This window comes from Perna viridis, chromosome 5 (genome assembly GCF_037379345.1).
Source record: "Perna viridis isolate PV_CMFRI_1.1 ecotype Kerala chromosome 5, ASM3737934v1, whole genome shotgun sequence".
Classification (NCBI taxonomy): domain Eukaryota; kingdom Metazoa; phylum Mollusca; class Bivalvia; order Mytilida; family Mytilidae; genus Perna; species Perna viridis.
Window position 1 is genome coordinate 28,723,525 of NC_142449.1, and position 144,179 is coordinate 28,867,703.

Genomic DNA, 144,179 nt, shown 5'->3' on the forward strand with positions numbered 1-144,179 from the left:
TAGGTTCACTTCAGAAACACAATGGGATAAGCCGAATAGCTACTATTTCATGTTTCAAATTATTATATATGGATAGAAAAAATATCCTTTTAGTGTATGTTGAGCCTGATTTGTAATTTACATATATGAAGAAGATATCGGAAGTTATTGTCAAGATAACGTGTCAAAAATTGCACGAATATACAATTTAACTAGATTAAAGTTATTTCAACAAGCATCTGCATGTATGAAAATTAAGCCTAGGCTTTTTGGTACAATACTTTATTTTTTTCTAATTGCACGACAAGGGTGGGCTACCAGTTTTGGCAGCTGCCACTCAACTCAGTCCTATCAGAACCTATTTGAAACCATATGAAGTAACCCTCTCCCCCCGTGGTTTGTTTTTGTGATTTTTAATTATGATCTACATAAATGGTGACTTACCTGTACTTCTTTCACAACATTTGAGATAAAATACGTTTATTGTTGATTGTGTAAAGTTATATACAGGTAACTTATTTATAATGAAACTCGGTCGTTTATATACATATTCAATATTTGGTTATGGTTAAAAGATTGTATGTTTAAATGTTAGTTCTTTCACAACAGCGTTGATAAATGCAGTTTATATTTGATAACTTGTATACCTAGATGACTACATGCGAAATAATGTTTTTCTCACGGGCTATTAACTTTGGTTTGTTTTTTTTTCTTTTTGTTTTTTCTTTTTGTTCTTGTTTTTTTTTTTTTTTTTTTTGTTTTGTTTTTGTTTTGTTTTTATTTGTAAAATGCTTCTTGTAGGTTTATAGATCACGTTTTATACCGTAAACAAATTAAACAAGGTGATTTACGCCTAGAAAATGTAGGCTGATAAATCGTGGTTACAAATGCCAATATTATTTATTATATATCAAAATTAAAATCACTGATTGAAATTGTTGGATTACAAAAGTTTTGATTTAAAGACGTTTTTAATACTTTTTTTAAAGAAATCACTGAAGTGTCAGATCGACAATTTGGTATTTCAAGAAAAGCAGATAACGCTCCCAGTTTCAAGTGGAGCTCGATTGTTCCTTTACATTGGTTGCTTTGTTTGTATTTCTTTATGTTTTCTTTGTAGTATGTCTCTGTTTCCCATGTCTGGTCTTTGTCCTGGAGTATATTCTTTGGATTTCTGCTAGAATCTTAGTTCTCTTGGTTACTCTTTCATAAACTTAAAATTCTTGATAAAATGCCTACTAGTGAAAACTTGAAATGAGAGACAATCTACATATGCAAGAGTAATCAAGGGAACCAAGGTTATAGCGGTAATCAAAAGAATGTAATCCAGGGACAAATACCAGACATGGAAAACAGACATACACAACAAAGAACATAAAGTAACTAGAATCATACATACAAAGTAACAAAAGCAAATGGACCAGGAGCACCGGTAGGGTAAGCGTCCTCTGCTTTTCTAGAAACACCCGCCGAGATGCTAATAAAATGTCAAGTCCTGGGTAGACAAACGAGGAAAGGAAAACTATGACCCGTGGAATAAATCAGTTTCCATGGTGCATATGTATACACCGTAACGATCCACGAGTTCTTGATGACGATCATAAAACTTCTGTAGTGATGCAATGTGGCAAACAGAAAATGAAATTACCTGTACATGAAGGTATAATACAAAAAAACAAAAAAACAAAAAACAAAAAAAAAGTTATGTGGTATAATTTCTTTCTACTTAATATCATTTTAACCATCCTCGTTATACCTTAATTTGACGAATGTGTTGTATATTGGAGTAAGTCTGTCCGTCCGTCGAAAATTCGTAGCAATTGGGTTGACCCCAATTTGATGGATTAATTTCAATAGTGGTGGGTAAATTTAGATTGATAAGACATAGGTTGTATATGATTTTAATAGCTGAACGGTAACAACATTCTGTACGAATAGGATATATTTAACATAATATCGCGTGTTGCTTCCTGTTAATTTTGCTCTATACACTACATGGTCATTTTTGTTTTCAAAAAATTGACTTACCGTTAGTATTACGAAAAATGAAAAAAAAATAATTACCTGAATTGAGCTGATATATTAGATATATCGTTGTTTTAATTTCAAATGCCAAAAATATGCGGTTTACAGTGATGGAATGTTGTGAATGAGCACTCTCCTTCATTTTTTCAAGTTGTCCTTGGTCTCTTTGTGTAGTAAATTAAATTACAACGAAAGTGGCATTGTATTTTTAAAAAAATAAATTCTAATTGTTAAATTGCCTTTTCACTTCAAAAGAATTTCAGATCTGTCAATTGTGAAAGTACTAAATAAGCTTTTTCTACTGCAGTATTAATACTATAAGGGTTTCCACATTGAAAAATGGGCCAATTTTACATATGTAGCGATTTATTTATAGGGTAGGGGTACACATTTTAGAAAATACTTATTGCATCAAATATGCAATATTTATACAAACATAATAGTATATACACAACACAGGATTCGGAAACAAACATACAATATACCTTACAGAACTCCGTCTCCTTCAGAACTCAAGATTATGTAAAAAAACGTCATGCTTAAGATTATGCAAAAATACATACGTTGAATTATACAATATATGGTTTTACAGTAATTGAAAAGAAAGTAATAAGTAGAAAAAAACAATACAATTTTAGAAAAGAAAACATATACAATTATAAGAGGTTTTGAAGTGCATATTAAGTGAACCGTTTGCTATCTATGATGTATTTATGTACTAGAAGAAATATGTATTTGTTTTGCTCGTCAGAAAGATGTTTAGAAACAAAAGGCAGACCATAAACTAACTTATGACCTTCCCTTCTGTCAACCAATTTCTCCTAACCCGTCTCTTGATATACCTTATCTAATGAAGTAAGCTTAGTACCACTCTAGCTGCTCCGGCTTGGACAGCCTCTATTTTTTTTTAAATGACCGATGCTACTACTGTCCCACACGACATCGCCATACTCAAGACTCAAGAATTGGTCGAATATACGACATGTAGATTTTTTCCAAAGAATATCTGTCAAAAAGTGTGAACTTGTATTTTCGAAGCATATTAAGACGACAACGATATGCCTTATCGACAACAGCGTGTATTTGGTCGTGCCACAGACCGTTACTAGAGAAAGAAATTCCGATGTGTTTATAATTGGATACCTCCTGAATCTGAACAGAATTCATTTTGATGTTCGGATATTGAGGCTACGAGATATATACTAGTATCATCGGCGAAAGGTTTCATCTGGGTTTTAATATCCGTTACGATATCGTTTATGAATAAAATAAAGAGTAAATGTCCATTTATGGAACCTTGCCGTACGCCCGCGTTCATATCTGCCAGGTATGAGTTACTCCCATTCAGAACTACTCTCAGAAGTCTCTCAAAAAGATAATTTTCAACCCATTTTAAAACATTACCAGAAAACCCATATTTTTCCATTTGGAAAGTAAACCCTTGTGCCAAACACGATCAAAAGCCCTACTGATATCACAAAATATAACCCTGAATTCCTCCCCACTGTCAATCGACTGTATAACGACACCTGAAAATCGACATGCAGTTGATCAGAGGCAGATTCATGTTGAATTCTCCCTGCCCATGAAATAAATCACTAACACATTTAATTGTAACCTTGTAGTATGACACTTTAAAATTTCACTCATCGTTACAATTGTATAGACAAATTCTTGTATGAAATACAAAATATAGCAGAACAACTTTGATCACAAACAATACATGTATTTAAAATGAGAATTGATACAACAGTACAATGAAGCCAAACCCGGAATAAACCGAACATCTGCCTAAACATGACATCTTTTATAATCGGTTAATGTCAATTTCAATGCATTTAATAACAACTGTGAACAAAACCTTCATTCAAAAGGAACTTAGTTTAGCAATATTGTTACTGTTTATAAAGTAAACCTGTTTAAATCGATTCCAAAATTGGCTTTAATTTATTTTTCTGTTTGGATAGGTGTTCGGTTTTTAAAGGAAATTGTAAATAGTGTCTGGTTTAGATGGGTTTATTCAGTTTTGCTCTAGAAAAAAATCTCTACTACATATAATGCATTTATTAAACTTCGATTTCAGCCTTTTGTAAAGATTTTCTTTTATAAAATGTATTATAAATTTACATCTTCTATTAAAATGTGAGCATTTGTCGATGGCTTACAAAATATATTGACAAGAAACAGGCATGCACTGACAAAGTAACAAGCAGCTGCCATGAACGTCATTCCAAATGAAAAGCTAAAACCTACTTCTTTTCTCAGTCTATATTCACCCCAAAACACACCAACTGTTATGCATAAAAGAATCGCTGAAAAATATTACTGCATGATCGATCATAAAACGACAACTGTCAAAGGCATGTATAATACTGTTTTACTGATGAAATACTATTATGAGTGATTAAAATGTTTTCGTACGCTTGTGAGATCCCATTCTTTATATGTTAATTAGCAACGACAAAAAAGGTAAATGAAATTATACATTTCACTTCAGTAATAAAAAAAAAAGATTTTCTACCAGCATTAAGACATATACACATAGTGATTTTCTTTAGATGATCATGAGTCAATTACAACACATATTCATCTTTTTCCAAACATGTATACTCATGAGAAGATTTGATGTTCAGGCCTGGGTTTCATAATAAAAACCTCAAGTTGATAATTTCCTCAAATCCTATGTTTGTTCTGAAATCATCAGTTTCAATTATCTAATTGGACGAAATTTGAGTTGAGGAAAGATTTAAGGACAATCTCAATTTGAAATGTTTTGTGATACAGTATCCTTATGTATTTTCCAGTAAGTCTAGAAACATCAGACGAGTTGCTAATAAAATTTCAATTCCAGGGTAGCCGAAAGAGGAAAAGAAAACTATGACACGTTGAACAATTCGGCTCTAATGGAACATATGGATACATCGTAACGCTCCATGAGTTCATGATGACGACCATAACACTCCTGTATAGAAGATCTCAATATTGTAACAATATAGTCAAGTTCCATAAGCTTATTGTGAGAAGTCTAGCGCGGGACAAAACGTCTGCGTAGATACGGCATATCCGAGCATAACGTTTGAGTTTTGATATGAAAATTCCATACGCGGGTGCTGATGGAATGTTGCCACAGGTGAAAGGAAATTGACAATACGGATTGAAAAGTAATCGCTTTTGTCGTATAGTTTGGTCGATAGTTTTCCTTTTTTATCAATCTCTAAGTGAATGTAAAGATATGATGTTGACTTCACTGTGTCTGCAGTATCCAGTATCCTTCATCTCAAGTTCTTTGTAGTATAAATACTACAGATTATAAAACAAAATAATTAATCAAATGTGAATTTAGCTATAATATGACAAGAGTCAGTCTTCATATTTGTGGCCACATGAGCAGGGTTATTCAAATGTCCACATTTTAAGAACAACTTGCTCACTAAAACACTTATTAAAACTGAAAGTGCTTTTTCATATGAACTAATGTAAAGGAAAGTACATAAATAAAAATAACAATCTTCTTTGCACAGCTTTTTCTTTTCTTTTTTTTTTTTTTTTTGTATTTTCAATTTAAATGTTGTTATTGCAATAAAACACATTCTCGAATAGAGTGTGTTCGGGATATGTATCTTCAGAATGTCACGTGTTGATAAAAAGCCCAAAAAGTAAGACATATTCAAATGACCTTGAAGTTATTGTAAACAAACATAACATCGATCTAAGGTAAAATGTTTGTATACTCAGTATTTAAAAGTAAAATGAGGTAACCCGGGATTCAATAGGTAGACAAAGAATATGATACAAAAATAAATACTAGGCTGGGAAACTAAACAGACACAACGGTAAACGTTCAAAGAGACGAAAGTACTCGACATCCAATCGAAAACCTTGAGCACTGACTAGGTGCATCGGTAGAAAGACCCACCGATTTGTTCATAAAGTGTCATTTCATGGTGTGTACAAAAGAGAAGAGTAAATTATGACACGGTGAAAAATAGGTTCTCATGGTACAGATAGTTCTATCATAATGAACCACGAGTTCTTAATATTGACCCGAATCTAGTTGCAACATAATCATGTAGGGTTGACAAGCCCTGGAATAACGTATGTGTTGAGATGTCGAGGAATGAAGAAAGAATCCGGTCCGAGGTTCCATAGATACCGGTGATATCGCATAGAGAGTGGTGGTATCCAATAGATAACTTTCCTTTCTAATAAAAATGCATAATTTACCTGTTATGTATGACATAATTATGGTCAGGATTAGTGCTCGATTACCGTTGTTTGGCATACAAGTAAACCAGAAAACAAACAGTGCAGTAAAGATTGACGAAATAAGACCAATACATGCGAAAAATCTGACTGCAATGAAATATCCTGAAATGATGTAAAATATATTCCTTAGACTTAGTCTGATGCTCTAGCTAATACCATTTGTATACCGTAACCTAATATAAAACTTAAAAGAATAAAACAACTCTATAACTCAAAAATAATTGGTGTGTTCTTTTTTAGTGTACAACAATGTTAATGTCCGGGAAAAAGTAAGAATATAGACTTTTACATGAGAGTAAAACCTGGCTTAAGCCTGAATTAGACATCATTTGAATAACTTTGTGTGTATAGAAAATCCAAATTTAAAATTAATTGAGCTGTGTCGTAAGACAAGCCACATTAATCTCGTTTAAAGAGGTCAAAATCATATACCATGACAGTGACCTTAGGCCCATATATATGTCCTGCTCCACGTTGTATCTTCACTTTTTAAAAAGAGTTTGTTCCAAAAGTGCAAAGACAGGGTTGGATTTAATGTGTCAAGAAGAAAGAATTTAATAGACATTTAAATAAACAGTGTAATATACCCCCTTATGTGTTTGTCATATTTATTGTGACTGTCTGGTATGTTGCAATGCAATACTGATCAAATCAAAATAGAAATTCTTAAATTATTTTCTCAGTAATTTAAATAGGTGAACCAGCAGAAAATTGTAGCTGGGCTAAAACAGTATCACATTTTAACTAATCAACCTGTTATAAAGCTTGTTTGTCAATATGACACATGTATACACAACAGACTTAAAGAAGCACCATAATAGAGCTGAAGATGAAAATTACAAGTCGAAACTTATGTCTGAAAAATACAAGTCTAAAAAAACTAAAAATCAAACACAGTTTACAGTTTTTAGACCAACATCAACTAAGATATTCTTCATAGCATGACATAAGGCAATTACTTCACCACTGTTTAGTTTCCCAGCCTAGTATTTATTTTTGTATCATATTCTTTGTCTACCTATTGAATCCCGGGTTACCTCATTTTACTTTTAAATACTGAGTATACAAACATTTTACCTTAGATCGATGTTATGTTTGTTTACAATAACTTCAAGGTCATTTGAATATGTCTTACTTTTTTGGCTTTTTATCAACACGTGACATTCTGAAGATACATATCCCGAACACACTCTATTCGAGAATGTGTTTTATTGCAATAACAACATTTAAATTGAAAATACAAAAAAAAAAAAAAAAGAAAAGAAAAAGCTGTGCAAAGAAGATTGTTATTTTTATTTATGTACTTTCCTTTACATTAGTTCATATGAAAAAGCACTTTCAGTTTTAATAAGTGTTTTAGTGAGCAAGTTGTTCTTAAAATGTGGACATTTGAATAACCCTGCTCATGTGGCCACAAATATGAAGACTGACTCTTGTCATATTATAGCTAAATTCACATTTGATTAATTATTTTGTTTTATAATCTGTAGTATTTATACTACAAAGAACTTGAGATGAAGGATACTGGATACTGCAGACACAGTGAAGTCAACATCATATCTTTACATTCACTTAGAGATTGATAAAAAAGGAAAACTATCGACCAAACTATACGACAAAAGCGATTACTTTTCAATCCGTATTGTCAATTTCCTTTCACCTGTGGCAACATTCCATCAGCACCCGCGTATGGAATTTTCATATCAAAACTCAAACGTTATGCTCGGATATGCCGTATCTACGCAGACGTTTTGTCCCGCGCTAGACTTCTCACAATAAGCTTATGGAACTTGACTATATTGTTACAATATTGAGATCTTCTATACAGGAGTGTTATGGTCGTCATCATGAACTCATGGAGCGTTACGATGTATCCATATGTTCCATTAGAGCCGAATTGTTCAACGTGTCATAGTTTTCTTTTCCTCTTTCGGCTACCCTGGAATTGAAATTTTATTAGCAACTCGTCTGATGTTTCTAGACTTACTGGAAAATACATAAGGATACTGTATCACAAAACATTTCAAATTGAGATTGTCCTTAAATCTTTCCTCAACTCAAATTTCGTCCAATTAGATAATTGAAACTGATGATTTCAGAACAAACATAGGATTTGAGGAAATTATCAACTTGAGGTTTTTATTATGAAACCCAGGCCTGAACATCAAATCTTCTCATGAGTATACATGTTTGGAAAAAGATGAATATGTGTTGTAATTGACTCATGATCATCTAAAGAAAATCACTATGTGTATATGTCTTAATGCTGGTAGAAAATCTTTTTTTTTTTATTACTGAAGTGAAATGTATAATTTCATTTACCTTTTTTGTCGTTGCTAATTAACATATAAAGAATGGGATCTCACAAGCGTACGAAAACATTTTAATCACTCATAATAGTATTTCATCAGTAAAACAGTATTATACATGCCTTTGACAGTTGTCGTTTTATGATCGATCATGCAGTAATATTTTTCAGCGATTCTTTTATGCATAACAGTTGGTGTGTTTTGGGGTGAATATAGACTGAGAAAAGAAGTAGGTTTTAGCTTTTCATTTGGAATGACGTTCATGGCAGCTGCTTGTTACTTTGTCAGTGCATGCCTGTTTCTTGTCAATATATTTTGTAAGCCATCGACAAATGCTCACATTTTAATAGAAGATGTAAATTTATAATACATTTTATAAAAGAAAATCTTTACAAAAGGCTGAAATCGAAGTTTAATAAATGCATTATATGTAGTAGAGATTTTTTTCTAGAGCAAAACTGAATAAACCCATCTAAACCAGACACTATTTACAATTTCCTTTAAAAACCGAACACCTATCCAAACAGAAAAATAAATTAAAGCCAATTTTGGAATCGATTTAAACAGGTTTACTTTATAAACAGTAACAATATTGCTAAACTAAGTTCCTTTTGAATGAAGGTTTTGTTCACAGTTGTTATTAAATGCATTGAAATTGACATTAACCGATTATAAAAGATGTCATGTTTAGGCAGATGTTCGGTTTATTCCGGGTTTGGCTTCATTGTACTGTTGTATCAATTCTCATTTTAAATACATGTATTGTTTGTGATCAAAGTTGTTCTGCTATATTTTGTATTTCATACAAGAATTTGTCTATACAATTGTAACGATGAGTGAAATTTTAAAGTGTCATACTACAAGGTTACAATTAAATGTGTTAGTGATTTATTTCATGGGCAGGGAGAATTCAACATGAATCTGCCTCTGATCAACTGCATGTCGATTTTCAGGTGTCGTTATACAGTCGATTGACAGTGGGGAGGAATTCAGGGTTATATTTTGTGATATCAGTAGGGCTTTTGATCGTGTTTGGCACAAGGGTTTACTTTCCAAATGGAAAAATATGGGTTTTCTGGTAATGTTTTAAAATGGGTTGAAAATTATCTTTTTGAGAGACTTCTGAGAGTAGTTCTGAATGGGAGTAACTCATACCTGGCAGATATGAACGCGGGCGTACGGCAAGGTTCCATAAATGAACATTTACTCTTTATTTTATTCATAAACGATATCGTAACGGATATTAAAACCCAGATGAAACCTTTCGCCGATGATACTAGTATATATCTCGTAGCCTCAATATCCGAACATCAAAATGAATTCTGTTCAGATTCAGGAGGTATCCAATTATAAACACATCGGAATTTCTTTCTCTAGTAACGGTCTGTGGCACGACCAAATACACGCTGTTGTCGATAAGGCATATCGTTGTCGTCTTAATATGCTTCGAAAATACAAGTTCACACTTTTTGACAGATATTCTTTGGAAAAAATCTACATGTCGTATATTCGACCAATTCTTGAGTCTTGAGTATGGCGATGTCGTGTGGGACAGTAGTAGCATCGGTCATTTAAAAAAAAATAGAGGCTGTCCAAGCCGGAGCAGCTAGAGTGGTACTAAGCTTACTTCATTAGATAAGGTATATCAAGAGACGGGTTAGGAGAAATTGGTTGACAGAAGGGAAGGTCATAAGTTAGTTTATGGTCTGCCTTTTGTTTCTAAACATCTTTCTGACGAGCAAAACAAATACATATTTCTTCTAGTACATAAATACATCATAGATAGCAAACGGTTCACTTAATATGCACTTCAAAACCTCTTATAATTGTATATGTTTTCTTTTCTAAAATTGTATTGTTTTTTTCTACTTATTACTTTCTTTTCAATTACTGTAAAACCATATATTGTATAATTCAACGTATGTATTTTTGCATAATCTTAAGCATGACGTTTTTTTACATAATCTTGAGTTCTGAAGGAGACGGAGTTCTGTAAGGTATATTGTATGCTTGTTTCCGAATCCTGTGTTGTGTATATACTATTATGTTTGTATAAATATTGCATATTTGATGCAATAAGTATTTTCTAAAATGTGTACCCCTACCCTATAAATAAATCGCTACATATGTAAAATTGGCCCATTTTTCAATGTGGAAACCCTTATAGTATTAATACTGCAGTAGAAAAAGCTTATTTAGTACTTTCACAATTGACAGATCTGAAATTCTTTTGAAGTGAAAAGGCAATTTAACAATTAGAATTTATTTTTTTAAAAATACAATGCCACTTTCGTTGTAATTTAATTTACTACACAAAGAGACCAAGGACAACTTGAAAAAATGAAGGAGAGTGCTCATTCACAACATTCCATCACTGTAAACCGCATATTTTTGGCATTTGAAATTAAAACAACGATATATCTAATATATCAGCTCAATTCAGGTAATTATTTTTTTTTCATTTTTCGTAATACTAACGGTAAGTCAATTTTTTGAAAACAAAAATGACCATGTAGTGTATAGAGCAAAATTAACAGGAAGCAACACGCGATATTATGTTAAATATATCCTATTCGTACAGAATGTTGTTACCGTTCAGCTATTAAAATCATATACAACCTATGTCTTATCAATCTAAATTTACCCACCACTATTGAAATTAATCCATCAAATTGGGGTCAACCCAATTGCTACGAATTTTCGACGGACGGACAGACTTACTCCAATATACAACACATTCGTCAAATTAAGGTATAACGAGGATGGTTAAAATGATATTAAGTAGAAAGAAATTATACCACATAACTTTTTTTTTGTTTTTTGTTTTTTTGTTTTTTTGTATTATACCTTCATGTACAGGTAATTTCATTTTCTGTTTGCCACATTGCATCACTACAGAAGTTTTATGATCGTCATCAAGAACTCGTGGATCGTTACGGTGTATACATATGCACCATGGAAACTGATTTATTCCACGGGTCATAGTTTTCCTTTCCTCGTTTGTCTACCCAGGACTTGACATTTTATGAGCATCTCGGCGGGTGTTTCTAGAAAAGCAGAGGACGCTTACCCTACCGGTGCTCCTGGTCCATTTGCTTTTGTTACTTTGTATGTATGATTCTAGTTACTTTATGTTCTTTGTTGTGTATGTCTGTTTTCCATGTCTGGTATTTGTCCCTGGATTACATTCTTTTGATTACCGCTATAACCTTGGTTCCCTTGATTACTCTTGCATATGTAGATTGTCTCTCATTTCAAGTTTTCACTAGTAGGCATTTTATCAAGAATTTTAAGTTTATGAAAGAGTAACCAAGAGAACTAAGATTCTAGCAGAAATCCAAAGAATATACTCCAGGACAAAGACCAGACATGGGAAACAGAGACATACTACAAAGAAAACATAAAGAAATACAAACAAAGCAACCAATGTAAAGGAACAATCGAGCTCCACTTGAAACTGGGAGCGTTATCTGCTTTTCTTGAAATACCAAATTGTCGATCTGACACTTCAGTGATTTCTTTAAAAAAAGTATTAAAAACGTCTTTAAATCAAAACTTTTGTAATCCAACAATTTCAATCAGTGATTTTAATTTTGATATATAATAAATAATATTGGCATTTGTAACCACGATTTATCAGCCTACATTTTCTAGGCGTAAATCACCTTGTTTAATTTGTTTACGGTATAAAACGTGATCTATAAACCTACAAGAAGCATTTTACAAATAAAAACAAAACAAAAGCAAAACAAAAAAAAAAAAAAAAAAAAAAAAAAAGAACAAAAAGAAAAAACAAAAAGAAAAAAAAACAAACCAAAGTTAATAGCCCGTGAGAAAAACATTATTTCGCATGTAGTCATCTAGGTATACAAGTTATCAAATATAAACTGCATTTATCAACGCTGTTGTGAAAGAACTAACATTTAAACATACAATCTTTTAACCATAACCAAATATTGAATATGTATATAAACGACCGAGTTTCATTATAAATAAGTTACCTGTATATAACTTTACACAATCAACAATAAACGTATTTTATCTCAAATGTTGTGAAAGAAGTACAGGTAAGTCACCATTTATGTAGATCATAATTAAAAATCACAAAAACAAACCACGGGGGGAGAGGGTTACTTCATATGGTTTCAAATAGGTTCTGATAGGACTGAGTTGAGTGGCAGCTGCCAAAACTGGTAGCCCACCCTTGTCGTGCAATTAGAAAAAAATAAAGTATTGTACCAAAAAGCCTAGGCTTAATTTTCATACATGCAGATGCTTGTTGAAATAACTTTAATCTAGTTAAATTGTATATTCGTGCAATTTTTGACACGTTATCTTGACAATAACTTCCGATATCTTCTTCATATATGTAAATTACAAATCAGGCTCTACATACACTAAAAGGATATTTTTTCTATCCATATATAATAATTTGAAACATGAAATAGTAGCTATTCGGCTTATCCCATTGTGTTTCTGAAGTGAACCTAAATTGTATAAATAAACAGGGTCACACAATATTTGTTCTGATCACATTTAGCCAAGTTTTAAAATGGGAACCACGAATCACTTAAAATTGTAGTGACATTGAATTATTTGGCAAACATTCTATAGAAGTGCTTCAGTTGATTAAAGGTTAATATCTGACCCCCTTTTAGATGTCAGTAAATGGATATCGAACATGTATATTTCATTAATATTGTATTATTGGCTTCTGATTATCAATTTCCGCCAGTTGTTATTAGAATATAAGGTTTTATCATCAATTGATGCTAAGGGTATCAATGTCAGTCCATACTCCGGTTAAGAAGAATATGAATGTTTTTTTGTAGAAGACAAAATCTTACTATAGAAGAAAGAGTAATCAAGGGAACCAAGGTTCTAGAGGTAATCAAATATATGCAATCCAGGGACAAAGACCACACATGGAAAACAGACAAACACAACAAAGAACATAAAGTAACTTAATCAATATACATACACAGTAACAAAAGAAATTTGCAACTCGTACTCCACTAAAAGCTGGGACCATGGACCAGGTGCACCGGTAGAAAAAAATAATGCTAATATTTCTGCCCTATAATAAATTTGGAAAGAACACATTCGAGAAAAATCTGATGACTATGCATACTATCGATGTACTCTGAAGTATCAAAATAAATCGGTTTTGAATTCCTCAAACACTAGTAATTCCGAGTCAAAATAAAAACTTAAAAGCCCTATTGTCATGGCTGTTGAACTAACGACTTTTGTTTTAGTACTTTTATTTTTATTACCTCCTTTCATTCATAGTTTCTGCCTTTATTAATTATTTTTTTTTAATGAAGTTCATGCTTCTTGAAAATTTCATATTGTTGCAGCGATTTATTATTGGTTCAATTTGTTTATTCGTACTTTTATGTTGTGCTCAAAACGTTCCTCGTTTAAAAAAAGACTCATTTTCCTACAGTAACAGTAACTGATTCATTTGTTAATGCTATTTATATTCTTCATCGATCATGGTAAAACAAATAGTGATTGAAGAGTTATAGGAAGAACCAAGATTCTAGCGGAAATCAAAAGAATGTAATCCAGGGACAATGACTAGGCATGATAAATACAGTAAAGAACCTAAATTAACCAAAATAATACAAACAAAGTCACAAAAGTAAATGAGCAAGTCCGACCACTAAAAGCTAACAACTGGGAGCATGGACAAGATGCACCGGTCGGGTAAGCAACCAAACACGATAATGAGTAAAAATAACACATGCTTTATTTGATAAAACAATTTTCTAAATAGGATAAAATGTCGTGTTCTACAGCATGGAACGAATTACAGAAACTTACAAAGATAACGTTTATACTTCATTGGATATCATTCGCTTTATATATTGTTGGATTTGCAACTCCGGTATGGGTATCTGGAAGCATTCCTTTTCGAATCATTAATCAAGACGGAGAAGTAGTACATAAGGTTACTGTACACGCTCTAGGATTATGGCAGGGCTGCAGTGATGAGTATGGTTGTCTTCGACTGATAAATATTGAAGAAACGCTTGGAGGTATGTAGTACAATCAAACAAAAATATTGCTGAACCGTCCTCTGTAAAAGTGTTTACATTCATTGTATACACATTTGTTTATGATTTCATCAACTTCATGTACGGCCAGGTACCGCATCACGGATGATGTGATAGAAAAAATCGCTAATATGATTGGTTTATAATTAATGTTACTACTGTGTTGTCTGAATCTGAATACTGGTGCTGTCTAAGGAAGGCGATCGTTAGAATATTTGGAGAGGCCGTTTGTCAAGCGGTAAAATGCTTGAGAAGAATTATAGAGATTGATTTTAAAACTGTCTTTCTCACTATGAAATCTAAAATTATCCCGAGAGAACGCTATATTTTAGTAATTTGTGTATTGCAAAAAAAAAAAAAATCTGAAAATATATTTTTTTAATTACTAAAAGTAAAATCTAGGCGAATCAACGAGATTATTTTGTCGATCGTAAGCTTTCGGTGTGATGATTTTAGCCTTGTGGCACTAAAAATGCTTTAAAAACTTCTCCGTAAATTGTTCACGGTACAGAAAGGGCAATCAAGGGAACCAATATTCTTGCGAAAATTAAACGAATGTAATCAAGTGAATAGAGCAAACAGGGAAAACAGATACATACAACAAAGAACATACAATAACCAAAATAATACGTTCAAATCAACAAACGTAACAGAAAATCGCGCTGGTTACTACAAGGCCTAGCATAACCTTGGTGTGTATATTTATTATTTGCAATTTGAGATAATTTATGTATATATTGCAATCTATTAAATAACTTGTTTTAAATCCTTTTCCCGTTATTTAGATACCAAATAAATGTGTTTTATCAAATCTAGCATATCGTTGTATTTTGATAAAACATCTTAATGTGCATAAATTGAAGAAATGTACAATCGACAAATAGAAAATTTACAATTTTATATGATAGCGCAGATTTTTCAGTGTCTGTAATGTATGAAACTTAAATAAAGCTGTAGTAAAAAGGGTTTACCATATGACATAATATCTTATGGCAACTACTCATTAGCCGATCTCAAGTCTTTGTAAGGATGTTCTCCAATTTGCTAATTTTTGTCAAAATTATACATGAAATGAATAAATTGATCCAAAAGATTAGAGCAGTTACAGGTTATTAAGAGACGTTTTCAGTTAAGTGTTGTCATTCGGTGTAGCCACAGTATAGTCGCTTATGACGCTAACCAGAAACCCTTTTCAAAACACATTAACAATTCGACACAAACTGTATAATTCTTAAACGATTTAGTCCAGTATAAATCAAAGTAATATATTCATTAATATAACAAACGGTCGAACGAGAAAAACGGATGGACTGAAGAACAGTACTATCACTGCACACCTACCGCTTTGTGGGGTTAATAACAAATTCCGTGTACTCAAACAAATGATAATCTATCTACTTGATGACATGCTCTAATCAGTGTTTTCCAATGGCGATTTGGTAGCTACAGATTATGAATGGCATTGATCAGGAGAAATAACCGAAGTTCGGGCTGTGATTAAAATTTATTTACAATTAACATCCTTTCGAAATCCGAATGTAAATTAGGAAATATATTTGAATGATCCACTGTAAAAGAGGAAACGGAAAGTGTCCAGTTGACTGAATTTGCCAAATAAAGTCACCTGAAGAATACGAACGATGTATATGACGTGTGTATTTCAACGAGATAAAGTTTTGCAAATCGCCAAATCAGCTTTTTTTCTTCCTTTACGTGGACGTTCTGAACTGTGTTAATAAAAAAAGAACGCTAACCAGTCTCGTTAAATATAGCTAGTTTGATTCTTTAACGCTTGATAAGAAGGTGTTACATACTAGTCATCATAAAGAAACGATAAAGGTTCTCATCACTTACTAAATGTTTTACCGTTTCGAGAAAACAACGAAAAATGGATAAAAAAATCCAATTTCTAAAGTTCAAAATAATTATCTAGAATTGTAGTTTATGGAATTGATGAAAAAACCATCGCATCTTCATTAGACCCGAAATTGTGTTGTTATGGCGACCAAGTACTTCTCGTGCGCAAGTAAACACGACGTACCTGGAGGACGAGATCTTGAGTCATCATTTTGTGCGCCAGTTGTATCAGACGCGTCTCCAGTCTAATTATAGCTAATCTTGCCACGTGGAAAGGATTCGCGACGTCAGCGTATGTCAGTACATCTCGAACCATTCCTACTTTTTCTTCACGCTAATTTTGGAGTAATCGTGGCATACAAAATTGTTTTTATTTGCCCATTTGAAGATAACAAATGTGTTACTTATTGTAGTTGCGCCAACATTAATTTAATTTTTTTTTTTTTTCAAATCGGCAAACTCGGTGAAAAGTAACAATCCACATATTCACAGTATTCGTTCCGAAACATTAAAAAAAAAAAGGTAACATGTCCTTTGTGGTAATATTTACACTGTTAAAGAAGTTATAAATTTAAAACAAATGAACAGATATTGACAAATTTAATTTTGTATTATTTCGTTTGGTGGCTAGTATACAGTTCTCTTTAGCAAGTGTGTCAGAATAAATCTAAAAACATGTTTTATATTATTTCAGGATATTTTATTGCAGTCAGATTTTTTGCATGTATTGGTCTTATTTCGTCCATCATTACATCAGTGTTTGTTTTCTGGTTTACTTGTATGCCAAACACCGGAAAACGCGCATTGATCCTGACCATGATTATGTCATACATAACAGGTAAATAAGGTACACAGATTCAAAACCAATCCCGTTATTGTTATGATACCACGACTATCTATTAAAAAATGCTGGTATCTATGGGTTACAGGGCAAGTATCTACGAATCAACGGACCGTAACTCGCGATACCACTCTATAACTAATTTGACTTCCTTCCCTTCTTCATCGTTTTGGCACCAGCATATGGAAGTTTCATATCGCAACTCACACATTATTCCAGAGCTTGCCTAAACTATGCACACTTTTTTATAATTAGGCTTCTGGAACAGTGTTAAGTTGCTACAAAATGACAGTCATTATGGTGTATATGTTTATAACAAGAGAATCAAGCAAATCGATGGTTGCTTAAAGGAAAGCAAATTAAGCTAACACTACCGATGCACCTGGTCAATACCCTAAATTGACCAGGTACATCGGGAATGTCATCGACATTTGTTTCTTTGTAAGTTTTGTAAATGTAAAACGCATTGTAATGGCCACAAATGTGACACTTTGAAAATTCACGACTGAAATTACAAGAAATGCGCCTTTAATGAAGACTGTTAGATAGATATTGTGTATTTTCCTGCACGTTGATATATATATATATATATATATATATATATATATATATACAATTTTAGTAGCTATAAGGGGACAGCTGTTATTGAAAAATTCGGATATTTGAATAGCCATTTAAAACTGGCCTTTTTTTCTGCGGTCGGCATGACTCCAGTCTTAACGTCTGAATAATCAATCATTTGTTTCCATTGAAAAGAATTGAAAGTACAACTTAGCATTCAAATGTGAGCGCATTTATTGAATTTTATTATTATCTATTGCATATAAAATGTATATTTTCAAATACGCGTGTTAAAAGTTCGTATTTACATAGAATGTGGTCTCACTAGCTCATAAAATCGCTTTAATTACAAAGAGTAATATCTAATAACATAAGAAAAATACACACTTTGTATACTTGTCTTCAAGATGTCGCCTTTTTCATTTTCATTTTCATGGTGTTTTTGTCTTTTTCAGCTATTCTTTTATGCGTTACAGTAGGTGTATTTTGGGGTGAATATAGACTGACAAACAAAGAAGATTTAAGCTTTTCCTTTGCTGTGACGTTCGTGACAGCTGTGTGTTACCTTGTCAATGGATGCCTTTTTCTGGGCAATATCTTTTGTAAACCACGACCAAATGACCAATTTTTAAATTGAGATGCACACATCTGTATGATCTAAGAAAAGGAAAAAAGAAACAAACTCTCTTCCGAGTGAAATGGACCTTCAATAAGCGCATTTAAATATAGAATTAACAGTAAAATCTATCTTAACCGAACACCGTTCTCGTTTCCAGTTTTCTCGTTTTTACAAATACAAATAGTACATTAGGTTAACAGGTACATGAATCTCAATGTCACTTCGACATTGTTGATCAAGCATGCAAACATTATTTTAGTCAAAGCCACTAAATTTAACATCCAAAATCACTTAAAACCAATGCCCTATCTATATAAAGCCACATACCAGATTTGAAAGAGATCCACCTAAATGGAATAAAAATATCTGGTACAAATTTCAGACGAACAGACGGACGGACAAGTTCGTTCTAGTAAACTACCAACTCATCGATACAAAGAGATTTAAAATGATATAATATACCGCTTGAAAATTGTTTGAAGTAGAAAAAAAAAAGAAAACAATGCTAAAGCTAAAACTCAAAGATATCAGCTAAAAATTAGTTTAATAATATAGAGATCAATTTGTTGAATATCAATGCTACTTTAGATATTACTCATTGTGTTTTATTTCCTTTTAAACCATTCTGATTGTTTTATGTATTATTACTTGTATAACTTTTTACTTTGTGATAAACATCCACGCTGAGTTTTAATAAAAAAGAGTTCATGTACGGCATATCGAAATTTGTTTGTATTTTGTACTCATTCTTGAACAGGATGTAATGTAGGACTTGGTAATAATGAAAGACTATAAAATACATGTAATATTGTTATGTGTATTAAATCTTTGATTGTACTCTTCGACAATTATCAAACCTTTTTCTTACTTTCTTTCATTTCTGTTAATACTTTTTTTCTCATTGTCCTTCCATCAGGTTTATGAATGAATTTTAATCAATCTAAACTGAATATACCCGGAAGAAAAACAAATAAATGATTACAATTGGAATTTAACTACCGGTATTAAAAAATACAAGATTTGAAAGCAGATAATATTTTTTTCTTTATAGAACTTAGAAAATCTTAACACTAAAATGGAATATTATTTTAAAATCCAAATAAAACTATCTTGATGTTGCATGTTTCATTGTTGTGTGATTTAATGTATTTCTTATATTGCAATAATAAATAAAATGTTCTCATAGTGCTACCTTTTATTTACCTCATAGATAAGTTAGTCGAGAGACCAGTCTTGAGATTTGAGACTGGTCTAGACTTCTTTAAAACTTTTCAAGACTGGTAAGACTGTTCATGACTGTTCGAGACAGGTTGAAACTGGTGAAACCTTGGTCGAGACAAATCAAGACAAGATTAGACAAGTCGAGACTGGGTCAAGGCAAGTTGAGACACAGTCGATACTGGTTGAGACTTGATTGGACATGGAGAGACTCAGTCGAGACAATCCGAGTATTTTTCAGACATATTTAGAGAAGTTAAAACAGAGGTAGCACAAGTTAGAACAAAGTGTACCCTATTCAGACTTTTATGACTTAGTAGTTCTATAATACGGAAAACCTGACCGCAAACCACAGTGGTGCACCGTGTTGGGAAATATGTCCTCGCACGTTAAGGAACCATGCTGTGGTATTCGATAGAAGTAGGAACCTCTGCCACCTCCACAGGAGGCTAAATTGTCCGACCCTACCCACCCCTTCCTATTTCTATTGAGAATCAAAAATTGTCGACCCTGTTGTCCTGGTGTCCCATCCCATTTTTCATTTCATTATCATCATCATCATTTCATGTTCTTTTTATCATCCACTTCTTATTCATCGTATAATAAAGCTGAAATATTGCTGCTCGGGCGTTATACCCCAATAATCAATCAATCAATCTTAAACAGATATATTTTTTTTTCGATTTTCAGTATATGTTTATTTATTTTGTTATTGGAATCATCATACAATAAAAGATTTTTTAGATTATACTTTTGGTTATGTTTGTTTTGTTCTTTTTTATTGTTTTTCGTGCCAAAAGTATCCATTAAACGGGTACACAAATGTTCATAAAAATATTGTTATTATTCCTTACAAAATCTAACATACGAAAATGAAGTATCAATAGTCACTCCTGATGCTTAGAATTGTCATGTTTTATGAATTATATATCTGTAGGATTTTTTGCGCAATTTTACATTCTTGCAGCATTCCATAATAAAGTACTGAAACTGGCAAAAACTACCTCATTTATAAGTTGGTACGTTTTTTTTCTGTTCTCCGTGACTCAAATGGACCTATACAAATATGTAGCCTGTAGCAAAGAATTTCAGATTTCATATTGCCAAATTTCATGGAAAACAAAAGATAATTTTTTTTTGTAGTCAATTTGCGAAAATCATTTTTTGATCCTTTTGAGAGTGTTGTCTGTAGTTTCATGCAAATTTATCTAATCTATTTTTTTTTTCAAAATCTAAAAGTATAGTGCATAGACTTACTTCATCATGTCTTAATTTTCCATGTTAAAAAATCAATGATTTCCCTCAAGTGGATTCAAAACGGTAGCCGCTTAAAGATAACATTATCATTTTCAACGTCATTTTTCAAAAAGCCAATACACACCTAATAGTCAAAATGTTGCGGATGGTCGCTAATTAGGACGGATCATTTTTTTTTTTTGTTTACCAAATATGCACCTGCAGTTGCAAAGATATAGATTCCGTTTACTTCTTGTCGAACACCCTTCAGGTTACAGACCACCAATTCAACCAATGAGCATTTGGAACGTACGCAAAAATAGTCCTACGCAGAAATTATCCCTGTTCCTCATAGTGCTGTGAAAAAAATTCTCATCTTATTTAAAAAATTTAAACAGTTTCTGAAAGGAAAAACATTTCTGTACATTTTATAGGTGATTTTGCTTCTTGTGATGTGAAGCCTAATCTCCATAATGATTTCTAAATATACCCTTATCTTGTGAAAACACTGCGATTTCCCATGCTATTTACAGACACTTCACTTCCGGTGACCAGTACTGCACTGCAAGTCTGCTAACCTCACATGCCATTCTGAGGATTGTGAGCTGACATATGTAGAATCATGCTGATATATAGTCCTCTGCAGATTAAAGTTAAGGTAAAGTCCAGAGAATCCATTGAATATTGTGAAATTTGCATAGAAGCCTATGGGAAGTGGAATTAGTGGTTTCTAGCCTTCATTAATGAACCGTTACGGACAAAATATCACCGTATTACCGATTATTTCACATTTCGATACTTTGCCAAATGGGTCAAAGATATTTCAACTACAAATGTATATTGCAAGACATACAGAGTAAAGGCTGTACAAGTAAACCACCTGACTAATCTTGTTAAAATTCTCTATTCAAATAGGTGCCACATCAATATGGAAGATTAAGATATTGGAGGGAAACTAATCTCTCCGTAATGTCATTGCTAAAGGTCCCAAATAACCTGAACCACCACGCAGGAAATTGATGAAATAAGAGCACGATCGAGAGTACTTTTAATCACGGTATGAAAGCTAATTAACCTTTAAAAGAAAAACATCTTTTTATGAGTTCTAAGTAGAACATTGAGTATCAATGCTAGATTTAGATTATTTTATATGTAGTCCTGACATTGTGTACTATACTTGATACGTATGGTTTTGTTCCAGCAGAAAATTCCTAAAACAACATGGTTTTTGTGTGCAAAATGTATTACATCGTTTATTATCGGAGTTGGGGGTATGAAAAAGTAGCAGTAAAGTGATATTTTTAACAGACCGCATTCCAACGGAAACCAATTTTACTGGTCTATTTCTTCACTCTTATGAAGCTGATTGTAAAGATGATCTTATCCGAACAGAAGGACCAGACCATCGATTATTCAGATCGTTTAGTCTCAGTTTCTGCTTTATTATAGATGACGCTGTTTTTATACATTCCTATATTCTACAATTATAAACATCGCATCTACTCCAAAGAAATTATTTTATAATTTTAAAGGATAGTGCAGACACTTTGAAGTCAATATCATATCTTAACAAATGTGTATATACCGGCAGAAAGGGAATCCTATTGAATAAACCATACGATAAACGCGACTTCTCGTTTCGTATCATCAAATGTCCTTTCATCTATCGCAACATCCCCTCAGCACCTGCGTATATTTTATATCATAAATCGTATGTTATTCCAGACCTACCAAATCTCACGGACTTTTTGTACCATGCTAGGATGCTTGTAATTAAGATTCTGTAACAGAGTAATATTTCTACAAAATTAACGTCATCTCTGCAATTATTTGGTCTTCATCGTGGAAAGTTCTATGGAACTGCTATGCACCAATGGTACCGATTTGTTCACTGTATTATATTACTTTTTCCGTTACACCAACCTTGGACATGACATTTAAACGGTAAACGCTGGTCCATGCTACGATTTTTCATACGACCTCGGATCACTCTTCAATGTCTATTTCAATGTGCGTTTTTCAGTTTTTGTTTTTGTTTTTGTTTGTTTGTTTGAATTGTTGTTATTTCATGTTTTTAGCTTGTGTCTATATTATTTATCTATTCGTTAACGGTTATGCTCGTTTTGATTATCATTCGATTCCTGATCATCCTGATCTCCCTTCCATATCCGTATTCACCTACCTATTAGTTAGACTTGTATAATCACGAATCATTTCATATATTATTAATGATAATTTGCAGTATCGTCAGGGATAGAGTTTTATTATTAGATATGTTTGTAAAACTTTAAAACTATCACCAATTAACTGACAGAATCACAATTGTTCATAAGAAATAAATCTTAGCCATCATCTAAGTAGATTATACTTCGTAGTTTTGAATAGGGGTGAGCTGCTGCTAAACCATCATTTTTCATTTATTCAGGAAATTCAAAAAATATACCTTATCATATATCTATATAAGACTTCTTCAAGCGACATCCAGATCACCTGATTTTGTGGGAGTTATATTTCTAGAGCTAAAGTTTGTTTGTGTGACGTCTTGTTTTCCTCATATTTATATTTTCTGTGTCGCCTTTCTCTACTCTTTGACATTTTGTATTGGGGTGAACCTCCCCCACCCCCACCCCCACCCCTCGAACAAAAAAAAAAAAAAAACAAAAAGCAAAAAACAAATCGAACACTAATACAATACACGAAAATCATACACCAGTATCTCAAATAATGGGCTATAGCTAAATTTGCCCCACTTCTTGTTACTTATTACAAATAAGACAAGGTATTGTTTGCCAACAATTGAAACTTAATAGGCTGGTAATTTTAATTCGGTTGCACGTTAAAGTACAAAATTATTCTGTATATGTTTATTATGTCTTTTCCTTAACTGAAATGAGGCTCAAATAATGTCACTCCTTTGACATATTCTGGTAGAACTCGTTGGTGATGGATTTGGGTTCCTTTTTGATAAACGTTTTGATAATACAATTTGCTTTTGAAAGTTGAGAATCCTGTGTATTTCGTTCGTATGATGCTGATTAGAGATGAGAGTTATACACAAAAACATGTGTTCAACATTATACCTTAATTTGGAATTTTTATATGATTGGTAGTATTGATTTCATAATGCAATCCGATTGACTAACCGCATACATGACCAAGATTTAACAATTATCCTCTGTCAGTTCGAATGAACAAACAAATAGTTACCGTTTACTTGAGAGAAGTAATCATTTAGTGCAGCTGAACGACATCGTAAATGATGTAGGGTCAGACAGGGAATTCGTACGTTTTCATTAATTTTGATATGTTGCTCGGGCAAAAGCAGCTTTATAAGGAAAATCAAAATCATAAGGATATGGTTGTTTATGGAGTAAATACATACTACTTAGAAAAAAAAAACTGAAATACGAACCTGACTATTTATGCCTTATAAAAAGTTGTACAATAACATCTAATGAAACATTCTAACATTCTGATCACTTTGCATCACACTGGTGTACTCGCAAGTACAAAGCTTAATATAAATCTTTCGGTTTTGACTGATTCCAACTGCAGAAATTTCCGATTTTAAAAGCGAAATTGTTGTTGTTTATCGTATAATTGGGGCTTCTCGTTTATGTATAGTTTACATGTATTCTTTGGATTGTTTCATTTTTGTTTTTGTTTTTTGTTTTTGCTTTGTTTTGCTTTTCTGTCTAGTTTTCATTATCATATATTGTTTTAACAATGATTATTGATCGGTTCTATTGAACATTCGTCCTTAAAAATATGTTGTGATCGGAACTTTCCTAACTTCAAGAAAATCACAGGATATTTGTATGTATTATGCGTAGAATATACATGACATATGATTTATAATTTCCAGATCCTGAATCGTTCCAGGTAAAAAAAATGAATGCATGAACATAAAAGCGCAAAATCACGATGACGAGTAAAAAGTAATTGCATATTATATTTGATAAAACAACTATTTTGAATAGGATACAATGTCGTGTTTTACAGCATGGAACGAATTAGAGAAAGTAACAAAGATAGCTTTCATATTTCATTGGATATCATTTGCTTTATACATTGTTGGATTTGCAACGCCGGTATGGATAACTGGACGCATTCCTTTTCACGTTCTAAATCATGACGAAGAAGTAATTAATACGGTAACTGTGAACGCTTTTGGATTATGGCAGGACTGCAGTAATGAGTACGGTTGTCTTCAACTGGTAAATAGTGAAAATTTTGGAGGTAAGTTTATTTGAAAATAAAACATTGCTTAACCGTCTGCTATATAAGAGCATTCACAATAAATATACTTGATTTTGGTCATTGGACTATATGATACGAATAAGGGATATAAAAAATTCGCCATGCTTAATGGTTTTATATGATTGTGAAGAATTATCAATACAATCTAGTTGATCTAAAGCAGCATTGTGACTACTGGTGACGTTATAAATGGATGCATGAAATTCTGCAGTGGCCCAATGTACAGCAATTAAATATCTGAAAAGGATTAAAGGAAAATTGGTTTTATACTTAAATATCACAAAATATCTCGTTAAATTTAACTGGTCGAGGTTTGTTTCTTATGTCTTTTTTTTCTATATTTAATTACTTTTAAAAGTTGATGTTCTGCAAAATTCAATTATCACTCAGTATAAAACATATAACTAATTCAGATGAATGCATACAATTTACTTTATTTTGTTTCACAGAACATGTTAAAATGAAAGAACGTTTAAAACATGTCCTAAAAGTATGAGCAATAAGACTATGAATAGAACGATAAACGGAATATCTATAATCCCCGGACCAATACCAGATACTAAGCCAAGAAAACAGTCAAACCCCATAAACAACAACAAAAAAATACACTATGAAATTAATGAACACCTCGTCTCGAATAACAATTGGGGTTAATGACCCGTTGCATAGTCCTCGACTTTTTTAGTGCTACAAAATTGGTCAAAGGGTATCAAATCCAAGTTACAAGGAGATGGGGAAGTACGGCATTATCGCTGATATGATAGAGTTAACGACCAACAAGTTTAGGATTTCGACCGTAACCTTTGATGTGATGACTGTAGTATAGAGGCATTTGAACTTTGTTCAAAAAGCTTATTAATCGTAAGAGAGTTTACACGGTACAAAAATCAATTAAGTTTCAACAAGCTTTAGCATTACGTAAAAACTTATATGAAATATTTAGTGAAGAATGTTGTCAAATAGATCAAGAACTTTTGGAAAAGGGGAATGAAACTAGGTTATTATTAGCTCAATATAGCCAAAATATGTGCACACAATTCACATTATCAATTGGGTCGAAATGTTCCAACCACTTGAGGGACGTTCACACTCAAGAGTGTAACTCCTTGTTGTCACAGTCTGCTCGAAGCCCGAGAATTATTTTCATTCCACAAGTTTCTCTCAACTATATTTTTAGCGTCCCTAGAGTTGGTAGTGAAATTGACAAGAAACCCAGATAACAGACATATATATATATATATTTATGACTACAAGCAAGCAATACAGTACACATCAATTCTTGATAAAAAAAAATATATTTTCTGTATTCTCAACTACGCAAATTGCATATATTGATGACATCAATGCAATAAAATGGCAACATTTGAAGGTGTAAAATATTTGTTTTTCGTTGTCATTGATATGTCGTTGTGTTTCTAATAAGGTAATACTAGTAGCATAAAACGAAATTATCTTTTTTTGCACCACTAATAAGATTGACAAACAGCAAGTAAATTGGCGCCTCATTATTTTTAATGTTTTTTTTTTTTTGTTTAATTTTCGTAATTTATGTCACACTTTCTATCTTATATCAAACTAACCATCGATACAAAGACTGGACCATGACTTGGTGGTAAAATAAAATTGGTATAGACATTTAAGTAACTGATGTGTTTAGTAAGGACATTAGAAAAAATTAAGAAAAGTGCGCAAAATCATAATTAACGTCACGCTTAATTTTCATCGCGTAGTATATTACGTCGTGGGAATTTGTATGATTTACGGCACATCAGGAATTTCAGTCACAAATGCTCACCATTGGATCCTTGTATTAATTTTCACTTTAGAACTTGAGATAAAGGATACTACGGACACTGTGAGCTCAGCCTCATATCTTGACCTACACTTAGATATCGATAGTAAAGGAAAACTAGTGATGATTTTTTTATTCCGAGTTGTCAACTTTTCTTTCATCTGTGGCAACATCCCATGGAGTGTTCATATCACAACTCATACGTTATGCCAGCGCTTGCCGTAACAACGCAGACGTTTTGTATCGAGCTAGAATTCTAACAAATAGGCTTTTGGAACAGGGTTATGCTGCTACAAGATTGAAGTAATCATTACCAAAGTTTTATGGTCGTCATCATAAACTCGTGGATCATTACGGTGTTTCCATCTGCGCTATGGAAACTGATTTGTTCAACATGTCATAGTTATCCTTTACTCTTTCGTCTACCCCGGACTTGACTTTTTATGAGCATCTCGGCGGATGTTTCTAGAAAAGCAGAGAACGCTTACCCTACCGGTGCACCTGGTCCATAATTCCAGTTTTAAGTGAGTCCGAGTTGCATATTTGCTTTTGTTACTTTGTATGTATGATTTTAGTTACTTTATGTTCTTTGTTGTGTATGTCTGTTTTCCATATCTGGTCTTTGTCCCTGGATTACATTCTTTTGATTATCCCTATAACCTTGGTTCCCTTGATTACTCTTTGAGAATGTGTGTTTCTCGGCATGTTGTTACAAGCACGTTTGTTGAGCAATTGATGACTTTGGATTTCAATTGATATCACTATTTACCAACCCTCGAAATCTTGTATCACTTCTGCCGATGGTCGATGATCTTGGTTGTAATAAAATTTCTCAAAATCATTGATTGTAAAATGTTGAGTGAATTTCAATGGAAGTTAGTTACGCAAATCGTTATTAAACGTATCAGTTTTACATGAACATGCATATTTTTGTGAATTAATTATAGAAAAAGGTAATAGTTTCTGCATTATACAGTTAGATATATCCATTAATGTTAAAGGTATAAGGTTGCAATATACAAATGATCAGCCTAAAGCAAAGGACATTTGTTTTTATATTTTTTCAGGATTTTTCATTGCAGTCAGATTTCTTGCATGCATTGGTCTTATTTCATCCATTATTACAGCAGTGTTTGTTTTCTGGATTATTTGGACGCGAAATAACGGAAACTTCGTTTCGATCCTGACTATAGTGATGCCATTTATTACAGGTAAATAAAATAAGGTATCCAAAATCTAAAATGCTTAAAGCTTCATTAGCTGCCAAATTTATCCAGTTTTGATTCTACTGAATTTTGCTGACTCTACAATCCGAACTGTTATTAGAGAAACGACCCTTACAGCACATGTGCGCGGATTAAGGTCACCAGAAGTCACATACATACGAATTTATCTAGGTCGATTTTTTGTCTTGCAAGGCAATAAATATATATACACCTATTTCAAGTATTTAATGCATTTCAGAAACAAAAATTTACGAAAATGACAGCTAATGCAGCTTTAAGTATGTTATGACCATTCGTGATTGGACAAAAACATTCGTCCAAATAACATCAGCAGAAATCTGCAAATGAGGATGATACATAGAAATTTTATCCGCCATTTATGAACATATTTGAATGAACTATATGCAAATGACATTAAAAGGATAATGCAATAAGAATGACGTTGAGACTAGAACAGCACTTTCAGACAATTTTACCTGAATGTCTTGACAAAGATTTTTCAATTTGGCCAATGTCTACTTTTCAACTGGACGCCACGACAAAAGTAGATTTTATATAGTAACTAAAAAGTTCGAAGAAATAAAGTTCGATACAAAGATTAATTGTTTCCCCATAATACAGTTAAGCAATATCGTACAAAAATGTTATAAGCTCCCGTAACCGTCTATAATTATTTATAAAGTCAATTAATCTGTTACAGGAATTCGGCTAACGCCTGAACATCCAACAGAATCTACTGTCTTAATAAACATATACGGTCAACAAGGAGCTTACAACTTATAATGGACTGTCACTTACGATACCATTCGATATCAATAACTTAAGTTCCAAAATCTAGAGTTAACGATCCGCCTACTTATAGATACCGGTCGCTAACCTATGGATAACTTTGATATACAACTGATATATAATGGGATTTTGTTAATTTCACGTGGCCATGGTAAACTTTGTTTTTATTTTGATAAAAAAAATCTACAGTGACTGTTTTGATGAATGTTAACATTTTTTTACGGGAATGTGCGTGAAACTTTCTTTAAATAATTTATATCTCAACATTTATATTCTTGTAAAATTATTTACGAATTAAAGAAATACAAATTTTATCTTATTTCTTTCTTAAACAGTTTTTCTCAGTTTGAAATTGTTTACAAGTACTTCAATGGGTTTATTCACGTTTCTCCAACATTTAATTATTAGACTAAAACAACATCAATTAAGGTTAGGGATTATGGGGTCCTCAAACGGGTTTATCTGCATTTTAACTTATTTTTAACTAATTAAAATACTTTCTCGATTTCCATACGTATACAAATGGATGCCTGGTCTGCATAATCTTGAGCTGTCATCAGTTGGTTGAAGAATCTGTCTTTAAAGTCTTTTGTCGATGTTTCGGTATTTCGTCTGCTTTGGTCTTGCTGTTGCGCCTGCTGCTACCTGTATCTGGTTGGCTCATGTGTTTGCTTGTGTATTTTGAAGCAGTTCTATACATTTGTAAATCAGATGGACGTGTCTGATGAGTTTCTTAGCTTTGTTTTGCCTCGGCCTTTCCGCATTACAAAAAGTATAACCTATCTGTGTAACTGGCCTACAAAGAACAATATAAAGTTCATAATGTTTATTAGTGTATTTATACAGAAAGATGGTATGTGATGTAGAGTTATGGTAGATGAGCTTATTGACAAAATGATGTTTAGAACCTGATTTGTTGACTTTGTGGAGTTGTGTGAGTTGATCAAAACTTGATCAAAGTAAACTAAAAATATTATCTCAATTCTAAAATTACTTTCAGACCTGACAAAAAAAGAAAAAAATTCAATTAAAAGCATCAAAATTAGTCTACCAAACACAGTGTTGCCTCTAAGTGTAAGATATTAAAAGCAATTAAATCTGACTATCTGAACGCTGTAAATAACAACACAAGCGATATGAATGATATATTTTATATAGCCTAGCTGGCCGAGTGGTCTAGGGCTCTTGACTTTGTGCAAGCGGTGTTGCCATAGATGTCACAGCGGTACGAGTTCGAGTCCCGCGGAGGGAACGACCAAAAATTTGCATCGTTGGGAAATTTTCAGACCTTTCTATATATTATTAACTATTACTTTTATCATTAATTAATGACTACACTGCTCCATCGGATCAAATTGATACAGGGAAGATATGTAAACGTATAGAAAGGTCTGATAATTAAATGTTGGAGAAACGTGAACACAACTTTCAATGTCATTTGTATATGTTTTACTTTCTGGTAGTGAATCAAAACATGATATCTGGAAACATGTCACGTTCACAAGCTATTTTATGTTATGTTTTACATAAATAACATAATTTAAATGGAAAACCCATTGTATGGTCGAAAATGTTATTCAATGGAAATTCCCTACTTAACATTGCAAAAATGCACGTCAAAAGAAAATTGTTTTATTGCGTACATACTTTCGTCCTGATGCATCACGAATTAGCACTTTAAGTAACTAAAAGTATTTTGGAAGAGATGTTTAGAAACATTCAGATATTTGAATAGTTTTTTTGCGTGTGATTATAACCCTGAAGTATGACTTGGTCACGTATTAGCTTATTTCATATAAAGTCATTTATTTTCCTATAAAAGGCTGGGAAGTACAACTGAGAAAATTTCATTGCGTCTTGCATACATTATGTACGACTGGCATCATCCAAAGAAATATTAACATTTATATGTTGTTCATTTTTGCATAAGTCTGTTGTTTTTTTTTATCTTTTCAGCCATTCTTTTATGCATTACAGTTGGTGTATTTTGGGATCAATATAGACTGACACGCATGGAAAGCTTTGGTTTTTCTTTTGGAGTGACGTTCATTGCAGCTATTTGTTACTTTATTAATGGATTCCTTTTTCTGGTCAATACAATCTTAGACGAATGCTTAAATGTTAAATATAAATGCAAACTTCTAAAACAATTTATAAAAAACCCTCTTCTGACCGACAAAAAAAAAATCATATCAGTTCAAAAGTTTTTCAACCTTCTAAAAGCGAACAAAGATTATAAAGTCTAAAATGTGGTCGGTTTGAACAGGTTCCATTCTATTTTTCATAAACCGATCCCATGCTGGTTTTGTTAAGACTGCGAACTACGGAAAACGTGTTTTAAACATTTTAAATACATTTAAATTGGCAAAAACGGAGTTATATGCGTTTGCATTTTGTTCTGTTTACCACATTGCTCATGTCGTTTGTTTTTATTGTCATGCTGATATATGAGCAGTATTGTTTTCTTTTTATTTAGAAGGTTTTACACAATCATGAGATATTGAAGTAGTTAAAAAATAACATTACAGTACGGAAATATTTGTTGTATTACTTACATCTAATTTTGAGTATATATTAATCGCAGTCATCAAAGATGCTAAGAATGGTCATATTTCGTTTAAACTTTCACATATTTTTTTTCCAGTTTCAAGTTCTGTTTTCTTTTCTTCTCAAATCATTATACAGTACACATTTTAAGATACTTTATGATCTTTGCGCTTTCTATTGCCTTTTGTGTCAAAAGTGTGCGTAAAAAAAACCGTTAAATAAAGATTAAACTTAGTTTTCCCACATTTCAGATTTTTAAACAAATTTCAAGTTATCTTATATTTGTACCTATCAAAAGTAACAAAATCAGGCACAATGCATTTATTTGATATTTTCATGAAAACTGATTTATTCAACGGGTCATACTTTTCCTTTCCTCTTTTGTCTACTCCGGACTTGACTTTTTTATGAGCAACTCGGCGGGTGTTTCTAGAAAAGCAGAGGACGCTTACCCTACCGGTGCACCTGGTCCATGCTCCCAGTTTTTAGTGGAGTCCGAGTTGCTCATTTACTTTTGTTACTTTGTATGTATGATTTTAGTTACTTGTGTTCTTTGTTGTGTATGTCTGTTTTCCATGTCTGGTCTTTGTCCCTGGATTACATTCTTTTGATTACCGCTATAACCTTGGTTCCCTTGATTACTCTTTCAATTTAATTCCGAGAGTAATGAATAAAGTAGTCAATGATGATGTTCATTCTTGCTCTTGTTATACATTTTCAGAATTTACAGGGAATTCTAGAATCTTATTAAAATTCTAGAATCTAATTCATTGTATCATCATATTACTGTAAGAAATTATAAGCTGTTTTATATTTAAGCGCTTATTAATTAGTAATTCCATATGTTTAGAATTGTTTTACTTCTGTTTAATTTTATATTTTAAAGATTTGTAAGATATGTTTCACAGTATAATTAAGTTATTCTATATTTAGCACTTATTATTGCTTTTTGTGACAAAAGCATTAAGCTTTTACAAACCGTTACATATATATTAAACCAGTACATTTGTTATATTATTTTCATATTTGAATTACAATTGTTCATGGGTAGGCCAAAACATGAGTTTTGGTTCCCAACGAAAAGGATATTTACATTGATGCGTATACTGAAAACTTCAATACGACGAATTCAAGAATCTAAAAACTTATGTATCTTCCCTAATCCACGAAAATTGGTAACCACGAATTAAGGAGGTAGAGCTAGAGTAAGAATTCAACTCTTAAAAGTCATTGGAACCTTTGTATTCAATTTTACATCAATCTTATGTAAGCATCAAATTAACTTCGATTCATTTTATTCTGCTTCAAACGAAAGCTTGAGAGGCTTTGGTAAAATTGAATATGATGCAAACATATCATTGATTTCCGGAGTTATGTCCCTTGCACTAGGTCTTCCTCCTTAAAGTACTTACACAATATTGCAGAAACTTCACTCAAAAGTATCATGCATTTACTTTATAGCTTTTAATCCACTTCTGGTGTTTTCGAAGGACAATTAATTATAACAGTCATTCTACCGGAACAAAATTGCCATATCATTCTTATAATTATGTTTTTTTCTAATATTTAGGCCGCTCCGACAAACTTGCATTTTTCTACCATGATAATATATTTTAAAATTTCAGCACATACAGTGAAACCTGTCTATACCGAACCCTTTTGGGTTCTAAAATTTGCTCTGTTTAGACAGTTATCTGTTTATAAATGTCCTCATTATATTTAAATTGATGTAAAGGGACTTCAAAAGTGTACAGTTTAGACAGGTTTTCTGATATTCTTTGTAGATATATATTCCGATGAACTAATGCTTTCTATATCATTATGATGCTTTAAACTGATATAACACCATTTGATCTCAGCATCACTGGATTTTTCAGACAATTTACAATAGAATATTACAAAACTTAGATCTTGGACAGAGTTTTGTGCTCTTGAATTGTTCATTTTCAGTGCATTTCGACGAAACTATAACCCAATTTACCAGGTCATATGGATAAAACGTTTTTCTTGATTCTGATGGTGCAAAATTTTGAAATTACACTTTTAAAACTTTTGGCTTTTTTATTTCATATTTCACCCACTGACTCCTTCTTCAAGAGACTGACACCTTATTGTATACCTTTATATCAATTGTCAAAATGAATTTAAGTATTTGCAGTCATCCAGTAGGAAGATATACAATGCATTTCTGTGTAAAGAAAATACGTTGAAGTTTAAAAGGGTAAGTATATATTCTCCAATCAAGAAGGAAAATATCATACAGGATTTAGGCAATTAGTTATATTTTGTATTATTTTTTTAAAGAATTTTATATTTACAATGTATTTATATTTGTACTGTACAAAAACGAAAAACATATCCCGCTAAGGTAACTTGTATATATTTTCTGACGTTTGTACTTGTGTAAATATTCACAGGTAACATTACAATAAAAGGCCCTGCAGCAATTTATCGTAATTCTTTTCAATTTTCCAACATGTAATATATGCGGAAAATGTAGCCACAGTTGTTTCTTAAATGTAAATATATGTAATAATCTCTCTAGTTGTGCATCATTCTATATAGGTTTTCTGAATCGTAAGAAATGTCGTGGAATGAGTTAAAGATTCTCCAAAAGATAGCTGTCGTATTACATTGGATAGCATGCGTTGTTACAGTTGTTGGTTTATCAATTCCAATTTTGGTTCAAGTTGCCCCTACAACGCTCATGCTACTCAAAGATCCACTCGATTTCAGAGAATACAGAGATTACAGTGATCTAGACTTACATTCATTTCACAAAAAACAATTTACCGCCTTTGGATTTTGGACAGCCTGTACTCACAAACTACAATGTTGGTGGTTAGATCATAGTGTATATGAAGGTATGTTAAGGTCAGAGAATGTTCGACAAAGTTATATGCTTTTTCATTTTATTCACGTATTTTGTGTTTAGACTGCAACTCCCATGCGCCAACACGTCACAATATATAAATTACCTGTGTTGGAATAAATGATAACGAAGATGTTTGAAATACTTCGGGTACTTGTTTTTGTTGTTGCTAGGCAACAAAACACCTGAGCTTCTAGCATTGTTCTGGACAAACAACTCAATTCATGCTTTTATTTCGTCATTTAAATGTATACAACTATATACTTATATTCTGATGCATGTAAACCTTACGATGTTTTTTTTCTATTTGGTTGAGTTACAACTGTCCTACTTGTCATGTTCCAATTCGATCAGTTGTTTTTTTTTTTGTGTTTTTGTTTTTACTTTAGGTAAATATCACAACAACCAATAGGGTGATTGATCGGTTGATTGGTTAATTGTACATAACGTTCGCTCTATCGAACAGACAATATTTGGTCCGCGTCCTACTTGCTGAAATGGATTTTTAATGTGCTCACTCAAATATGAAATAGCCCATAGGAATTGATATTATACCATAGGCCAGCATACTCCTTTTTTTGCATACGTATGTAGCGCTCATCATTGACGTATTTGAAATATGTTTCTGCCTGTTTGCAGTGCAACCTCAGGATTAAATGATTCAAAAAATGTAAGATGTCAATATACAGTTCAGTTTTCAAGCTTTAGAATGAGTGTATGGTTCATAGTTTTTATTATGAAATTATAGCCGAAAAGTAAAAAAAAAATAATAATTCCTTCCTTTCAAAATATTTCATTGAAAATTACTCGAATTTGGAGACCACCAAGTTCTTAAAAGATTGTTGACAAGCAGTCAAAGTTTTGAAGCCTGTTTTTGATAGAACTAAATCCTACTTATTTGCTAAAATATAATGCAACGTTAATCTTCTAATGGAGGTTTAAGAATGACACACACCCTCAATTTCAGGCAACGTGAGTGTATTGTATATAACGAAGTAATTGGCCATTTATGTGGTATATTTACATGAAAGAACTATAAAACTTATTTCAGTGGTACGTTTGAGTAGTAAATGTTCAAATAGGCTTACGGTTTATGAGAGAAAAAAGTTATGCTAGAAATTTTTAGGATTGAAGACTTGAGTTCTTCCATTTTGCACCTAAATTCAGGCGTTACAAATTTTCATAACTATACTGGAATCGGAAAAATAAAAATATAAGGATGAACTATTTACGACATTACAATTACAAAGTGAACTAAAGCTACTAATTCATTTGAAATTGGAGCCTGATGATAAAAAAATGAGAAATTTCAGATTTATATTTTTATGCCAGAGCTTGCCGAAACTACGCAGACTTTTTGTATCGCGCTAGAATTCTAACAAATAGGCTTCTGGAACAAGGTTATGTTGCTACAAGGTTGAAGTCATTACTACAGAAGTTTTATGGTCGTTATCATGAACTCGTGGATCGTTATGGTATATCCATCAGTACCATGGGAACTGATTTATTCAACAGGTCATAGTTTTTCTTCTCTTGTTTGTCTACCCTGGACTTCACTTTTTATGAGCAACTCGGCGGGTGTTTCTAGAAAAGCAGAGGACGCATACCCTGCCGGTGACCCTGGTCCACGCTCCCAGCTTTTAGTGGAGTCCGAGTTGCTCATTTACTTTTGTTGCTTTGTATGTATGATTTTAGTTACTTTATGTTCTTTGTTGTGTATGTCTGTTTTCCATGTCTGGTCTTTGTCCCTGGATTACATTCCTTTGATTACCCTATAACCTTGGTTCCCTTGATTACTCTTTCAATCGTTTTAGTTAAGTAATGTTTATGTAGACCAGGCGAATCCTTGTCCTGAAATATACATAGTGATAAATTTAATGAGACATTTTAAATCAATTTCTGATCATGAAACGAGACAAGTGGATTTGTGTCATTTATTACTTCATTTGAGTTGTTGGATATTCCGTACAATTAATCGGATGAAGATCCACTAAACTTCGTTATCAATATTCTCACTTTTTTCAAAATCACAGGAAAATAATATTTGACATAGATCTCAAGTCATTTAATCTCAAGAATATTTGACTTTCATTTTTCATCTCCTGGACTTTTTAATTGTGATATGCACGGACAATGTTTTTAGATATCACAATATTCTTACTTTTCAGGCTTTTAAAAATTTTCTAAAAATACACATTTCTTTTGTTAATTTGTTTCTATTAGATGAACACCATTTAGATAATTGGAAAAATCTAGTATTATATGTGAATATTATTTTTTTAGCATTTCTTTTCGTTTTCTTATAAGAAGCTAAACTGCTTCTACTGGACTCAATTTTTGTATGCATGTCAGGAATCAGTGGTCTTCTTCACAAAAAAATCTTAAGTGTAAAATTAGTCGTAAGTTATGACCTCATAGTAAATAAAAGTATTGTGACGTCATAACTTACGACTAATTTTACTCTTACGATTTTTTGTGAAAAGGGCCACTGAAGAATACTGTTTCCACATAGTTATTCTTGATAGATTTAGTCTTTTTTCCAATGCAATCATACATTTTCAGTAAATAATAAAATTTTAAAATAGTTGCATTGCTGTTTTATTATCGTTGTAAGACAGAAATCAACAGAATCTTTTTCAAGGAACTAGATATTCTGATATGAAATCTGCCTACTGGAAGATTTACCTGATGATTAGTTTTATGCGATTCAGAAGGCTTAGTTTTGGCCACAAATAATTTATGAATCAATTCTATGTAAATGAGTTAATATAAAATAACATTTGTTTGCGAATATTTCTCGATATTTTGATAGTAAATAAAAATAAACTCATGATCGATTAATTTTTATTTTGTTTGTTTGTTTTGTGTGGAACTCTGAAAAAGAGGGAAACTGATAATGATGATGACTAAGCTATACATTAGACATTCATATGCAATATATGTCTACCCTGGTAATACATATCATTTTCATTGTAGTTTTGAATAAATATACAGCAACTCAAAGAGTTTCAGTAGACAAAGACAAATCAATTTCGTGGATATCATTTTTTTTTATTTAAATACAAAACTAAACGTAAATATTGGTGTCTGAAGAAAAGTGTTAGAGCTGCAAGTGGTAAAAAAATAATTTCAGGAAAATGGTTGATTATGAGATGATTCATTATCCTTGATAGAGATATAGGAATTTTTCTAGTGGCAACATGTGGATGCAAAATGAAATTTCACTAACTATGGCATTTTTGCGTAAGTTCTCTGTTCTCATATGCGTTTTGAAACTTCCATAAGTATTCAGCATACACTACAAATGCTTTTGGTTGGAACCTGGTGATTATGAAATATGTGTTCTAAATTATTTTCTTTGAATATGTTGACCAACGAAGAAATTATAGTTTGAAGATTAATACGTCCAAAATTGCCCATTTGATACGGAATTCCATAAAACCAAAAAAATATCAATTACCTAATGGTACATCCTGAAGTTTAATATAGAAAATTATGAGATACGCCGGAAACCTTAGATAAAGATGATGGATTACATTGGCGTATATATTTGTGAGAAACAATCGTGTTGAAAACACAAGTTGATCGTAAAAACATTATCAAAAATGTCTGTTGCAATAAATAATGTTTTATCAATATATATATATATATATATATATATATATATATATATATATATATATATATATATATATATATATATATATAATTTGTGCATTATGTTCATTATTAGAAAAAAAATTGGCGTCATTCCAAATTTAATTGCAAAATAAAAAAAAAATGCCAACTTTTCAGGTTTTTGTGATAACAAATATTTTTAGGTAAAAATGTAAATAAGGCGTATTCTGTCCTCTAAAACATATTTATTTAGACCTAAATGTAACACAATAACTCATTTGGTTCATTTGTAGCATACATTAGCCAAATACATCAAGGTGTTTGGTCTTTACTATGCAATTGTCAAGGGGAGGGGGGGTGGTTATTTCTTTTAAATTTTATACCATTTTTGTCTTAAGGCAAACTTATTTTTGTATCCTAATGATAAAGATGAATGGGTTCCTTTTTATGACATTTGTATTAAGAAAAACGATTTGTGTTACTTAGATGAAAGCAAACTGTTTCAAAGACGAATACTTAGAAACAATCTACAACGCCACACTCATTTTTTGGGGAGCGAAGGGGCGGATATTTGTTTCTAATGTGCATATCTATCAACATATATAGGTCTGCAAAAATCCCTCTAGGGGTAGGGATTTGTTAGCCGCCCCATGCAAATGTGTCTTTAGGAATATACTAGCACTTTGCAATGTTTTAATCAATATATCGTGTTCTACTCTTAACAATCTTTATCTGTTTTGCTGATTTATTGCAGGAAAATAAATCAGGTTAACATAATTTAATTTGATTGCTTATAAAGTAATCATGGTGTCTGTCCTTACCTTGTTCGTAACAGTTTTTTTCTATATAAACGTGATCACAGCTAATTGATATTATGACAGTAGCGTTATGTAGGTATGCAATACCATTGAATTTGATTTCAGACTGTTGTAATATCAATTGTAATCCTGTTTGACTAGTTCATATGTTCACATAAATTTGAATACAAAAAATCGTAACTATTTTCTTATCACTTCTGTGAATCATAGCCACTGGAAATTGTAACAAAACGATAACGTGAAGATGCTCAAGATTTCAGACTCAAGCAATTTTAACTGTTTGTTTACGATATGACCATATAGTTTCAATGAAAAAGGCAAACCTTGTTCCATGTCAGTATACGTATCATCGGTATATCTGTCTCTCTGAATCAAAGTCACCTTTCTGAACAGTTAATTTATCCACAATGTTAGAACTAAAAGCATACTCTAATTAATTTTGTTCATCTTGAATTCGTTGAATTCTAAGGATTTTTCTCTTTTTTTTTGTTGGGGGTGAAAATTTCACTACCTGCACACCAGCTAGTCGTTTAGGCATACAATAACGAACAGAATCATTACCATTACCTGTACAGAAAGCTTGGGCATATGACAAGTAAGAGCCATTTTCTATTGACTTGGACTGAAATACTGTTTTTTTGTTTGTTTGTTTGTTTTGTTTTTGTTTTTGTTTTTGTTTTTTTTTGGGTGGGGGGGGGGGTTAAACATTTTCTTTTAAATTGTTTTGTTTCGGTTTTGATTCTTTATGATTCCACATAAAAATAACAACTTGTAAAGAATGGAATTTTTCGTTACTTCAGTTAAAGATATCATGCATCATAAGACGATATTTGATATGTTTTGTTTTCAGATTCTCTCGATACATGCAAAGTGTGTGCACTGTTTGGTTGTACTTTTGCTACAATTGGCGCTGTGAATGTGTTTATGAACACTTACTGGCATTTAGAGTGTTTACCCTGTACGTGTACAGCAATTACGAACGTGGTGACGGCATACATGACAGGTGAGTAACCAAAGTCCTGCACAGATAGTGTATTTGCTATTTCAAAGCTCTACACCTCTGCCACCCACTCTTTGTCGCAAATAGGTAGAGTACACCGGAAGCAGCTTCGCTGATTTGTAAATAGTAGCGCTCATACGCTCTGATTTCTTTCATATTTCATCTTCTGTATAGCAGGTCTTTTATCTAGCAGAGAGATACGTAGTAAATCAGAAAACGTATATTGCTCTGTGGAGGACACCTAGTTGCCTTTTGTTAGAAAGAAAAATCAATCGAGTAAAACGTTTTCATATCTGTCACTCATGTATTTTTAATCCAAGCACCTAAATCATTAGGAACGCCTACGTTCTTACGTTTTGATGTCAAGCCATCCTGCTAAACCGTATGGAATGCCTTGGTCAAGATTCGATATGATTTTATTATAAATTTACAAAAGTTGATTTACTGTACTGTTACCTGGTTGAAAACCAGACTGCTTTTTTGACAATAATTCGTTTTCCTGCGTGAAATTAAATATATGTTTTAAATATATATTTAATATATTAATATATTATTATTTAATTTTGCAAACAATGAAAGTGAAAGAAATAGGTCTAACTTACAGGATCGTGACTGCCTTTGCACTTAAAAATTGGAGTATCATGTGTTATTTCCAGGATTGGTTTGTAAAGAAAGATAAAAAGTAATGTCAAAGGTTTCAACATTCCTTATCGTATTTCATTTAGATCATTTAATTAATCTGATTCAGTATCAATAGATGAAACTGTTGAGAACTTCAGCTTTTTCCCAGGGATGTTGAAAAAATTGTCCTCCAGTTCCCAAATAAGGAGTAGATTCATGATATTTGGAAAATTTAGAAAATTTGGAAAAGGATTTCACAATTCTCCACAAACAACAAAGAACATGAAGTAACTAAAATAGTACATACAAATTAACAAAAGCAAATGAGCAACTCGGACTCCACGCGGAAGGAGTACGCGTTACATCATAACACATAGTTCTAGTAAGGGCTCATTACCCAAAAGAAGGCTCATTAAGAGACAAGTACATGTATGGAGGAATCATATGTTAATATCAGCATGATGACAGTTGTATGATTTTCAATAAGTCAAATTTAGTGTACACTGTATAATTTTATGGTGGTTCTCGATAGTGATTACACTATTAATTTCATGGTTCTTGATAGTGTATAAAACCAAAAAAAAAAAAAAAAAGCATCTATGCAATAATTTAGACTCTCATTGAAATCAAAAGTGTGCACACTCATACATTTTGCAAGAATAAGACATTTTGAAAGAGGTTTGGATCAAATAAATGTGTCACAGCCACCAATATGATAGATTTATTGAAAAAGTGAACATTTTAGTCAAGCAAATTAAAAGTGTGCGCACTCATACATTTTGCAAGAATAAGACATTTTGAAAGAGGTTTGAATCAAATAAATGTGTCACAGCCACCAATATGATAGATTTATTGAAAAAGTTAACATTTTAGTCAAGCAAATTAAAAGTGTGCGCACTCATACATTTTGCAAGAATATGACATTTTTTTTTAAAGAATTTTGACTCAAAATAATTTTTCGCAGCCCCTATATGATAGTTATACTGAAATAATTAGCATTTTAGTCAATGATTTTATACCTTCAAACAAATTAAAAGTGTGCGCACTCATATTGTTTGCAAGAATATGACATTTTTGAGAATTTTGACTCAAAATAACATGTCAAAGCCACTGTATGCAATCATATTGAAGTAATATGCATTTTAGTCAATAATTTTATATCCTCAAGCAAATTATAAGAGTGCGCACTCATATATTTTGCAAGTATATGACATTTTTAAAGAATTTTGACTCAAAATAATATGTCGTAGCCACCACATGGTAGTTATATTGAAAAATTTACCATTTCAGTCAGTATTTTTAGACCTTCACGGAAATTAAAAGTGTACGCACTAATACATTTTGCAAGAATATGGCATTTTTGAAGAATTTTGACTCAAATTTATTTTTCACAGCCACTATATGATAGTCATACTGAAAAAAATCAACAATTTAGTCAATAATTTTATACAATCAAACAAATTAAAAGTGTGAGCACTCATATATTTTGCAAGAATATAACATTTTTAAAGAATTTTGACCAAAAAAAAAAGTGTTGCAGTGTGAAAAATGTAACATTTTAGTCATTAATTTTAGACTCTGATGGGAATTAAAAGTGCTGGCGCTCATGCATTTTGCAAGAATATGACATTTTAAAAGAATGTAGACTCAAACTAAAGTGTAGCAGCCACCACATAATATTAATATTGAAAACAATATCATTTTAGTCTTTAATTTTAGACCTTCGTGGAAATAAAAAGTGCTGGCTGCCATACATTTTGCAAGAATATGGCATTTTTAAAGAATTTTGACTCCAATTAATGTTTCACAGCCACTATATGATAGTTATATTGATAAATTTAGCATTTGAGTCATTAATTTTAGACCCTCATAGAAATTAAAAGTGTGGGCACTCATACATATGCTGGAATATGACATTTTAGAAGAATTTTGACAGAAATATATGTGTCATAGTCACCCATATGATAGTTGCATTGAACAAAATAAGCATTTTAGTCAATAATTTTAGACCCTTATGAAAAATAAAACTGCTCGCACTTTTTATAGAATTTATACTGAAATAAAGGTGTCACACTCACTAATATCAAACTAACATTTTTAATTTCCACATTTTCTACACATAAGACCATATAGGTAAATTGGTAGTGTTCACACTCATATTCGTTGACTGAAAGATTTAGGTATCAGTCACCCATTTAATGATAAAATTGTCAATTTTAACATTATTTTAGAATGATTTGTGACCCTTAAGTTATTAAAGAGTAATCAAGGGAACCAAGGTTATAGCGGTAATCAAACGAATGTGATCCAGGGACAAAGACCCGACATGGAAAACAGACATACACAACAAAGAACATACAGTAAGTAAAATCGTACATACAAAGTAGCTTTGACTCAAAAAGTACTTTGTCAATCTTGAATTTCGTGAGAAGTGCCAAACATCTGAAAGTTATCGGATACCACTTCCACACTTAGAATTTTTAATTTTATAATTAATTTGATTTAATCAATATAATGTGACAGAGGTTAAAAAATTTATACATGTAAACAATGATAATTTTTGAGCGATGTATGACTGGATCGTGATCGAAGAAAATTGGAACATGAATAACGATCGAGTGATTGTTGGATGATGATCACGACGAGCTCTCTCTCTATATATATAATGGAAAGTTCAATATAAATTTTGAAATCAAAATTTCTTTCCTAATCGGATTAGCTAATTTACATTAGTTATACAGTTTCATTTATTAATCGCGGACTTCCTGTTCTAAATTACATCACACAAAATAGAAAAAATTAGTATCAGGAACTGTCCAGGGGGTATGACAGTTTAGAACAGCTTTCCGTATTTTCTTTTTCACGACCCGGGACAATTTCTGTCAGGATCTGTCAGGAAATAGGGCAAAATGTGTCCTGACCCAGGACAGCCTCTGTCAGACCATGTCATGATCTGTCAGGATTTCTGTTCAATCTGCTGTCGTAGAACAGAAATCCTGACAGATTCTGACATAATTAAAGAAAGGTTAGAAGTTATCGCAACTGTACGTCCACTTTGAACAAAAACTGTAAAAATACCACTGTAAAGACACATGAGACAGTAATTATGAAAGTGACAGAGATCATTCTTATGCCATGGAAGATAATAAGAAAGGCTATGTAGTGAGGGGTATGACATTTTTGTTTTGTGTTCAAAAAGAGTAGCAAGTAATTAAACCCAATATGGTGGCCTGTTTCCCTTGGGTTTTAGTGAATAACTATGGATAGTAAAATATAGAAAAAATCGTTAAAACAGCATTTAAGTACATTTTGGCCCATTTCATGGATCTAACTTATGACCCCAAGTCCGTGTTATGATATACGGTCTCTGACAGTACACATTTTAGCTCAGCCTTTGCATGAACTGCATGTTTATCTTGGGCCACAATTGGGGAAGAAATTTGATAAACATATCGTTAACTTGATTTAGAATACGCTTAGTACCGCTGAATAGACGCAATAACAGTATACTGACTATAAATAAAAACGATTTACGAATTTGGCACGAATCGGTGAAACTGAAAAAATTGCCGGACTATATTATATGTTTTGCATAGAAATTTTGAAGGACACCCTGACCTTGCAGTCAGGGTCGACAGTGATTCTGTGTCTCAGTCTTCACTTTCAGTACTTTTTGCAGCTTACAAAGGCTGAATTACATTGTATGCTAGGTGTGGTGGTATTTGAAATTCGGAAATAGAAAGTTTTGCCTTTTGTCAAATGTTGGTCAGTATCAAGGACAAAAAAATTCGCAAATTTACTTTTTTTTTTCAAAATTCAAAACAGAAAGTTTTGCCTTTTGTCAAATGTTGGTCAATATCAAGGACAAACAATTCGCAAATTTACTTTTTTTCAAAATTCAAAGCTCATATTGATTTTTGGTATGCGAAACCAAAACAAAATTGAAAGCCAAAACAGTCTGAAAGTCTTCATGTACATGTAATACCCCTTCTGTAAGATTGACCTTTGACCCCAAATTAAAGCAAATCCTTCCATCGAACATCTTTCTGTTTTTATGAATTACTTTAAATTTGTTTAGTTTCACAAGAACCACTTGTGGGGGTAGGTATAATTCGTTTTTCTCTCATATTAGGACCAAAATAATAGTTAGTAGTCGGAAAAACGTTTTTTTTTTGCTTTGCCCCAAACAAAAACAAGTAAAAACGCAAGAAAATTGTGCATGATTTACTCCCGCGAAAGAAATCAGTTAATTGCATTGTTTATCAAGTATTGAAACTATACGAATTATTTTTTTTCACAACAAATATTGCTGATTTTGCTTCCAGCAGCATGAAAACTGATTTTTTTCGACGTGTCATGGTTTTCCTATCCTCTTTTGTCTATTCTGTTCTTGACTTTTTATGAGCAATGAATTCGGCGGGTGTTTCTAGAAAAGCAGGGAACGCCTACCCTACCAGTGCACCTGGTCCATGCTCCCAGTTTTTAGAGGAGTCCGAGTTGCTCATTTACTTTTGTCACAATGTATGTATTACTTTGGTTATTTTATGTTCTTTGTTGTGTTTATCTGTTTATGTCTGGTCATTGTCCCTAGATTACAATCTTTTGATTTCCGCTAGAATCTTGGTACCCTTGATTACTCTTTTTAAACAATCCTTAAAAATAATATTGCACTTCACTGTAGAAGGCTTCGGAATTTTAAACTAATTAAGATTGACACCTTTTGTAATTGCTTACTATAAAACGTTTTTTTTTTCTTTTTTTTTCTTTTTTTCTTTTTTTTTTTTGTCAACAATATTCAAACTATTGCTCTCCTTGCAAATACAAATGTGGTTTTCTGTTTATGCACACACTCAAGACTTTTTGAAACTTTTTGTTAGGATTTAAATCATGTTTATTGTAATATAATTATTTTCCCTTATTTTATTGTTCGTATCTTCTGTACTCTTGTGACTACTAGTTTTACCGATTTAGATTGGTGGCAAATTGATGCTGCCCATTTATGTTGAAATATACCGGAAATAATGAACCGTAATGGAATGGGCAGGTTTAGTGTGCTATGAAACCTGGTTTAACCGACCTTTCATTTTGAAATATCTGTCAGGACCATTGCAGTGGTTTTCCTACTTTCCGGTGCTGATATTGCTATTTGCATTGTCATACGGACTTTCCCTTTGCAATTTCTTTTGACTACTGCGAAGATTTTATCAGTTCAGTAGTTTTGTTGATACTGGGCAGCATAAGTAGGTAAGCACAGTAAAAAAAAACATGACAGAAAGAATAAAGAAATCTGTGAAGTTATGGTGAGTTGAGGCAGTACCGTACTTTATTGTGAGTCGAGATAGCGCTGTACTGTGCTATATGGTGAGTAGTAGTAATGTCGTACTTTACGGTTAGTTGAGGTAGCACCGTGCTTTATAGTGGGTTGATATACATGTAGAGCATCGTACTTTAATTATTACCTGTCTTTTTTGTAACAAACAGAATATGTCTGATGTGTTTATAAGTGCTCACAAAAATATACCAGAATCAATTAACTGACGGTATATAATAACGTTGTTGTTCTCCTTTCCTTGTTGTCTATCCCGGTCAAATCGGTCGATGTTTCTATAAAACAAAAACAGAGGACGCCTACCCTACCGGTGTGGGAAAATAAATACTACCGTTTTCCCTAATAGAATATTAGTGGGAACACAAACTAGCTACAGGGAAAACGGTAGTATTTATTTTTCCACAGCCAACAATACTAACCTTTTCTAGCTTTTCAGTAATTTCTAATTAAAACTGGGACTCAAAAACCATTTTTGTTGTAGTACTTTCATTCAGAGATCGAAAAATCACCATGGGAATAGAAGTTGACCATCTTTTTTTTCAACCACCATCAAAAGTGTGAAGGTACGGGAAGTTTTGCATTTTTTTGGGTCCTGCACTCCTTTGTAATATGCTGTCTTTTTGAAATTTTATAAACTATGCATTTTGTTCGATAAAAAAATAAACTTAATTTGTTTTTAAACTTTAATCCTTGAAGAATCTGAGAGAAAAAATCATCATTACAAACTTTGTCAGTACACCAATCTGTCCTTTCAAAGTTCTACTTCATTTCATCTGAATAGGGTACACGATTGGTCAACCCAATGAAAGAAAATAATCCTTGCATTGGGTTGACCTTTGATCCTTGACAGGGCATATTAGAATCACTGTGTACATCATGCAAGACAGCTTTTGTACCTCCTGAAAAAAAATAATAAATTCAATGCTGTTCATTCCATAAATAATGAAAGCGCAACAAAATACACCCTTGTTTCATCATCAGTTTCATAAGTAGTGTATTTCCTACAGAAACACAGTCCTAATACATAACAAACTGTAAAATTTGCTTCTTTTATCCATTTCTAGCTATTGGCTTAGGGAAGCTAGGTAATGAAAAACACACATCTTTAACTGATTTTTCATTCAAAATTGTCAACTTTCCTTTCATCTGTGGCAACATCCCATCAGCATATGCGTATCGAGTGTTCATATCACAACTCATACGTTACGCCAGAGCTTGCCGAAACTACGCAGACTTTTTGTATCGCGCTAGAATTCTAACCAATAGGCTTCTGGAACAGGGTTATATTGCTACAAGATTGAAGTCATCACTACAGAAGTTTTATGGTCGTCATCATGAACTCGTATAGATCGTAATGGTGTATCCATCTGCACCATGAAAACTGATTTATTCAACGGGTCATAGTTTTCCTTTCCTCGTTTGTCTACCGCGGACTTGACTTTTCATGAGCAACTCGGCGGGTTTTTCTAGAAAAACAGTTGACGCTTACCCTACCGGTGCACCTGGTCCATGCTCCCAGTTTTTAATGGAGTCTGAGTTGCTCATTTGATTTTGTTACTTTGTATGTATGATTTTAGTTACTTTATGTTCTGTGTTGTGTATGTCTGTTTTCCATGTCTGGTCTTCGTCCCTGGATTACATTCCTTTACTTACCGCTGTTACCTTGGTTCCCTTGGTTACTCTTTAACTTAAATGCATTTTTTCTGGTAAGGGATAAAATCAACATTCTACCTACACAATATGATTGTGTTGTTTATGCTAACAAATACAAATACTTACATGCATCTTCTAAGATTATTTTCAAATCAAGTGTCCAAATGCATATGGCTGTGGTGCTGCGGCAGGACACAGTTGTTCAACCTAACCTCTAAAACCTAGCAATTGACATCTATTCTTGATTGGTTATACCTGTATAAGACAGAATTTTGAACTTATTACATGAAAAAATCACAATTTGCCACCATACTACCAAAATACATGAACTTCATGGACAGTAATTTGCACCAAAACGTGTCAAAAACATGGTCAACATGAATGAATCTGATATTTAGTGACCATATGTAAGGGGAAATAACTGTTATTCTCAAAATCCTCAAGAATTGCAAAAAAAATTATTTTTAGAAAAATATCAATTGAAAGGAGCATAAATACATTACGCGAGTGATTCTACATTCAAATATACATAATAAGTGTGCACTTACATTGCAAACTTCTATATCAAGTCATGCAGGTGTAAGTGTGTGTTTACGCCATGAAGCGGTGTCCGCAGAAAATTATTCGGTTATTTTTTTTTTCCAGAGTAACAAAGTTATTTCTGTCATTTTAGTGTCTCAAGGTTTTACTTAGTGATACTTTGCAAAAGCATGCTACAAGTATCAAGATGTTGTATTTCATGTGCTGAAAAATATAAAAACACCATTCAGGTATATCTCCACTCATCTGAAAGAACAAACATGAAAAGTGTTTTTTCACTAAGAACATCCATTTTATGACACAAATAAGAAGTTACATAGCTCTCGTACTTTGGTTTGATCCTTGCCAGAGGATATTAGAATCACTGTGCACATCATGCAGGACAGCTTTTTTACCTCCTGAAAAAAAAGTAAATTCAATGCTGTTCATTCCATAAATAATGAAAGCGCAACAAAATACAACCTTGTTTCATCATTAGTTTGATAAGCAGTGTACTTCCTACAGACACACAGCCCTAATACATGGTAAAAAAACTGTAAAATTTGCTTCTTTTATCCATTTTTGCTATTGGCCGAGGGAAGCTAGGTAATGAAAAACACATATTTTTAACTGATTTTTCATTCAAAATTGTCAACTTTCCTTTCATCTGTGGCAACATCCCATAAGCACATGCGTATGGTGTGTTTCATATCACAACTCATACGTTATGCCAGAGCTTGCCGAAACTACGCAGACTTTTCGTATCGCGCTAGAACTCTAACAAATAGGCTTCTAGAACAGGGTTATGCTGCTACAAGATTGAAGTCATCACTATAGAAGTTTTATTGTCGTCATTAGGAACTCGTGGATCGATATGGTGTATCCATCTGCACCATGAAAATTGATTTATTCAACGGATCATAGTTTTCCTTTCCTCGTTTGTCTACCGCGGACTTGACTTTTTATGAGCAACTCGGCGGGTGTTTCTAGAAAAGCAGAGCTTAACCTACAGGTGCACCTGGTCCATCCTCCCAGTTTTTAGTGGAGGCCGAGTTGTTCATTTGCTTTTCTTACTTTGTATGTATGATTTTAGTTACTTCATGTTCTTTGTTGTGTGTGTCTGTTTTCCGTGTCTGGTCTATGTCCCTGGATTACATTCTTTTGATTACTGCATGGAAGACCAACGGACTCAAGCCATAAAGGAAAAAAACTTAAATATGATCATTATTTATTTAAAAACTAATGACAAATAGATGAAATGGAATGAAAAGAAGATACGTGCTTACCTGTGTAGTCGTTATTATTATTTCCGTTACCAAGGTTAAAGTATTTTAACCCTTGAGAATGTCCTTTCGGCAGTCTTCGTAAGTTATGGCGAAAAATAATTAGATCAGAGCTATCGCTCTTCTCTGATTAAAAACAAAGTTGTTTTCACAATATTATTTAGGTATTTTTTACATATATTGCTTCAATTGCATTGCTTCAAACTTATTTCATTGAATCAGCAAAATTCATCAGAATTAAAACTGAGCAAATTTGGCAGCTAATGCAGCTTTAATATTAAAATATATAACATAAATGTTAAACATATATACATTATGCACAGTGGTTGGGGTTATTTTATTTTATTATGTAGCAAGATAACGTCCTTCAAATGTTAACGTGGAGATACCACTTTTGAAGGACTCTAGGGAAGGTGACATACAGGTAGATTCTTTGAGATAGTTCCAATCTGTTATAGTGTTTGGGTAGAAGAAATACATATAGAAATCTTTGTTTGTATGAACTTGCCTACATTTATGTTGCCCTCTGATTTCATGTGAGCATATCATTTGTAACTTCCAATCATCCCCTATTTGTCCTATAAAGTAACACAGTCTTGCTTTTGTTCTGCGAGATTGAATACACTCACAATTAAGGGTGTTTATCATGCCAGTCACTGCACCTGGTGTTTTATTTGTGTAGTCATTGAAGACATACCTTGTGGCTTTTCCGCTCAAGTTGGGCAATTTTGTTTTGTTTATATGGATCCCAAATTGGCGATGAGGACTCTACGATCGGACGCACAAGTGGTGTACGTAAGACTTTTAACCTTACGTGTTCAGTGTTTCATATTTCTATAAAAAGCCTTAGGTTCTATTGGCTTTCGCCATTTTATTGTTAATATGTGGACCCCAATCGAGATTACTACTTAAAGTGACACCTAGATATTTGCTGTCTGGTACAGTCTCCAGTATGTGGTTATGCAGTTTATATTGAAATGAATTTGATTTAGATTTTTACAAACATTTATTACGTAGCATTTTTTCTGGATTACATTTCATTTGCCATTCTGATTCCACAGATCAAGATTTATGAGATCCTTTTGTAAGTCATTAGATACATTTATTTTATTTGTTATTCTTTATAATAAACAGTCGTCAGCAAAAAGACGAGCTTTACTAGATACATGCCCTGGCAGATCGTTCATAAATAATAAAAATAGGGTAGAGCCCAATACGGTACTCTATGGGACACCTGCATCTACAGATAATTTACAAGAATGAATGCTATCTAAGATGACCTGTTGTTGTCTGTTTGATAAAAAAAAAATTGTTATCCAATTAAGATTATTATATCTAATTCCATAAAAGTTTAGTTTGTTTATTAACCTTACATGCGACATTTTATCAAATGTTCCACTATATAGATAGGTCACTGCAGATAATTTTATGACAATTTGTGGACATAAAGCAATATTGAGACACTTAAACAAAGAAAATCCAACATTTTTCTTGTAAAAAATATATTTTTCAAAACCTTACAGTATGGAGATCCATGAAAAAAGTTAGATATTCTTTTTTATTTTGTTATAAAAATTTGTAGCCATGGTAACATAATAAAAATATATATATATATATATATATCAGTTTTCATAACAAATTGTGGGTGCCTTCCAAAAATTAATTGTAAAAAAAACAGGTTTTCTAAAATATCAGGCGTCTCGTGCAGGTCCGTGTGTTAAAAGAATAGGCCTGCAGCAGCGCTAAGCTTGTCGAAAAAGGGGACTAAATAGTGCTCAGAACGCTAGCCGGGGGCTAGAGCGCTTTGCCCACAGAGCAACTGGGATGTGTGCCCCAGGTGGTGGAATGGAGTACCCCTGGCGTGTTACATGCTGGGGTTGTCAGGCTATAATACGGAAAACCTGACCGCAAACCATAGTGGTGCACCTTGTTGGGAAAGATGCCACGTTCCTCGCACGTTAAAGATCCCTACTGTGGTATTCTCCCGGAGTAGGAACCATAGGGCTCCGCCACAGAAGACTAAATTGCTCGACCCTACCCACCTCTCCCTATTTCCAGTGGCAATCAAAATTTGTCGACCCCATTGTCCTTGTGTCCCATCTCTTTTTCATTTCATCATCATTGCATGTTCATTTTATCATCAATTTCATGTTCATCGTCTGAATATAGCTGAAATATTGCTGCTCGGACGTTAAACCCCAACAATCAAACAAACTAAAATATCAGGCACTTAAACACTGCCAGAAAAGTAAGTTGGAATGCTATTATTGTACAAAAAAAAACAAAAAACAAAAAACAAAAAAGTGTACCTTTTTCTGCTCATTTATTCATGATTTTTGTTCTTAAAGATTGTGCGAGAGTTCGCATTTTTGGGAAACAGCCTGTTGGTGCAGAGAAGAAAATCCAATCCTGAATCTTTCTGGATAGCTTAAAGCGCGCATTTTACAACTCTTTACCTTCCCAAGTGTTGCATCTATTTATGTATGATTGCTCTACTACCCACAATCAATATTTTCACCAAGTTTCACCTCTCAAGTTTTACAAACTTTGACCGGGTCAGTTTTGTGTTCAAAAAGTAGAGCCAAAATAGGTGCCAAAAAAAGAATATTGTATTTTTTTTTAAGATATGACAGAAGTTAGTCCACTGATGAGTTATCTTTGTCAAATCAACAAAATAATCCCTTCGTTCATGACATACATGTACCCAAGATTCACTCTTGATACATGTATAAAGTTGGTTTTTAGCTCTAGTCATAGTCAGGATCTAAAACCGTTAGTCACTTTTTATATGCAAAATAATAAAGTACTACTCCAGAAACAGGTGGTTTATTTCTATCAATGACTTTATATTACTATGCACATATTGACATGTTGACCCTTATCCTTTGTGGTCTAATTAAATTTATCTTAAATTATGATTTGATTTTTAATTGATAAATTTTCAACAAACTGGATTCTTTTTCCAAGTGATAAAATTTCTAGCAAACTACCATGGACCATTAATTATATCCCTTTTAAATTATCTCTTGTACTCCTTCTTGATTTCTGAATCATTATTGTTTAATGCCGTCAGTATTTCTTTAATTAGATTTTGGGAATCCTATTCTATTTGTATACCGATTTTCCCTCCAAAAAAAAAAAAGAGAAAACAAATGTCATCCATTTTCTTTTATCAATTATTGCATTTCGAAGTGTTTTAAACCAGTCGAGTCAGGTGGCTTGGTGCATCCGGTGTGTTGACACATGACGTCACTGCCACTTTCGATATTTTCAGACATGTGATCGTTTTGTTTACAAAAGTTTCGGCTTTTCAGTTATAATGTAAGTATCTTTATTGTATAAATATAAACAAATGATGTTTTAATTTTAAATATGTCAACATACTTGCCCATAATTCCAACTGCGGAAAGAATTTATAGTAGATTGTACTGACCTGATTGGAATTCCCCGTTTAATATTCTAAAAATAATGCATTAGGTGTTATGACCTAAATATTGTTGTTTACTGTATCCTTTTATGTTGGAAGATATTATTTCACATCGCTAGAGTCACTAGTTGAATTTCATAAATTGAATTATCACCTGCCTTATGAATTAGGGCAGGGTTTCTTAGAAAGTAGAACCTGTCGCCTGCACTTTCACTTTCATGAATGATAGTCCATTGATGATCACGTGATGTTGTTTTACAATTTGCTGGTGTGAACAAACGAAAGATTTTATAGATTTGAGAAAAATACGAACTCATTTTAGAAATTTTATGATCAGGATAGTAGATATTATATATAGTTTACATCTTTTTTTTTTCATTCAGATCATGGCACCACCTGACAAGAATAAACAACGCTATACTCCTGACATGGTTCAAGCTGCTATTGAAGATGTCCGTCTACACAACATGACTATAAGAGGATCTGCCAAACTGCACAACGTATCAGTGAGTACCCGCAGACGCAGACTACAGGACCCAAGAGAGGCTCATGTTGTAATTGCAGGACCAACCAAATTTTCTTTTACAGAGGAGGCTCAGCTTGCAGAACATAGTGTTCGAATGGCAGACATGATACGGCTACACGAGATGGCAAATAATAGAGCTTGCACCTAATCTGTCGACAGTGAAGAATAGGAGCATAACACCGACAGAACATTGGTTTTATGCCTTCTTCACCGCAACAGCACCGAAGTAAAAGTGAGGGTTTTATGCCTTCTTCTCCGCAACAGCACCGAAGTAAAAGTGAAGCATCCAACAAGGGCAAAGGAAAACAACTAAAGAAGAAAACTAAAAAGGCTGAGGATGAAACTGACATTATCTTTGATTACGATTGCACTTGTTGCAATTGTGGAAAATGTCAACCGCCTGGGTTGAACTTGAAACAATCATTAAGTATTGTTGGTTGGGCACAATGTGACAATTGTGACGGTTGGTTTAACCTCAAATATTGTTCCCCCGTCACCAGTGTATCAGAGAATGACGTTTGTTTGTTTGTTTGTTGGGGTTTAACGTCCGAGCAGCAATATTTCAGCTATATTCAGACGACAGAGAATGACGAGTTTCGTTGAAAAACTGTGAATCCAATTGAAGCAAGTAGATTTGTGAAGTGACAGGATAATTGTTGAAATTTTAAGACTTCAAAATTTAGTCCAATTTGTTTCTAATGATAGCAAAGACACATTATGTGTATATGAACATCTAATTGATTTGCCTGGTATTTTAATGGGAATTATGTTGTTGAAGTGTTTGTTAACAAAATAATAGTAAATCAATTGATTGAAGTAAGATTGTTTACCTATTCATCCTTAGTAATATAATATTTTTTACAGTTCACGCTTGTTTGAAATCTTTCCTTTATTCGTCTCCCTAGATGTTTCTTTTGAGCATGCGCCATGACACTGGATATGTCGGTGTTTACAAAAATCAAGGTCGTGTTGGTTTTCGAAGCAGTTATTGATTATTTAGAGTTAAGAATGCGAAATTTTATTACTCTGATTCGAAGTTCAATGGTTAATTACATAATTAAAAGTTTGGTATTTAATGCTTTAATTGTAATCGATAAAGCTTAAGTGCGCCAACAAACCGAACTGCTCTGTAATCATTGGTAATTGGATTTAATTTATTTTTTATAAGGTAAATCTGATTCTGAATGTATCATATGGTTTAAAAGGGCTGTGAAGCCGGTATGTGGCCACGTGCCCATGGTCATGGTTGTGTTTACCTTTGACAAGATGATGGGAGTTTTGATTGGCTCAAAAGACCCTTTTTTGCTAACTGTAGACTACTCCATGAGCATACGCCGAGCATGCTCAAGACACAGGCCTCGTGCATGTCCGGGTGTCAAAAGAATAGGCATGTAGCAGCGCTGAGCTTATCGTAAAAGGCGATTAAATAGTGCTCAGAAACGTAGCCGGGGGCTAGTCGCTCTGCCCACATTGCAACTGGGATGTGTGCCCCAGGTGGTAGAATGGGGTACCCCTGGCATGTTGCATGCTGGGGTTGTCAGGCTATTATACAAAAACTTACCCGCAAATCATAGTGGTGCACCGTGTTCGAGAAGATGAACGTTCCTTGCACGTTAAAGAACCCTGCTGTGGTATTAGATAGGAGTAGGAACCTTTGCGCTCCGCCACTGGAGGCTAAATTTCCCGACCCTACCCATCCCTCGCTCTTAACTTGTGGCAATCAAAATTTGTCGACCCTATTATCCTTGTGTCCCATCCAATTTTTAATTTCATGTTCATTGTATCATCCATTTCATGTTCATCGCCTGAATATATCTGAAATATTGCTGCTGGGGGTTAAACCCCAAAAATCAATCAATCAATCTGCGAGGAAAACTCTTTTGTTCTACCCAAGCCCTACGTACCTATACTGAGCATGCTCATTAACTTACCACAAAAGGGTTTATAATATATTTACATCTGATTGACATCTCCCATGATGATTTTGTGAGCCACGATCACCTGGTCTAATTGCATTTGATTGGCTTCAGTCGTAAATTGGTTATGGTCATCCAACTCTAACCAGGTGTTAACACAATTGTTTAATTGGAGATAATATCCGTTGTGTCAAACTTTCTGTCAGTTTTAACATACAAAACCTTGGCGCCAAGAAAATCGCTAACAGGTTCTTTTTGTCGCACGATCAAATACAAATCGCAAATTGCAACATAGGCATAACCCTAATAATTCAGTCCATCTCCGTATCCGTTTCAATGGAGTGATTGTAGGGAACGTAATATAACGACTGGATTAATCGGGTAACATTGGCGAATCCCATCCATGTATAAAAATGAGTAATGAGAAACGAGATCTGAGTAATTCAGGAATTTCCGATTTTTGTCGAAAAAAAATGCTAAGGTCGGCAATTCGCCTTTTAGAAAAAAATAGGTTCGGTAGGGAAAACCGGATTTTTTTTTTTTTTTTTTTTTTGTTGGCCTAACCATATATTCATATAAAATGAAGTAGTGCTTACCCGTAGACAAACTCGTTAAAGGTAAAGACTTCATCTGTCACAAACAGGGGAGTTTCATATGTACTTGTTGCGGTCGTCTAAAAACTACATACATGGATTGTTTTTTTTTTATTATTATTTTTTACCGAATCGGAAAACAAAAACAAACCTAACGAAGCAAAATACAGTTGGTATAGTAAGCAAACAAATACAAAACAATACAATATTTAAGGAAGGCTATAAATATGCTTCCCTGCTTCCCTACCTACCTAGTTTTGTGCCCCCTTCTAACTTTTAATGGTCAATTTGACGCCTGAACTGTTACAGTCTAGATAGGATCATTAACATCACTTAGAATAGGGTCATATAATAATGTATCAAAGTCGGTGATAGCCCTTAATAAAACAATTATCTTAGCAAATAGAAGACATGCAGTTCATTAATCAATTATTGATCATCGTTTGCAATATTACAAGCATTTAATATTGATATTTGGTTATCCATATCAACATACTCACTGACATTTTTTGTATGAAAATTAAAATCACAAAGTAAACAGACTTGAAGGTTTATATCTACAATAACATCTTCAATTTCAGTGAACATATTAATATTACTATACAGATTATTTTCAGGCGGGATGTTAACAATTGTATATTATTTCATATCAGAGAAAAAATCAGTTTTTTTTTTCATTTGGATAAAAACCTTTTCACGTAGTATTAATTAAAATTAAATTAATTTTTAAAGAAATAGGCCTGCATCAGCGCTCAGCTTGTCGCAAGAGGCGACTAGATAGGCTCAGAACCTTAGCCGGGAGCTAGGGTGATCTGTCAACAGAGCAACTGGATGGTGTGACCCCAGGTTGTGTAATGAGTTACCCCCGGCATGTTACATGCTGAAATTTTGCTGCTCGGGCATTAAACCCCAATAATCAATCAATCAATCTGGCGTTATGTAGGTTTATACTGAAAAAAAATTCTAGAATATTTCTTTGGCGACAAATTGGACTTGGATATATATATACGGTCTTGATGTTGATGAGTTTGTTTCACGATCTCGATAGATCCATCTAGCCTATGGACTAATTGGGAAGCAGTTGAAATATGAACATAGCACGATTATAATGCATGCTCTTGCTCGTAAATGTAGTCCTACAACATGAAATACTTCAATCTAGTACAGGCTAGTGATCATGGTGAGAACAAGGAACGCGATATTCATAATCCGAGACATGGATTGGAACAAGATAGCAGACAGAACTCCAGACATTCTGGCTCTATAGTTTTTGGTCCCTCCCTCTTTTGAAAATAAGTGCCTTAAAGAGTAAATGGGCGTTATCACTACAATTGATAGAAAATGTTTTTTGTTCGTCCAGTTTTGATGATTCAAAAAATGTTCTCCTTTTGAAATTCTGTTCTATAATAAATTTAACGGGCTAGACTTATCTTGAACCGTTTGTTTTGTATTTCAAGGGCCAATAAATTGTGCTACACTTTAATTTTTATTGGATTCCTTATAATATCCCTGCTTGCGTATTTTATATGACCGCAAAAAAGTGTATGGTGTTTTGTATGTCGTCGGCAGCGTCAGTGTCGTCTGAAGATAACTTTAGTTGTGGTTGACCAGTTGTTATGAAATGTTAATATGATTTACTATCTACTAAAGGAATTTTCTTAGTTTAATTAAGATATTGTTGCCCCTACCATTTTAGAAAAGTTGGCTAAAAAGGATAAAAAATGTGTTTTATTAGCTCACCTGGCCAAAAGCCAAGTAAGCTTTTGCCATCACTTGTCATCCATCATGATCGTCTTCATGGACAAATATTCATAAATCTTCTACCATGAAACTACAAGACCAACAGGATATAAACTTGGCATGATTGTTCCTTAGAGTATGTGCAGAAAATATTTTTTGGTCGGTGAAAAAAACATGGCCCCCGTTTCCAAAAACATATTGGTCTAAAATCAATTCTTGCAAGTAACTAAACAACGTTGCCTTAAACAAAAGTTTGGCTAGGATATTGTTGTTCATCATCATGAGATTGAACTATGCCATAATTTTCAAAACGATTTGTCAACTGGTGTATGAGTTACGGCCCCAGAAACAGCTCTTTTGGCATTTTTGGCATGTGGATCTTTGAAAATCTTCTAAAAAATCATTGCAAATAATTCAATGAAAGTTGGCATATTTTTAAAATTAAACTTTATTGAAAGACCTTTTTTCATCCTGCACCGTTCTCTGTATAAAAATGTTTGTTCAGGACTACAGGTAATTGGCGTACATATTTTTACTGTCTATTTCAGCTAGTTTACTTGTAATAACAGTCGGCATATGGGGTGGTGAAATCAAGGTTAATTTAAGCTTCCCCTTCGCCGTGATGTGTATAGGAGACATTCTGTACTTCGCGAACGGAGTGATATTTTCGTTGTACATTTTATCCGGACGAAGATGAGACTAAGTTTAACACAGCGTAAAACTGTATACTCAACTTTAAAGGAAATTCGTGAGGTCAACGAAATATTGATACTGACTAAGAACCGTGCAAGAATCTGTGATAGTTATCTTGTCATGGTTATACATGTGAAGCTATCGGATCACAGTGGCGGATCCAGCGTTTTAGGTAAAAGGGTGGGGGAATGGGGGCAAAACAATGTCTTGACAGGATCACCGATGAGGATCACGAAGTGAGTGTTTTTCACCATTTAACACACACAATTTTTCAACAGTTTTTTTTTCTAATGGGGCTTGGGGCTCCCGGATCCGCCACTGAATCATGGTCGCTAAAGTGTTTTGGCCATGAAGCCAACCAGAAAATGTATAAATCTGTTTCCTGCAACCCTACCTCTCCTGGTTTTTGTATACCTGCCCTGAACATTTTAAGGCGATTTTGACTCAAGCAGACGTTGTCTGTTCAAGTCTAGATTGTTTCCCCATTGACTCAATGTAATCTGTTTTTGAATTTTTCTTTCTTTATGGTAGCAGTATTGTGCTCATTTTAGGTGTTTTTCTGTTTTTCTTATGATTTTGTATATCACGGCTAATTAAAATAGACGTAAGTTCTGGATGTAACAGTTTTATTTTTCAAGGATCAAATTAATCATATTTACAAACATAAATCATATCCATTCACAAGACTGTCATCTATCTTACTGATACCAGAATTTATTTTTTTCTTATGTTACTTGTTTGTGCTCACCTGCCTTTAATTTGTGTAACTTTTATGAAGATAACTTGATGCTTCATAATTAAACTGTCAGTTCACATTATACCACATCAAATGATTTTCCAAGTTCTTATTATTACGGTTACCCGATATAATATTTCCTTCAACTCTTGCCTATTATGTTACAAAGTTGATGTGGATATCTTATTATTATTTTAGTATCTCATAGTCTAAAATGTTTTACCTGTATGTTCAAATATTAGCCTTAATATGATCAAACTGCCAATACAATACAAAATGCAAAAGTGTTTCAAAAGGGATATAGTCGTCCAATACGCTTCAGTCCAATATTGTAAGCTTCGAACGAATACCTCCACCAGTATGGAAAATGTAATGTTGAATTTTGGCTTGAATCTTTATTTTACTGAAATTAAGTTAGAATTCTAAGGAAGAGTTTCTATAAATTTTATTTGCAGCTTTTTCTCGAAACGCATGAATGTTAGATTTTGTGTAATTATATAGATAAACATGTTAATGTCATTGTTTGTTTGACAGAAGGTACCTGGTTTATTGACAAAGGAAACTCAAGGGCTTAGGTGCTAATTGGGATTATTGTGAGTTAGTGTTAACAATAGAACATTATGTCATGGGATTAAAGACATTTTTCACATCTATTTGAAACCCCTGGAAAAAAATAGTTCCCTTATACTTTAGATCCTTACACTTATAAATGGTTGGTCAGTATTGAGACCCTAGACCTCTCATTGGTTACTTAAAGAAATAGTCCCCAAATCCCTTGGTTTCCAAGCTTATGTTTACTGTCGGTAACTTTATGACTGATCGTCGAATAAACCAGACGTTACTATTTATGTTTTACTTACTCATTTTCAGGTATGTCAAGTTGTCATTTTTGTTTATTTGGTAAAAAAGTTATTTTTATTTTGTAACTCTTATTTTCTTTTATAGGCAATTGGGCCATGGAAATTTTTGGATTGGCTACAGTTTGAAATGTGAACCTGCTAGCACACATGTGAATGCTTTGATATCGAGTACAGTTAAGATCGCAAATGCTTTGTAGAAGTATGGAGCCAACCTTTCATCCTTCATGGCTAATAGATAACAGGACCAATAATCTAATGCGTGGTATACAACTCAACTCAAAAATGATAACTGAACTTTCACTGACCTTTAACAATGATCTTAATACTATTGAGCAAAACATGTATAATATGTTTCAAATACTAACCACCCTACGTTACTAGCCAGACGTTACTATTTATGTATTATTCACTCATTTTCAGGTATGTCAAGTTGTCTTTTTTTAATTTTGTAAAAAGTCATTTTTATTTTGTAACCTTTATTTTCTTAAACAATGTGTTTTTTACTAAATTTCCTATTTTGTATTGATCTACAATAAATATATACGAATGTGAAATTACTTGTGAAAATTAAGAGCTGTTTCTCAGTTTCCTTATTCCTTTAACCTACACAAACTTAATTTCTGAAGCTAATATGAAGTTTGAATTGTGCACATTATCTATTTATAGCAATAGCTCTTATGAATGATACGCACTGCTAACTTGCTATTCACCATCTAATAAATGTCAGTATCGATTAGAAATTATATTTAAGAAATAAGGAAATTATTTTATAATTGTTCTACAATGATTAAATGTTATTTGTTTATTTGATGAGAAAGTTTGTGATAAGAACATCATGTAGGTTGATAAGGGAGATAACTCTGTAGTTACAACCCAAAGTGGATAAAAATATAATTTGGAATTGAAATGAGTCATCTTAAGGTAAATAAGCTTAAAACTTGTCTTAACTTTAATTATTGTATTACCACTTTATGACTGATTGTCGAATAAACCAGGCGTTACTATTTCTGTTTTATTTACTAATTTTTAGTCTCAACCAAAGACAAAGTCAATATGTTGTTGACACCACACAAGAAAAAAATATAGCCCTTCTACCGACTAGTTCCCTAGTATACAAAGAAACAAAAAAAGTGTTGAAACCCTGAAAAACAACACGTCAAAAACCTTACGTAGTAATACTATAGTATGATATGGCTAACCTTTGTCACATCCCTTTATCGCATGGCTGGACGTTTAACGCTCCCTTTCCCGGAATTATTCTCGTTGGGGGTGATGATTTCTACAGTATCTCTTCAACAGCGTTGAGTTATTCATACTAGTTAAATGTTATTATGGTAGACCTTTATTTTCCTCGTTTGTCTATCCCGGACTTGACTTACGGGTGTTTGTAGAAAAGAAGACGCTTACCCTACCGGTGCATCTGGTCCATCCTTCCAGTTTTAGTGGAGTCCGATTTGTTCATTTGCTTTTGTTACTTTTTATGTATGATTTTAGTTAATTTATGTTCTTTCTTGAGTATGTATGTTTTCCATGTCTGGTCTTTGTCCCTGGATTACATTCTTTTGATTACCGCTATAACCTTGGTTCCCCTGATTCCTCTTTCAAAATGATTTTTCTTCGCATGATGTAAACACGGCCGTTAGAACCGTTCGTATTTTTTGCAACTGTGGTTTTTGTTTTATGTTGATATGTTCTTTTGTCAGTATTATCATTTTTGATGGATGATAATACAGTACTTCGTCGCACAAAAAAGCAAATGCGTTTAGTAAGAATAATATATTTCTTCTTTCTTTTTTCCCCTGTTCGTTCATTTGTATTATACTGTTTGTATATGTCATTTGTATAATATGCTATCTTTTTTAAAAATCAGATTAGTGAGTTACTCCTTTCTTATGAATCATTTTGTTTTTCGTATAAATAATCGCTTTCTTATCCTTATAGTAATAACGATCGAGGAAGCGCAGTTTTATTTTGATAAAATATAAAATCAAATGATGTGAACAGTGCTCGAAGCAAAACAATGGGCAGGATCTGTCAGGGAGTATGAATGAACGCATATCAAACAAAATAACGAGTCACTCCACACTTTTATGGCGCATGTTTGGTGTATTGTCATTGATACGGATGTCGGCAAATTGACTTGCAGTGTGTTGGAATATCAGATATGGCGTTGTCCGATCTTATATATCGCTTAGTTTAAGTTCAATATATGAACAATGCCACCTTCATATTATTTTCCGTCATACTGACAAGGATCGCCATTATCACTTATGTACAACATGTCCTGATTTTGTCCATACCCTTAGCTCCCTCAAAAGATTTCAGGCTGGCATGTAAATGTAGCATGTAATAGCCAGTTTGGCTAAAGAATAGTGTATCCCTCTTTTTCACCGCACAAAGTGCAGGAGGTCTTCGCCTCTGGTAAGGATTCATACATTTTGCAATGATTACGCGAATCATAGCCACTAAGGCTTTGTCCAGGACTAAAAAAAATATAACCTTGACTCCGATTGTGGTCGTACCTTGCTCTCCCATTGATGAAATCATAAAACCACGTCACGATTTAGTTTAAACATATCTTATTACTTTTAAAGTAATGGATCTGATAAACGTTGTACCAACTGATGTAGCCTTCTCCAATATAACATTATTGACAATAATACGAGCATAACAAACATGTACATCTGTATAAACATTGTATCAGGAGAGGAAGGCTAAGAAAAAATACATCCATATATAGATGTTCATTTCGATGGCGACATTGAAGATGTTGGTGATGATGTTGAAGATGACGATGTCTTTAAGACCAGACATTTAGCAACTACTTATCCAGTTTACTTTCTTGATATATTCATAGACGTGTTTAAAAACTAGTTCGTTCTGATCAACTATTTCCGTTAGACCGAGAGTCCAAGTTTACCATGCATTTTATTTTATTTTATTTTTTTTTTTTTTGGGGGGGGGGGGCGGGGGGCTTCTCAGATTTTGACGTAAGTATACCAGTGGCATTCAAGGAAGTAGTTGTAGTTGTAAGAATCTCTCTCGAGCTGACAACTACAAATGTTAATGATGTTGACACGAAAAGTGTTCTTATTCAGGAATGAAATGAAGCATCGCAGCAGCATTAACAATACGTTTAATCTTCTAGATCCGCACGATAAGTATAATAGAATTTTAATCTTATTAAATGATACATATTGTTTTAGTTTGAAATTTAAAATAGTTTCTGAATTTCTTGTCGAAATATCGAGTGATTCCGTTCATGAATAGTGGATGGAATGAAGGATGCATATGTTTTTGATAGTCTGCAGAATGGTGCAATTATACATGTATCACTACCATTTCTAAGGTGATATGTATGTACTCAGACTTTGAATACTAGGAAGTATGAGTTCACGTAAATACTCAGGAGCATCCTTTATTAATCTTAATGACATTATAGAATAAATTATTTTTTCTACGTTTTGGACAACAGCTCCCGTCCGAGTTAAATCCTTCCAAATTTTGCAAAGGGAAACAGCTACAGTTGCGATTACTTCTAACCTCTCTTCGCTCTTGTCAGAATTAGCTGTCATAGAACAGTTCTAAACTGTCCGAAACTGTTCTGACCCGCTACACACAATGTCCGAGTCTGTCAGGGCTCTGGACAAGCTATGCCATAATCTGTCATGGGTCCTGGCACCCTCCTGTCAGGAACTGTTACAGGTAGAACAGATATGTGGATTAGAAGATTTCCTGATATATTCTGACAGTAATAAGCTCGAGAATATTTCTCTGGCTGAATTACATACAGTACATGTACGTGATTCCGAAAAAAAAGCGTAGCACCCGACTCCCGATTCGTACAACGGGAAGGAAGCCCTGATGTTTTTCAATTTTTCACCCAAATTTTATGTATGACATGCAGTACCAACAAAAATCATTAACTGTCGTACCTGCTACGATCCTGACTTTAAAGATATTAGACTGAATTCTTTTGGTTGCAGATCTAGACACCGGTATGATACAGAGTAACTCTATATATATATACCTTTATTGAACTTCAAAGTGTTCACACTCATACACTTTGAAAGAATATGACATTTTTAAATATTTCTGACTTATGTATATATTCATCTTTTGAAGAATTTTGACTGAAATATATATATATATATCGCAGTCACCTAAATGGTAGTTATATTACAAAAAATAGCATTTTAATAAATAATTTTAGAGTCTCATGGAAATAAAAAGTGTTCGCACTCATACATTGTGCAAGAATATGACATTATTGAAGAATTTTGACTCAAATTAATTTGTCACAGCTACTGTATGACAGTTATATTAACACAAATTGCATTTCATCAGTCATTAATTTAAGACTTTCATGGAAATTAAAAGTGTGCGCACACATACATTTTGCAAGAATATGACATGTTTAAAGAATTTTGACTCAAATCAATATGTCGCAGCCCCTATATACTAATTATACTGAAATAATTTACATTTTAGTCATTAATATTAGACCCTCGTGGGAATTAAAAGTGCTCACACTCATACATTTTGCAAGAATATGACGTTTATAAACAATTTTGACTCAAACTAATGTGTTCCAGCCACCACATGGTAGTAATATTGAAAACTTTGGCATTTGAGTCACTAATTTTAAACTATCATGGAAATTATAAGTGTAGGCACTATTCCTAATATGAAACTAACATAATGGTTTCTACATTTTACACATATAAAACCATGTAGGTAAATATGAAGTGTTCACACTCATATTCGTTGCTAAAAGTGGCATTTCAAAGAATTTTGACCGAAATATTTAGGTAATAGTCACACATTTACTGTTAAAATTGCCAATTTTAACATTTTTAGAATGATTTGTGACCCTAATTTCATTAAAAGTAGCTTTCACTCAAAAAGTACTCTGTCAATTTGAACTTCGTGGGAATAACCAAACATCTGAAATTTATCGGTTACCACTTTTACACTTAAAACGGAAACAAAGGCCTTGAATTTTATAATTGAATAATTGAATTTAATTAATATTACATCTGTATGAGAGAATGGCAAAAAATTACACATGTAACCAATGATGATTTTTTTTAACGCTGATTGAGTGACAGGACCGTGATCGACAAAAATTTGAACATGAACGTACAACGATTGAGTGATTGTGGGATGGTGATCATGACGAGCTCTATATACATGATATATAATTGGAAATTCAATGTAAATTTTGAAATCAAGACGTTTTTCCTAAAAGGATTAGCTTATTTACATTAGTCACTCAGTTTCATTTATTAATCGTGGACTTACTGTTCTAAATTACGTCACACATAACTGAAAGATTTAATGTCAGGAACTGTCCAGGGGTATGACAGTTTAGAACAGCTTTTCGTATTTTCTTTGTCACGACCCAGGACAGTTTTTGTTAGGATCTGTCAGGGAATAGGGCAAAATGTGTCCCGACCCGGGACAGCCTCTGTCAGACCCTGTCAGGATCTGTCAGGATATCTGTTCTATCTGCTGTCGTAGAACAGAAATCCTACAATACATATCACAACTCATACGTTATGCCAGAGCTTGCCGAAACTACGCAGACTTTTCGTATCGCTCTACAATTCTAACAAATAGGCTTCTGGAACAGGGTTATGTTGCTACAAGATTGAAGTCATCACTACAGAAGTTTTATGGTCGTCATCATGAACTCGTATAGATCGTAATGGTGTATCCATCTGCACCATGAATACTGATTCATAGTTTTCCTATCCTCGTTTGTCTACCGCGGACTTGACTTTTTATGAGCAACTCGTCGGGTGTTTCTAGAAAAGCAGAGGACGCTTACCCTAGCGGTGCACATGGTCCATGCTCCCAGTTTTTAGTGGAGTCAGAGTTGCTCATTTACTTATATTACTTTGTATGTATGATTTTAGTTACTTTATGTTGTTAGTTGTATGTCTGTTTTCCATGTCTGGTCTTTGTCCCTGTATTACATCCTTTGATTACCGCTATAATCTTAGTTGCCTTGATTACTCTTTGTTTTGTTTTGTTTTGTTTTGTTTTTGTTGTTTTTGTTTTGTATATTTGGTTTTTTTTTATAAATACATCCATTCGTTACTTCCAATTGAATTTATACTAACAATTTTTTTTAAGTTAGCTTAGCCAGACATGTTTATGCCATAAATTATTTACCGATAGCATATAGTGTGTTTATTATTTGGTATAAATCCAAAATCATGAAAAATTTGCATTTAGTTTCAAAGAAACCATCACTTTAAAAGGAAATGTTTGTTGAATCCGTATTTTGTTCTGTTTGACTCATTCACACTCGATCTGAAAAAGACAGTCGCCCCAGTCTATTTTTATGGCGCCTAGTAATTTTTGGATTGTCATGGATACGGATGTGGACAAGTTGACTTGCAATAGGTTGGAATTTCAAATGTGGCACTGTCGGATTGTCCGACCTTATATGTCGCTTGGTTAAATGTCAGTGTATGAATAATATCACCTTCATATGATTTTTCATGGTACTGACAAGGAACCCCTTTATCACTCACGTACAATTCATCCGTGAAAACATGTCCTGGTTTCGCCCATCCGTTACATTTAACTCCATTAAAAGTTTTCTGGCCTGTAAATGTAGCATTGGATAACCAATTTGGCTTTAGAATAGTGCATCCCTGTTTTTCACCGCACAAAATGCAACAGGTCTTTGCCTCTGGGTAGAATACATACATGTTACTATGGTTGGTAAACAAAAGACTACAAGGAGCTTTAGTGTCATGGTCACTAAGGTGCTGTCCATTACAAAAATTATTACGTTGTCCTCGATTGTGGTCATACCTTGCCCGCCCATTGGTGTAATCGTAAAACCACGTCCCGTTGTTACGAGAAAGTCTAAGTATGGATAAATATAGATCCTCTTGAAAATCAACAGAGAATGCATTCGGCCATATCGGTGGATCGCTAATTACTTTGCTCTGAGTTGTGGCTATCATCAGCACTGACAATAACATACTTTTCAGGTCGGACATTTTCATCTGAAGACAATGAAATACGTTTAGAATTGTTAAGCTCTCAAATACTTAATAATGTGTAGAAATATAGTATGATAATTCATGTATTTATTTATGGCACATGGTATATCCGTCTTCTTGTTTTGGCTGTATATCGTGTTCACATTTCAAGAGCAGGTACAAGGACTGGGCGAAGCATTAAGAAAAGTGTGTTTTATTGGTATGGCGTGTCCCTGCATATACATGAATGTAATCTAGATTGTAATCCATTGATGGGCAATGAAACGTATAAATAAGCATTGTAAAAATAAATGAGTTGCCTAGATTTTACCTCAAGTCACATGTTTTTGATGGAGGTAGTTTTGGTACTTTTAAAAATGTACTTTTACCTGAACTGTTTTTTTTATAATACTTTACTTACTTTTTATTTTCTTCCGTAAACCTTTTGTAACCGGGCTTTGTCTTGGTTTTTATTATCAAATGTTTCAGAGGTATAGCAGATTTGTTAAAACCATGACCTCCACACTGAATAGGGCTACGGTAGGTGTGCATCCGGACACTTTAAAAAAAGCTGGGTAGCCAGTTGGTGTTTTATTTTTTTAGATGGTGGTTGCTAGGACATTATTTACCATTTTTGTCAATTTTACACATGAAAATGGCAAGTTTTCTAATGAAAAAGAGGAGTGCCAACTCCCTGCACCCTCCCACTTGATCCGCCACTGTACGGTATCATGAGGGGGCTTTTGGTTATATCATTTTATCATTCCAGTTCTTTAAAAAAATGAGCGTACATGTAGCCCCATCTAACCCCCAAAAATAAAACAGTTTCTTCTTTACTTTCAATTGTACCTCATATAAAGTTGTTCATTACTGCCAATAAACCCGATAGAAACATGTATAAATAAAAGAACTGTAGGTCATTATTTCAGCTATTGCGCCTAGCTTTACTTCTGATTTTGGTGACAAATAAAGATTTGGTCAATGAACGTGTCACAACACAAGACTTCTTACATGAGTTGGATTCCTAAACGCAGTAGAATTCGTGTGTCGGTTTTATCTTACAATGACCTGTCAAGTCATAAATAAAAATTTAATTCGTAGAATAATATCTAATCCTTTTGCATGTTATTCTACAAATAAAATATGTTTACACTATTAAAAAATCCATATGTTAATTCTTACCTCAGCTATAGCGCCTTACTTTATTTCTGATTTTGGCGACAAGATTTCAAATTTATATGGTCAATGAACGTGTCACAACACAAGACTTCTTACATGATTTGGATTACGTAACGTCGTAGAATTCATGTGTCTTTTATCTTGAAGTGACCTGTCTAGACTTTTTACTAATAATGACATTTCTAAGATGAAGCCTGTTAGGAGTGCTTACATTATTTTGTAAACGTTTAGGCTACAGGAACTCCTGGTCAAATGTTGTTTTTTTATTATTATTTACGGGGGTACATTGAGGACACGCATTATGTGTCGAACGTTCGACCAATTATTTCCAGCGCACGAGGGCAAGGTATACACCGAATTTTAAGGAATATCTTACGAAATCCGTGTCCTGAATGTACCACCACTGAAAGCATCATTTTGATAGTGTAATTTGACTATTTGCACCATCAGAATCAAGAAAGCAGACAAGATTTTCCAAATCATGCTACACCATTACAATTTCATTGAAATGCACAGACAAATCATTTTTTCTAAGATTCTATTAAAAATTTCTGAGCCAATCCAGTGATACAGAGATGAAATAATGACCTTTTCAAATAAAGGAAACATCCTTGAGTGAAATCATATTGTCAGATCAATGGGGTTTTGACATGCATGTTTCTGATTTTTCCAATTTTGACTTATTCTTACAAACGTTTATCTTAAAAATCCTTATTCTCTCTTTTTATTACCAAGAAAAGGGCTTCAATTAAAAGCTACTTTGTTTCATTTTAACTAACACCAAAGAGTTTTGAATGGAAATCAGATGATGTTTTGGGTAACAAATTCCGTGCATATACCTGTTAGGAAACATCGATCCACTATATGTGTATGAGGCGCCCCATTGCGAAATGTGCATGCCATATTGGCTTTTGGAACGTCCAGTTTATTTTTATGAGGCTAGGATCAAATTTTAAATAAAAAGGCCGGAATGAAATTTTCAAGAGTTAGATATAAAGCCAATATCTTTTTAATTTATTTTCAAAATAATATTTTTTTCTTTCGACAAAAAAAGCAGGATAGAATTTTTTTTTTCTTCCGGGAACCCACTGCACCGCCCTTTTCAAGATCTTTTGATCCGCCCTTGGTATTTGTTTAAAATCGCTACTATGGCAGATTACTACATTTACCTTCTATATGATGCATCTACAGTGTATACATGTACTTGATATATTATAAGATGCATACACAATTTGTTGTTATACGATATTTGTTTTCTATTTTGTCTGTGCAATGTTTTAAAGTACTAGTCCATATAAAATTCAGACAATGCAAAAGGTAGAGATATGATCATGGTGTGAGAAAACCCATAGAACAATGCTTTATCCGTGAATAGTCCGTTCTGTATTCAGATCTGTATTTTAAATAAATGCATTTATCTACTATAAAAAATACACAAATCAAAACAAATCAAGAACGATAACTATTAATATTTAAAAGTATACAGAAACGTGGATTTTCATAGAATTCTTGCTCTTAAGAGATATAAATCGTATAGAATGAACTAAAGATTCTAAATTAAAGGAGCTAATTCTGTAAATGACATTGAAAAACACTAATGGCACTAATACGCTTCCGTACATTTTGTTCTTTAATAATAAGAAGATATATGTTGCATGAATTTGTGACATAACCGCTTCATTTTTTCAGTGTTAATTTTACAGAAATCAGAATTGAAATATTGGAAGATTTTTTTTACAGATTTTGTTGCCAATGACTCAACGAATTTTCAGTTGACTCGTAGATGTAATTCGTAAGACGGCATTTGTATGTTTCAAAGAAATTATGATATGGTGCGTTTAACTTTCTTTAGAACTTTATAAGTATAATTATCTATTAAATACAAGTTGTACACTTCAGATTACTTTGGTAGATGTAACTTTCAATAGCATACTCCATTTTAACAAAGTACCATAGAAAATTAAACAAAATAATATTAAATCTATTTAAATAAGAGCATTTTATTACTAGTAATAAAAATTCGTGTACAAATATTACACATACAGTATGCCTAAGAGACGGAATAAATTAAAACGTTTTACACGGTACGATATGTGTTCAAACGTTTGTTTGATAATGGAAAGTCAAATATCAGTGTTCAGATGTCTTGGAACGATTCTAATCGTAGGCATAGACTTACTGACGAGACAGGTCTATCGGCGCTGCGTTGTCCTGACACGGAAGGTAAGCTGTCTGTTGGTAACCATAGTGACCACCGGACCACTGTGCCTGATGCTGCTGGAGAAGCTGATACTGGTACATCTGCTGCTGTTGCATAACATAAGCTGTCTGGTATGTACTGAGCTGAGAGGGAAAGTATGACTGTACGTACTGGTTTAGTTGTTGCTGCTGTTGTAAGTTCGGATGCTGAGAGTACTGATGGTGCTGTACAGAAACTGATGTCTGGTTGATGATGGACTGAGCGTGTTGTTGATTCCATTGACTGTAGGTGGATGTGGAAGCGGAAGTGGGCGTTACTTGACTGTCTGTGAAACCGACTGGGTTAACCTGACTGAAGCTCCGACAAACTGTAGAAGACGAGTCTTTGTGCTTGGACAGGGCTGAAGACGTGTCCATAATCTGACATAGGACGGTGAGTTGCTGGACAGCTGTTTCTTCTGAAACACCCCACTTAGATGCTGAGTCTTTGACAAGTCTGTACAGTGGCGACATTTCTTGGCGGACTTCTGATGTCTTCTGACGTTTCTTCATCTTCAGCGACAGTTTATTGAAGGCAGGTGGACTCTTTAGGGAAGGAAGTGGTCTGGTGTCGTCGACAATCTCTGTAGTCAGTATGCGGTCAATGCTGAAGTCGGTGTTGACTGGTTTTAGGACAGGCATGGATCTGTGGATCTTGGGAGATGTTATAGCGATTTCAGGAATACCAAGATACTCGCATATCGTCTCTGGCCAATAGGTTGACCTGGATACTGCAGTTTCCTGTCTGCGGAGTGCTGACTCTGGAGCTAAAGTAAGGTTGACGATCCATTTGGCTGTACGACCACGGGGACCCTTCTGTAAGCATGGGCTGCTAGACAGAGTGTGGCGAATAGAGTCTTTCCAGCCCTTGTACGACCCCCTAAAGAACGGAAACATGTCGGTGATAGACTGATTGATCTCGGATAGGGTAAGGGCTTTGTCTGGTGACATCTGAATTGCCATGATGATCATACCGAGGTAGGAGTAAGGTGGTTTAGGGTAACGCTGGTAGTTAGATTTGGTGGAATCTGACGATTGGCTACTGAAATAAATAAAATGAGCGATCATAGAGTACACAATGCATACGTTTATCTACTTGTGATATGAAATTTGCTCGAAAAATGTAATGCATTAAATGTGCGTTCTTTTTTTTCTCTTTTTTTTCCCATTTGTAAACAACGCTTAAATACTCAAACGCACGAAATACTTATGCTTGTTGTTGTAATTATCAAACATTTCTTTAGTCAATAATTAAGAACTGAGCGATGAAATATATCTTAGAGAATATTAAACAGTTTTAAGAAACACGATTTGTAGTTTCCCTTAATCTAAATACAACAAGTTTTTTGTTTGTTTGTTTTTTTTTTTCAACCGTGTAAAATTAAATATAGATACTCCTTCAATTCCTTCTCGAGGAAATTTAATCATTGCCCGGTAGTTATTAAGTCATGTAAAGTGCAAGTTTTTATTTCATCGTTTAATGTATTTTTTTTAAAATTGTCATTGAGTATAATAGGTCAAAATTAAATTATACAAATAGTTTTTGTTTTGCAGAGAACCGGAATTTATTTAAAGGTCCTTCAACTTAAACGCAAGCAGAGTTTTTTTGCGTGGCGTGTGCATTTGGCAGTTTTTGTAGTGATTTGAGAGAAAATATTGTTCGTTTAAAAAGTATAAGGCATAAAAGTGTTCTACAAAGTATGCAATTAAGTACCAGTCCACATAGAATTCAGACACTGCCAATTGTTCAGTGATTCATGGTGAAGAAAAAAAAATGCACCAAACAAACGATCCTTTTTCAATCTACATATGCTCTACTTTCACGTAACAATAATCTTTTCTGCATTTAGATCTGCACTGTTTAGAAAATCATTGTCATCTCCCGCTTAAATCAACCGAATAAAGTCAAATGAAGAACGATAACTCTTGCAAAGTGCCAATTTCATATATAATCTATCATCAATTTTATCTCAAAATCGCAGCCCCCGTATGAAAAACTATTCTGCATGGTTATGTGACAAGTCAGGCATGATTTGAAAATTCTATCTGAGACACTTAGTAACAGTAAAATGTTAAAAATATTTATGGAATGAATGTTATATTCTTTCCGTCTAAATTAGGTACGTTTTTTTTTTTTGGTTATCCAATCAGAATCCGTGTTACATCTGAAACTAGAAGTCTCACCTTTTATCACTGAGTGCACTAGGTGATGTTAATGTTGGGTTACTGTCTGCATCTTGTTGAGAGATTGGTGTGACTGTTGGTTGGTCTGGTAACAAAACTGTTTGACTGAAAATAAAATCAAGTATTATTAAGATGGATCAATTGTTCAGTACGTGAAATTAAATGAAATTTACGGAAAAACATTTATGCTAGTAATGACTTATTTGGTTCCTTATTGTCGAAATGGTGGATCAGTCGTGGATCCAAGGACTAGCGTACCGGACGTACGCCCCTCCCCCCACCCCCTAAATCGGTAAGAAAAAAATTTTCACCACAAGTTTCACCCCATAAATATTTTTGCCTTGCTTTGCGCACCATTTAATTCAATGAACGCCCGCTCCCCCAAACACAAATCCTGGATCCGCCCCTATGGATGTACAAGAATGACGTAGCAATGTTTGCATTTTCACAATTCTTGTTTATGCAATGATCTTGTCAAGGTTGAGTAGATATGAAATAAGAGTTTTTGCTTGACTGCTCTAAGAACGTTCAAGAAAGCGTACGACATTGGTGTTCAACCTTTTTTGTTGGTTTTTCTCTTCTTTTTTGTCCAACATTTTCTTATTGATTCCAAAAATGTTGTGACGGCTGATATAGATTCACCACACTAGAAATAATTTGCCTGTCAGGTTCAATGTTTAAACAAAACAAAACCCAAAACATTGAAAATATGTTACACTCTTTTATGTAATGTGGTTTTGTCGTCCCGAATATTTGATCAACAACATCTTGGACACCCTCCCCCACCCCATTTTATTCAATACACAAATCACATTTTAATTTTGTTAAAATATTTCTGACTTTGCAACAATGACTTATTTTTGTTGTGATATAGCGACTTTTTTCGTGTTGACATAAATTCTTGACATTGACTTGATTATGGTTGTATGTTTAGTGAGACCTGGCGTGTTGATAATGATGATTAACGGTTAACTAAAGTACGTCGATTTTCTCTGAATATATATTGCTGCTCGGACGTTAAACCTCAACAAACAAACATACGTCGATTTTGTGACACAGTTTTATTAGCAAAAAGATTTTTTTCCTTATTTTTAACAGAATTTCAAACAACGTCGTTAGTATGATAATAAATTTTTAAAAAAATACCAGCGTTGTGATTTTACCAGGTGACTTATCGCCTCCCTACAAGTACAAATGTATCAGGAGAAAATACTGGGACCAATTAGTTACGCAACATCGGAATTGGATTTACAATACTAGACGTAACGGTGTTTTTAATGCAGAGACGCTATTAAGAGGCTGTCCATATAAAAATCAAGCAGGCCTGGCATTTTTTATCCCACTGATTTTTTTTTTGTTTTTTTTTGTTCTAATGTAATGCATACATCATATGTATGTCAAAGTGTTTTAAATAGACAATGTACAACTCAGAAATTGATTTTCAACTTTCTTCACAAAACAACCAAGTTTTACTCAAATTAATTGTTATCTCCCCTTCTTCAATGGATTTCAATGCTTTCTATATTATTTCTCTTTAATCGTTAATCAAAAACTTGCATTCAACTGTATTTCAACTGCATTTGTGATATGAAATGGATTACTGTTTTTTTTTTAAATTGTCATGTGCCACTCATTGTCTGGTTTTTGTATGAACTCTCTTGACACTTGTGTTAATTTTTTCCCTTTCTGTAAAGACAAAGCAAAGATTTGTTGTGTTTTTCCCCATACATTTAAAAATGTGATCTGTCTATAGATAAGTAGTAAAGAAAGGCTTTAGATTGTGAAATATTCCATTTCGTAAAACCAATTAAGCTTGTTTAAGCACGATGCAATATAACAGTTAGATAGAAATGCCCATCCGTTTATCCGACTATACTGAGCAGCATATGCTTTAAATTGTCCTGAAATTTAACATTGGGTTAACATTTTTGTTTTTCATACATTCAACAAAAGGAAATGAAGACTGTCTATTGAAAATAAATTAAGTAAAGTTTTACAACTTACCATGCTATATTCAGTGTATCGTCTATACTGCTATTAGATGTTTCGCTAAAGGGTGACAGCGGCGACAAACCAAGGGCGTCATAACGATACATGATTGCTAATTCTGTAAAGAAATAAAAATAATAATAGTGCTAATGTTAATTATAGATTCTCTGCATAAAGACACAGGTACGCATAGTATAAGTACGTTCAATTACGATTTAAATGATTTCAGAAAATGCATAAAATTATATCAAATTAAATCAACTACACTAAATAGTAATTAAAACAAGAGAATTCTGAATGTTTTTAGATATTAAGAGAATGACTGCGCGGATAATGTACCATAGTTGATTTTGTATTGGATTGTAGTTTGTCGGTGTGAACGACATGCTTTGAGTCATGCTAAGCAACAGTCCATTTTCTTCTTGGGACGGGGGGGGGGAGTCCTCGGATTTTATGTTTTTATTTTTTCCCCCAGCAGTTGCCAGAGTTAAATAAATTATTTGAATATCTACATAGTAAGTGATGGGAAGGAATATTGAATCATATTTTTATTTCTGTCCATGGCAGAGTAACAATTTTTTGGGCTCAAGTTAGGAATTATTATTTTTTCTTTCCAATATAAAAATTTTGATTAAGAAAAAACAAATTTATAAACAAATACATAAATAAACAAAATGGCAAGTGGAACAGAAAATCGCATAAAAAGCTAATTATACGTAAAATATTTCATCAGAGAAAACAGAAATAATAAACAGAACCATATTTTGATACATATGAAATGATTAAAAGCAGACGATATTTGGTAATTAAGCAAATAATAGTAAGCATTGATGTAGGTTGTAGAATGGAATGCAGGACAAGATAATAAATGCGACAATATGGTACTGCATCAAGAGGCAATGTAAACAAATATTACAAAGAAAACGCTAGAGTATAAAAACGCTTTTTGTCAATGAAGCCACGATAGTGGCTGAAATTGACCTAGGCATCACGCGAAATCTCGCTTCGTTAAGCGATATCATATTTTAGAGTAGCACTCACAGCCATCCGCGATCAAGTTTCTAGGCACAGACCATAGTCAATGGAAAATAGTGGAACGTGAAATGGAAAGGATTAAAAATAACCATAAAATACATAGTTTATCAAAACCAGCATGCAAGAGAAATTTTTCATTTCATCTTTCATTTCATTTAGAATTCCGTTTAATACGTTCTCACTATTTTACTTTACGAATTTTTTCATCGGCATGATTGATTACGTGGTGACAGTCGAACAGTCGCCAACCATACCATGCGTATTAATTTCTCACGTGACTGTAGGCGTAATCCCACTGGTTCCCTGCAGGTCAATATCATAAGGGACCCTAGGATTGTAAAATATATTTGAGAGAAACTTGTGGGTTGTCAGGTTAAGGAGAAGAGTTGCTGAAGCTGTACGGGACGCCATTCGGGGAACAGTTTTACTAATTTTTTAAAGACTGGTAACTTCATAAAAGCATTCCCTAATGTAAACATTATTCTTTCTTCATGAATCCTGCAGGAGTTGCGAAAAAGTTTTGATTGTCTTAAGTTTTCTTTCTACACCTGTGGCCACTGTTCATTAGTACCTTCTCATCACCCTTCATCATCATGTCAATTTTCATATGTTTTTTATTTAATTTGCCGGATTTTTCCAAGATTTAGATGATAAACAGCCTTAAACAAAGTTCTGCGAAAATGTAATGCTGAATTGTGGAACTATGGTGCATCATTCAGGAATATTACTGGTTTGGTTTTATAATATACCATTTAGATAATTGTCTACTTCTGTAAAAAAAAATGTCTACTTCACTAGATAGTACTGTTATATGATACTTTTGAACAAATGTTTCATTTCCTTTTTCCAAATACCTTTTTAATGAACATCAACTTAAAGTCATATACAATACTTTGAAGTACCTGTATTATTTCAATCAATATATTTTAAATCAGATTTAATTCATAAAATTTTGTAATTATGGAAAACTTTTTAAATTATCTATGTACAGTAACTGTTGTCTTCATTGCATTGAGTTACCTTATTATAAATAGATAAATAACTATAATTTAGCTCTTTTCTTATGCTTTGTCCTTTTTTGCTGTTTACAACATGATTGTAGTCATGGTTACTAACTTAAGAAGGTTTGAAGTATAGATATTGTATAGATATTGTATGTCATACATATGTACCAACGAACATGCTGCACAAAGCTCCTTTTCACATAATGTTACTGGTAAACAGTTTTAATATCATTGTAACAAGCCCAGTTTCAATAATTATATTGATATTACTGCTATTATTATTTGTTGTCTTAACACATAAACACATAACAATTAATAACTGAAAAATGTGTAACGTATTATTTCTTGTCTTAGTTAATTAGTAGAGATTTTATTCACCAAAAGTCTTCAGTTTATGTTCATTTGGAATATTTCACACCAATGCAGTTAATGGGACTTGCTAATTCTCTGATTTAGCCATCGAGTATATGGAATCCAAAAGTACTGAAAGATACAAGTTGTTTGAATACCCTTTTCAGTCTCTCAGCACTGCTTCTTATTGGGATTCTGTTTGCAACTGTATTTAGTACTATAGAGGTGACAGAATCTAGGTAATTCGGGTAATTAATCGGATAGAACTCAGAATATGTCCTACTACCAGTTGGACTACTCCGTCTCCTTCAGCAGTCAAGAGAAATTTCATGTACAAAATCATGCTCAAGATTACACAAAAATACATACGTTGAATTATGCAATATATGGTTTTATAGTAATTGAAAAGGAAGTAGAAAAAATACAATTTTAGAAAAGAAAAAAAAACCAATTACAACAGGTTTTGAAGTGCATATCAAGTGAACCGTTTGCTATCTATGATGTATTTATGTACTTGAAGAAATGGGTATTTGTTTTGCTCGTCAGAAAGATTATTAGAACCAAAAAGTAGAACATTAACATCTAATGCAACTGGGAATGGAACGGACAGAAAAGTATTTTGTCTCAAATTTATATATCGGTTACAATACAATAAGAAATGCGTTGTAGTCTCGGTTTGTCCACGTGAACAGAGGGGAGAACCGACCGAATTACGATCATTTAAGTGTTCCGATAGCGAGGCTCAGTGCATTCGCAAGCGGGCGTGTAGCATTTGACTTTGTCGAATTCCTGCATAGTAATAAACCGAGGGCTTATTTGTCTTCCTCTTAACATGCTTTTTAAAAATGTTTATAGAATCGGTACTGCGAACGGGCGTAGACAGATTGTTCAAAAGTTTAATAGTCGATGGAAGAAAACATTCACTGTACAATTGGAAACGAACTCGAGGGACAGTTTTAAATATTCATATGTTGTATGTATGCCGGCTCTCGGCTGAATTAGGCAGCAAGTTTTGTAAATATGGTGGTGCAAGTTTGTTAACCATCTTATGAAAAAGAACTAACTTATGACCATCCCTTCTGTCAAACAATTTCTACCAACCCGTTTCTTGATATAGCTTATCTAATGAAGAAAGCTTAGTACCCCCGTAACAATCCTGGCTGCTTCGATTTGGACAGCCTCTAATTTGTTTACTAGACCGATGCTACTACTGTCCTAAACGACATCGCCATACTCAAGAATTGGTCGAATATACATGTAGAGTTTTTCCAAAGAATATCTGTCAAGAGTGAACCGGTATTTTCGAAGGATATTAGGACGACGATAAGCCTTATTGACAACAGCGTGTTTGTGGTCGTGCCACAGACCGTTGCTAGAGATAGATAATTCCGAGGTGTTTATGATTTGGTACCTCCTGAATCTGAATTTTGAGGCTCGGATGAAAAGGCTTATTTGCCTTGCGATATATTAGACATAGTCTCCGTTTTCTGAGGATTAAAATTTACTAATCAGGTATGGGCCCATCCATGGATCTTTTCCAAATCCGAGTTCAGAATCTCAGCAGATTGCACTAGATCGTCAACTACGAGATATATACTAATACCACCGGCGAAGTTTTATTCATAAACGATATCGTTACGGATATTGACTGATGTGTTGATGCTCTTGCCTGATTGTGTGGTCATTTAATTCATACTGATGGTAATTAGACAGCAAAAAGGCAAATTTACAAGCTTTGACTGGATTTAACAGTTGTTTAGCTACAAAAGCCTACAATGCACTTATATGACTTTGGGAGAACCCTAATTTAAAGCCTTTTAGACATACGTGTAAAAATATTTGGTTCAATCCTATGATAAGCAGACGCAAATGCTTTGTAGTGAAATTGGTGAAACAGAAAAAAATGGGTGATTGATTTAACATGCATATTTTTAGATAAGTATCATCAAATCTACATGTATGTGTCTGAAAAGTAGAAAAAAAAGTTGTGGCAATTTTTTCCCATTTGTTTTATCTAGGTGTCAGGACTGCTCTTTTTGAAAAAAATTAAACAAGAAATCTGTGAGCGACGGCTCACTAGTGATACCCTCGCTTTCAACCACTATATAAGGAAAATAAACAAAGTCCTCAATAACCAGGAAGTTGTTGTCGATTTTGTTCAAAATTTGGTCCTACCATATAGTCAAAAGAATAAAAAAAAAACAAATTCCTCGGTAAACAGGAAGTTGTTGTCAATTTTTTCCAAAAATGGATCCCCGTATAAAACTACGGGAAAATGTCTTACATTTTCAAGCCATTGTGATAAGTAGTTGCAGAAAAAAGCGCGAGAAAAATGTCAAATTTCAAAATATATAAAGTAAAAAATAAAGTCCTTGATTAAGAGAAAGTTGTAGTCGTTTTTTCCGATAATATATCCTACCATATGACATGATACCTAAGTACGAATATATTGTGCTAAAACCTCAAGCCACTGTGATGGGTAGTTGCTGAGAAAGTTGGACAAAAATTTTAACTTGCAAAATATAATAATGAAATAAGCAAATTCCTCGGAAGACAGGAATTTCAGAAAACATATCCCACTATATATACTACAGGAAAAATATATTAAAATTTCAAACGGCTGTGACGAGAAGATGCTTAGAAAAGTGCCACGAAAATTTCAAGTCAAAGTCCCCTGTAAACAGGAATTTGTCGTCGTTTTTTTTCGAAAATGGAAACCATCAAATGGCATACCTACGAGAAAAATATTTTAATTTCAAGCCGCTCTGATAAGTAATTGCTTAGAAAAACTGTGACGTAAAAAGTGTTACGGAAAAATGGAAACACGGACAAGGGTAAAACTGTATATCCCTTTCCTTCGAAACAGAGGTTTAAAAATTACTTTCCCTATTTAAATGTTATACAATCTATTTTTTATGATTTGAAATGTAAACGGAGTCAACTGTGAAGGCCTTCATTGACTCAGTACTTCAGTACTTTGATTTCATTGGTGATTCTTAGTTTATGTTTGTTCTTATTTACGTGTATAGCTTACAGTTATGAAGAGGATTCAGCCTTCCGAGTTAAATAAACGTCTCATACATAATTGCTGTTCTTGTAGTCAGACATCTTACTTATTTTTTCTTTACATTTTTTTATCTTTAAACTGTCGAAAATATTGGGCATATTTGGCGGTGAAAAGCTGTGTGCGCCGGTAGGACAAAAAATACTGTTATAATTTATATTCTGCAATATACGTGCAGATATTGTTCAGATATTGTTCAAGTTTTTTTGCATAATTCCACTTGAAAATATAATAACTTTTCTAGAGGTCTAATCAGTGAAAACTGCGCCCAGTATACACATGGAACCACTAATGTTAACTGTGAAGTATGAGTATAGTTCCCGTCATAGTTTATACGCTAAAGGTAACTGAGAAATACGGGAAAAGTTCATGCCAAAGTTTATATATTTTTTTACTATATATCACTTGGTGAAAAAAAGGTTTCATGGTATTCGGTATTCTTGGAGAAACTAACCCTACAGATAACTATTAATAAAATCTATTAAGAACAAAAAAAAATAAAAAAAAGTTGTGATTTTTTTTTGCAGAACCTTAATATATTGACTTAAAATTAAAACTTATATGCATATACTTAATTCAATATAAAACAAAAAATAGTTCGCTGATTAGATGATTTAATTAATCATTGGAACAATTTAAACGCCCTAAAAACACACTTTTAATAGTACAAACAACTATTCAAATTACTTATAGTTTGCATTGGGGGAATGGTTAACCAATCAAATGTTAGCATCCGAGGAAGACACTAATTAAGCTAATAATAATAAGTATAATTGAACTATGCTCGGACTGTGAGAAAAGTGATTTAAATTATGAATCAAGAAAAAAACAGCAGAATCATGTTTGAAACTATATAACCAATTTATAAAAAATAAGGGAGACAAGCATGATCCATAAATGTTGTCTTGGCAAATGACTTACTTCATTTTTAAAATGATCTTGATAACCCCCCCCCCAAAAAAAAACAAAAAAAACAAACAAACAAACAAAAACAAACAAAAAGCAAAAGAATAAAAACAAAAACAAACAAACAAAAACAAAAAAAAGCAACAAAAAAAAAACCAAACAAACACAGTTGCAGATTAGTCCTTCATCTATTTTTTTTTTCGAAATCATAAATTTAAAAGAAAAATACTGTATTTTGTCCTTGTATACATACAGTCATGTATGTGCCTAAGATAAAGATTTTTGACACTGTGACAAGGAATGCTCTAGATATATGGCTTAAATATCTTTACCTTATATGAATGGTTATATTTACAATATTATAATATTATTTATAACATGTTTAAAAACATAAAGTCGTTTATATCATGCAGATACGGGGGGATGGATGTTTGAATTATTCACAAGTCAATCAGGCGTTAGACAATGTGAAAATTTATCTCAGTGAAAATCTAAATAGGTAAGTGAAAAATCGGAGAAGAGCTGAAATATTTTGTCTGATTATGCTATCGATGCCGTGATACTGGTATAAAGCTTTGTAGACATGCAGACTACAATTTAAAAAAAAAATATCACGAGTACTTTGACAACTGCCTCTCAAAATTTATGTTCTAACAAAACAATGGACGACAGCCTTTAAATCTGATTCTTTTACGCTTATAATGAAATTGAAGTTTTCAAAGAATTCAACTACTTGGGAGTCTATATACATTCTGTATGGAGAACTGGAAGGTTTAAAACTTAAAAAAGGGTTACGAATGTTATGTATACAATCTCGCGCAGACTCTTAAAATTATGTTATATTGATCACTTTATAACAAAACCATGCAATAAGATACTATACAGATGTGAAGGCTTCGAAAATATAGAAATGTTGGAAAGAATAGCTAAAATACTATAAACTATTGCTTGGTTTAAAGCTATAACACCGATTACGGTTTCTTTCGGCGAATAAGGAGAACATCATTTATGTTTTTTATATAAAAGTAAGAATGGTCTCATACTGGGCAACAATATTAACAGGAAATGATGTGAAATTATTTCGTATTATTTACAATTAATTGTGCATTAAAAGAAATAGCGTCAGATATGTTAATATTTCAGAAAATATTTGTACGAAAGTGGCAAACGGATGTAAATCAAGAACCATGCCTGTTTTAATTCAAAATGAATCACGGTTTAAAATTGGAAAACCATTTTGGTATCCTTGATATGATGTGAACTTTAATAAAATTTAGAATGATAAATCAGATTGACTATACAGGCATGGCGGTGGAGAAATATACCACGGGATGAAAGGATATGCCATTTGATGATAAATTTCACTACATTATAGCACATCATATTTTGAAGAAAAGAGAAATTTATTGAAAGTAACCATTAAAATAACTGCAATACATTAAATTTTAAAAAATGAGAAAAAAATAAGTACTTCTCTGTCTTAGAATCAAGCAAAACGCAGAGATTTTATTGCATTATATAAGTATTTATACCTTGTAATCTCCAGAAATTATCTGTGTAAAGTTTGCCCTTTTAAGATATTGATAGATCAAATTTAGTTGAAATGCACTATGAAAAAGTGGCGGCAAAATTTTCCCACACTAATTCCCTATATAACCAGTAAACGACTATTTTTGAAACAGATGCTTCGGAATAAATTTCAATAGCCTTTCGTTTGTTAACTAGATATATTTAATATTTTTGAGGAAAAAAAGACAAAATCGAGAAAATTGTGTGCTACCTGATTTTTATACATAATGGTACTGAAATGAATATTCAAAAATTGTGACTTTAAAGGAAACTGTATTCTTTCATGAAATTGTAAATAAAGAGGTGAATTATGTCGAATATACGTATCACCTCTCCCTCTGTCTGCAAATGTCGCTTTTTAAAACCTTTAATTAATACGACCAATATTCCATCGCCCTTTCTCCAAAAATATGATAATTATGTCACTTTATCAATTTAATGTGTGTATGTTTTATTTTGTTTGGTTTTTGTATAGTATACCATTAATTTCTATTATTAATTTGTGTTTCGTACTATTTCAAATGTTAATTTTTTTTTTAAAAAAGTCATACGACAACCCTTTGGTAATTATGCTTAATTACAGGTTTATGGTTTTCATGCGTGCCAAAATAAAATAAAAATAAAATAAAATAAAATAAAATAAAATAAAATAAAATAAAATAAAATAAAATAAAATAAAATAAAATAAAATTCCAAAGCTAAAACTTGCACAAATTTTGAAGTTACATTTGTATTGGTGGTCATTAACTTATTTTATTCCTTAATTGATAAAATTTTCATTTATATACATGTACATGTAATTAATATGTGTCACTTTTTAATGTTAATTCTTTTCCACGGAAGAGACTGGAGACTTGGTGGCTCATGTTACGGAATACTAATGTTGTTATGTAGAATGATGTCAAATAAACTTTCTTGGCAAGAAACAATAATTTCGCCGATTCCTATGAATAGACGTGTATATTGCGGGTGGTACCGATCGATTGAATCAAGTAAAATCTCCATGATATATTTTCCAAATATTTTCATTATCTGACATTTTTTAGATATTAAGAATTGTTCAAAAAAGGAAGAAATATTAAACCAAGGATTTACATAAAGCATATATCTATATTTAACTTATTCAGTAAGCTAATTACATTCCAATAATTCCATTGCAAATAATAACTCCTTAAGTAGACAAATTTGTTTAATTCGAACTAGTGTTTTTTAAAGATCTTGAATTAATTTACGAGTCAATTTTAAGCTCTATCCAAGTGTATGCGTTTGCGTGAACGCAAATTGTTTAATTTATTTGATAATTTTCCTTACCATGTCATATTTTATCCCCGGAATTAAGAGTAAGAAATAAATACATCAAATACAACCAAATAAATAAAAACAAAATAAAATCCCTACCTTTACTTTGGGATCTTCAGGAAATAAATGAGGGGGTTTTGCTTTCGTCTCTTTATATGCCAAATTCGTATCCGTGTCATGTTTAGGAAGGGAAGCCGCATCATTAGGACATACCCCATAGCACAGACCGTGGGTCTGGATCAGGTGTCAATGCACCCCTGAATCCCAGATACTATTACATTATACACCCGTGTCACCGAAGCCATACATGTACCGATGGAATAAACATCTGTAATAACCAATCTATCGATCTACCAGAACCTTTTGACACTTCTTGACCAGTAACTTGGAATGTGTTGGAAAATAAATTATTTCAAATTATTTCTTTATTAAAAAATGAATATTGGGCAGCAGGTTATGCCTACTCAAGCTCTCTCTATAAAAAAGTACAAAGCAACGGAATATATAAATACATGTAAAAAAATATGAAACAAGTCATTTTTTTACATTATTATATTTATATTTGGTTTCAAAATAAAATTGATGAGAGAAATAATGAAAATAAAGGGACAGAACTTTTTCATATGCAGATAAGATAATATTTTGAGAAAACAATTATATTTCAGTATAAAATTCATTCATTGCCTTTTAATTATTTCCTCTTGAAGAGATATAACGACATACACATTTACAAAAACAGTATATCAGTTATTTATAAATTATATAATAAGAATAATATTACAATTTAACTTACATGACTTCTAAATTTACAGTTTAACTATATTACAACTAAACATGTTTAATGACACGGATTAATTACTCATGGGGTGGGGCTGGGATGGGGTTGATGTTTCCTGCATCAGTAAAACTCAGGAGCCTATTATACTGTCCGAGGCTTTGCACCTTATGAACGGGGTCCATAGAAATACCCAAGAATACCCCAAAATACCCCCATAACTTTATAGAGTAATCATGATAATTATAAAAAAAAAACATATATATAAAACGGGTGAGTTACGACAGACGGATTGGCAATGCGACAGACGAATTAAATGCACCCAGCACTTGTTCGTTCATATTAACGAATCCACGACTGAATTCTCACTATTTTTCAGGTCTTAATGCATTTGCATAACATTACTTATTTTAAACGTTGTACTTATATCATGTTTTCTCCTTTAACTTATCTCACCTTAAAATATTCAAATGAGATCAACAAGGCAAGTGATTATTTATGCAAATGATATGAAAACTGAATAAAAACATTATCTTTCATGAAATTAGATATATTTCAATCAATTCGGAGGTTCTAGTGTATATTTTGAGGTATTCTTGGGTATTCTGGGATATTCTTAGATATTTCTATGGTCCGCATGAATGTGACATAGTCTCATAAAATTGAAGAAATCGATTTCGTCAGATGTATTTACCAATTTGACCAGAAATATTTCAAATTAGTCAGATTCATCACGCTCGTACAAGTTAATGAACAAACACAACGGAAAATGTTCAATAATAAGGTCCCAAAAAAAGTCTTGTAATGGTTTGGTAGCAGGGCAGCTACAGCAGGTGAAAACATATATGTCCGTAAATAATCTTTTGCACAGAATACATAAACAAGCGGTTATATTTGGAATATCAGTTAAGAGTTTTGTAACAAAATATATAATACTGTGTTTCTGCTTGTTTCCAAAACGGTGCTAATTCGATGATCTTGATGACACATCGAAACCGAAGAAAGTCTCCATCAACACTAGTGCGGGATTTCCAGTTAGTCTGTTGCATATGCCAATCTGAATTATTTACGATTGATTTCCGTTCATGTTTAGTAGGAAAATGGCCACTAAATACAAATTCATTTAGGTACCCATGGAGCTCATAATAAAGTAGAATTTCAAAAATGTCAGGAATGAAACCAAAGTGGGTGAGTTCCGTATCAACGAGGAATGAAAAGAGACGAATAAGGAGTATTTTCTTTGTTCGGCAGTTGTCATCTAACCATACAAGATCTGTAGAACTGCTGGTTTTTTAACACTGAAATGAAATCTCCATTTATGAGCATACCACGAGCACACATCAAACATTTTCTGTATCCCCAAAGGAGACAGGCTAATACAGGAAATGTCATCAGCTAGTGCGGGGCAATAACCAACAACATGATAAACACCTATGCTATTATTAAAAACTTTTAATTAGTTTGCATTTCATTAATAAAGACTGAGTAAAGCAAACCTGATAACACACACCCTTGTCTTACCACTTGTGACACAGAAAAGAAATATGAACAGGAATGATTAGCAACAACAGCGCTATACGTATCAGTAAGCATATCATTAATTATACACCACAACTTATCTGCTATCCCTAAATTATACAGTTTGTACATTATCTCACCCTCCATAGTGAATCAAATGCCTGCTTGCTATCTAAGAATGCTTTAAAAACTTTATTAGAATTTCAATATTGTGGTATATAGTTTCATGTAGATTAAAGGAAGCTGTCATACAGCCGAGACACTTTTGAAATTCTTGATATTGGGGGTTTGGAATTTTTCATATAGAACATGGAAGGTAATACGTGATCTTAGTACACTCTCAAATAGTTTTAGAACAGCAGACAGAAGACTAACATGTCTATTACTCTTCGGGGTAGTTTTACTTTTTGTTTTTATATATGGGAACTATGAGACCGGACTTCCACTTCCTCGGGATACGACCTTCGTATACAATACGGTCAAATAATGTAGTTATGAATTTCATCAGTTTTTCACCAATATATTTTATATATTCGTTCTGTACACGATAATGACCAGGAGATTTTTTAAGCTTCAAGTTTAGTATTGCTTTAGAGACTTCATCTAAGGTAATCAATCCACCAGGTAGGTTTTCTACTTTAAAACTGCACGTTACAAAAATTTCATCGAACATATTGTCTATGTCACTTTTGAAATCTTATTCAAAGGAATCATCATCTTTTTCAGTGTAAATGTTTTCGAAGTATGAGGCAAAAGTATTTGTTACAGTCTCAGGAGTATTACATGCTTTGTTATTAATTTCCGGGTAAAAACTAGATCTTTTTTTCTGGCCTTCCAGAACATTCGAATGACTAATTCCGCATATCTATTTAAATCGTCATTACATTGTTTCTAAGAGTTTTCGCATGCAGCTTGTTGGATATTTCTAAAATTTGTATTTAGCCCTTTTATAGTTTTTGTAGCTGTCTTAGTTTGCAGGTGAGTATGAAATTCAGTGGCATTTTCGCGTATACGTGAGTGGTTATGCATTGATACATGAGACATGACAGTTGCATAGGTTTGGATACTAGTAATGACAGACGACGGACACAAAGTGATGTGTATGACTTTCATGATAGGTATATTGGACAGGGTACCAGTAATGACAGAATACGGACTCAAAGGGATGTTTTTGTTTTCATGGTAGGTAAATATTGTATCAATAATGACAGACGACGGACATGTCACACATGTTTCGATTATGTCGGTTTATACTTGTTTTATCTTCTATTTTATTATGGAAAAAACAATGTATCAACCGACATTTTCCTTTTTCATGTTAATGTCCAATAATATTATGTTGAAGAGGAAATATATTGAAAATACTTCAGACATCAACCTAGCAAGAAACTTGCTTATAACTTTCCGAACCACCATTGTATAGGACAGGATACCAATAATAACAGACGACGGACACAGAGTGATGGTTTTGATTGTCTTTTCAATATTGTTATATAGGACAGGATACCAGAAAACGATAGATGATGGACACCAAGTGATGTGATGATCTAGCATTGATAATTCAGTGCAAAGCATGAGAATTTGTGGTATAATACATGTTTCGGATATGTCGGTTCGTACTTGTTTTATCGTGTCTTATTTTTATTCTGGATAAACAAAGTATCAACCGAAATACCCTTACTTTATGTGTGTGTGTTTTTTTTTTAATATACCAAATAAAGAAATCAGACACCATCTGAAACACGGAGTGAAAAAAAACCAAGGGTACCTATTAGTGTTCATTAGTGTTCAATTGTTGACGAGGAACACCCTAGACAGTCATTAAGAGTTCAGCAATGAAGATACATATTTCGGAGATATGTCGGTTTATACTTGCTTTGACAATATTGCTTTAATTCATATCCAACTATTTTATTCTGAATTGATGTGTAGGTAATAGAAAGAAAATATACAATAATAGTCTGTGATGCATAAACAAAATCAAGCCCAAGTGTATGAAAAAAATTCCACGAATTTTTTCCAAAATAAAACAGATTTAAAAAAACAGTTAGTTTTTGGCTAATTAAAAAGAAAATGTAGAAACTTACAATCTTTTTAATTTTTAGCTCACCTGGCCAAAGGTCACGTGAGCTAAATTGCCACGCTTGGTGTCCGTCGTCGTCATTAACAATTATACAAAATTCTTTTCCTCTGAAATTAATTTACTGATTAAAACCAAAATTGGTATGAATGCTCCTTGGAGTATCGTGCATAGAACTAATGTGGTGATTTTTGATCTGTCAAAAAACATGACCGCCGCTACTAAAAATAGAACATAGGTGGTCAGACAGTAGTTTTTCGCATATACATGTATCTCCTAAACCAAAATTCCGACTAGGTAAAAGTATTTAGCATGATGAGCTCTATCTGTGGTTAAATATTCGTTTTAATCGGTTCAACCATGTTGGAGAAACTGCCCTTTTTGCCTTTTTTTGTTGCTATCTTTAATATTATATCTTTCAAAAATCTTCTCCTCTGACATTGTTTTATTAATTTGAACCAAACTTAGTATGAATATTCCTTGGTTTATCCTGCATAGAACTGAAGTGGGGATTTTTGATCCGTCAAAAACATGGCCGCTGTCAGTAAAAACAGAACATAGGGGGTCAGACAGTAGTTTTTCGCCAAAACTAATACGTTTAGCTGAATTCTTTCAATAGCTGAAATGATCCTTGTTATATGGACTACAAAAGTCTTCAGGAATAGAAGTTGTCAGACGACTCCTTTTAAGAGTAATTGCCCTTGAAAGGGGAAAATGTCTTCTTTTTTTTTATAATTTTCAGTCAATGTATCTTGAAAACTATGATAGATTAAAAGAAACTTTCAATTGTTGAAATTATCCGTATGATAAGTCCTTCCAAAGACAGCTTGAGTCAAAATTGTTGGACAACTTCTTGTTAACTTTATTTCCGTTGAAAGACACCATTGAACCAGGTTAGCGATTCAAGCTTCTGGGAGCCTCTTGTTTGGATTAACTTCCGGTTTTTGTGAAATATTAAAAAAATTCATAGATTGCCTTACTCATCTGTATCGAAACAAATTTTATTGTGTAAGAAAATGACCATCATTTACAATAGTTATGGAATTCTTTAATAATTTTGATGAGGCAGAAGTTTCAAAGTTTACATCATTGACTAGAAATAGTCAAAAATCTTTGGCTGACCCCAAGGTCGCCAAGCCGTGTTGAGATAACGTATGTTACGATTGATGAAGAACAAAAATTGTTTTGTAAATGATACGAAAAATTAGGTATATCTTATTTATACATTTTCATATTTTTTAATGTTTGAGAAAGGAGTTAGATAAATCCTTGGTTTGAGTAAATTTTACCGATTATTTGATGTGTGTTCAATCTTCGGTATTATAGCATTTATTCTACATTGAAAATATCTTAGTTGTGAGTAAATCATCAATTCTTACAAAAACTTGCCACAGATCGTTGTATAAACAAATATTTTCGAACAATAAGTGTTCAATAGAAAATAATTATACATGTAAATAACAATTAAACTTATCACCGAAATTACCTCCGTAATTATCGCCACACGTCCGGATCCGCAAAACCGAACATTGTAAACCTGACTATGACATCAAAGGGTAATGCAGCGCGTGGCCAGCACTAAACTTTTGAAATTTTTGTACCAAGTCAGGACCATTGCGTTGGTTTTCCAATGTCTCAGAGTTTGCCCTGATATTGCTACATGTATTTGTTACACGGACTTTCCTTTATGACAATTTCATTTGACTATACCGCCTAGGTTTTATCAGTGTGGTAGTTTTGTTATTAGCCTTCACATCCTGGCCAGCATAAGTATGTAAGCACATTAAAAGCATGAAAAGAAAAAAATAAAGAAATCTGTGTGATGTTATAGTGTATTGAGGCAGGGCCGTACTTTACGGTGAGTTGAGGTGGCGCTATGCTATATGGTGAGATGTAGTGGTGTCGTACTTCATAGTGGGTTGATGTAGCATCGTACTTTATAGCGAGTTGAAGTACATGTAGAGCGTCGTACTTTATTATTTGTCTGCTTAGAAACGATGTGTGTATAAGTGCCCACAAAAATTCCGGAATCAACTGATGGTATATAAGAATCAAATCATGTTGTTTTTCTTTCCTTGTTGTCTATCCCCGACAACTCGATCGGTTTTTCCATAAAAAACTGAGGACGCTTACCCTACTGGTGCACCTGATTCATGCTCCACGTTTTTAGAGAAGTCTGGGTTGCTTTTTTACTTATATTGCTGGGTTCATGTAATTCTTGTTATTTCATGTGCTAATCTTTGTTGTGTGTGTCTATATTTCTCTGTCTGGTTGTGTGCTTTTTGTTGGCCACCCCGATGGTATTTTCTGCTTGATTGACATTCTAATCCTGGTTCCCCTGATTTCACCTACAACATATTACACACTTTTTCTAGTATATGTGGTAAAAGTGGCTGAACTCAGGTGCAGGTCCAAGGACCGACGTACCTGTCGTACCCCTGCCTCGACTTAATATTGGGAATGGAAACATGATTTTTTTTTCATTTCCACAAATACTACGCCCCACCCCCCCAACCACTATCCAACTACATCTGTCCTCGAAGTCGACCGTCAATGTTGTGGATACGTCCATTAAATAACAGAGAGTCACCACATTTGAAAAAGTGGACATTTTTATCATCATAAAAAAATAGATAACAACGGATATACAGGTAAGCACGTGTCTTGTTTACATTTCATTTCATGTATCTCTTAATTAGTTTTCAAATAAATGATGACAATTATTGACAATATTTGTACCACATTATATCCCAATACGCAAAATTCAAAATGATCCTTGCGTTATATTCGAACTTTTTTCTTTCTACGGTTGATTAACCACTTTCGCTTTGCAATTAGATTTTTTTTAAAGAAGCGACCCTTACAGCACACGCGCGGATTAAGGTCAGCAGAAGTTACATGCAGGTCGATTTTTTTCTTGCAAGACAATAAATATATAACCACCTATTTCATGTATTTAATGCATTCTATTTGTGGATATCAAATGAAATTATACAGGAAAAGTACAATAAAAGTACAATTTAGTAGATATAATTCAAAGTTCTGGCATATTTATTTCAACAGAAACAAAAAATTACGAAAATGACCGCTAATGCAGCTTTAACAGACATACACAAATTCCTTGAATTTTGCTTTGAAAGTGAATTCGACCGATACCTTTAAACGACTTTTAAAAATAGACACGGATAATTAACCGGTCGACACCGCATTCGAGTTTATATTAGGCAATATGGGATTTTCCATAATAGAAAGACAAACGCACTGACCATGCCGTGCCCAGAATCGTGGTATAAACTACAACCTATATTAAAGTTTGCGTTTATTTCAACTTTGATATCGTTCTTTGTAACAGTCATCGGATTTTCAACTCCTGTTTGGATTTCTGGATCTTTTGAACTGAAAATTTATCATGCAGTTTCTGGGGAGTTCTCTGGAATTAAGAAAATGGCCCATTTAGGACTTTGGCATGCTTGTGGATCAGATCTTAGGTGTATCAATATTACGAAGGATATGCCAGGTAAACCAAGACTATGTTTCGTTTACTTTTTTCCTTAATAATTCATGTACGTGTATATATGTGCTATATTCCATGTATGATTAAATATACCTGTATATTATCAAATGAAGTATGTAGTGTTTACCTGTAAACTCGTTAAAGGTGAAAAGACTTCATCTGTCACAAAAAAGGGAATTTCACATGTACTTTTTGCGGTCGTCTAAAAATACTTAATGTACATGGATTGTTTTTTTTTCATTTTTGACCTAATCGGAAAACGTAAACAAATCTTACGAATCAAATATTGTTGGTACAGTGAGCAAACAAATACAAAACAATGAAATCTGTAAACAAGGCAAAAAATATGCTTCCCTACCTACCTAATTTTGTGCCTCCTCATAACATTTTATGGTCATTTTGACTGCACAACTGTTATAGTCTAGATCATGCCCCCGTGTAAAATGCTTCAAAAAATGAAATAATTTCCCTTCTCTTGCTGCTGGCAGGAAACGAGACTATTTGAGGCAGATGTTACCTCTAAGAGGAAGAAGTTGCATGTATTTATATTTTTACAACTACATGTATTCATGCCCTTCACACTTTTTAATTAAATACTAATAGGATTTGTTTTTCTTCATAAATCTAGAATATCTTAAAGATACGAAATTTATAAAGTTCCTAAGCACTGTTACTCGGTAGTACAAGTAAACGTTCTGTCAGACTGAAGCTTCTAAGATCATGGGTTAAATTCATATTACCGTTGTGAGGATCGAGTTTGTCGGCTAATTTATTTTTATTTCTTTTTTTTCTTTTTTCAGGGGGTGGGGGAGGCTTAGAAAATGAAAAACAATAAAATGCTTAAGCGTAATTAGTCGACAGATTCAGATTTTTTTCTATGGGTTTCGTTTGTTGAATTTTGTTCCTTTTTGGTTGATTTCGAACATAAAAAGATTTCGTTAAATTCTGTCTTCGTTTCGTTTCTCACATTACAAAAGACCTTTTTCATGTTTAGTTGTTTTAAATTTGGAGCAAAGGGAAATAACTCCCCAACCCAACAGACTGGTTTGTTGCCCGATTGGCGTAATGGACTGTAGTAGACTTCAAATTTAAATATTTGACTAATTGTTCCTGTGGTAAGTACTTGGATACATTTCTTTTTTTTTGGAAACATCATTTCAAACCATGGCTACTGACCGGAGAGTAAATATTTAAATTTTCAAAGAAAAATGTTTTTCTCAATGAGACCGCCAAGTATAGGCTGTCGTGAGTTTTTTTTGGGTCACGTCCATTTGAAAAACTTGCTAAAATGGCTTGTATTCCGTAATAATACAAAAAAGAACTGTTGACTATGCCAATTACACCTTACATGTTGAGAAGAAAATATGAAATTTCGAAAATTTATCATTTTACGGCATTTTGTTTGTTTGTTTGTTGGGGTTTAACGTCCGAGCAGCAATATTTCAGCTATATTCAGACGATGAACATGCAATTGATGATAAAATGAACATGAAATGATGAAATGAAAAAGGGATGGGACACAAGGACAATGGGGTCGACAAATTTTGATTGCTACTGGAAATAGGGAGAGGTGGGTAGGGTCGGGCAATTTAGCCTCCTGTCGCGGAGCCCTATGGTTCCTACTCCGGGAGAATACCACAGTAGGGTTCTTTAACGTGCAAGAAACGTGGCATCTTTCCCAACACGGTGCACCACTATGGTTTGCGGTCAGGTTTTCCGTATTATATCCTGACAACCCCAGCATTTAACAGGCCAGGGGTACCCCATTCCACCACCTGGGGCACACATCCGAGTTGCTCTCTCGGCAGAGCGCCCTAGCCCCCGGCTAGGGTTCTGAGCACCATTTAGTCGCCTTTTACGACAAGCTTAGCGCTGCTGCATGCCTATTCTTTTAACACCCGGACCTGCACGGGGCTTTTTACGACATAGTCACTGACTAATGATTAAGTGCCTGGAACAAGCAGAAATTTTGAATACTTCTATTTTCAAAATGTCTTTTTACGGTATTTATAATCTAAAGTATTCGCGTTTTCCTTCACCTTGAGGATATTTTTGTGGAGTAGGGGTGACAATTTTTCATATAATATAAAAAGGGCATTAGATAGTTGTTTATTACGTGGGTTCATCTGAAATCTAAAATATTGTATAAATGCACTGGCTATCTCATTACAGCTTGTTTTAAAGTATGGAATTTAAAGAATTGACAACAACGGCTGAATATGATATAAGAACATTTGAAATGCTAAAAATCCCCGTCCTTACTGTAAAACAATTGTAACTCCAAAAGAAAATGTAAGTGTCCGTATTGATCAGATACTTTGGGTACATCGCTATCGTAATTCTAAATGTCTAAAATGTGCATTTTACGGTGTTGATACAGTGTATGCGTGTATATATATATTTCAATCTTTTAATACTGAAATCGGTATTATATGAGGTAACTAAAGGGTATTTGTTTGGTTGTTGAAAATTTCTAGTTGAAAGTTAGCTTTCTGTGATTTCATGACGTTGACAATAGAAATATCTATTATTGCATTATTGTATATCTCATATTATACCAAATTTGCACAAGACCTTTCTGTGGTATAATATCGTGTAGAGTCATACGACCTTTTGGAAAATTCCAAAATTCCATTTTAAGAATTTTATGACAAATTTTTAAAATATGAAGAACGCCACAAGTCATCGGAATATGATGTAACCTGTAAGAGGACGAAGTTGATCAATTGGAATTGTTATGAATAACTATTCCTTCTTTTGTTCAGCATTTATTTAACGAGGCTTCAATTTTCTTTAAAACTTAAGAAAACTTTCAGGTTTGACCTGTAAACATTTGAAAAATTGAGCAACAAATGTCTAGGCGTTATATAGGCTTCAATCTGTTAAAATCAGCTGTTAGGATACGTTACATTGCCATACGCTCACGTAGCGTATCCTAACAGCTGATTTTAATCAGATTGTATAGGCTTATCCTGAAACAAAGTCTGGAATGTTTCTTTGGCGGCAAATTGAATCGGACAAAGGTACCTGATTATAGTCTTGATGTTGATGAATATGATTCTCGATCAAGACACCTCTAGCCCATTGACTAATTAGGAAGAAGTTGAAATATGAACACAACACGCATGGAATCCCTGCTCCTGTGAAAAAAAACCAACGTTTTGTTCTTAATACAAACTATTGAACCATATACATGTGCTTGCTAACTGTGATAACGGAAGAATAAATAAAAAAAGGACTGCTCACATATGATTCCGGTATAAATTTATTTGTTATTACGTTAATTTTATGAAACAAAATAGTCATTGCATCGAATTCGAACAAAAACAACAGCTTGTATTGTTAATCTAAATTAGCGTTTTCGTATTTAATTTATTTTCAGCTTTTTTCATTGCAACAAGAGTATTTGCCTGCTTTAGTCTCATCTCTGCATTTGTGACTACGGCACTGGTGTTCTGGTACGTTTGTATCGCTAAAGACAATGGACGTTTAGTTGTTTTTTCCATGATTTCGTCCTTGATAACAGGTACGCAATATGATAGTAAACAGTTATCTCGGAGGAGGAGAGCGGGGGAGGGTTCCATTGTTGCAACTCCTCTGAATAGACATTGAGTTGACTATAATAACCACCATGCAGTGAACATAAAACTTTTTGATCATATCTCATGTATTATTTTTTATGAAAAGCAAATACTGTCTGAACGAAACAATAAAAAATGATGAAAAAAATTACACTAGTAGATTGTAAATTTATTACCTACGTGGCTTATAATGTTTTTTTTAACGACTGCGACAGTTACTTTGTTTCTGTCGCATAATGGCCTCACACTGTCGTCGTCCTTGGATTCCATTAACTTTCGTTTATTTAAGATGACTTTGGTAAAATTTATCCAATCTTTCTAAAATTTTAGCACATCATTTTTAGGGACACTGAGGATGACCCTATAGTTCTTTGTCCCGTCCCTTTTTTGAAAATAAGCGACTTAAACAGTAAATGGGCGTTATCACTACAATTATTGATAGAAAAAAGTTTATAGGATGTCCGGTTTTGATGATTCAAATGTTTTCCTTTTGAAATTCTGTTGTAAAATGTTTTAACGGGCTAGACTTATCTTGAACTGTTTTTTGCCACACTTCAAAAATCAATTTTTAAAAAATTTTTGGTCCGATTTTTAATTTCGATTCGGTGTGATAACTTTAGTTGTGGTTGACCAATTGTTATGAAATGTTAATATGAATTTATTAACTACTAAAGGAATGTTTTTAGTTTAAATCAGATATTATGACACCTACCGTTTTATAAAAATAAGCCGAAAATGATATAGAAAAGGTGTTTGTTTAGCTCACCTTGCAAAAGGTCAAGTAAGCTTATGTCATCACTTGTCATTCGTCGTCGTCGTCGAGGACAAATTTTCAAAAATCTTCTATTCTGAAACGACAACACCGACAGGATGTAAAATTGGCATACTTGTTCCTTAGAGTATTGTGTACAAATTCGTTGCGATTTTTGATCCCTGAAAAAATAGAACATAGACGTCTGAAGGCAGTTTTCTTTTCAAATAAACGAAAAACGTTGCCTTAAGCAAGATTCTGACAAGAATGTTATTGTTCAGCATCATGAGACAGACCAATGCCGAAAATTTCAAAACTATTCGTCATCTGATGTTGGAGTTATGAGCCCTTGAAACAGCTGTTTTTTTGGTATGTTCGCATGTGTAACTTTTAAAATCTTTTCAAAATCCATTGCACATAATTCATTGGAAGTTAGCATATTTGTTTCTTAGGGTATACCACACAAGTTGACCGTTTGAATTTTTTATCTGTGAGAAAACATGGCTGCCGTTACTAAAATTATAACATAGGATTCTGAAGGCATTTTTGCAAACAACTCAAAACCGTTGCCCTTAACATAATTCTGGTTGCGGGTATTATTGCTCAGCATCATGAGAAAGACCTATGCCGAAATTTTCAAAACAGTTCGTCAACTGATGTAGGAGTTACGGCCCCTGAAACAGCTTTTTTTGGGCATTTTTCGCATCAAAAACCATTGCATAGAATTCAATGGAATTTGTCTTATTCGTTCCTTAGGGTATCCAACACAGAATGACTGTTGGGATTTTTCATCTGTTAGGAAACATAGCTGCTATTACTAAAATAAAACATAAGGCCAGAAACCAGTTGTTTGTTGGCAAATAACTCGAAAACCGTTGCATTTAGCAAAGTTCTGGCAGCGGATAATATTGTTCAGCATCATGAAACTTACCTTTGCTGAAATTTTCAAAACGAATCGTCAAGTGATGTAGGAGGTACGGTCCGTGAAACAGCTTTTTGTCATTTTTCTTATACAACTTCGAAAATACTCTCAAAAACCATTACACAGAATTAAATAAAAGTTCGCATATTTGTTCCTTAGGGTTTCCTACTTAAAATGAGCGTTGAGATTTTTTTTATCTGTCAATAGATATGACTGCCTGTACTTAAAATGGAACTTAGGGGTCGGATGTCAGTGTTTTTTAAATACTTCAAAAGCTGTTGCCTTTAGCAAAATTATGGTTCTGGTTATAAAAGTGCTATTAAAAGCATTTCCTGCATTTGACAATTCAGTTGATTTTAACGTTTCCTGTCTCATTCCTCAAGTTTTTCAATTAAGCAAATGATTAACTAGGTGAACGATTCAGACTCTCTTTAGCCTCTAGTTAGAATCCATGTATAATGTTTGTTTTTTTCATCCGATTTTGATTCTCTCTCTTTTCACTATGTTCCTTATCTAATTCTGGTACAAATGTGTTAGCAGCTTTGATGTCTTTTGGAACATTTTCGAGTTTATAAGGGGTCAACTTTTGAAAAAAAATGTCTGATTTCGATTTTTTGTATTCCTGATGAAAATCCCTGCCTGCATTTTTCAATCAGATTTCAGATATCTCTTACGGTTTTGAGTTAAAAGGGATCAAAGGGGCTAAATCCCAAAAATTGACCTTTAAAAGTTTTGGTCTGCTTTTGAAAATTTTCAAATTTTGTGCAAAATCGTGTCCAAACCAGTTGTTGCGTCCGTAATGATTGTGAGTCATACTAGTAATGATTAAAGTGTGTCAAAAACCAAAATTGTGTCCACACTTGTTCCAACTGTTCAGGGTTTGGCCACTGCGGTCGAATCATGCTGCGTTCTGCGAAGCTTTTTCTTCAATCTGATTTTTGGTATCACTTACGGTTTTTGAATTTTTTGGGGTTAAAAAGGGCCATGCCTGAAAAAATATACTTTTTTCTATTTTTGATCCAATTTTTAATTCCATATGAAAATTTTTCAGATATCCCTTACGATTTCGAGTCATAAGGGGCCAAAAGGGGACGTGCCTAAAATATCAACTTATTTATTTTTGTTTGATTTGAACATTTTATTTTATTAGATTTCTGTCTGCATTTTTCTATCAGAGTTATTAGCTTATGTTATTTAGTTACAGCGGTCGAAGTTGAAGAACTTTTAATTGATTTTCATACTTTGTGGTATATTGTGCCCACACTTACCCAAGTGAACAGACTCCAACATGTTGATGTTGTATCATGCTGCGCTCCACAAAGCTCTTTATTGGCTTTGCCTTAAACAGTTCTGATAGCCTATGCTTGTCCTACATATTGAACTGTTTGAAGGGACGTTAATGCTGTAAAATATCTTCAGTTGTTTCTTTGTACTGATTTATAAATTACTGTACACAACGGACAGTTTTTAAATTATATTAACTCTGTGATCATCTATTTAAATATTTATAACATTTGACAAGCACACACAACATCATGTATAGACTTTAACATTATAGTTGCTACTCTGTAAGCCATATCACCAGCAAAATTTATCCTTGATTGAAATATTTGTTTTGAAGAGAGAATAAGATAGTGGACCGTTGAGATCTCTTAGTCTTAAATTTTATTCTACACAACGTGTTTTAAATATCATTGGAATACAACAAATGTACTAATGTCAAAATCTCTTTAACTTACATCGCCACCGGAATACACAAATTTGGGACACATTGAAAATTGTATATACTGGTGCAATGGTTACAACCTTACTAACGACTAGAAGTTTATGATATAATTGTTGTAACCTTATTTCACTGAAAATGTACCACTCTTTTAATCATGATCCTTGAAGTCAGGTTTCTTAAACTGATTTATTTCTTTAAAATTAAACTTTGAGAGACATTATTTTATCCTGCAACCTTCCCTGCATAAGAAATGTTTGTTCAGGACTACAGTTACATGTAATTGGCGTACATGTTTTGACTGTCTATTTCAGCTGGTTTACTTGTAATAACAGTCGGCATATGGGGTGGTGAAGTCAAGTTTAATTTAAGCTTCTCCTTCGCCATGATGTGTATAGCAGACATTCTGTACTTCGGGAACGGACTGATGTTTGCGTTGTACATTTTATCCGGAAGAAGATGAGACCAAGTTTAACACAGCATAAAACTGTATACTCAACTTTGAAGGAAATTTGTGAGGTCAACGAAATATTGATACTGACTAAGAACCGTGCAAGAATTTGTGATAGTTATCTTGTCATGGTTATACATGTGTACCTTTCGGATCACAGTGGCGGATCTAGAGTTTTAGGTAAAGGTGGGGGTGGGGGGAGCAAAACAATTTCCTGACAGGATCACCGATGAGGATCACGAAGTGAGTGTTTTCACCATTTAACACACACAATTTTTCCACCGTTATTTTCTAACAGGGGGGGTGTGTCCCCCTTGCCCCCAGGTACGCCACTGGATCATGGTCGCTAAAGTGTTTTGGCCATGAAGCCAGCAAGAAAATGTATATATCTGTTTCCTGCAACCCTTCCTCTTCTGTTTTTTTAGCCTGCCCTGAACATTTTATGGCGATTTTGGCTCAAGCACTCATTGTCTGTTCAGATTTAGATTATTTCCCCATTGACTCAGTGTAAACTGTTTTTGAATTTTTCTTCCTTTTTGGTAGCAGTATTGTGCTGATTTTAGGTGTTTTTCTGTTTATTCTTATGATTCTGTATATCAAGGCTAATTAAAATAGACGTAAGTTCTGGATGTATCAGTTTTATTTTCCAAGGATCAAGTTAATCATATTTACAAACATAAATCATTTCATAAATATTACAAAACATAAGTATACTATATTAAAACTAAATTCAATTCTCAAAATACAATACTTATACAAAAACATTTCATTTTGGGAAACATGGTTAAGAGCTACTCGTATAAAATTATTACTTTACTATTTTCATACTAGTCATAAAAAATATATTACTATACCTCACATAAGTAACAGTTCGTGTCATTTTCTAAAATAATACTTAAATCAAAAACATAAGTTTATACATATAAGCAAAATAATTGTAAAGTAAAAGTGATATTTATCTCCCTTACCGGTGATTAGTCAAATAAGATCTTACGGAACTAAATAACTATACTTGAAATATTATCAATTAATAAAATGTAAAATATTTAATTGAATTCAAATTGATTGAATTAATATAAAAAGTTAAATAAGTAACATGTAACTATCGAACAAATTATTTTCGCCAAAAAAAAAAAAATGAAATGCAAAAGTAACCAAAATATTTTTACCTAGAATAGACGTATGTTCATGTATGTAAGTTTTTTTCCAAGGATCAATATTATAAAGAGTAAAAATATCTTGACTTATATATCACAATTCACGTGATTGATCCTTGCCCCCCCCCCTCAAGGACTTACGAAACTCCACCCATGTCCATTTCATATGGACACGTAAGATTTGCAATGTGGCAAATACAAAATCATGTAAATATCCGGCGGCATTCGTTGATTATTGTTTTCTATTTATTAATTATATCCCGACGATACTCAAAAAAGACCCTAAATTATAAGATAACATTTGTATATAAGATTAAACACTTGAATTTCTAACCAAAAGATTTTAATCATAACATTAATAGCTTATGAACATGTGGAAGTGAGAATTACTGTCAAGTATTAAAACATAAAATTACAAGTAAAACTATTATAAAATTCTAACTCATTTCATAAAGCTTCTATTTATTTCAGAAAATAAACTTTTATTTCTAATTTTAGCTTCAAATTAAATTAGCTTCAAAAATAATAATTAATACTAATTAGTCACTTTTATAACATAATAGCAGGAAACAAGACATTTCTTTTCCTTACACAACTTATTTCGTTGTCCACGAGTGTAGTCATACCTTGCTCAACTATTGGTAATACTACCCTTGTCATCGTTTCTTAAATAAAAATGAAACAATCGAAGCCCATTACGAAATTTGATAATCATAATCGTGACTTATGCATGTATGGTGATTGTCATCACGATGGAGTTGTTGTTTTTTTTGTCATACCACCATATTCATTCTCTGTATATACATTCACAAGAATGTCATCTATCTTACTGATACCACAATTTACTTCAATTTTTTTCTTTTTTTTGTGTATGCTCGCTAGTATTTTTTTATGAAGATAACTTGATGTTTCATCATTAAAAAAAGTCAGCACACATTATACCACATCAAATGATTTTCTAAGTTTTTTCCGTCCGTTAGTATGGTTACCCGGTGTGATATTTCCTTTAACTCTTGCCTATTATGTTAATGTTGATATCTTATAATTGTTTTAGTATCTAATAGTCTAAAATATTTTACCTGTATGTTCGAATATTAGCCTTAATATGACCAAAACTGCTGATACAATACAAAATACATAAGTGCTCCAAAACGGGATATAGCCGTCCAATACCCCTCAGTCCAATATTGTAAGCTTCGAACGAATAACACCAGTATGGAAAACCTTAAGCAATAATACTATAGTATCATATGGCTATCCTTTGTCGCACCCCTTTATTGCATGGCTGGACTTGTTGTGGGTGATTGTTTTTTTTTCCTCCTTTATCCCTAATGGGATATGTTAGTAACGGTTGTTAGTAGTAAACAAACGGGTGTTGGTGACAGAGCCCAGCCTTCTTCAAAAGGGTTAAGAAACTTTTCAAATTTCACCATTTCATTTATTGTTTTAATGATAGTATTTCAATGCAGAATTTTTTTTTTTATAATTTTTTGGTTATTTCATTCATGATTGATAACACAAAAAATTGTCATATTTGTGTAGACTTCAATAGTTTTTTGTCTATTGCTGTTGTAACATTCAGTGTCTCGTTCCTTCCTTATCTCTTCAACAGCGTGGGGTTATTCCTGATTTTATGTTATTATGGTAAACCTATATTTTCAAAAGAACAAGTAGCATGATTTTTCTTCGCATGATTTTAACATGGCCATTAGAACCGTTCGTATTTTTCTACTGTGGTTTTTGTTTTATGTTCATATGTTTTTTAGTCAGTATTATCATTTGTGATGAATAATAATACAGTACTCCGTCGCACAAAAAAGCAAATGAGTTCAATAATGGAAATCAGTTCCTTCTTTCTTATGTTTTCGTTTTCTTCGTTGATATGTATTGTACTTTTTGTATATGTTATTTGTATAATATGCTTTTTTTTAATAATCAGATTAGTCATTTACTCCTTTTTTTATAATTCATTTTGTTTTTTGTATGAATGATCGCTTTATTATCTCTACAGTAATAACGATAAAAGGAAGCCACATGAACAGTTTTAGTTTGATAAAATGTACAATCAAATGACGTACACAGTGCTCGGAGTAAAACAATGGGCAATTCATAATACAATCTCCGAAACACAGGTCCTTGTATCTCCTACGTCATTAAATTATCTCCATTATGAAAAATACTCATCTTCAGATTCGGAAAACTCTAAAAGAAATAAAAGAAAACGTACGTACGTATTTTATTAGATATGTGTCCGATTCACTCTCTTTTAAAGACCGTCATCCACTCTTTTATGGCGCGTATTTGGTGTATTGTCATGAATACGGATGTAGGCAAATTGACTTACAGTGTGTTGGAATATCAGATATGGCGCTGTGGAGTTGTCCGACCTTATATATTGCTTGATTTAATGTCAATGTATGAACAATGTCACCTTCATATTATTTTCTGTCATACTGACAAGGATCGCCATTATCACTTATGTATAACATGTCCTGGTTTTGCCCATACACTTAATTTCCTCAAAAGATTTCAGACTGGCCTATAAATGTAGCATTTAATAGCCAGTTTGGCTATAGAATAGTGTATACCTCTTTTTCACCGCACAAAATTCAGGAGATCTTTGCCTCTTGGTAGGATTCATAAATTTTGCAATGGTTACAAAAAATTATAATCTTGTCTCTGATTGTGGTTGTACCTTGCTCTCTTATTGATGAAATCGTAAAACCACGCCCGCTTTAGTTTAAACATATCTTATTACTTATAAAGTAATAGATAAAATAAAAGTTATACCAACTTACGTAGTCCTCTCCAATATAACATTTTTGACAATAATACGAGTATGACAAACATGTAATATATAAACATTGTATCAGCAGAAGAAGCCTATGTTTGTTGGGGTTTAACGTCCGAGCAGCAATATTTCAGCTATATTCAGACGATGAACATGAAATTGATGATAACATGAACATGAAACGATGATGAAATTGAAATAGGAAGGGGAAACAAGGACAATAGGGTCGACAAATTTTGATTGCCACTGGAAAAAGTGGGGTGGGGGGGTGGGTAAGGTTGGGCAGAAGAAGCATAAAATACATCCATTTATAGATGTTCATTCGATGGCGACAATGATTAGAATCGGTCAGGAAAACTGTTCTACGACAGTAGTTAAAACAGAAATCCTGACATGGTCTGATAGAGGCTGTTCTGGGTCAGGACACATTTTGCCCTATTCCGTGACAGAAAATTTTCTGGGTTGTGACAAAGAATACGAAAGGCAGTTCTAAACTGTCATACCCTTGGACAGTTCCTGACACTAAATATTTATATTCTGTGTGACGTAATTTAGAACGGGAAGTCCGTAATTTATAATAATGGAAACTGCGACAAGTGAAAATTAGCAAATCTGATTAGGAAAAAAATCTCGATTTCAAAATTTACATTGACTTTCCAATTATATAGAGGTCGTCGTGATCATCATCCTACAATCACTCGATCTTTGTTCATGTTCTAATTTGTGTCGATCACGGCAAGGAGTTAAATATATAATTCCTTGATCACGGCCCAGTGACTCTTCGTTCAAAAAATCGTAATTGTTTACATGTTCATTTTTTTACATTCTGTCAAAGACCTGTAATTAAATTAAATTATTTGATTATGAAATGAAAGGTCTATGTTTCTGTTCTAGGTGTAAAAGTGGTAACCGATAACTTTCATGTGTTTGGTAATTCTTACAAAGTTCAAGATTGACAAAGTACTTTTTGAGTGAAAGCTACTTTTAAATAACTAAAGGTTCACAAATCATTCTATGAAATGTTGAAATTGACAATTTCAGCATTAAATAGGTGACTGATACCTAAATATTTCGATCAAAATTCTTCAAAATGCCATTTTTAGCAACGAATATGAACGTGAGCACCATTTTATCTATATGGTCTGATATGCAAAATTGTAGAAATTATAAATATTAGTTTCGTATTATTGACTGCGACATCTGTATTGAAGTAAAAATTCCCAAAATTCTGCAAAATATACGATTACGAGCAGTTTTTTTTTTTCACAATGGTCTAAATCTATATACTAAAATGCTAAATTTTTCAATATAACTATCATGTAGGTGGTTGAGACACATTAATTTGAGTCTCAATTCTATAAAAATGTCATATTCTTGCAAAATGTATGAGTGTGGGCACTTCAAAATTTCAAACCCGTAAAAAATTACTGTATAGAATGCCAAAAATGTAAATATAAGTATCATACAACATATATATTTCAATAAAAATTCTAAAAATTTACATATTTTTGCCAGACGGATGAGTGTGAACACTTAGGATCCAAAAGGGTCTATGATTAATGCCTTAAATGATAAATTGTTCCATAAAACTATCATGTGGGTGGCTGCGACAAATTATTTTGTGTCAAAAGTCTTCAAAAATGTTTTATTCTTGTAAAATGTATGAGTGCACACTTTTAATTTCCAAAAGGGTCTAAAATTATTGACTAAAATACTAAATTTTTCCACAAAACTATCATATGGGTGACTGCGATACAATAATTTGAGTCACAATTCTTTAAAAATGTCATATTTGTGCAAAATGTATGAGAGCCCACACTTTAATTTCCAAGAGGGTATTAAATTAATGACTAAAATGCTAAATTTTTCCATATAACTATAAAATGGGTGAGTGTGACACATATATTTCCGTCGAAATTCTTCGAAAATGTCATATTTCAGCCAAATGTATAAGTGTACACACTTAATTTCCATGAGGGTCTAAAATTAATGAATAAAATGCCACACTGGCTGCGACACATCAATTTGAGTCAAAATTCTTTAAAAATGTCATATTCTTGCAAAATGTTTGAGTGCACACTTTTAATTTCCAAATGGGTCTAAAATTATCGACTAAAATGCTTATTATTTCCATATATAACTATCATGTGGGGGACTGTCAAATGTATGAGTACGCACATTTGTAATTTCTCATTAGGGTCTAAAATTAATGACTAAAATGCTAAATTTTCAATATAACTATCATATAATGGCTGTGACATAACAATTCAAAAATGTGTTATTCTTACAAAATGTGTGAGTGCCCAAACTTTTAATTTCCATGAGGGCCTGAAACTAATGAATTAAATGCTAAATTTTCCCATATAACTATCATATGGGTGACTGTGACGTACATTTCAGTTGAAATTCTTCAAAAATGTCATATTTCAGCATAATGTATGAGTGCGCAAACTTTTAATATCCAAAAGGGTCTAAATCATTAACAAAACTGCTACTTTTCCAATATAAGTATCATGTGGGTGACTGCAAGACATATATTACAGTCAAAATCCTCCAAAAATTTCATATTTCAGCAAAATGTATGAGTGCACACACTTTTAATTTCCATGAGTGTCTAAAACTGAAATGCTACGATTTTCAATATAACTATCATGTGGGTGGCTGAGACATATTAATTTGAGTCAAAATTCTTTAAAAATGTCATATCCTTGCAAAATGTATGAGTGTGAACAGTTTCATAAAGATCTGGTCTAAAATTTCTGTATAAAATGTTTAAAGTCAGGGGCGTAGCAGGTAGGGCAGGCAATATTTTTTGTTGGTACTGCTTGTCATACAAAAAAGTCCGATCAAAAATTGAAAAAAAAAAATTTTTCAAACAGAGCAAGGCTTCCTACCCGTCGTATAAATCGGGATTCGGGTGCTACGACTTTTTATTCGGAATCATGTACATGTACTGTATTTAATTCAGCCTGAGAAGTATTCGCGAGCTAGTGACTGTCAAAATCTGCCAGGAACTCTTCTAATCCACCTATCTGTTCCACAGTTCCTGCCAGGAGAGTGCCAGGACCCATGACAGATTATGACAGAGCTTGTCCAAAGCCATGACAGTTTAGAACTGTTCTATGACAGTGAAACCAGACAGAATCGAAGAAAGGTTAGAAGTGATTGCAACTGTATATTGGTTTCTTGACTACCTCATTTTCGAGATGAGTTTCGGAGATATTAACTAATGGCGAGATGTTAATATCATTTGGTAATGTGTTCCATAATCGAATATTGGAAGGTAGTATATTGGTATGTTCTGCAACAAATTGATTGGATTAGGTCAGAATTACGAATTATATATATATATATATATATATATATATATAATGTTAATTGATGTTAATCTAGTACCCCCTGTAACTATTCTTGCTGCATCAATTTGAATCTTTTCAACTTAGAGTTTTAGAATAGCAGTGTTTGTATCCCATATTACATGGGTATATTCAAGAATCGGTCTAATAAGAGTTATGTAATTTTTTTCAAGGGTCTGTCTATCCAAAATTACTTTTAATATATTTAAAGAGCGATCAAGGGAACCAAGGTTATAGCGGTAATCAAAAGAATATAATCCAGGGACAAAGACCAGACATGGAAAACGGACACATACAACAAAGAACATAAATTAACTAAAATCATACATACAAAGCAACAAAAGCAAATGAGCAACTCGGACTCCACTAAAAACTGGGAGGATGGACCAGGTGCACTGGTAGGGTAAGCGTCGTCTGCTTTTCTAGAAACATCCGCCGAGTTGCTCATAAAAAGTCAAGTCCGGGGTAGACAAACGAGGAAAGGAAAACTATGACCCGTTGAATACATCAGTTTTCATGTTGCTGATGGATACATCATAACGATCCACGAGTTCATGATGACGACCATAAAACTTCTGTAGTGATGACTTCAATCTTGTAGCAACATAACCCTGTTCCAGAAGCCTATTTGTTAGAGTTCTAGCGCGATACAAAACGTCTGCGTAGTTTCGGCAAGCTCTGCCATAACGTATGAGTTCTGATATGAACACTCCATACGCAGGAGCCGAAGGGATGTTGCCACAGATGAAAGGAAAGTTAACAATTCTTAATGAAAAGTCATCACGTTTGTCGTAAAGTTTGGTCAATAGTTTTCCTTTACCATCGATTTCTAAGTGTAGGTCAAGATATGAGGCTGACTTCACAGTGTCTGTAGTATCCTTTATCTCAAATTCTTTTGGGTAGATGCGATGTATCAAATCCCCGAAATTAGGATTGTTTAAAGATAATACGTCATCTATATAGCGGAACTGAGATTGAATGATCTAGCCAAACGATATTCTTTCTTTCTGATCAGATCAGCTATAAAGTCAGCCTCATAAGAGTGAAGGAATAGGTCAGCAAGTAAAGGAGCACAATTTGTTCCCATTGGAATGCCGAAACGATTGTATGCTTCAATATGACTATTCCACCAACCATCATCAAATATTGTAAGACCTAAGTGTTTATCGTGCTTAACTTGGTCTATGATGTAATTATTAAGGTACAATTCTGGGTGATAAGGTTTGTTGGTCTTTCTAGATGTTTGTTTGTTTGTTGGGGTTTAACGTCCGAGCAGCAGTATTTCAGCTATATTCAGACGATGAACATGAATTTGATGATGAAATGAAAAAGGGATGGGACACAAGGACAATGGGGTCGACAAATTTTGATTGCCACTGGAAATAGGGAGAGGTGGGTAGGGTCGGACAAGTTAGCCTCCTGTGGCTAACTAGTCTGAATATAGCTGAAATATCGCTGCTCGGACGTTAAACCCCAACAATCAATCAATCAATCTTATTTCTTGATTTTTCCCACCTATCCGGACTATCATGCTTGTTGCCTTGTAATGACAGCGGTTTTTCTTCCTAATTGATTTTTTTAAGCGAGAGTTAAACCAAGGTGGGTCTCACATGTTTATATTAATGACGCGGTTTGGTATAACCTTGTTACTGACAGAAATGATTTTATCCGTAGTATTTGAAGTAGACGAATCTACTTGTTCATTTACGAATAGGGAGTCTCAATCTACTCTAGCGAAACGATCTCCCAGTAGATCATAATCCGCTTGTTCGTATAGATAGATTTTTCTTTTAAAGGGTTTTTTGTGGCTTAGATTTTGGGAGATTTAATATTCTAAGAATGGATGAATAGAAGCGAACTTAATCTAAGAGAGGCGGACCTATATCAATGATCAACAGGTTGATTGGATTGTTTACCATGATAAGGTCAATCAGGGATGATGAGTGTGCAGTAAAATAGGTAGGTTCACTGGTTAACTGTTGAAGGCTAAACATTTGAAGAAGATCTTTAATTGTTTAGAAAATTACATAGTTGATTAATATTAAAATCACCTATTACAATAATATCTTTATCAGTATTCAATGCAAATTCAAAAGACTCGGAGACTTCTTATCGTTACTATTTGGTGGAACATAAAATGTACCGTATAACACGATGTTCTATTTAAGTCTTATTTCTAACTATAAGAATTGTAACTGTAATTGATATATTTTCCTCTTTACCTCGGTACTTGCTTTCGTGTTTAGTTTCGGATTAAGCTCATGATCAAAAAGGACTATGCTTAAAAGTAGTATCAACAAGACAGAGGCTAATCCATAAGCGATTAATAAACAAATGAATTTCATATCGAGCAAAGAGAGCTATTTCTTAGATTTACTTTTACGCGATAATGAGTAAAACTGTCCGATTCTCTATCTGTGTGTAGCTATATCATCCGTCTTGATCACCATTTAAGATAAGTTTGGTTTAGAAATTAAGCTTGTCAAGAGAGATCGGTACATAAAATTAAAAAAAAACAGTGATAATTACATCTCTTCAGTGAGTACAGTGATGTGTTTGAGAAGGATGTGCATGTGAGCATGTTTTACAGGGAAGTGCAAAAGTGCAGTGCAGGCGTGATAAAGAGAGAAAACCAAAATGAGTACAATGAGAAATGTGTGAATTGTTTACAAGAAGAGTTGTAACAGAAGCAGTCCAAACACAAATAGTACATTATTTAAATCATATTTGGAAGTTACATGACGCATCAACAGGAAAGAGTTACAAAACATATTATGTAAAGCTACCCAAAAACGTGAGTCAACTTAGTTTTGTTATACGTGTTAGAAAAAGAACCCCCAAAAAGCAAAAATTCAAAACATGTGTCTCCATTTTATCAAAACGTGATTTTGAATTGTTTGAACGAGACCTTACAGTTCATGTATTAGACCTTGTAGTTTATTAATTAAATTCTAAATAATTTAATATTTTTTTATTTGTCAACATAGGAAGACACAGAAATAATCGGCTATCGGTACCGTATTTGTGAAGGAAAGTTTTAGATTTCCTAAGTGTTGCTTTAAATAGTCAGAGTAAACCTGTATATATATTATAATATATATACTGTTGCCCAAGACATTTCAATACAAAACAGAGATTTTTGTAAGTTAAAACATATTTTTTTTAATAATTTGAAAAATAAATGTAAATTGATAATAAGTAATATTTTGTAATATGAACCCAACGGAAATGTCAGCCCGTAGAAGCGGCATCAGTTGTGACTACGGGTATGTGAAATAGTTTCTATTAAAATTCACTTAATATAAGTACAATTACTTCTCAGGTGAGTGCACAGTTATAATTTCACTATTTTAGTCAGGTAATCATAAATCCGAATAAATCAAGATTTAAGTCACCGCGCATGCCTAACAGGTCCAAATGGAATTCTATTTTATGAATTAAATACCTTTAAGCGTATAAATTACAATTACGTCTGGCAGGTGTTACTCAATAAATGTATAACTAAGGAGGAAAGGTACGTTGTATTAATGGGGACAAGTTGAAGAGTGGATATCAGAGTGCAGCAAGAAGGTTAGTATTTTACATGTATGAGGTGAAGCTAACACAATCAGTTACGTTTTGAATGACCCTAATGTTCAACACAAAGTAATACGGAGATAAAAAAGAAAAATTAAGTGACACATAGACATAGTACATGTAAGTCTCGGTTTATGTTGTCAAAACGCTTAATCAAACAATTTTTTGATAGTAACAACTGGGTAACGAATGCCAATAACCACTGCCATGCAGTTAATATCATGCACCCTTCTAACTGTGTGCACTTGGTCGGACGAGTCTTTAACGTATTGTTTTACGAAGTTTGATTGGTTAATTTAGTTTTATATACCATGCAAGATATTTCATCCACTTAAGAGCAAGAACGGTTGAACAATTGTGTACTAGCTCATTACACTGAGCCGGAGTATTACTGTGCTCCTTATAACACGTTTTTGTCGGTTCACGCGTTTGTATATAACGTAACGGCCAAAGGATGAAAGAAAAGGCGACTAAATAGTGCTCAGAAACCTGGCCGGGGGTAGGCGCTCTGCCCACAGAGCACCTGGGATGTGTGCCCCAGGTGGTGAAATGGCGTACCCCTGGCATGTTACATGCTGGGGTTGTCAGGCTATAATATGGAAAACCTGACCGCAAACCATAGTGGTGCACCGTGTGGGGAAAGATGCCACGTTCCTCGCACGTTAAAGAACCCTGCTGTGGTATTCGATAGTAGGAACCTTTGCGCGCCGCCACAGGATGCTAAATTGCCCGACCCTACCCATCCCTCCTTTTTTCCAGTGGCAATCAAAATTTGTCGACCCTACTGTCCTTGTGTCCCATCCCGTTTTTCATTTCATCATCATTTCATGTTCATTTTATCATCTGTTTCATGTTCATCGTCTGAATATAGCTGAAATATTGCTGCTCGAACTTTAAACCCCAACAATCAATCAATCAATCATATCTTGAACTAAATTACAACTCTATTCACTTGTAACATGAATCTTCTTTTTTCCTTTGATCTTTTTATAGAATAATATAGAAGACGACAAGCATGTATCAAAATGTATGCTCTAAATTGAAGCAACCAAATAATATTGCATGAAAGGTCACATGGGCCTATATAATGCAATGAGGAAACAGCCATGAAATAACCAAAACACTAAAACCAATATTGCATGGGTAAGCTCCGCCTCTTTGGGAAAAGATTACGCCTACAAAAAAGCACACATACAAACATCTTGAAGAACCTGCAAAACAGTAAACAATCGTTTTAAAAAAATGAAATATCTATATTTCCAAAAATTAAGGGCCAATATAGGGCATATAAATGACATCACATCGGAGAAAAATTTTACCGATTTCCGATCAAAAGCACAGGTATTTTGGGCATGGACCCCCCCCCCCCCCCTTTTGGGTCCCAAGGTAAAACAATAAAATCTTTTCACTTGCGGATCGTGTGGATAGTAGAAAAGGTATTGTAATCGACTGGTTATGGAGTTTTGAGACTTGTTATATGCCTACATATTGTAGAAAATTGTAAATATGGAAAAATAAATAGATTTTTTTTACATTTGGGCCAAAAAAGGGGGTCCATGCCCCGAATAGTTGTGTTTATTAAAAGCCTTCCAAAAGATAATTAGCGTAAATCAGTCTAATTCAATTAAAAAATACACACCTGAGAGAGAACCAAATCATCGCTTTCTACATTTTCAATGTCAAGCCAATCTGGTAGAGAGAATGCGTCTGCCATACTGCCTACTGTGCGGGTTGTTAGATTTTCCCGCCAAACGTTATTTTTTCTGCACGGACTGGCATGGGCGTGTCATTCATGTTACAAATCATTTATAGCAACGCCTTCCTCGTTAGCCAAATAAACTTCTCACGCTGCGCGTTCGAAAGTTTATTTGTCTAACTCGGAATACTATGCTATAAATATAACATAGAATTTTTAAAGTTTAATTTATCTCGATCGCATTATGTTATTTAACGGACGATCGGTTCTATAAATAAACGTTGGACTAACAAAAGAAAACAAATGTTTCTACTAAAATAAGTAAAATAATACGCCTCCGGGTCATGAATGTGTATAAAGGGGATCATGTGATTAGTATGATTATGAATGAAATACCAATAATTTTGCACTATCAGTACGTGGAATTTTGTTATTATGTACCTTATATCTTGAACTAGCTAACTCGACATTCCTTATGTGGAATTTTGTTTGTACGGAAATAGAACATTTCTGAGAACTTTAATTCGATTATCAAACTTAAATGTAACTACAGGACAGCTTTTAAAAAATCGGGATTGTCAAGAAATATGAGATAAGTTATATTTAGGCATGGCGTAACAATAGGCATGACTGATATCCGATGCATGTATGGTAAGTGGGCGAAAGTCATCTTTCTTATGTATAGCCAGTGGACAAAACCAAATATTTTCTTTAACACTCAAAACATTGGACTGCCCTGGTATATTTTCTTTTAATAATATCACTCCATTTTCATCTTGTTCCGTATACAGTGTATACAAAGATAATTGTTTTCACATGAAAACCAAGTGAGCTTCACATGAAATTTAAGGGAATTACACATATTATTGACGTAAAATAACATGACATTCACTTAGCATTAAGGTTCTGTGACAATTCATAAAAATTTCGCATAGGGCTAAATAATGGGTACTTTATTTGCGAGATACTAATCACGTGAACCCTCTTATACATATTCATGACCCGTTTAGCGAGTTATTTCCCTTGCCATAAAAAAGTAAGATAACGTCTAATGCCAATTTTATATAGGTTGTACATGAAATTAGCACTTTGCAGAATTATCGTTCTTGATTTGGATTGTTTTTTGTTGTTTTTAGTGGGATGTTAAAGTGTAGATTTCTCAAAATACAGAGAAGACCATTGTGACATAAAACATATAGCATATGAAGAGCAAAAAGCATCGTTTGTTGTGTGTTTTTTTCCTAATCAATGAATCACCTTACCATAAGCAGTGTCTGAATTGTATATGGACTGCTACTTAAAGTAATTTAGGGACGGAGGAGAAAGTGAAAGTTTACAATTCCCACTCAAAAGACTATTGAAATTAAATTAACAATGCTGTACTTGGCCTCTTATGAATTTTTGAAGAATCGGTACTGTAACCAAGTTAAATAATTTTTGGCAGAAAATGCAGGCAATGAAAGCACCTGATAAGCTTTCTAACTGAAAGATTATAAAGGGAGCTAACATGTCATATGCGGACAAATATAGTAGCCTCTACTACTTTTGGTAGTATTTGCAGTCAACGCCGTTGACAAGGCAGCTTTTAGATTTTACTCTAATGCAACATGTAGGACTCCACGCTTTGATTTTTTTTTAATTTAAAAAGATTTAAGCGAAATGAGCACAAAGGATATTGAAATTCTAAAATTAGATCAATATAATTGTTAAAATTCAGCCCATAGGTGGACAAAATATATCCGGACTGAATTCTTTAGGTTATTTTTTTGAATTCTCTATAAACCTACATGCATTGTCCAGGATGCAAATTAGTAACTTGCCATTCAGCTATATGACGTAGAAGCAAAACATTGTTCATGTGAAATTCATATTAATCTAATTTTACATGAAATACGCGTAAAGTACACATGAAATTAATGAGACTTTATAGTGAAATTTAAAGTGCGTTTTTTTTTTTTCTTCTTGTGATAATTTTGTAATATCGTTCGACATCCATAAATTAGGAAATTAAAAATAGTTTTGCTTTGGGTGGAGTAAAAAATATGGTCTGCTTTTATTGTTTTGTTTTTGTCACGGATACTGAAAAAAGAGGGTACTCACCTTTTTTTCTCCCATACGTAGGCTAGGTCAAGAAAAAAATTTCCGACCCCCAAAAATATCTTACAAAACCTTAAAAAACCTGAAAAATGCTTAATACCCCATTAAAAAATACAGATTTCTTTTACTCCCCTTTCAAGAAAAAAAAAAACAAATTTCTTTTACTCCCCCTTCAAAAAAAAAAAAAAAAAAAAAATATACTGACACAAATTTGGATCCCAAAAAATACCAAAATCGAAAATACTGAACCCGCAAAAATAATCCCAGCCTAAGTATGACAACAGTTTCTAAGTACCCCCTTTTGGGATGGACTGTTTAACCTTGTGGGGGTACTTTGGTTCTTAATTTCGGTTGTTTATCCTAAAAATAATTAATTTGCCGAGGAAGTTAGAAAAACTAATGTGAAACAGAAAATGTTCTACTGAACGCTTTGTTACATGTAATATAGAAAAAAAAAACACAATTTGCTGCAATGTGTGAAAAAGTAAAAAAAAAAAAAACGAGTGCTGCACACGAAAAAAAGTAACCTAATATTAGTACATCAAATATTTAAAATCCCAATCACCCTTCTCTGAATTCAGATGTTCGGTCCCTTAGCGGAGAAACCCCACGGCCGCTCTCGTAACTGGGCGAAGAATCATGGCCTGTTCTCACTAATTCCGCCACAGCCAAAAATAAAGTATTGCATGCATGCTATTCATATTCAGGCACGAGACCGCAATTAATTTTCAAGTGCATTTCAATATACACATTTGAGCAGATTAAAAAAATTCCACCGGCGCAAACTGAACAAAACTTCTCTGGCCTAAAGATATGTACAAACAGGATTTTATATATAAATTGTAGAAAATTTTACCATCATTTTCTGAAACTAATACATATAATTCGGAGATGGGGTAAACATGACAAATGAACTGAGTTAAAAGTCCTAAATTTTAACCTTCTTCCACTGAACCAAATCACAACTTTTAGTCAGATTTGATTAATGAAAAAAAAATCCCATGTAATTTTAACCTATTTTCTACCAATTAGAGGCAAAACTTCAGCAAAGAAGTTTCCAGTAAAAATATGAAAAAATGTGGAAGGTACCTACTACCAAAGTTGGAACTATATTCAACGAAAACCAAGGGAAATTAATTGTGTTCGAGTACCTTCAGTAGGTACCAGTATCGTATTGCATATCCCTGAGCAGGTGCACGTCAAAACATGGATGCTATAAAAATATAGTGCATTTTCTTTTTGCCTCTCTACAAACTAATATTTTGTCAAAAAATATGAACAATGACTTATAAAATAGAGCAAACATCACACTGTAAGATGAAGAACTTTTTTAAAAGAAAATCTAACATAATATCATAAAAATGTTCCACTGAAAAGGTTGGTTTGGTGAGTGCAAAACGAAAGTGAAAGTAGGGAAAATGGCTATTTATAGTTCGAGACTACTTTTCTGTCCGATCTTCGTGGACTCACCCTATTTTCTTTGCGGGAAATTATTTTTTCACATGTCCTTAGAAATGCTACATAAGTGAAAGTTTTATTGAATCAATTTACATATTTTTTAAAAAATCCTAAAAATATGCACTTCACTATAGAAGTCTATGGGAAAATTAATACGATACTGAGACCAGTAGTTACATTATTGATTTGTCTATCTAAAAATAGTGTTACAATTTCGTATGCTATTTTTAGAGGCATTTCGGATTTGCAGATTAGATTTTACACAATAACGCTTCTTACATACATTATCTATCTAGAACTTATTCTATTTAACTTTTATGGAACTGTTTTGTGTTAGATAAGTATAGTCTAAGGAATTTATACCGCTATAAGATTTTTTTAGATTAAACTGTACTCATACGCGCAGCGGGGTATCATCCCCCTAGAGGGCAGTTGGAGATTTTTGTTATGATCAACGTTTGGTCCTACTCAGCTAATTTTGCACGAAGAAAAATTAGAGGGACTTTTACATATTGTAACCAGTTTCACACGGGTCAATTTTTCATGATCGGAGAAAAATTATCAGGTTAGGAATTTCGGATGTTGACCACATGATTAGACCTGACTTTCACATTATTGACATTTACAATGTACAAGGTAGTAATGATAACACGAGGAGTTCATGTCCTTCTTACAATTGATTTCATAACCGAATTATATTATTATTGCACATTAAGTTACGTACTTACATGAACTACACTGGTACAGTATATATGATCTTGGCTGCACACACGTACCCTAATGCCTATAAAGTTACCCACTCCCCACATATACAGTGACGACACTGATGCATCGACTAATACATGATTCATGGTACATTGCAAGAGATTGGTTATTCCTTGTTTTTTTTTTTTTTTTTTTTTGTTTTTGTTTTATTTTTGCATTTTTTTTTTCATTTTTAATGAAGAAAGGACACCTGCACCAATAAACCGCCACTGACTACTTTTTTGTGCATGTACGTATTCGTATAACAGGAGTTTCTGCTTCTGCAGCAATACGTCACAGCTAGAACTATGGCAGATATCGTTCATAACAAGAGGTTTATATAAAAATGTAGATGGTTAAAAGCAAAATTATGAATTCAATTCTTCATGCGCTTGTGCGTGATGATGAACCTCCCATTTATGTGTGAAAATATTCCGTTCAGAGATGAAAATTTGCCTCGGAGCAAACCCAGGTTAGCTGATCCATTTTAACTTTATTCTTCCCAGACCCATTTGTTCTCCTACCTGCCCCTTTTTAGTTAAATCGTACCTTAGTCACATTTTCTTTATTTGCAAAGGTAGAGGGACCGAGGTTAAACGTAGAGTTTGAACATTGTTTTTGCGCACGCGCAAAATAATTTTTTTTTCAGCCGCAGCCGGAGTTACATTTCTTAAATTTGAAAATCTATATAGTTTAAGGTAAAGGGAGATATATTAAATCAAATGTTTATCTGTTCATGACTGAGTAAACAGTTGCTTAGTTTTGGAATAATTCAAATGTTTTTTTTTCTCAAAATAATTCTACCCCACACTTAAGTTTGTTTGTTTGTTTGTTTGGGTTTAACGCCCGAGCAGCAATATTTCATCTATATTCAGGCGATGAACATGAAGTGGGTAATAAAATGAACGTGAAATGATGATGAAATGGAAAATGGGACGGGAGACAAGGACAATGGGGTCGCGAAATTTGATTGCAACTGGAAAGAGGGAGAGGTGGGTAAGGTCGGGTAATTTAGCCTCCTGTGGCGAAGCTTTATGGTTCCTACTCCGGGAGAATACCACAGTGGTTTTCTTTTACGTGCGAGGAATGATTTTCCGTATCATAGCCTGACAACCCCAGCATGTCACACGCCAGGGGTACCCCATTCCCCCACCTGGGACACACAACCCTGTTGCTCTGTGGGCAAAGCGCCCTAGCCCCCGACTAGGGTTCTGAGCACTATTAAGTGCATGTGGTAGTTGATTCTATTTGTTAAACTTTTGACATTCAGCTTGAATTTTTAAAAAGCAATTAGACATAACTTTAAGCAGACGTATGGGATGAAAATGTAAACAATCGACTTTTCGTTCTGCTTTATAAAAAAAATAACCAATAGCTTAATTTCCAGAGTGTGGCTACTTGGAATGTTATAAAATTTCATAAAGAATGGTTAACATTTAGTTTAGCATTGACATCTACAAAATGATTCTTTGTTGCGTAGTTCGTGGGAGGGATGGAAAAAGGAAGGAGAGCCCTTAATTTGTATTTGTATAGAAGTGGTAACTCAAGGTTGACAATCTTCATTTTATTGTATGCATTTAGTTGAATTAGTAGAGTATCTTTAGTAACTTTCATTTGCAATGTCATTTTTAGATAAAACTGAATGAGATGCGAAAATTGTATGCCGTAATGGTAAAAAGCCTTCTACATCCAGTAATTATATATCTGCTAGTACAAAGTTTAAGAGCTGATGGCACAGGTATGTTTTAAATCATATTAATAATTGGCATAGGCTGTGTATGGAATGCTCCCGAAGGATATTGTTGGAGTTTGTTCATAACAGATTATGTTTCTACAGGGTAACACGAATCGCCGGAATGCCCCGTAATCACCGAAATGCCCCTACAAATCACCGGAATGCCCATTGAAATCACCGAAATGCCCCTTCAAATGACTTTACATGATGAATTTCATAAAGATTAATGCTTAAAATTTTCATAAATGCATAATTCCTACCATAATTAAATATTTTAATTTTAAAGTGTTGTTTCTCGAAGCGTCAATTAGTTCAAAGAGCGATAACTCTTGGAGATAAAGACTATGTTGCGCAATCTCTAGTAATTACCAGTAATCAGGTGGAAACTCAATATGATTTATACTTCATAGACTTTAATTGATAACTAAATGCTGAAATTAGTTCATAATATTTATTTATTGGTACACAGTCAATAATATGTCAGCAAAGCAGATAGCAAATTCTTACAAAACACAGAATATATGAAGCTACTATTAAAAAAATGTAAGGATTAACACATCATAAAAATATAAATGATAATAAGCATGTAAAATCATTCAGCAACTATTTAAGAAGCGTCTCAGGCATATGACATATAGCTACTATTTTAAATCACATAACATGATTAAAATTCATCTGATTGATAATAAAGACGATAATATAATATATAATATAATACAAACAAACAATAAACTGAAAAAAATAATTTAGATGTCCATGCGAAGAGGTTTAATAGTAACAGTGGAGTCCTACCCATTTCTGGGCATCTCAACAACAAGATACGGCGTACGCACTGTTAATATCAAACAGCTGAACATTCACTTAGCTGAACATTTACTTTGTTTTCGTTTTTTTGAATGTCTTTGTCCTCTCGTTAATTTTTCGTTTGTGCTGACCAATCTTTTTGCCTAGTGACCTGGGCTGAACTACAGTCATTTTACCGTCCGTAGAAGTAACAGTCATTTTGTCTTTGGGAATAAATTGTCTTAAACGCTTGTAGTGTCTGTCACGCTCCTCTGTCGTTTTTGATACCCAAACAGTCCTTGTCACCCCAAAGTGTTCGTAGGTCTTTGCAAGCCTAAACTGTCCTGTGCCAACGATTGCCTTCCTAATGTCTTTAAATTGGGCCTCTATGAGAGTTGTCAGGATGTTGACAAGGTCTAAGAGGGGTTTCGATTTCCAATTTATAGCTTGCTTTAAGATGTGATTGAGAGATTCTGAATTATTGTTAGTCCATGCGTTTTCTACTAACCCGGTACATAATGGTTTGTTGACTTTTTCTTTCAAATTTGATTTCAATTTGTTTTGAAAGTACCTGTGAAATTTGCCTGACAACTCTCTAGATGCGTCTTCTATGTCATCAGATTTTGTGTCGAAGCAGATACTTTCGTCAGCATTAATTAGTCCGTCATTTCCAAAAATCATGTCTAAGATCCTTTGCCTATCGGCCTGCTAGTTTTGTACGAAGATGATTGAAGAAATTGCTATATGATTCAAAGTCGCTATTGTCATGTATAAATAATGGGCCTAGAAAAATTGGTGCATCCCCCGTATTGTCAGAAACTACGCTAACTTGCTTGTAGCATGTGGCTGTTACATGCATATCACACAGATTGAAGGTCTTATCAATTCCTAAAATTGATTGGCCTGTACAACACAAGTTTTTAATGTCCGTCATCTGTTCGTCTGTATACAAGATAAGGCATGGTGCCTTACCCTGATCCCTAACAATTGATTTCACGATTGATGTGCCATTTGCAACTAATTTGTCTATCTCGCTTATGTGGTCAGCTATATTTCGCCTATTAACCACATGTCCGTCCTCATTCCGTCTGTCTTTCTTTGAGTCGTTTAATTTTTTGTCATAAACCTGTCGTTTGCTTGTTGGCCCACTTAATTCGTCGTATTTAATGGAGAGTTTGTTATAAACCTCGGTTGGTTTGCCGTTTTTAAGTAAATCGGACATTTCGTTCATAACAAAGGCGGGCGTTCGGACATACTCTGTTTTTCTTTTAGAATTTCCATGGTTTTACAACAAAATAAGGGGCATTTCGGTGGCATTCCGGTGATTTGTAGGGGCATTTCGGTGATTACGGGGCATTCCGGTGATTCGTAGTACCGGTTTCTACAGTATTTCGCTTCTACGACACCTGCTCACCAGTTCGCCGTATCCGTCATCTTTCGAAATTTGTCGAGACCTAGTATATCAAGTCTTCAATTTTCATTTTTCAATTTCAGGGCTTCCCTTCGTTTGCATATAAATCAGTATTCTCCCCATAAATTTGTAATAACATGTAGTAGTTTCTTGCATAGCACAGTTCTTTGGGGTAAAATAAGGGGGGGGGGGCGACACGGGTATGACCTTGGGATTAAAACAAAGTTGCACAATTTTTACATTTTAAAACATAACAAAAATGCTGTTTTTTGTCGACACTTTGTTGAATATAGTTAACAATAAGTCTCTGTGGGAATAATCCAGTTTTTAAGTGTATAATGTTGATATTATTTTGTCCTTTTTTTCTTTTCCATATAAGCTCGCTGGAGAGTTTGGAAACAAATTGAAAACTATGGAGATAATCTGACATTAATTTGTACATCAAATACAACATCAAATAATCTGCCTGGAGCTAAAAGCATGAGGTGGTATAGAGGAAATGATTTGTGCTCCATAAATGATCAACCAACTGATAAAACAAAATATCAAGCAGCAGTTGATACAAAAGGTGTGAAACTTACCATATTGAACTTCACCAAAGAAGATGTCAACAGAACATATCAATGTGAAATTGGATTTTACACGTCCAAGGAGCACATGCTTTATGAACATGTTGTTTTTTCTCGAGGTAATTTATCTTAAATGTTTAAGAAGGAGTTGAGAGACTTGCTTGATTTATGGCAGATACAATAAACATTCTCCTAAAACCCATTCTCACTATAATTTATCCAACGTCATGGTTCAAGATGAATATTATACTACCTTCTTATATACAAATAAGTCTTACGAATCTTTACAAATAAATGATTCGTAGTCATTCGCAATCTTGCTTATTTATCTCGTCGGCATTCGTAAATAACTCTTGACGACTCGTAGACATTCCCCAAAATTCGCATTGAATCGTGAAAGGCGATGAACATTTTTTGACGTGTCAGAATTTTATATGAATGTCCACGATTCTTTATTGACTATATTATTCGTACAAAGCTCGCATACCAATCTAAACGTACGAATGATTGCAAGCTTGTTGTAGATTTACAAATCAACATAAGTGCATGATAAGAGAAAATTCATGAACAAACTGTTCGACAAACTCAATGACTTCTTGTTTACTCGTTAAGTATCCCTAATTCCCCTTTAATCCGTGGAAATAAGACTTCAGCACCTGCGTACGGAGTTCTCATATGTTATCCAAGAGCTTTCCGAAACTACACAGACGTTTTGTAGCGCGCTATACTTCTTACTACTAGGTTACTTGAACAGGGTTATTTTATTTCAAGATCACAGTCGTCAAGTTGCAGTCGTTATGTTGTATCCATCTGCACCATATATTAACTGGTTTGTTCACTTTGTCATACATGTAGCTTTTCTTCATCTTTCGTCTACCGCGGACTTTTTTGACATTTTGTGACATTGTATATAATTTGATAAGATTCCTTAGTTTTTTTCGTTCTTAACATACTTCGAAAGTTTGAATTTGTTTGATTTTTGTAGATGAAAAGATTATTATAAAGAATAATATGTCGGAACAAGGCGAACATAATTTTAGTACTATCATCATAATCGTAATTTGTGTAATGTAAGTATATTGTAAGTTAGTTTCATTGGTTTTCATGACTTTTAAACAGGTCCCACGTGTTCATTTTTTTTAATATTGTCATCATTTTTTTATTTTTTCCCTTTGGAATAGGATTAAAAATTGTTATAGCAATATGGAACTTTTATGTTATGTTTTTATGCAATTAATGCAACCCTTGTTTTGTCGTATCAAATTAAAACTGTCATGGCAATCAGATGCTGCACCTATTTCTATATCATATACATGTACAAAGAATCAAGCATTTCATAGAGCTTAACGTGAATGCATGCAGTGAATTACATCCAGATTAAGAACTGAATAAAGGACTCGCTTTCTCCACGATTTGCGCTAGATTTGGAAATATCTATCGATTTTACGGGTACTAAATGCCTATCACATGTTAAACATATCTAAGCACCTTTATGTGAAAGAATCATGCATTGATGGCAATTTCTCAATAGGTCTTTTTTGCATCAAATATATTATGAACTTCTATAAAACAACTGAAAAGCAATTTAAATTTATGCTGATGCATCTGTGTGGTAGATATTTTAACTGCTTAAATATATGAAAAAATGTCGGAATTTTTAATTGTATTGCTTTACAGATTCGCTGTAGCATCAATGATAGTTTTATCATGCTGCTTATTAAGGAAAAAAAAATGCAGAGGATTCTGGAAGCATATCACATGTTTTCAAAGGGAGAGTCTAGGTATATTTTTGCAAAATATTTCCATACACATGATTAAAAGCTACATTTATAGATAGCTCTACAATACAATCAAAAACAAAAGATTTGGATAAAACATTTTTAACAAAGTTGTCTATTGACATTTATATAAAATTATTTATATATTTGCATGTTTTCACACCGATCTGCCGTATATATAAAGATAAACACGTTTTGATACCATTTTGATGTTTTAATAAAATGAGCAAAATGGATAGAACTTTAAATATGTTATACACATATTTCTTTTTTTTTTCAAACTGTTACTAGAAGTAACCTTTTGTAAATTGGTTCTATATTGTATGTAGACTATACATTGGTACGTTAGCAGCATAGACCATTCAACTATTAACCAGTTCTATAAAACCTTCTAAAACGTTTTGCTAGACCAGGCCTAGGTTTCATGACAATTGTCCTAAAATCCGAGTTTTCCTTGAAATCGTCCCTTTGAAGTCATTTGATGGTTGGACTTTTCATCCTCTAATAGTTGTTGATGAATGATATGATTTTAAGCTATGTCTATGATGCACGTAGCTCCATGGCGTATTTAAGACTAAACAGTGCCCCTGCACTTGCGCAATCGTCTACTTCGCTGTAGACTCATTTCCGTCAGAATATTTTTAGCCATTCATAGTTCTGGTCTTACATTCTACACAAAACGATCTTGTAGATAAAAGCCCGACAATGTGAACATTAACAAAATTTGCACAATTTATTTTAATTAATTTTTTTGTAGAGTAATTGCACTTAATATTATATAAATTACTTTTCAAATTGTAGATTGTGTAACATATTTTTGTAAACAAAGAGTTGAATATTAGTTCTGTGTTTCTCACACTCTACATGTTAGAAACCTATTTTATCAAATATTTCATCATGCTCCAAAGCAAGATATATGTCAAGCTTGGTAAAATATTTGTCAAATTGCGATCACTGTCTAAGGTTCAACTCTTGTTGTTATATAAAGAGGCAATCTACTGAGTATCTATCAGCATTGGTACAAGATGAGCATATTATCTTATTTAAAAATACAGATATCCTGATATTCCACGCTTTTCATAATATGAAAAAAAATGTTTTGTTTTGAATGTCTAAAGCATTGTTCAGGGATTGCAGTGAAAAACTGCAAAATGCCTTCTATTTGACAAATAATATGTACCTCTTTTCTATTATTTTGGAATATCTAAACGATATTTTATACGGGAATCGGTATTTCGGGTATTCCGATCCCGAGCCCGAGCTCAATTTCCCCGAGCTAAAATGATTATTGCCGATATCTTCTTTAAAATGTGGTTAATTTCTTAGATTTTTTAAAAGAAGTTTCTATGAGTACAATATAAATGTATTGAAATATTCAATTTCATGAGAAATAAATTTTGCTTTCAAGTATCGAAGAAAATGTGTTTCAAGTTTTTAGATATCCCTTCTCGGGAAAGGGAGGTAACGCGATCTAAAAACTACCTAAATTAAAGAGTGTAATTTATGATGATAAACAAATCAATTTTTTAGCACTATCACATAGTGAAAAAATCAAATGGTAGTCTTAACGGTATGACATTCCCTACATTGCCTTCGACAGGTATTTGCAATAACAGATACACCAATTCGGCGCAGCGAAATGAAAAATGTATACAAAAATAGCATTGTAGGAGCCACAGAAAATCAAGCTCATAGTACTAATGGAATCAAAAGTAAACTGAGAATAAATTCAACATCAAATGACACAGAGAGTAACAATACTATAGGTACTTATGTCGGTACTAATTACACTGTTTGAAACGAAAAATCCATGCAAGATGATATAATCAATTGATGACTATTTAATTTCATACATACTTATTAGACATGCAATGACAGTTTTCTTTTAGCTGAATCTATTTTCAATGTTTTCAATGAGCAAAAAAATTAATGGCAAAATGTTAGAAGAAATATGGAGTTATCCAACCTCTACTGACTTTGCATTTGAAATTAAAAGAGTGTGGGGGTCAAATGAAGAAACAAAAACCCCAATTACTACTTTAAATAAAAAAAAACGAATTTCACGGCTTTTTTTGTGCAAAAGAAAAGATAGAAACTCTGTTACTTTCTTTTTATGCAAACTTGTTAACTATTCTCTTGAACCATATCTCATGTGATATATGTAATGTTTTTTTAAAAAAAAATCCATGAACCTGTATACTTAAGCGAGTACATTTAGGCTAAAAACCACTAATTCCACTTTCCATAGGCTTCTATGCTAATTTCACAATATTCAATGGCTTCTCTGGACTTTACCTTAACTTTAACCTGCAGAGGACTATATATCAGCATGATTCTACATATGTCAGCTCACCATCCTCAGAATGTCATGTGGGGTTAGCAGACTTGCAGTGCAGTACTGGTCACCGGAAGTGAAGGGTCTATAAATAGCATGGGAAATCCCAGTGTTTTCACAAGATAGGGGTATATTTAAAAATCATTATGGAGATTAGGCTTCACATCAGAAGAAGCAAAATGCACCTATAAAATGTACAGAAATGTTTTTCCTTTCAGAAACTGTTTAAATTTTTTAAATAAGTTGAGAACTTTTTTCACAGCACTATGAGGAACAGGGGTAATTTCTGCGTAGGACTATTTTTGCGTACGTTCCAAATGCTCATTGGTTGAATTGGTGGTCTGTAACCTAAAGAGTCACTTTTTGTCTTAGAAAAAATAAATAACTATACAGGTATCTTCCTACACACATACTGTATGCATTTGCAAAGTTTCAGTGAAATGTGACAAGCACTTTTTTAAATATTTGAATTTTAAATATAGGGTAACCAAGTTGTGCGAGCAAAAAAGTGACAATATTCTACCATACTTAAATGCATTAAATATTTGCAAAGAACTTTTACTGACTTTTCAAATAAAAAATATCAATCACAACTTGTTTTTTAACAATATTAATGAAGAAATAGTTTTAAAAGTAATCATTTTCTGAGAAATTGGTCTATTTTTATAAAATTATTTCTGACATGCCTCCCCCTTTTTCTTGATCACATGTCAAAAATCCTAAATCTTTAAATTTTTACAAAAGGTGATATATTTGGCTTTAAATTTGTAAATACAGTGTTTTCACATTAAAACATGACCAGTAAAGGGCACCTAAAGCAAAAAATGTACTCAATAATGGATTTTCCATGTTGCCATAGGGGAATGCTGATATGGCCTTAACCGCAGTAATGAAAGTGAGTTTTTCCTCATTTCTAACCTAATTTTTGCTCAAATCTACACAAAACTTGATTTCAAGTGCTTATTACGACCATATTTAGGTAAATATAGCCCTCAAAGTTTAATATTTGATATTTTTACCAAATTTTCTACACTTTTTACAAGATAGGACATAAAAATCAGCCCAAAAGACCAATTTTCCATAATTTGGACCTATAACTTAAAAAAATGCATATTTTGAAGGATTTTTGTAGTGTATTCCTCTCATGGCAAAGTTAACAAGATCTTCAAGTACTTTAAAGCTATTTCAAGAAACTTTTCATTTTGCCATGGCTTCATCTTAAGGCTAAAAACCACTAATTCCACTTTCCATAGGCTTCTATGCTAATTTCACAATATTCAATGGCTTCTCTGGACTTTACCTTAACTTTAACCTGCAGAGGACTATATATCAGCATGATTCTACATATGTCAGCTCACCATCCTCAGAATGTCATGTGGGGTTAGCAGACTTGCAGTGCAGTACTGGTCACCGGAAGTGAAGGGTCTATAAATAGCATGGGAAATCCCAGTGTTTTCACAAGATAGGGGTATATTTAAAAATCATTATGGAGATTAGACTTCACATCAGAAGAAGCAAAATGCACCTATAAAATGTACAGAAATGTTTTCCTTTCAGAAACTGTTTAAATTTTTTAAATAAGTTGAGAACTTTTTTCACAGCACTATGAGGAACAGGGGTAATTTCTGCGTAGGACTATTTTTGCGTACGTTCCAAATGCTCATTGGTTGAATTGGTGGTCTGTAACCTTTAGGTAACAATTTAAAAGCTTAAACATTGTGAATATTTATACACGTATTCATACATGTATAACCAACTGTGAATATTTTATCCCAATGATTTACCATTGATTGATTGATTGTTGGGGTGTAACGCCCGAGCAGCAATATTTCATCTATATTAAGGCGATGAACATGAAATGGATGATAAAATAAACATGGCATGATGATGATGAAATGAAAAAAAAAATCACTATTTCAACGACCCTATTATCCCTGTATTCTGTCCCATTTTTCTTTTTGTCATCCTTTTGTGTTTATTTTATCACCCATATCATGATCATCATCCGGATATTAAGCTGAAATAAAGCTGCTTTAGCTATAAACACCAACAATGTTAAAATGCACATAAATTGAACACATTTGTGTAAGACATTCAATAATTTCACTGATATTTTTTTAGTATCATAAGTGATTTTCAATTTATTTTTACAGCAAATAATGTCGGTAATGAAGATATATCACTCTTAAAATTGGACACCAGTTAGGGTGAGGAGAAAACGGTTTGTAATATTCAATATTTCAGAAAATACAAGGTTGTTTTGTAAACATTCTATAAATGGACTGAAAAGTGATTATTTTATTTGTCCAACGTTCCCTCTGTTTGCTAATCATACAAGTTAATGTATTCTAATGTATACATAAATTGCCATAGTTTTGAAGACATTTTTAAGGAACATTGTAACATGTATGACATTTTTATCTTCTGCAAAACGTATTCTAACTGTGGAATGGTCACCATGCACTAGCTTGAAGAATTTTTGAAATGTTTTTACAGGTTATATTAATAGGACCATGCGTTATCCCTATCGAATGTTGCATGATTTTAAAGAAACACAGTACAGCCATTATACAGCCAGATTCTAACTGTTGGTATTCAAAAGAATAAGAAAGTTTTAAACATTATAATAACGTTGACATGTCAGTTTAATTAACCACAGGGTCTATTCTTGAATATGTCATAATCTCATTGGTTTCCTGCTATCCCCCTCCCCGAATTATTTAAGAATTGGCAATAATAAAAAAATTGTCTATTGAAAAAGAACAAATTTCCATGTGTATATTCAATTTGTTTATTGTGCGAAGTGCAATTAACAAAATATACACATGGAAAATTTGTTATTTTTCAATAAACAAATTTTTTATCATAGCCAATTCTTATAAATAATTTTAAAACATATTTTTATCTTTAAACATGAGAAAAGTAGCTCTGAATTTAACTGAATAGGGCCATGTCAATATTTTTTTATCCATTGAGATATAACAAAATTATTTTAACCAATCAGACAACAGTATTTATCTCAAATTAATTTATTGAATTTAACATTAGAACAATTATGAACGAGCGTTCAACTCACCTGGTTTAACCTAACGTTTCCATTGGAAATACACGTACCCAGTCATGACCATTGTGGTTGTGTCCAATTTTCCGGATTTTTTGCTTTGTCATACGAACTTTCCTATTGGACTGTACATGTACTTTTTAACAAATGCTTATAATTTTTCACTTCGGTAATTTTGTTATTAACCTTAATCTTCTTATACGTATTATGTGCTTCAAAGGAGTGTATTTAGACTTTTTTGTTCGGAACATTTATTTATTCTCCTTCTGCATCTGTCCATTGTTCATGCTTTTCTTTGTTACTGCTAGTTACTGCACGTTTTATTTCATCCTCAAGTGTTCTACCATTAATATTTCTAAATATTTAACTTCCACTTTACTGTTAAAACATTGTTATCATTTATTGCAATAAATGTTGGAAATGTGATGCATGGTGTTAACTATTTTTGGAATATCAAAAATTCGTTTGAAGTATACAAGATCGGCTTCATAATTTTCAAGATTCGTTTGATTCTGTAAGTAGTTCTGTGGTCCTTTTCACAAAAAAAATCATAAGAGTAAAATTAGTCGTATGTTATGACGTCGTAGTAAATAAAAGTATAGTGACGTCATCAATTACGACTAATTTTACTCTTACGAATTTTTGTAAAAAGGGCCACTGACTTTTCTACTCTGTATACAACACTGCCACAATAACTTACCTAGGAAAATGCAATGCATTTAATGTTTTAATTGACAATATTTATTTTCGTTTTGGTAATACTGTATATAGACTGGTTATTAGTATGCGAATGGTGACTAATTGTGAACTGGTCTCTCGTAGCCGATTTGCTCCTCTACTGTTACGAATCACAGCCGTTGCTTAACTCTTAAAAGATCCTTCAAAACATGATCTGTTGCGTAATTTTTATAATACTTTTAGATATCTTAATTATATTTTGGCCGTAAATAATCCTTACTTCGAAAACTGTGTTTAAGATATCTACCAAATAGAACTTAAGTTGACCGAGCTTAACATAATCAGTATTAGTACACCTTTTCTAGTTTTATATATTACACTAGAATATGACACCTTCATACAAAAAACTATGACAACAGAGACGATTTTGAATTCGCTATTGAAATTTCCATTCCTAGATTGTGATATTCCCGAAGCACCCTCCGACGGTATTTTCATTACACAACTGGTCCGTTATGCTCTTATTTGTAATAAAGTGTCAAATTTAATGAATGCAATAGATTCCTCGTAAAAAAGCTTCTACACCAGGGATACCGACTTCACAAACTTCTAAACCCATAGATAACGAAACATTCGTGAATTAATTCATATATGACGGTGTTTTAAATGAACTAACTAGAAGTAATTGTTAAGTTAGTGAACGTTAACTATGGGCTAGCGGGTGGCTAACCCTTAGATAATGGAATTGAAATTATCGATCACAGGTGATATTGCGGTTTGTTAACCCACAATAGAGAAAATATAAGAATACCATGCCGCCCGTTTATTTTCCACTGTGGAAATTGCATAGACTTTTGGACTATTATTTGCTACCTATAGTTAAAGACCAATGAACTTATGTACGAGACAGCTCGGAACTTTTACAGATTCTAAATGACAGCAAATTTCCTATGTACTTATGACATGACAAGCATATATACAAGCATGTTAAGTAATGAACTAATTAAGGTGGCTGAAAACGTTCACTTTGAAATGAAAAAAGAAGTCCATGCTATACTTTTGAGCAATGAGAACTTACTTCTAATATTATAATTTGTTCTACTAGAATTAGTTATTAATATGCAATGAGGACAGTCTCTAGCCCTGACCTATGCAACATACATGCATACATGTAAGAACTTATTAACTTTATGGTTGAAAAGTTCCCAATAATTAGCTCCGAGATGATGCCTTTATTCAAATGTTATTTAACATTGCTAATAAGAACCTGAACTCAAGTTTACTTGTACTTTATCTAAGTCCTCAATAAAATTCTTAGAGAAAGTGTAATTAAATCCAAATGAAATATGGTGAAACCTTATGACACTTAATTATTGAGGCTAGCTTCCATGCGGGCTGGTATTGACGGCTAGATTCACTTTAATGACACTTAAGACTTAATAGTAGTCCAATGTGCCCATTGCACAATCTCAAAAGTTTTAATTCATTAAAAAGTTACTCGACTGCAAAATATAGCAGAACGTGTGCTCTCAGACTTCAAGTCGATAAAAAATAATAAAAAAAAATATTAACATTTGTAACAAAATATATCCAACGTTACACACATTCTCCTATTTGTTGCGAAAACACTGGCTTGTACAATTAATGACCCTGAATGCTCTCAAATATTAGAACCATCACTAAAGCAGACTCTGGTCAAACCTTTATAATGCACGTCTTTCATGAACAATTAAACTAAAAATGTTACTCCATTGCGCTTTTTTTATCTGTTGAAGATAAAATATCACATGTATATACCGTTCTCTATATATGCATCCTTTACATAATACACTTTATTACGAAACTAATTAACTGGCAGATAGAAAGATAAATACATCAAAACAAGTGAAAGAAAAAGATGGCAATGTGATAACAAACCTAGATCGACCACTTTTAAATGGAGAAGATATATCACATGTTCCCGACCTACCTCTTGGAGAAAACCTTGATGTTGATACAGACCCAGTCTCGAAGGATGAAATCATGAAAGACCTACGAATAAGGACTGGAAAAGTCCCAGGACCGAACCAAATTTCCACCTGAGGTCTTGAAGATCAGTCTGGAAAAAAACCTGCATCTCGAATGATTGATTGATTGTTGGGGTTAAACGCCCAAGCAGCAATATTTCACCTATTAGTTTGACACTCGGACCTGCACGGGGCCCTACAGCACCTTGCATGAGCTGTTTGAAAACATCTGGGTAACAGTGGAAATCCCTGAGGAGTGGAGTTTATGCTTCATCATTATGCTTCCAAAGAAGGGCGACATGAGCAACTGTTAAAAACTGGAGAGGAATTCAGCTAATTTCCAGATTCCGATGCGGTCGATCATGTATTAACCAAATTGCCACATTACGGGTCATCATCGAGGAGTAAATAGAATGGCAATCCGCACTCTACATAAACTTCGTGGACATGAAGAAGGCCTTAACATGCACTTTGGAAGGTACTGAGACACATTGGAATCAGTGTCAAATTGTAAAGATTATCCCAAGACTCTGCAAAAAGACCCAATGCCGTCTTCCACAATTCAACACTCTCACCATCCTTCAATGAACACACAAAAATACGCCAAGGTTGTCTCCTGTCATCCCATATTTTCTATATGAGTGTGCAAGAATTTTAATTAGATATAATATACAATCATGAATTTACTTATAGGTTGCTTCTTGCCTAATTGATATATTTTGGGGTGCTTTAGGTTACAGACCACCGATTTAACCAATGAGCATTTGGAATGTACGCAGAAATAGTCCTACGCAGAAATTACCCCTGTTCCTCATAGTGCTGTAAAACGTTATCTTATTTAAAAGATTTAAACAGTTTCTGTACATTTATAGGTGCATTTTGCTTCATGTGATGACAAGCTTAATCTCCATAATGATTTCTAAATATACCCCTATCTTGTGAAAACACTGGGATTTCCCATGCTATTTATAGACCCTTCACTTCCGGTGACCAGTACTGCACTGCAAGTCTGCTAACCCCACATGTCATTCTGAGGATTGTGAGCTGACATATGTAGAATCATGCTGATATATAGTCCTCTGCAGGTTAAAGTTAAGGTAAAGTCCAGAGAAGCCATTGAACATTGTAAAATTAGCATAGAAGCCTACGGGAAGTGGAATTAGTGGTTTCTAGCCTGAAGCTGAAGCCATGGCAAAATGAAAAGTTTCTTGGAATAGCTTTGAACTACTTGAAGATCTTGCAAAATTTGCCATGAGAGGATAACACTACAAAAATCCTTCAAAATATGCATTTTTTTAAGTTGTAGGTCCAAAGTATGGATAATTGGTCTTTTTTGCAAATTTGTATGTCCTATCTTGTAAAGAGTGTAAGAAATTTAGTAAAATATCAAATATTAAATTTTGAGGGCTATATTTACCTCATTATGGTGGTAATCAGCACTTGAAGTCAAGTTTTGTGTAGATTTGAGCAAAAATATGGTTCGAAATGAGGAAAAACTCACTTTCATTACTGCGGTTAAGGACATATAAGCATTTCCCTATGGCAACATGGAAAATCCATTTTTGAGTACGTTTTTGTCTTTAGGTGCTCTTTACTGGTCATATTTTAATGTGAAAACACCGTATTTACAAATTTAAAGCCAAAGATATCACCTTTTGTGAAAATTGAAAGATTTAGGGTTTTTGAGAAGAAAAAGGGGAAGGCATGTCAGAAATAAACTTTTAAAAATAGACCAATTTTTTGGAAAATGATTACTTTTAAAGGCTATCTCTTTATTATTACTGTTAAAAAAACAAGTCATGATTGATTTTTTTTAATTGTAAAGTCAGAAAAAAAATCTTTGCAAATATTTAATACATTGAAGTATGGTAGAATATTGTTAATTTTTTGCTCGCGCAACTTGGTTTCCCTATATTTAAAAATCAAATATTTAAAAAAAGTGCTTGTCACATTTCACTGAAACTTTGCAAATGCATTCAGTATGTGAAGAGGAAGATACTTGTATAGTTATTTATTTTTTCTAAGACAGAAAGTGACTCTTTAGGACTATAGACTCTAGATTGGCTATGCATAATTGATTGTGACGTGGGTTGCTTCCCTGCTTAAGTCCCAGACTTTTTCGTGCTATCGCAGAGGAAGCTTTTTCCTGGCATGCACGAGTCCCAAACTTTCTCGTGTTCTGTATGGTTTAGAAAAAAGAAGCTCCTCATCAATTCCTGGCTACAGACAAAGACATGTCTTGTTTATAGGGCAAGTAAATTTCAGTCAACCCTCAACATTGAAAATCCTACTTCAGGTATACTTTCACGAAAAAACTTTCAGTTGTAGCCCTATTTCTAATAGCCAAGGTTTTTACTGAAATAAGGATACTAGTAAATTTTTACATGAGTTATTTCTCCCAAAGGACATAACTCCTAAGAGCTGTCAGTTGTTATCATGTTTATAATTGCAAAGCTTTCTTTTGAAATAACGATGAATGTTTACAGGAATTATTTCTCTAAAAGGATGAAATCCCAAATAGAAGGAAGCTTTCAGTTGCTGTAATCATTCTAAATTGCAAATGTTTCCTTGAAAATTATAATGAGTGTTTACATGAGTTATCTCCATAGGAGGACAGCATTAATTTATTTTGGGGACCGTACTACAAAAGCCCCGTGCAGGTCCGGTTGTTAAAAGAATAGGCCTGCAGCAGCGCTAAGCTTGTCGTATAAGGCGACTAAATAGTGCTCAGAAACCTAGCCGGGGGCTAGGCGCTTTGCCCACAGAGCAGCTGGGATGTGTGCCCCAGGTGGTGGAATGGGGTACCCCTGGCGTGTTACATGCTGGGGTTGTCAGGCTATAATACGGAAAACCTGACTGCAAACCATAGTGGTGCACTGTGTTGGGAAAGATGCCACGTTCCTCGCACGTTAAAGAACCCTGCTGTGGTATTCTTTTGGAGTAGGAACCTTTGCGCTCCGCCACAGGAGGCTAAATTGCCCGACCTTACCCATCCCCCCTTTTTCCAGTGGCAATCAAAATTTGTCGACCCTATTATCCTTGTGTCCCGTCTTTTTTTTTTTTTCATTTCATGTTCATTTTATCATCCATTTCATGTTCATCGTCTGAATATAGCTGAAAAATTGCTGCTCGGACGTTAAACCCCAACAAACAAACAAACAAACGTACTACAAAAGGGGTTGTTCGAGGACCCCCTATCATAGATTAAAGTATCCCCATTTTTATTCTATAAAATACGGTATCCCTATTTTAATATATTTATAAATCAGAACCCCCCATTTCTAGGGTATCCCAAGTTTATTCTATAAAATACGGTATCCCTATTTTAATCTATTTATAAATTAGAATCCCATTTCTATTTATAGAACAGAATAGGATATCCATATATAGGACCTTATCGGAACCAACAACAGAACTTGTTAATAGAATAGGACTCCATTTTTTCTATTGAACAAGACTACCACCATTAGGGATACCATTGATGTGTTACAATATCTCGCTTTAAATCTTATTAACTACAAACTACCTATCATTCAAACCAATCTTTAACACTCAATAAATATCTATACTATCAAAATCAAGTAGTGATTGACATACGTCGCTATATGGCTGAAAATGAAAGTATAAAGGGTGTACAAATAAATAGACGTCAATGGCAGTATATTCAACAGATACTACAATATATTAACAAAGCATATAACCAGACTATAAGACTGTAAGAACCCCCTAGATAATACTATAAAAGTAAATTAAGGTATTAGAACTACAGTACTTTATCTTAAAATGTCTTCCTTTACACAAATGGTACTCCTACAAGATCAAAATCTACGATTACAAGAGGCACAATTTAATTTAATGATTCCTTATACATCAGCTGACGATAAATTAAAGCTTTTAAAGAATATTAAAGACCAATCAACTTTCATTATATTCAATAATTGCTATTTCTCAATGCTATGGTTGTTGTCTCAGCTCTGTTTTTACGGTCTCTGAAATAAATAAACAGCACTGATGTAAAATTTTGTTAAAATATTATTTTGTGGTGACAAATAAATAAAAAAAAAACAAATAGAAAAAACTTCTTAGAAGACAAAGTACATCAATCATTATAAAATCAGTCATTAAGAGAAAATTGAAACAATTGATCAGAATTGCAAGTGTTTGTCAGAACTTTCCAGTCTCATTACCATTTTGGAGAGATAATATACATAAATTATTGTCATCACTCTTTACAAAACAAGGAAAATCGGTCATTATAAAACCTGTCATTAAGAGAAATAAACAGATTTTCAAAGTTTTGGGATCAAAAATTTATTATTACCATTTGGAGAGATAAAACATAAATTATTATTTTAACACCTAGACTATATTCAGGGTGGTCTTTTCAGTGCTATAAAAGAACGGTTCGAAAATAATTGAGAACAACTGCTGAAAATGGCACAGAAAATGATCCAACAGTAAGTTAATTTTATGTTTTTCTTAATCTGTTTCATAGTTTTTTTACCTGAAGTATTATGGTGTAATTTAAAAAAGCTCAGACCATGTGTAAAATTCTGAATGCACACTTTCACGATGTTTAAAAAAAACATATTCTGGAAGAAAAAATAAAACTTTCATGCCTAGTCTACTTTATAATTCATGCGCTTGATCATTCTAAAATGGTAGTAGACCAACTAACAAGGAACTGATTTTGTGTCGTCTATATAAATTTTATCTGTTTCATATATAAACGTGTTGTACAAAAAATAATATATTCAACATATATTTTTTTATAGAAAAATATTGATGGATGATGACACAAAACATTTTCAAGAAACACGGTGAGAACCTCTAATATTTTTAACAATATATTTTCAACCATTGTATAGAATAAAATGTACATAATTTATTGAACAGCTCGCTGCGCTGTTCAATGAAATATAAAAAAAAACTAATTTTTTTGTAAAGAAATGACTACGGTTACTAGAAGAAAAATCTACTTTTACTGTAATAACTTAAAATAGTCAGTCTCATATGAAACTGCACACGACGCATGGTATCCCTATTTTAATCTATTTATAAATTGGAATCCTATTTCTATTTATAGAACAGAATAGGGTATCCATATAGGACCTTATCGGAACCAACAACAGAACTTGTTAATAGAATAGGACTCCATTTTTTCTATTGAACAAGACTACCACCATTAGGGATACCATTGATGTGTTATAATATCTTGCTGTAAATCTTATAAACTACAAACTACCTACTATCATTCAAATCAATCTTTAACACTCAATAAACATTTATGTTATTCCATTTGAAAGAAGGCAACTCCTACTTATAGTATCCCTATTTATTAAACAATTACATACAAAAGCAAGATATTTTAAATCAGATCTTATTTATACGTAAAGAGGGAAAATACAACATTGGTTTAGGAACAATTAAGAAAATGTTATCTAATAAGGAGTCTTACACTGTGCAGACACCAGTGCGACGAGCATTTGCAAGGAACAGAGTTATTGTCAGTGGTCTCGATGATCAATGGGACGTGGATTTAGCCTCCATGGAAAACGTAGCTCAATACAACGACAACGTTAAATTTTTACTGATAGTCATAGATATTTTTTTCAAGATATTTAATGGTCAGACCTTTAAAAAATAAAAAAAGTTCCTCAGTAGCCGAGGCCATTAAAAACATTCTAAAAGACAACAGAAACAGGAGACCCCTTGTTATACGTGCGGACCAGGGTGGTGAATTCAAATCAGAAGTGAAAAAAATCTTAACAAAACAACATATTCATATTTTCTACACTCATAACTCTACTATAAAGAGTTCATACGCCGAGAGGGCGATACGTTCACTGAAAGGGAAAATTTATTCTTTTTTCATGGAAAAACAAACATATATAGACGTTCTGCAAAAGATCGTTAGTAGCTATAATCACACCCCTCATCAATCTTTAGGGGGGTATACACCATCATCTATTAACAAAACTAACGAGGACGAAATGAGGTACGTGCAATATCTTGTGCGAATAAAAAAGATGAAAGGAAAATCAACTAACACACCCACATCAACAAATACCAGTCAGTGAAATGGGATTGGACATCATATATGCTGTGTTGGAATTTTACATAAATGAAAACCCTGAGGAAAAAAACAAAGACATTGTTTTGGAATCATTGATAAACTTGAGTACCATCCTGTTTGAGAAGAAAATTATACCATATTGTTATTCTTATTCATTATCTAAAAGAACATATACTATAATAAAATTTAAAAAAAATCGGCACTTGAGTATTATTTCAATACATTCCATTTGTAATACGTTTAAGAAAAACCCTTTTACGGTATCCCCCCGTTAAATCTATGGACCCCTATTACAGATTTGGATACCCCCATTTTATTCAATAAATATGGTATCCCTATTAAATCATTTAACAGTAAATATAATATTAGTGTTACAGTTTTACTTTTTCATTAAAGATCCCAACACCATCTAGCTAACATGTCTTACTCCAAAGGTAGATCTGAGGAACATAAGGACAAAGAAGAGATCGAAGATAATAAAATTACTATGCCTGAACTGTCAAACTTTATTTCAAACGATCAAACGATGATAGATAAGCGACAAAGTATTGTTAAATGGTTAATAGGAGTACTTCAAGTATTACTTTAACACATTTTATTTATGACAGAAACCAACATTTAATATGTTAATGTACATGAGAACATCTAAATGTCAAATCTGCAATCTTGACAACCTGAACATAAAGATGCCACTCAATGGTTTGTTTAACTATATAAAATAAACAATGTTAATTTTATGGCCTACCTACTTGACATATTAAATACATTTAAAAACATCCATCATGCATGAATAATTAAACACCATTTGTTTTCAAACATGTTGTCATCACATAGAGAAAAGTCTTTATACATCTAAAAGTTGATATTTAACAAAATCCACATGGAGGCATGTAAATGTCAAATCTGTAATATTCACAACTTGAGCATAAAGATACCCCCTGTTTTTTTTTGTTTTTTTTTCACTCTCTTCTTTTTTTTATTTAAAACAAAAAAAAAAAAAAAAACAAATATGTACAACAATTATAAAATCAATATCTTATAACAAATGCAATTAACATTTAAAAATTTAAAACATACATGCAGGTAATATTGCACCAACAAAAAAAAGAAATCTAACTATTAAACATTTAAGCACCTACCTTATGTGAAAAACAAAAAAAAACATGAAATAATTTCTCTATATCAATATCAAACTCAATACTTGAGTATTTGACAAATGCAATAAACAATTTAAAAAAATAAACAAAGGTAATATTACACCAACAAACAAAATAAAAGGCACTTCTGTGAAATGGGAATAACCCAATAGAATTTAATGTTTAAACAAACATTATTTTCATTAACCTAACACATTTTTTTAATACCTGCCCATGGTGGTAATTTAATTAAATTAAAAAAAATACCTTTTTTCTCCAAAAAAATAAGACCTTAATCTAAATCACCAATTATAAAAGTGTAATAAGTTACAATTTAAAAATCTCTGGCATTGTTTTTTTCCTTACTTAATGAAGAAAATCAACATTTAAGTACCAAAATAGATGGAACGAAAATAAATCTAATCTTCTACAAAATTTCAAGTCACTGATCAACAGTTGCGAGAAAACTCTTATAAAAGTTACCTTTTTTTCCAAAAAAAATAAGACCTTAATCTAAATCACCAATTATAAAAGTGTAATAAGTTACAATTTAAAAATTTCTGGCATTTTTTTTCCTTACTTAATGAAGAAAATCAACATTTAAGTACCAAAATAGATGGAACGAAAATAAATCTAATCTTCTTCTACATATATTTTTTAATGTTATCGAGTGAGGGCAACCTTTCGGTTCTCATTTTATATGTGGTATTGATCGCTCCAAGAGTACCTCGCCACTAGATGTCATCTAATGAAATTTCGTGTTTAAAGTAATTTTTTATATTAAATATTTTATATCTGTGTTGTTTGATTTTATTACAACTTTCATAGCATTAGATAATACTAATCTTAAAAAAAAAGAAAAATATTTAAGATTTTGTATAAAATATCAAAATTTACTAAAATTCTTCATACTGTCAGATATGAAATAGTTGTTACTAACTTCTCACGATATTCAAAAGTTCTAGGGAGTATTATAGAAATCAAAGGTTTACCCCCCAAGGTCGATCACTTTACACATTACGAACAGAAAAACGTTAGTCGTTAAATAATTAGATAACTGTTTATGCTGCTACAATAATAGTATTGATCATCGTTTTTGTATTTTGAATAAATTAAGATCAAAAGCCATCAAAAAACTTAACAGAATTACAAATGTTTGAATCAGAAATCTCTCATTACAACTTTGGAGTGATAATATACTTAAATTATTATAGGGCGTTTACAGATAGGTAAAAAACAATTGAAAAACAAACTTTTGATGCAAAACAAAAACAAAAAAAAAAAAAAAAAAAAAAAAAAAAAAAAAAAAAAATAGAAAAAGTTCAAAAGGATATTTTGTCAAGTGCTATGCCTTAAAAGATAATTACTATTTAAAGACAAAATAATAAAGTAGAAATAAAACCAATGAGGAGGGTCATTAACAGACATAAACAGATTTTAGTTTGAAGACTCTATGGTTACCACTCTAGTGAGATAAGAAATATAAATTATCAGAAATATATTCAGGGTGGTATTTTTCAGTGCTATAAAAGGACTGCTTTTAAAATAATCAAGAACAACACTGTTGAAAATGGCACAGAGAATGATCCAACTGTAAGTTAACTTTATTTTATTATTTGTTTCACTTTTATTTTTTTACCTAGAAGTATGTGATGATTTTTATGTAAGAGAAGGAATAGTTGATGAGAATTTTTTTTTTTGCTAAAAATCGCAATCCTACTTTAATTTAAAGTGATTTGGTGTCGCCTAAAATAAATTTTATCAATTTCGTGTAAATGCAATTATACGAATTTTTTTTATAGGGAAGCTTCTATGAAAGGAGATGACACATTAAAGGATTTTGAACAGACACTGTAAGGCTATTGAATACTTTATTTCATTTTTTTTTTTATAAATTTCAACTAATGATACTGTTGTACTTGTATGAAACAAAAACAAGTTAGTCAGATATTAAGACAAGGAGACGTGAACAAATTTTATTAAATACTTCAATAATATCCCACATTAAAATATTTGGTATTTTACATTTCGTGAGCACTTACATATTATTCTCTATGGGGGTTTGATCGAAACAAAGCATACAACAAAATTCCAAAAAGCCAAACACTAATTAGGCCTAAGATCAACCTATGTCTCAATTTTGAAATTTAAACAGATAATTTCAAAGCTTTGATGCGTTCGTAAACACAAAAGTGTTTTGATGCCGGAGTGGGCTAACCTCGTCGGGGAATTGAAACACCACCAGCAGAGCTAACCGACACGGAAGTTTGAAACAAAAAACTACAACAAAGTTCTAGGCTTTAAAATTTGCTACGCCTGACACGCGTTTCGTCTATGCAAGACTTATCAGTGGCGCTCTACCAAAATTATTGAAAAAGCCAAATTTATACTGTATGGGGACAAGTTCAAAAGTCAGCCACTGTGGATGTTTTTTTTTTCTTTTTTTGCATGACATTGCGCATACGGCTACTGTAGCAATCTTGTATATTTAAATGTCTATACAAAGTCATGAAAGTGATATTCAATTATTATTTTATAGAGAAACAACGATGCAAGACACTACAGATTTTCAAAAAACACGGTAAGAACTTCTAATAATCTATGTATCAACGTGGAAGGGGAAATAACTCAAATACAATATGTTTAAAAATCACATTTAAATTCACATACTCTAAAGTATATGGATATACAACCTCGGAGTACACGAAAAAGCCTGGAAGAAGACAGACTATTGAGACAAACAGAGTGATATATTTTTTTTAAAGGGGGAGAGGAGGGAAAGGTTAACTAGAAAAAAAAAACACAAATGCGATCTGTTTCAAATTCACACGATTGAATAATTTTTAGTTAAAAAAAAGATGTAAAACATACAGCTATTTTTTTTTTCACATACTTTTAAAAAAATGTATATGGATATATAACCTCGCAGTAGACAAAAAAGCCTGGAACAAGAAAGACTATTGAGATATACAAAGTGATGTTTTTTTAAAGGGGAGAAGAGGGAAAGGTTAACTAGAAAAAAACTCAAATGCGATCTGTTTCAAATTCACACGATTGAATAATTTTTAGTTAAAAAAAGATGTAAAACATACAACTATTTTTTTTCTCAGTAAACGCAAAAGACAAGAAGAACCCTATGAGACAGAGAAAGAAACAGAGAGACCCCGGATGAAACATGAGACAGAGAAAGAAACAGAGAGACCTCAGATGATACATGTAAAGTAAGTTTATTGTATTTTATGAAAAATAGCGTTATAATATAATTTTATGAAATTTATAATTTTGTAAACTGGGTTTTACCAGCAACATAAGTATTTTATGAAATTTATGATAACAAATTATACTTTGTTATTAATAATTAAATCATGTAGCTCGCAAGTAAAATTAAACTTTCAAAATCAGATTTGAAATGATATGGGAGTCATTCCCTTTTCTTTGCCGTTTTTTTTTAAAAGATTTGTCAACTATGTCAACTATGTCAATAAATAGATGGAAAAGTATAATAGCTAAAGAAATATTTCAAACTGAATCACATATGTTATTTTGAAATAGATCAAGGCTTTACCTTTAAACCTTCGTATACTTATGCACGACAGAAAAGTATGGCATTTGTCAGGTACTAGAGCTGTTATAAAAAATAAACGGCTCTTTGGTAAATTTATTGTATTTGAAAACAAGAGGCTCCAAGGAGCCGAAATCACTCACCGTACTGAAATATGTATCTTTTTTTTGCAGGATAAAAAAGGTATCCCTGGAGGAAGCAGAAATTCAGAATTTAACAGGGACAATTACTATAATTAACAAAAAAATAATAAATGCTCATACAAAAATGAATTACTTAAAAGAGCTATTGAAAACAACAAAAGAGGACATCTATGAAAACACGCTCTTCAATAACTTTATTGCAGAAAGAAGAGAAAAGCTGTTGATGAAAATAAACAAATGAGACATATAGGGTGCCATCATGAAAAAAATCACTGTGATATCAAGCTTTTATACCACGTTAAGACTAAACACCCTCCTGAATAAATTTGTTCAAGGGAACGGGGCTTAAGTCTCAGTTTTAATCAAACTAAAAGAACATATTTACCTGGTGTAATCGAAATACTCAATGGTCTCTCCGGGTTTTTCTACCTCATGGTACAACTTTATGGCATTGGTCCGTCCTCCAAAAAAACTCTCTCTGGGATGTAGACGTTCTACAATGTCCAAGGTTCCAACAAATTCAGCCATTTCCTCATCCTGTTTGATATTTTTAAGATATTCGTGCTCCCAAATACATACGTATTTGTATCCTATGCGTTTTAGGTACATCTCCTTTCTTTTCGTTGCATAATATAACTCGTTCATTGTATGTTTTGTTAAAGGATTTTTCGTTGTAGTCCTGTTTTCAGGGAAACAATGCTGGCATCCATGAACAACACACCCTGAAATATAAGTGAATACTTTTAATCGTGGTTATCCTACTTTTGTGCCTTTGCCGCGTCAGCTCATGCAATTTTACGCGCTTAGACCGTCCGCGTCTCGAATACCGCGCAGCGTCTCGAATGTCGCGCCGCTCCCCGTCGCCGCGGCCGTCAAAAAAAAAGAAGTTGAATTTGTATACACCAGGTAAATATGTTCTTTTAGTTTGATTAAAACTGAGACTTAAGCCCCGTTCCCTTGAACAAATTTATTCAGGAGGGTGTTTAGTCTTAACTTGGTATAAAAGCTTGATATCACAGTGATTTTTTCATGATGGCACCCTATATGTCTCATTTGTTTATTTTCATCAACAGCTTTTCTCTTCTTTCTGCAATAAAGTTATTGAAGAGCGTGTTTTCATAGATGTCCTCTTTTGTTGTTTTCAATAGCTCTTTTAAGTAATTCATTTTTGTATGAGCATTTATTATTTTTTTGTTAATTATAGTAATTGTCCCTGTTAAATTCTGAATTTCTGCTTCCTCCAGGGATACCTTTTTATCCTGCAAAAAAAAGATACATATTTCAGTACGGTGAGTGATTTCGGCTCCTTGGAGCCTCTTGTTTTCAAATACAATAAATTTACCAAAGAGCCGTTTATTTTTTATAACAGCTCTAGTACCTGACAAATGCCATACTTTTCTGTCGTGCATAAGTATACGAAGGTTTAAAGGTAAAGCCTTGATCTATTTCAAAATAACATATGTGATTCAGTTTGAAATATTTCTTTAGCTATTATACTTTTCCATCTATTTATTGACATAGTTGACATAGTTGACAAATCTTTAAAAAAAAAAACGGCAAAGAAAAGGGAATGACTCCCATATCATTTCAAATCTGATTTTGAAAGTTTAATTTTACTTGCGAGCTACATGATTTAATTATTAATAACAAAGTATAATTTGTTATCATAAATTTCATAAAATACTTATGTTGCTGGTAAAACCCAGTTTACAAAATTATAAATTTCATAAAATTATATTATAATGCTATTTTTCATAAAATACAATAACCTTACTTTACATGTATCATCTGAGGTCTCTCTGTTCCTTTCTCTGTCTCATGTTTCATCCGGGGTCTCTCTGTTTCTTTCTCTGTCTCATAAGGTTCTTCTTGTCTTTTGCGTTTACTGAGAAAAAAAAATAGTTGTATGTTTTACATCTTTTTTTAACTAAAAATTATTCAATCGTGTGAATTTGAAACAGATCGCATTTGAGTTTTTTTTCTAGTTAACCTTTCCCTCTTCTCCCCTTTAAAAAAATATCACTTTGTATGTCTCAATAGTCTTTCTTGTTCCAGGCTTTTTTGTCTACTGCGAGGTTGTATATCCATATACATTTTTTTTTAAAAGTATGTGAAAAAAAAATAGCTGTATGTTTTACATCTTTTTTTTTTTAACTAAAAATTATTCAATCGTGTGAATTTGAAACAGATCGCATTTGTGTTTTTTTTTTTTCTAGTTAACCTTTCCCTCCTCTCCCCTTTTAAAAAAATATATCACGTTGTTTGTCTCAATAGTCTTTCTTCTTCCAGGCTTTTTCGTGTACTACGAGGTTGTATATCCATATACTTTAGAGTATGTGAATTTAAATGTGATTTTTAAACATATTGTATTTGAGTTATTTCCCCTTCCACGTTGATACATAGATTATTAGAAGTTCTTACCGTGTTTTTTGAAAATCTGTAGTGTCTTGCATCGTTGTTTCTCTATAAAATAATAATTGAATATCACTTTCATGACTTTGTATAGACATTTAAATATACAAGATTGCTACAGTAGCCGTATGCGCAATGTCATGCAAAAGAAGAAGAAAAAAAAAAAAAAAAAACATCCATAGTGGCTGACTTTTGAACTTGTCCCTATACAGTATAAATTTGGCTTTTTCAATAATTTTGGTAGAGCGCCACTGATAAGTCTTGCATAGACGAAAAGCGTGTCAGGCGTAGCAAATTTTAAAGCCTAGAACTTTGTTGTAGGTTTTTGTTTCAAACTTCCGTGTCGGTTAGCTCTGCTGGTGGTGTTTCAATTCCCCGACGAGGTTAGCCCACTCCGGCATCAAAACACTTTTGTGTTTACGAACGCATCAAAGCTTTGAAATTATCTGTTTAAATTTCAAAATTGAGACATAGGTTGATCTTAGGCCTAATTAGTGTTTGGCTTTTTGGAATTTTGTTGTATGCTTTGTTTCGATCAAACCCCCATAGAGAATAATATGTAAGTGCTCACGAAATGTAAAATACCAAATATTTTAATGTGGGATATTATTGAAGTATTTAATAAAATTTGTTCACGTCTCCTTGTCTTAATATCTGACTAACTTTTTTTTGTTTCATACAAGTACAACAG

The 144,179-nt window shown here is 33.1% G+C and overlaps 7 protein-coding genes and 4 long non-coding RNA genes across 22 annotated transcripts in view; 6 read left to right on the plus strand and 5 right to left on the minus strand.

Moving 5' to 3' along the window:
- LOC148616977 (uncharacterized) overlaps positions 1–905 on the minus strand; it is an 8,439-nt gene extending 7,534 nt beyond the window's left edge. The window contains exon 1 of one of the 2 annotated variants that reach the window (XM_088584178.1): positions 424–905. The gene's annotated coding sequence lies outside the window, so the exon portion shown is untranslated. The remainder of the gene's footprint in view (positions 1–423) is intronic. The other variant, XM_088584179.1, reaches the window with a different exon arrangement.
- A 959-nt stretch (positions 906–1,864) lies between these two features.
- LOC148616978 (uncharacterized) lies at positions 1,865–6,717 on the minus strand. The gene is made up of 2 exons (XR_015922365.1): positions 6,229–6,717; positions 1,865–4,316 (listed from the first exon to the last, which is right to left on the minus strand). It is a non-coding gene; the product is annotated as an uncharacterized LOC148616978 (long non-coding RNA).
- Positions 6,718–12,352: 5,635 nt separating this feature from the next.
- LOC148616979 (uncharacterized) lies at positions 12,353–32,262 on the plus strand. 6 transcript variants are annotated; one of them, XM_088584181.1, is made up of 9 exons: positions 12,356–12,646; positions 13,412–13,466; positions 14,362–14,623; positions 17,193–17,336; positions 18,356–21,631; positions 21,889–22,030; positions 24,839–25,212; positions 28,093–28,236; positions 30,997–32,262. In XM_088584181.1, exons 7-9 carry the CDS (start codon positions 24,960–24,962, stop codon positions 31,284–31,286), a joined length of 687 nt encoding a protein of 228 aa, XP_088440307.1. In that variant the 5' UTR covers positions 12,356–12,646; positions 13,412–13,466; positions 14,362–14,623; positions 17,193–17,336; positions 18,356–21,631; positions 21,889–22,030; positions 24,839–24,959; the 3' UTR covers positions 31,287–32,262. The 6 variants fall into 6 exon arrangements, with proteins under 6 accessions (XP_088440306.1, XP_088440308.1, XP_088440307.1 ...); XM_088584180.1 differs by having other exon boundaries at positions 12,353–12,646; positions 18,356–22,030; XM_088584185.1 differs by having other exon boundaries at positions 18,356–22,030; positions 28,952–32,262.
- Positions 32,263–33,327: 1,065 nt separating this feature from the next.
- On the plus strand, positions 33,328–60,793 carry LOC148616980 (uncharacterized). Of its 2 annotated transcripts, XM_088584186.1 has the most exons (4): positions 33,328–33,808; positions 34,153–34,451; positions 39,746–39,898; positions 59,877–60,793. In XM_088584186.1, exons 2-4 carry the CDS (start codon positions 34,172–34,174, stop codon positions 59,915–59,917), a joined length of 474 nt encoding a protein of 157 aa, XP_088440312.1. In that variant the 5' UTR covers positions 33,328–33,808; positions 34,153–34,171; the 3' UTR covers positions 59,918–60,793. The 2 variants fall into 2 exon arrangements, with proteins under 2 accessions (XP_088440312.1, XP_088440313.1); XM_088584187.1 differs by having other exon boundaries at positions 33,328–34,451.
- LOC148616981 (uncharacterized) lies at positions 46,515–52,987 on the minus strand. Its single transcript, XR_015922366.1, has 4 exons — positions 52,734–52,987; positions 48,368–48,436; positions 47,625–47,753; positions 46,515–46,744 (listed from the first exon to the last, which is right to left on the minus strand). It is a non-coding gene; the product is annotated as an uncharacterized LOC148616981 (long non-coding RNA).
- Positions 60,794–65,974: 5,181 nt separating the features above from the next.
- On the minus strand, positions 65,975–68,123 carry LOC148616982 (uncharacterized). The gene is made up of 2 exons (XM_088584188.1): positions 67,978–68,123; positions 65,975–66,819 (listed from the first exon to the last, which is right to left on the minus strand). Exon 2 carries the CDS (start codon positions 66,817–66,819, stop codon positions 66,169–66,171), a length of 651 nt encoding a protein of 216 aa, XP_088440314.1. The 5' UTR covers positions 67,978–68,123; the 3' UTR covers positions 65,975–66,168.
- A 2,026-nt stretch (positions 68,124–70,149) lies between these two features.
- On the minus strand, positions 70,150–74,492 carry LOC148616983 (uncharacterized). Its single transcript, XM_088585100.1, has 4 exons — positions 74,401–74,492; positions 72,397–72,501; positions 72,031–72,052; positions 70,150–71,304 (listed from the first exon to the last, which is right to left on the minus strand). Exons 1-4 carry the CDS (start codon positions 74,490–74,492, stop codon positions 70,150–70,152), a joined length of 1,374 nt encoding a protein of 457 aa, XP_088441226.1.
- A 16,710-nt stretch (positions 74,493–91,202) lies between these two features.
- LOC148616984 (uncharacterized) lies at positions 91,203–99,555 on the plus strand. The gene is made up of 3 exons (XM_088584195.1): positions 91,203–91,503; positions 94,883–95,026; positions 98,792–99,555. The coding sequence occupies exons 1-3, from the start codon at positions 91,254–91,256 to the stop codon at positions 98,938–98,940; spliced, it is 543 nt and encodes a 180-aa protein (XP_088440321.1). The 5' UTR covers positions 91,203–91,253; the 3' UTR covers positions 98,941–99,555.
- A 9,126-nt stretch (positions 99,556–108,681) lies between these two features.
- LOC148616985 (uncharacterized) lies at positions 108,682–127,901 on the plus strand. 5 transcript variants are annotated; one of them, XM_088584194.1, is made up of 9 exons: positions 109,609–109,802; positions 116,001–116,053; positions 117,436–117,541; positions 120,112–120,420; positions 121,287–121,371; positions 121,979–122,082; positions 123,750–123,845; positions 126,568–126,635; positions 126,911–127,901. In XM_088584194.1, the coding sequence occupies exons 3-8, from the start codon at positions 117,451–117,453 to the stop codon at positions 126,618–126,620; spliced, it is 738 nt and encodes a 245-aa protein (XP_088440320.1). In that variant the 5' UTR covers positions 109,609–109,802; positions 116,001–116,053; positions 117,436–117,450; the 3' UTR covers positions 126,621–126,635; positions 126,911–127,901. The 5 variants fall into 5 exon arrangements, with proteins under 5 accessions (XP_088440316.1, XP_088440317.1, XP_088440320.1 ...); XM_088584190.1 differs by lacking the exons at positions 109,609–109,802; positions 116,001–116,053 and adding an exon at positions 108,682–109,026; XM_088584193.1 differs by lacking the exon at positions 116,001–116,053 and having other exon boundaries at positions 109,613–109,802.
- Positions 127,902–134,423: 6,522 nt separating this feature from the next.
- On the plus strand, positions 134,424–136,429 carry LOC148616986 (uncharacterized). The gene is made up of 3 exons (XR_015921916.1): positions 134,424–134,616; positions 134,935–134,979; positions 135,246–136,429. It is a non-coding gene; the product is annotated as an uncharacterized LOC148616986 (long non-coding RNA).
- A 2,252-nt stretch (positions 136,430–138,681) lies between these two features.
- LOC148616987 (uncharacterized) lies at positions 138,682–141,172 on the plus strand. The gene is made up of 5 exons (XR_015922498.1): positions 138,682–138,964; positions 139,174–139,224; positions 139,911–139,952; positions 140,482–140,587; positions 141,107–141,172. It is a non-coding gene; the product is annotated as an uncharacterized LOC148616987 (long non-coding RNA).
- The last annotated feature ends 3,007 nt before the right edge of the window (positions 141,173–144,179 follow it).

What these genes read in the sequence shown, in the direction of transcription:
- LOC148616979 (XM_088584180.1), top strand. Translation starts at nt 24,960, where the DNA reads ATGTCGTGTTTTACAGCATGGAACGAATTAGAGAAAGTAACAAAGATA. An exon ending in AAATAGTGAAAATTTTGGAG is followed by an intron (nt 25,213 to 28,092) that starts GTAAGTTTATTT and finishes ATATTTTTTCAG; the next exon opens with GATTTTTCATTGCAGTCAGA. An exon ending in AGTGATGCCATTTATTACAG is followed by an intron (nt 28,237 to 30,996) that starts GTAAATAAAATA and finishes TTATCTTTTCAG; the next exon opens with CCATTCTTTTATGCATTACA.
- LOC148616980 (XM_088584187.1), top strand. Translation starts at nt 34,172, where the DNA reads ATGTCGTGGAATGAGTTAAAGATTCTCCAAAAGATAGCTGTCGTATTA. An exon ending in AGATCATAGTGTATATGAAG is followed by an intron (nt 34,452 to 39,745) that starts GTATGTTAAGGT and finishes TTTTGTTTTCAG; the next exon opens with ATTCTCTCGATACATGCAAA. An exon ending in GGTGACGGCATACATGACAG is followed by an intron (nt 39,899 to 59,876) that starts GTGAGTAACCAA and finishes TTTCTTTTATAG; the next exon opens with GCAATTGGGCCATGGAAATT.
- LOC148616982 (XM_088584188.1), bottom strand. Translation starts at nt 66,819, where the DNA reads ATGAAAATGTCCGACCTGAAAAGTATGTTATTGTCAGTGCTGATGATA.
- LOC148616983 (XM_088585100.1), bottom strand. Translation starts at nt 74,492, where the DNA reads ATGTATCGTTATGACGCCCTTGGTTTGTCGCCGCTGTCACCCTTTAGC. An exon ending in GATACACTGAATATAGCATG is followed by an intron (nt 72,502 to 74,400) that starts GTAAGTTGTAAA and finishes TTTTATTTTCAG; the next exon opens with TCAAACAGTTTTGTTACCAG. An exon ending in AAGATTATTGTTACGTGAAA is followed by an intron (nt 71,305 to 72,030) that starts GTAGAGCATATG and finishes TATCACAAGTAG; the next exon opens with ATAAACGTATGCATTGTGTA.
- LOC148616984 (XM_088584195.1), top strand. Translation starts at nt 91,254, where the DNA reads ATGCCGTGCCCAGAATCGTGGTATAAACTACAACCTATATTAAAGTTT. An exon ending in TATTACGAAGGATATGCCAG is followed by an intron (nt 91,504 to 94,882) that starts GTAAACCAAGAC and finishes ATTTATTTTCAG; the next exon opens with CTTTTTTCATTGCAACAAGA. An exon ending in GATTTCGTCCTTGATAACAG is followed by an intron (nt 95,027 to 98,791) that starts GTACGCAATATG and finishes TGTCTATTTCAG; the next exon opens with CTGGTTTACTTGTAATAACA.
- LOC148616985 (XM_088584190.1), top strand. Translation starts at nt 108,886, where the DNA reads ATGTGTGAATTGTTTACAAGAAGAGTTGTAACAGAAGCAGTCCAAACA. An exon ending in ATGTAAAGCTACCCAAAAAC is followed by an intron (nt 109,027 to 117,435) that starts GTGAGTCAACTT and finishes TGTCATTTTTAG; the next exon opens with ATAAAACTGAATGAGATGCG. An exon ending in ACATGTTGTTTTTTCTCGAG is followed by an intron (nt 120,421 to 121,286) that starts GTAATTTATCTT and finishes TGATTTTTGTAG; the next exon opens with ATGAAAAGATTATTATAAAG.